The sequence below is a fragment of the Pan paniscus genome, chromosome 22 (assembly GCF_029289425.2).
Source record: "Pan paniscus chromosome 22, NHGRI_mPanPan1-v2.0_pri, whole genome shotgun sequence".
NCBI classification, from domain to species: Eukaryota; Metazoa; Chordata; class Mammalia; order Primates; family Hominidae; genus Pan; species Pan paniscus.
The window spans coordinates 4,347,391-4,491,569 of record NC_073271.2 but is presented as its reverse complement, the minus strand read 5'-3'; positions in this window follow the sequence as shown (position 1 = coordinate 4,491,569).

The following is a 144,179-nucleotide window of genomic DNA, read 5'->3' as shown; positions in this document are numbered from 1 at the left end:
TATATGTACAATATAGGAAATATATTTACTGTACATTTTGATACTTTATGTACACTATATATGATATACTTGGTGTCCTTTTGATATTTTATGTAAATTATATAATATATATTTGGTGTAGATTGTGATATTTTACATAGGGTGTGTAAGATATATTTACTGTACTTTTTGATATTTTATTTACAGTAAATAATATACATTTGGTTTAATTTTTGATATTTAATGTACAGTATATTAAATATAATTACTGCAGTTTTTGATAGTTTATTTACAGTATATAAAACACAAATTTGGAGTACTTTCTGATATTTTATGTACAGAATGTAATATATATTTACTGTACAATTTGATATTTTATTTACAGTATATAAAATGTATTTGGTGTACTTTTAGTTAATATTATATGTACAATCTATGAAATATATTTACTGTACATTTTGATATTTCATGTTCAGTATATAAGATATATTTGGTGTCCTTTTGATATTTTATGTAAATTATATAATATATATTTGGTGTAGTTTGTGATATTTTACATAGGGTGTGTAATATATATTTGCTGTACATTTTGGTATTTTCTTTACAGTAAATAATATATATTTGGTGTAATTTTTGATATTTTATGTACAGTATATTAAATATAATTAGTGTAGTTTTGATAGTTTATTTACAGTATATATAACACATATTTGGTGTACTTTTTGATATTTTATGTACAGAATGTGATATATATTTACTGTACTAATTGATATTTTATTTACAGTATATAAAATGTATTTGGTGTACTTTTAGTTAATATTATATGTACAATATATGAAATATATTTACTGTACATTTTGATATTTTATGTACAGTATATATGATATATTTGGTGTCCTTTTGATATTTTATGTAAATTATATAATATATATTTGGTGTAGATTGTGATATTTTACATAGGGTGTGTAAGATATATTTACTGTTCTTTTTGATATTTTATTTACAGTAAATAACGTACATTTGGTTTAATTTTTGATATTTCATGTACAGTATATTTAATATAATTACTGCAGTTTTTGATAGTTTATTTACAGTATATATAACACATATTTGGTGTACTTTTTGATATTTTATGTACAGAATGTGATATATATTTACTGTACTTTTTGATATTTTATTTACAGTATATAAAATGTATTTTGTGTACTTTTAGTTAATATTATATGTACAATATATGAAATATATTTACTGTACATTTTGATATTTTCTGTTCAGTATATAAGGTATATTTGGTGTCCTTTTGATACTTTATGTAAATTATATAATATATATTTGGTGTAGTTTGTGATATTTTACATAGGGTGTGTAATATATATTTACTGTACTATTTGGTATTTTATTTACAGTAAACAATATACATTTGGTGTAATTTTTGATATTTTATGTACAGTATATTAAATATAATTACTGCAGTTTTTGATAGTTTATTTACAGTATATATAACACATATTTGGTGTACTTTTTGATATTTTATGTACAGAATGTAATATATATTTACTGTACTTTTTGATATTTTATTTTCAGTATATAAAATGTATTTGGTGTACTTTTAGTTAATATTATATATACAATATATGAAATATATTTACTGTAATTTTTGATATTTTATGTACAGTATAGAAGATATATTTGGTGTCCTTTTGATATTTTATGTAAATTACATAATATATATTTGGTGTAGTTTGTGATATTTTACATAGGGTGTGTAATATATATTTACTGTACTTTTTGATATTTTATTTACAGTATATAATATACATTTGGTGTAATTTTTGATATTTTATTTACAGTATAATAAATATAATTACTGTAGTTTTTAATAGTTTATTTACAGTATATATTACACATATTTGGAGTACTTTTTGATATTATATGTACACTATGTAATATATATTTACTGTACTTTCTGATATTTTATTTACAGTATATAAAATGTATTTGGTGTACTTTTAGTTATTATTACATGTACAATATATGAAATATATTTACTGTACTTTTTGATATTTTATGTACAGTATATAATATATATTTGGTGTCCATTTGATATTTTATGTGAATTTTATAATATATATTTGGTGTAGTTTTTGATATTTTACATAGGGTGTGTAATATATATTTACTGTAATTTTTGATATTTTATTTACTGTAAATAATAAACATTTGGTGTAATTTTTGATATTTTATGTACAGTATATTAAATATAATTACTGTAGTTTTGATTGTTTATTTACAGTATATATAACACATATTTGGTGTACTTTTTGATATTTTATGTACAGTATGTAATATATATTTACTGTAATTTTTAATAATTTATTTAAAGTTTATAAAATGTATTTGGTGTACTTTTAGTTAATGTTATATATACAATATATGAAATATATTTACTGTACATTTTGATATTTCATGTTCAGTATATAAGGTATATTTGGCGTCCTTTTGATATATTATGTAAATTATATAATATATATATGGTGTAGTTTCTGATATTTTACATAGGGTGTGTAATATATATTTACTGTACTTTTTGATATTTTATTTACAGTAAATAATATATATTTGGTGTAATTTTTGATATTTTATGTACAGTATATTAAATATAATTAGTGTAGTTTTGATAATTTATTTACAGTATATATAACACATATTTGGTGTACTTTTTCATATTTTATGTACAGTATGTAATATATATTTACTGTACTAATTGATATTTTATTTACAGTATATAAAATGTATTTGGTGTACTTTTAGTTAATATTATATGTACAATATATGAAATATATTTACTGTACATTTTGATATTTTATGTACAGTATATATGATATATTTGGTGTCCTTTTGATATTTTATGTAAATTATATAATATATATTTGGTGTAGATTGTGATATTTTACATAGGGTGTGTAAGTTATATTTACTGTTCTTTTTGATATTTTATTTACAGTAAATAACGTACATTTGGTTTAATTTTTGATATTTCATGTACAGTATATTTAATATAATTACTGCAGTTTTTGATAGTTTATTTACAGTATATATAACACATATTTGGTGTACTTTTTTATATTTTATGTACAGAATGTGATATATATTTACTGTACTTTTTGATATTTTATTTACAGTATATAAAATGTATTTGGTGTACTTTTAGTTAATATTATATGTACAATATATGAAATATATTTACTGTACATTTTGATATTTTCTGTTCAGTATATAAGGTATATTTGGTGTCCTTTTGATATTTTATGTAAATTATATAATATATATTTGGTGTAGTTTGTGAACTTTTTGATATTTTATTTACAGTATATAAAATGTATTTGGTGTACTTTTAGTTAATATTATATGTACAATATATGAAATATATTTACTGTACATTTTGATATTTTATGTACAGTATATAATATATATTTGGTGTCCTTTTGATATTTTATGTGAATTTTATAATATATATTTGGTGTAGTTTTTGATATTTTACATAGGGTGTGTAAAATATGTTTACTGTAATTTTTTGATATTTTATTTACAGTAAATAATATACATTTGGTGTAATTTTTGATATTTTATGTACAGTATATTAAATATAATTACTGTAGATTTTTATAGTTTATTTACAGTATATATAACACATATTTGGTGTACTTTTTGATACTTTATGTACTGTATGTAATATATATTTAATGTACTTTTTGATATTTTATTTACAGTACATGAAATGTATTTGGTGTACTTTTAGTTAATATTATATGTACAATATATGAAACATATTTACTGTACTTTTTGATATTTTATGTACAGTATATAATATATATTTGGTGTTCTTTTGATATTTTATGTGAATTTTATAATATATATTTAGTGTAGTTTTTGATATTTTCCATAGGGTGTGTAATGTATATTTACTGTAATTTTTGATATTTTATTTTCAGTAAATAATATACATTTGGTGTAGTTTTTGATATTTTAGGTACAGTATATTAAATATAATTACTGTAGTTTTTGATTGTGTATTTACAGTTTATATAACACATATTTGGTGTACTTTTTGATATTTTATGTACAGTATGTAATATATATTTACTGTAATTTTTGATAATTTATTTACAGTATGTAAAATGTATTTGGTGTACTTTTAGTTAATATTATATATACAATATATGAAATATATTTACTGAATTTTTCATATTTTTTGTACAGTATAGAAGATATATTTGGTGTCCTTTTGATATTTTATGTAAATTATATAGTATATATTTGGTGTAGTTTGTGATATTTTACATAGGGTGTGTAATATATATTTACTGTACTTTTTGATATTTTATTTACAGTATATAATATACATTTGGTGTAATTTTTGATATTTTATGTACAGTATAGTAAATATAATTACTGCAGTTTTTGATAGTTTATTTACAGTATATATTACACATATTTGGAGTACTTTTTGATATATTATGTACACTATGTAATATATATTTACTGTACTTTTTGATATTTTATTTACAGTATATAAAATGTATTTGGTGTACTTTTAGTTTATATTTCATGTACAATATATGAAATATATTTACTGTACTTTTTGATATTTTATGTACAGTATATAATATATATTTGGTGTCCTTTTTATATTCTATGAAATTATATAATATATATTTGGTGTAATTTTTGATATTTTACATAGGGTGTGTAGTATATATTTACTGTCCTTTTTGATATTTTATTTACAGTATTTAATTTATATTTGGTGTAATTTTTGATATTTTATATACAGTACATTGAATATGATTACTGTAGTTTTTGATATTTACAATATATATAACATATTTGGTGTACTTTTTGATATTTTATGCACAGTATGTAATATATATTTACTGTACATTTTGATATTTTATTTACAGTATATAAAATATATTTGGTGTACTTTTAGTTAATATTATATGTGCAATATATGAAATATAATTACTGTACTTTTGATATTTTGTGTACAGTATAGAAGATATATTTGGTGTCCTTTTGATATTTTATGTGAATTTTATAATATATATTTAGTGTAGTTTTTGATATTTTCCACAGGGTGTGTAATATATATTTACTGTAATTTTTGATATTTTATTTACAGTAAATAATATACATTTGGTGTAATTTTTGATATTTTATGTACAGTATATTAACTATATTTACTGTAGTTTTTGATTGTTTATTTACAGTATATATTACACATATTTGGAGTACTTTTTGATATTATATGTACACTATGTAATATATATTTACTGTACTTTCTGATATTTTATTTACAGTATATAAAATGTATTTGGTGTACTTTTAGTTATTATTACATGTACAATATATGAAATATATTTACTGTACTTTTTGATATTTTATGTACAGTATATAATATATATTTGGTGTCCATTTGATATTTTATGTGAATTTTATAATATATATTTGGTGTAGTTTTTGATATTTTACATAGGGTGTGTAATATATATTTACTGTAATTTTTGATATTTTATTTACTGTAAATAATAAACATTTGGTGTAATTTTTGATATTTTATGTACAGTATATTAAATATAATTACTGTAGTTTTGATTGTTTATTTACAGTATATATAACACATATTTGGTGTACTTTTTGATATTTTATGTACAGTATGTAATATATATTTACTGTAATTTTTAATAATTTATTTAAAGTTTATAAAATGTATTTGGTGTACTTTTAGTTAATGTTATATATACAATATATGAAATATATTTACTGTACATTTTGATATTTCATGTTCAGTATATAAGGTATATTTGGCGTCCTTTTGATATATTATGTAAATTATATAATATATATATGGTGTAGTTTCTGATATTTTACATAGGGTGTGTAATATATATTTACTGTACTTTTTGATATTTTATTTACAGTAAATAATATATATTTGGTGTAATTTTTGATATTTTATGTACAGTATATTAAATATAATTAGTGTAGTTTTGATAATTTATTTACAGTATATATAACACATATTTGGTGTACTTTTTCATATTTTATGTACAGTATGTAATATATATTTACTGTACTAATTGATATTTTATTTACAGTATATAAAATGTATTTGGTGTACTTTTAGTTAATATTATATGTACAATATATGAAATATATTTACTGTACATTTTGATATTTTATGTACAGTATATATGATATATTTGGTGTCCTTTTGATATTTTATGTAAATTATATAATATATATTTGGTGTAGATTGTGATATTTTACATAGGGTGTGTAAGTTATATTTACTGTTCTTTTTGATATTTTATTTACAGTAAATAACGTACATTTGGTTTAATTTTTGATATTTCATGTACAGTATATTTAATATAATTACTGCAGTTTTTGATAGTTTATTTACAGTATATATAACACATATTTGGTGTACTTTTTTATATTTTATGTACAGAATGTGATATATATTTACTGTACTTTTTGATATTTTATTTACAGTATATAAAATGTATTTGGTGTACTTTTAGTTAATATTATATGTACAATATATGAAATATATTTACTGTACATTTTGATATTTTCTGTTCAGTATATAAGGTATATTTGGTGTCCTTTTGATATTTTATGTAAATTATATAATATATATTTGGTGTAGTTTGTGAACTTTTTGATATTTTATTTACAGTATATAAAATGTATTTGGTGTACTTTTAGTTAATATTATATGTACAATATATGAAATACATTTACTGTACATTTTGATATTTTATGTACAGTATATAATATATATTTGGTGTCCTTTTGATATTTTATGTGAATTTTATAATATATATTTGGTGTAGTTTTTGATATTTTACATAGGGTGTGTAAAATATGTTTACTGTAATTTTTTGATATTTTATTTACAGTAAATAATATACATTTGGTGTAATTTTTGATATTTTATGTACAGTATATTAAATATAATTACTGTAGATTTTTATAGTTTATTTACAGTATATATAACACATATTTGGTGTACTTTTTGATACTTTATGTACTGTATGTAATATATATTTAATGTACTTTTTGATATTTTATTTACAGTACATGAAATGTATTTGGTGTACTTTTAGTTAATATTATATGTACAATATATGAAACATATTTACTGTACTTTTTGATATTTTATGTACAGTATATAATATATATTTGGTGTTCTTTTGATATTTTATGTGAATTTTATAATATATATTTAGTGTAGTTTTTGATATTTTCCATAGGGTGTGTAATGTATATTTACTGTAATTTTTGATATTTTATTTTCAGTAAATAATATACATTTGGTGTAGTTTTTGATATTTTAGGTACAGTATATTAAATATAATTACTGTAGTTTTTGATTGTGTATTTACAGTTTATATAACACATATTTGGTGTACTTTTTGATATTTTATGTACAGTATGTAATATATATTTACTGTAATTTTTGATAATTTATTTACAGTATGTAAAATGTATTTGGTGTACTTTTAGTTAATATTATATATACAATATATGAAATATATTTACTGAATTTTTCATATTTTTTGTACAGTATAGAAGATATATTTGGTGTCCTTTTGATATTTTATGTAAATTATATAGTATATATTTGGTGTAGTTTGTGATATTTTACATAGGGTGTGTAATATATATTTACTGTACTTTTTGATATTTTATTTACAGTATATAATATACATTTGGTGTAATTTTTGATATTTTATGTACAGTATAGTAAATATAATTACTGCAGTTTTTGATAGTTTATTTACAGTATATATTACACATATTTGGAGTACTTTTTGATATATTATGTACACTATGTAATATATATTTACTGTACTTTTTGATATTTTATTTACAGTATATAAAATGTATTTGGTGTACTTTTAGTTTATATTTCATGTACAATATATGAAATATATTTACTGTACTTTTTGATATTTTATGTACAGTATATAATATATATTTGGTGTCCTTTTTATATTCTATGAAATTATATAATATATATTTGGTGTAATTTTTGATATTTTACATAGGGTGTGTAGTATATATTTACTGTCCTTTTTGATATTTTATTTACAGTATTTAATTTATATTTGGTGTAATTTTTGATATTTTATATACAGTACATTGAATATGATTACTGTAGTTTTTGATATTTACAATATATATAACATATTTGGTGTACTTTTTGATATTTTATGCACAGTATGTAATATATATTTACTGTACATTTTGATATTTTATTTACAGTATATAAAATATATTTGGTGTACTTTTAGTTAATATTATATGTGCAATATATGAAATATAATTACTGTACTTTTGATATTTTGTGTACAGTATAGAAGATATATTTGGTGTCCTTTTGATATTTTATGTAAATTACATAATATATATTTGGTGTAGTTTGTGATATTTTACATAGGGTGTGTAATATATATTTACTGTACTTTTTGATATTTTATTTACAGTATATAATATACATTTGGTGTAATTTTTGATATTTTATTTACAGTATAATAAATATAATTACTGTAGTTTTTAATAGTTTATTTACAGTATATATTACACATATTTGGAGTACTTTTTGATATTATATGTACACTATGTAATATATATTTACTGTACTTTCTGATATTTTATTTACAGTATATAAAATGTATTTGGTGTACTTTTAGTTATTATTACATGTACAATATATGAAATATATTTACTGTACTTTTTGATATTTTATGTACAGTATATAATATATATTTGGTGTCCATTTGATATTTTATGTGAATTTTATAATATATATTTGGTGTAGTTTTTGATATTTTACATAGGGTGTGTAATATATATTTACTGTAATTTTTGATATTTTATTTACTGTAAATAATAAACATTTGGTGTAATTTTTGATATTTTATGTACAGTATATTAAATATAATTACTGTAGTTTTGATTGTTTATTTACAGTATATATAACACATATTTGGTGTACTTTTTGATATTTTATGTACAGTATGTAATATATATTTACTGTAATTTTTAATAATTTATTTAAAGTTTATAAAATGTATTTGGTGTACTTTTAGTTAATGTTATATATACAATATATGAAATATATTTACTGTACATTTTGATATTTCATGTTCAGTATATAAGGTATATTTGGCGTCCTTTTGATATATTATGTAAATTATATAATATATATATGGTGTAGTTTCTGATATTTTACATAGGGTGTGTAATATATATTTACTGTACTTTTTGATATTTTATTTACAGTAAATAATATATATTTGGTGTAATTTTTGATATTTTATGTACAGTATATTAAATATAATTAGTGTAGTTTTGATAATTTATTTACAGTATATATAACACATATTTGGTGTACTTTTTCATATTTTATGTACAGTATGTAATATATATTTACTGTACTAATTGATATTTTATTTACAGTATATAAAATGTATTTGGTGTACTTTTAGTTAATATTATATGTACAATATATGAAATATATTTACTGTACATTTTGATATTTTATGTACAGTATATATGATATATTTGGTGTCCTTTTGATATTTTATGTAAATTATATAATATATATTTGGTGTAGATTGTGATATTTTACATAGGGTGTGTAAGTTATATTTACTGTTCTTTTTGATATTTTATTTACAGTAAATAACGTACATTTGGTTTAATTTTTGATATTTCATGTACAGTATATTTAATATAATTACTGCAGTTTTTGATAGTTTATTTACAGTATATATAACACATATTTGGTGTACTTTTTTATATTTTATGTACAGAATGTGATATATATTTACTGTACTTTTTGATATTTTATTTACAGTATATAAAATGTATTTGGTGTACTTTTAGTTAATATTATATGTACAATATATGAAATATATTTACTGTACATTTTGATATTTTCTGTTCAGTATATAAGGTATATTTGGTGTCCTTTTGATATTTTATGTAAATTATATAATATATATTTGGTGTAGTTTGTGAACTTTTTGATATTTTATTTACAGTATATAAAATGTATTTGGTGTACTTTTAGTTAATATTATATGTACAATATATGAAATACATTTACTGTACATTTTGATATTTTATGTACAGTATATAATATATATTTGGTGTCCTTTTGATATTTTATGTGAATTTTATAATATATATTTGGTGTAGTTTTTGATATTTTACATAGGGTGTGTAAAATATGTTTACTGTAATTTTTTGATATTTTATTTACAGTAAATAATATACATTTGGTGTAATTTTTGATATTTTATGTACAGTATATTAAATATAATTACTGTAGATTTTTATAGTTTATTTACAGTATATATAACACATATTTGGTGTACTTTTTGATATTTTATGTACAGTATGTAATATATATTTACTGTAATTTTTAATAATTTATTTAAAGTTTATAAAATGTATTTGGTGTACTTTTAGTTAATGTTATATATACAATATATGAAATATATTTACTGTACATTTTGATATTTCATGTTCAGTATATAAGGTATATTTGGCGTCCTTTTGATATATTATGTAAATTATATAATATATATATGGTGTAGTTTCTGATATTTTACATAGGGTGTGTAATATATATTTACTGTACTTTTTGATATTTTATTTACAGTAAATAATATATATTTGGTGTAATTTTTGATATTTTATGTACAGTATATTAAATATAATTAGTGTAGTTTTGATAGTTTATTTACAGTATATATAACACATATTTGGTGTACTTTTTGATATTTTATGTACAGAATGTGATATATATTTACTGTACTAATTGATATTTTATTTACAGTATATAAAATGTATTTGGTGTACTTTTAGTTAATATTATATATACAATATATGAAATATATTTACTGTACATTTTGATATTTTATGTACAGTATAGAAGATATATTTGGTGTCCTTTTGATATTTTATGTAAATTATATAATATATATTTGGTGAAGTTTGTGATATTTTACATAGGGTGTGTAATATATATTTACTGTACTTTTTGATATTTTATTTACAGTACATAAAATGTATTTGGTGTACTTTTAGTTAACATTATATGTACAATATATGAAATCCATTTACTGTAATTTTGATATTTAATGTACAGTATATAAGATATATTTGGTGTCCTTTTGATATTTTATGTAAATTATATAATATATATTTGGTGTAGATTGTGATATTTTACATAGGGTGTGTAATATATATTTACTGTACTTTTTGATATTTTATTTACAGTAAATAATATACATTTGGTGTAATTTTTGATATTTTATGTACAGTATATTAAACATAATTACTGCAGTTTTTGATAGTTTATTTACAGTATATATAACACATATTTGGTGTACTTTTTGATATTTTATGTACAGAATGTATGATATATTTACTGTACTTTCGATATTTTATTTACAGTATATAAAATGTATTTGGTGTACTTTTAGTTAATATTATATGTACAATATATGAAATATATTTACTGTACATTTTGATATTTCATGTTCAGTATATAAGGTATATTTGGTGTCCTTTTGATATTTTATGTAAATTATATAATATATATTTGGTGTACTTTGTGATATTTTACATAGGGTGTGTAAGATATATTTACTGTACTTTTTGATATTTTATTTACAGTAAATAATATACATTTGGTTTAATTTTTGATATTTTATGTACAGTATATTAAATATAATTACTGCAGTTTTTGATAGTTTATTTACAGTATATAGAACACAAATTTGGTGTACTTTTTGATATTTTATGAACAGAATGTAATATATATTTACTGTACATTTTAATATTTAATTTACAGTATATAAAATGTATTTGGTGTACTTTTAGTTAATATTATATGTACAATATATGAAATATATTTACTGTACATTTTGATATTTCATGTTCAGTATATAAGATATATTTGGTGTCCTTTTGATATTTTATGTAAATTATATAATATATATTTGGTGTAGTTTGTGATATTTTACATAGGGTGTGTAATATATATTTACTGTACTTTTTGGTATTTTCTTTACAGTAAATAATATATATTTGGTGTAATTTTTGATATTTTATGTACAGTATATTAAATATTATTAGTGTAGTTTTGATAGTTTATTTACAGTATATATAACACATATTTGGTGTACTTTTTGATATTTTATGTACAGTATGTAATATATATTTACTGTAATTTTTGATAATTTATTTACAGTATATAAAATGCATTTGGTGTACTTTTAGTTCATATTATATATACAATATATGAAATATATTTACTGTACATTTTGATATTTTATGTACAGTATAGAAGATATATTTGGGGTCCTTTTGATATTTTATGTAAATTATATAATATATATTTGGTGAAGTTTGTGATATTTTACATAGGGTGTGTAATATATATTTACTGTACTTTTTGATATTTTATTTACAGTATATAAAATGTATTTGGTGTACTTTTAGTTAACATTATATGTACAATATATGAAATCCATTTACTGTAATTTTGATATTTAATGTACAGTATATAAGATATATTTGGTGTCCTTTTGATATTTTATGTAAATTATATAATATATATTTGGTGTAGATTGTGATATTTTACATAGGGTGTGTAAGATATATTTACTGTACTTTTTGATATTTTATTTACAGTAAATAATATACATTTGGTGTAATTTTTGATATTTTATGTACAGTATATTAAACATAATTACTGCAGTTTTTGATAGTTTATTTACAGTATATATAACACATATTTGGTGTACTTTTTGATATTTTATGTACAGAATGTATGATATATTTACTGTACTTTTGATATTTTATTTACAGTATATAAAATGTATTTGGTGTACTTTTAGTTAATATTATATGTACAATATATGAAATATATTTACTGTACATTTTGATATTTCATGTTCAGTATATAAGGTATATTTGGTGTCCTTTTGATATTTTATGTAAATTATATAATATATATTTGGTGTACTTTGTGATATTTTACATAGGGTGTGTAAGATATATTTACTGTACTTTTTGATATTTTATTTACAGTAAATAATATACATTTGGTGTAATTTTTGATATTTTATGTACAGTATATTAAATATAATTACTGCAGTTTTTGATAGTTTTTTTACAGTATATATAACACATATTTGGTGTACTTTTTGATATTTTATGTACTGAATGTAATATATATTTACTGTACTTTTGATACTTTATTTACAGTATATAAAATGTATTTGGTGTACTTTTAGTTAATATTATATATACAATATATGAAATATATTTACTGTACTTTTTGATATTTCATGTTCAGTATATAAGGTATATTTGGTGTCCTTTTGATATTTTATGTAAATTATATAATATATATTTGGTGTAGTTTGTGGTATTTTACATAGGGTGTGTAATATATATTTACTGTACTTTTTGGTATTTTCTTTACAGTAAATAATATATATTTGGTGTAATTTTTGATATTTTATGTACAGTATATTAAATATAATTAGTGTAGTTTTGATAGTTTATTTACAGTATATATTACACATATTTGGTGTACTTTTTGATATTTTATGTACAGTATGTAATATATATTTACTGTATTTTTGATATTTTATTTACAGTATATAAAATGTATTTGGTGTACTTTCAGTTAATATTATATGTACAATATAGGAAATATATTTACTGTACATTTTGATATTTTATGTACACTATATAAGATATATTTGGTGTCCTTTTGATATTTTATGTAAATTATATAATATATATTTGGTGTAGATTGTGATATTTTACATAGGGAGTGTAAGATATATTTACTGTACTTTTTGATATTTTATTTACAGTAAATAACATTCCTTTGATGTAATTTTTGATATTTTATGTACAGTATTTTAAATATAATTACTGTAGTTTTTGATAGTTCATTTATAGTATATATAACACATATTTGGTGTACTTTTTGATATTTTATGTACAGTATGTAATATAGATTTACTGTACTTTTTGATATTTTATTTTCAGTATACAAAATGTATTTGGTGTACTTTTAGTTAATAATATATGTACAATGTATGAAATATATATACTGTACTTTTTGATATTTTATGTACAATATATAAGATATATTTGGTGTCCTTTTTATATTCTATGTAAATTATATAATATATATTTGGTGTAATTTTTGATATTTTACATAGGGTGTGTAGTATATATTTACTGTCCTTTTTGATATTTTATTTACAGTATTTAATTTATATTTGGTGTAATTTTTGATATTTTATATACAGTACATTGAATATGATTACTGTAGTTTTTGATATTTACAGTATATATAACACATATTTGGTGTACTTTTTGATATTTTATGTACAGTATGTAATATATGTTTACTGTACTTTTTGATATTTTATTTACAGTATATAAAATGCATTTGGTGTACTTTTAGTTAATATTATATGTTAGATATATGAAATATATTTACTGTACTTTTTGATATTTTGTGTACAGTATAGAATATATATTTGGTGTCCTTTTGATATTTTCTGTAAGTTATATAATATATATTTGGTGTAGTTTTTGATATTTTACATAGGGTATGCCATATATATTTACTGTACTTTTTGATATTTTATTTACAGTATATAATATACATTTGGTGTAATTTTTGATATTTTTTGTACAGTATATTATATATAATTACTGTATATTTGATAGTTTATTCACAGTATATATAACACATATTTGGTGTACTTTTTGATATTTTATGTACAGTATGTAATATATATTTACTGTACTTTTTGATATTTTATTTACAGTATATAAAATGTATTTGGTGTACTTTTAGTTAACATTATATGTACAATATATGAAATCTATTTACTGTAATTTTGATATTTTATGTACAGTATATAAGATATATTTGGTGTCCTTTTGATATTTTATGTAAATTATATAATATATATTTGGTGTAGATTGTGATATTTTACATAGGGTGTGTAAGATATATTTACTGTACTTTTTGATATTTTATTTACAGTAAATAATATACATTTGGTGTAATTTTTGATATTTTATGTACAGTATATTAAACATAATTACTGCAGTTTTTGATAGTTTATTTACCGTATATATAACACATATTTGGTGTACTTTTTGATATTTTATGTACAGAATGTATCATATACTTACTGTACTTTTGATATTTTATTTACAGTATATAAAATGTATTTGGTGTACTTTTAGTTAATATTATATGTACAATATATGAAATATATTTACTGTACATTTTGATATTTCATGTTCAGTATATAAGGTATATTTGGTGTCCTTTTGATATTTTATGTAAATTATATAATATATATTTGGTGTAGATTGTGATATTTTACATAGGGTGTGTAATATATATTTACCGTACTTTTTGATATTTTATTTATAGTATATAATATACATTTGGTGTAATTTTTGATATTTTATGTAGAGTATATTAAATATAATTAGTGTAGTTTTTGATAGTTTATTTACATTATATATTACACATATTTGGTGTACATTTTGATATTTTATGTACAGTATGTAATATATATTTACTGTATTTTTGATATTTTATTTACAGTATATTAAATGTATTTGGTGTACTTTTAGTTAATATTATATGTACAATATAGGAAATATATTTACTGTACATTTTGATATTTTAGGTACACTATATAAGATATATTTGGTGTCCTTTTGATATTTTATGTAATTTATATAATATATATTTGGTGTAGATTGTGATATTTTACATAGGGTGTGTAAGATATATTTACTGTACTTTTTGATATTTTATTTACAGTAAATAATATACATTTGGTGTAATTTTTGATATTTTATGTACAGTATATTAAATATAATTACTGCAGTTTTTGATAGTTTATTTACAGTATATATAACACATATTTTGTGTACTTTTTGATATTTTATGTACAGAATGTAATATATATTTACTGTACATTTTGATATTTTATTTACAGTATATAAAATGTATTTGGTGTACTTTTAGTTAATATTATATGTACAATCTATGAAATATATTTACTGTACATTTTGATATTTCATGTTCAGTATATAAGATATATTTGGTGTCCTTTTGATATTTTATGTAAATTATATAATATATATTTGGTGTAGTTTGTGATATTTTACATAGGGTGTGTAATATATATTTACTGTACTTTTTGGTATTTTCTTTACAGTAAATAATATATATTTGGTGTAATTTTTGATATTTTATGTACAGTATATTAAATATAATTAGTGTAGTTTTGATAGTTTATTTACAGTATATATAACACATATTTGGTGTACTTTTTGATATTTTATGTACAGTATGTAATATATATTCACTGTAATTTTTGATATTTTATTTACACTATATAAAATGTATTTGGTGTACTTTTAGTTAATATTATATGTACAATATATGAAATATATTTACTGTACATTTTGATATTTCATGTACAGTATATAAGATATATTTGGTGTCCTTTTGATATTTTATGTAAATTATAAAATATATATTTGGTGTAGTTTGTGATATTTTACATAGGGTGTGTAATATATATTTACTGTACTTTTTGGTATTTTCTGTACTGTAAATAATATATATTTGGTGTAATTTTTGATATTTTATGTACAGTATATTAAATATAATTATTGTAGTTTTGATAGTTTATTTACAGTATATATAACACATATTTGGTGTAATTTTTGATATTTTATGTACAATATGTAATATATATTTACTGTAATTTTTGATAAATTATTTACAGTATATAAAATGAATTTGGTGTACTTTTAGTTAATATTATATATACAATATATGAAATATATTTACTGTACATTTTGATATTTTATGTACAGTATAGAAGATATATTTGGTGTCCTTTTGATATTTTATGTAAATTATATAATATATATTTGGTGAAGTTTGTGATATTTTACATAGGGTGTGTAATATATATTTACTGTACTTTTTGATATTTTATTTACAGTATAAAATATACATTTGGTGTAATTTTTGATATTTTATGTACAGTATATTAAATATAATTACTGTAGTTTTTAATACTTTATTTACAGTATATATTACACATATTTGGTGTACTTTTTGATATTTTATGTACGGTATGTTATTTATATTTACTGTATTTTTGATATTTTATTTACAGTATATAAAATGTATTTGGTGTACTTTTAGTTAATGTTATATGTACAATATAGGAAATATATTTACTGTACATTTTGATATTTTATGTACACTATATAAGATATATGTGGTGTCCTTTTGATATTTTATGTAAATTATATAATATATATTTGGTGTAGATTGTGATATTTTACATAGGGTGTGTAAGATATATTTACTGTACTTTTTGATATTTTATTCACACTAAATAATATACATTTGGTTTAATTTTTGATATTTTATGTACAGTATATAAAATATAATTACTGCACTTTTTGATAGTTTATTTACAGTATATAAAACACAAATTTGGTGTACTTTTTGATATTTTATGTACAGAATGTAATATATATTTACTGTACATTTTGATATTTTATTTACAGTATATAAATTGTATTTGGTGTACTTTTAGTTAATATTATATGTACAATATATGAAATATATTTACTGTACATTTTGATATTTCATGTTCAGTATATAAGATATATTTGGTGTCCTTTTGATATTTTATGTAAATTATATAATATATATTTGTTGTAGTTTGTGATATTTTACATAGGGTGTGTAATATATATTTACTGTACTTTTTGGTATTTTCCTGACAGTAAATAATATATATTTGGTGTAATTTTTGATATTTTATGTACAGTATATTAAATATAATTAGTGTAGTTTTGATAGTTTATTTAGAGTATATATAACACATATTTGGTGTATTTTTTGATATTTTATGTACAGTATGTAATATATATTTACTGTAATTTTTGATAATTTATTTACAGTATATAAAATGTATTTGGTGTACTTTTAGTTAATATTATATATACAATATATGAAATATATTTACTGTACATTTTGATATTTTATGTACAGAATAGAAGATATATTTGGTGTCCTTTTGATATTTTATGTAAATTATATAATATATATTTGGTGAAGTTTGTGATATTTTACATAGGGTGTGTAATATATATTTACCGTACTTTTTGATATTTTATTTACAGTATATAATATACATTTGGTGTAATTTTTGATATTTTATGTACAGTATATTAAATATAATTAGTGTAGTTTTTGATAGTTTATTTACATTATATATTACACATATTTGGTGTACTTTTTGATATTTTATGTACAGTATGTAATATATATTTACTGTATTTTTGATATTTTATTTACAGTATATAAAATGTATTTGGTGTACTTTTAGTTAATATTATATGTACAATATAGGAAATATATTTACTGTACATTTTGATATTTTAGGTACACTATATAAGATATATTTGGTGGCCTTTTGATATTTTATGTAATTTATATAATATATATTTGGTGTAGATTGTGATATTTTACATAGGGTGTGTAAGATATATTTACTGTACTTTTTGATATTTTATTTACAGTAAATAATATACATTTGGTTTAATTTTTGATATTTTATGTACAGTATATTAAATATAATTACTGCAGTTTTTGATAGTTTATTTACAGTATATAAAACAGAAATTTGGAGTACTTTTTGATATTTTATGTACAGAATGTAATATATATTTACTGTACATTTTGATATTTTATTTACAGTATATAAAATGTATTTGGTGTACTTTTAGTTAATATTATATGTACAATCTATGAAATATATTTACTGTACATTTTGATATTTCATGTTCAGTATATAAGATATATTTGGTGTCCTTTTGATATTTTATGTAAATTATATAATATATATTTGGTGTAGTTTGTGATATTTTACATAGGGTGTGTAATATATATTTACTGTACTTTTTGGTATTTTCTTTACAGTAAATAATATATATTTGGTGTAATTTTTGATATTTTATGTACAGTATATTAAATATAATTAGTGTAGTTTTGATAGTTTATTTACAGTATATATAACACATATTTGGTGTACTTTTTGATATTTTATGTACAATATGTAATATATATTTACTGTAATTTTTGATAATTTATTTACAGTATATAAAATGAATTTGTTGTACTTTTAGTTAATATTATATATACAATATATGAAATATATTTACTGTACATTTTGATATTTTATGTACAGTATAGAAGATATATTTGGTGTCCTTTTGATATTTTATGTAAATTATATAATATATATTTGGTGAAGTTTGTGATATTTTACATAGGGTGTGTAATATATATTTACTGTACTTTTTGATATTTTATTTACAGTATATAATATACATTTGGTGTAATTTTTGATATTTTATGTACAGTATATTAAATATAATTACTGTAGTTTTTAATACTTTATTTACAGTATATATTACACATATTTGGTGTACTTTTTGATATTTTATGTACAGTATGTTATTTATATTTACTGTATTTTTGATATTTTATTTACAGTATATAAAATGTATTTGGTGTACTTTTAGTTAATGTTATATGTACAATATAGGAAATATATTTACTGTACATTTTGATATTTTATGTACACTATATAATATATATGTGGTGTCCTTTTGATATTTTATGTAAATTATATAATATATATTTGGTGTAGATTGTGATATTTTACATAGGGTGTGTAAGATATATTTACTGTACTTTTTGATATTTTATTCACACTAAATAATATACATTTGGTTTAATTTTTGATATTTTATGTACAGTATATAAAATATAGTTACTGCACTTTTTGATAGTTTATTTACAGTATATAAAACACAAATTTGGTGTACTTTTTGATATTTTATGTACAGAATGTAATATATATTTACTGTACATTTTGATATTTTATTTACAGTATATAAAATGTATTTGGTGTACTTTTAGTTAATATTATATGTACAATCTATGAAATATATTTACTGTACATTTTGATATTTCATGTTCAGTATATAAGATATATTTGGTGTCCTTTTGATATTTTATGTAAATTATATAATATATATTTTGTGTAGTTTGTGATATTTTACATAGGGTGTGTAATATATATTTACTGTACTTTTTGGTATTTTCTTTACAGTAAATAATATATATTTGGTGTAATTTTTGATATTTTATGTACAGTATATTAAATATAATTAGTGTAGTTTTGATAGTTTATTTACAGTATATATAACACATATTTGGTGTACTTTTTGATATTTTATGTACAGTATGTAATATATATTCACTGTAATTTTTGATATTTTATTTACACTATATAAAATGTATTTGGTGTACTTTTAGTTAATATTATATGTACAATATATGAAATATATTTACTGTACATTTTGATATTTTATGTACAGTATATAAGATATATTTGGTGTCCTTTTGATATTTTATGTAAATTATATAATATATATTTGGTGTAGATTGTGATATTTTACATAGAGTGTGTAATATATATTTACTGTACTTTTTGATATTTTATTTACAGTAAATAATATACATTTGGTGTAATTTTTGATATTTTATGTACAGTATATTAAATATAATTACTGTAGTTTTTGATTGTTTATTTACAGTATATATAACACATATTTGGTGTACTTTTTGATATTTTATGTACAGTATGTAATATATATTTACTGTAATTTTTGATAATTTATTTACAGTATATAAAATGTATTTGGTGTACTTTTAGTTAATATTATATATACAATATATGAAATATATTTACTGTACATTTTGATATTTTATGTACAGTATAGAAGATATATTTGGTGTCCTTTTGATATTTTATGTAAATTATATAATATATATTTGGTGAAGTTTGTGATATTTTACATAGGGTGTGTAATATATATTTACTGTACTTTTTGATATTTTATTTACAGTATATAAAACACATTTGCTGTAATTTTTGATATTTTATGTACAGTATATTAAATATAATTAGTGTAGTTTTGATAGTTTATTTACAGTATATATAAAACATATTTGGTGTACTTTTTGATATTTTACGTACAGTATGCAATATATATTTACTGTAATTTTTGATAATTTATTTACTCTATATAAAATGTATTTGGTCTACTTTTAGTTAATAGTATATGTACAATATATGAAATATATTTACTGTACATTTTGATATTTTATGTACAGTATATAATATATATTTGGTGTCCTTTTGATATTTTATGTAAATTATATAATATATATTTGTCGTAGATTGTGATATTTTACATAGGGTGTGTAATATATATTTACTGTACTTTTTGATATTTTATTCACAGTAAATAATATACATTTGGTTTAATTTTTGATATTTTATGTACAGTATATTAAATATAATTACTGCAGTTTTTGATAGTTTATTTACAGTATATAAAACACAAATTTGGTGTACTTTTTGATATTTTATGTACAGAATGTAATATATATTTACTGTACTTTTGATATTTTATTTACAGTATATAAAATGTATTTGGTGTACTTTTAGTTAATATTATATGTACAATATATGAAATATATTTACTGTACATTTTGATATTTCATGTACAGTATATAAGATATATTTGGTGTCCTTTTGATATTTTATGTAAATTATAAAATATATATTTGGTGTAGTTTGTGATATTTTACATAGGGTGTGTAATATATATTTACTGTACTTTTTGGTATTTTCTGTACAGTAAATAATATATATTTGGTGTAATTTTTGATATTTTATGTACAGTATATTAAATATAATTAGTGTAGTTTTGATAGTTTATTTACAGTATATATAACACATATTTGGTGTAATTTTTGATATTTTATGTACAATATGTAATATATATTTACTGTAATTTTTGATAAATTATTTACAGTATATAAAATGAATTTGGTGTACTTTTAGTTAATATTATATATACAATATATGAAATATATTTACTGTACATTTTGATATTTTATGTACAGTATAGAAGATATATTTGGTGTCCTTTTGATATTTTATGTAAATTATATAATATATATTTGGTGAAGTTTGTGATATTTTACATAGGGTGTGTAATATATATTTACTGTACTTTTTGATATTTTATTTACAGTATATAATATACATTTGGTGTAATTTTTGATATTTTATGTACAGTATATTAAATATAATTACTGTAGTTTTTAATACTTTATTTACAGTATATATTACACATATTTGGTGTACTTTTTGATATTTTATGTACAGTATGTTATTTATATTTACTGTATTTTTGATATTTTATTTACAGTATATAAAATGTATTTGGTGTACTTTTAGTTAATGTTATATGTACAATATAGGAAATATATTTACTGTACATTTTGATATTTTATGTACACTATATAAGATATATGTGGTGTCCTTTTGATATTTTATGTAAATTATATAATATATATTTGGTGTAGATTGTGATATTTTACATAGGGTGTGTAAGATATATTTACTGTACTTTTTGATATTTTATTCACACTAAATAATATACATTTGGTTTAATTTTTGATATTTTATGTACAGTATATAAAATATAATTACTGCACTTTTTGATAGTTTATTTACAGTATATAAAACACAAATTTGGTGTACTTTTTGATATTTTATGTACAGAATGTAATATATATTTACTGTACATTTTGATATTTTATTTACAGTATATAAATTGTATTTGGTGTACTTTTAGTTAATATTATATGTACAATATATGAAATATATTTACTGTACATTTTGATATTTCATGTTCAGTATATAAGATATATTTGGTGTCCTTTTGATATTTTATGTAAATTATATAATATATATTTGGTGTAGTTTGTGATATTTTACATAGGGTGTGTAATATATATTTACTGTACTTTTTGGTATTTTCCTGACAGTAAATAATATATATTTGGGGTAATTTTTGATATTTTATGTACAGTATATTAAATATAATTAGTGTAGTTTTGATAGTTTATTTAGAGTATATATAACACATATTTGGTGTATTTTTTGATATTTTATGTACAGTATGTAATATATATTTACTGTAATTTTTGATAATTTATTTACAGTATATAAAATGTATTTGGTGTACTTTTAGTTAATATTATATATACAATATATGAAATATATTTACTGTACATTTTGATATTTTATGTACAGAATAGAAGATATATTTGGTGTCCTTTTGATATTTTATGTAAATTATATAATATATATTTGGTGAAGTTTGTGATATTTTACATAGGGTGTGTAATATATATTTACCGTACTTTTTGATATTTTATTTACAGTATATAATATACATTTGGTGTAATTTTTGATATTTTATGTACAGTATATTAAATATAATTGGTGTAGTTTTTGATAGTTTATTTACATTATATATTACATATATTTGGTGTACTTTTTGATATTTTATGTACAGTATGTAATATATATTTACTGTATTTTTGATATTTTATTTACAGTATATAAAATGTATTTGGTGTACTTTTAGTTAATATTATATGTACAATATAGGAAATATATTTACTGTACATTTTGATATTTTAGGTACACTATATAAGATATATTTGGTGGCCTTTTGATATTTTATGTAATTTATATAATATATATTTGGTGTAGATTGTGATATTTTACATAGGGTGTGTAAGATATATTTACTGTACTTTTTGATATTTTATTTACAGTAAATAATATACATTTGGTTTAATTTTTGATATTTTATGTACAGTATATTAAATATAATTACTGCAGTTTTTGATAGTTTATTTACAGTATATAAAACAGAAATTTGGAGTACTTTTTGATATTTTATGTACAGAATGTAATATATATTTACTGTACATTTTGATATTTTATTTACAGTATATAAAATGTATTTGGTGTACTTTTAGTTAATATTATATGTACAATCTATGAAATATATTTACTGTACATTTTGATATTTCATGTTCAGTATATAAGATATATTTGGTGTCCTTTTGATATTTTATGTAAATTATATAATATATATTTGGTGTAGTTTGTGATATTTTACATAGGGTGTGTAATATATATTTACTGTACTTTTTGGTATTTTCTTTACAGTAAATAATATATATTTGGTGTAATTTTTGATATTTTATGTACAGTATATTAAATATAATTAGTGTAGTTTGATAGTTTATTTACAGTATATATAACACATATTTGGTGTACTTTTTGATATTTTATGTACAGTATGAAATATATATTTACTGTAATTTTTGATAATTTATTTACAGTATATAAAATGTATTTGGTGTACTTTTAGTTAATATTATATATACAATATATGAAATATATTTACTGTACATTTTGATATTTTATGCACAGTATAGAAGATATATTTGGTGTCCTTTTGATATTTTATGTAAATTATATAATATATATTTGGTGAAGTTTGTGATATTTTGCATAGGGTGTGTAATATATATTTACTGTACTTTTTGATATTTTATTTACAGTATATAAAATGTATTTGGTGTACTTTTAGTTAACATTATATGTACAATATATGAAATATATTTACTGTAATTTTGATATATTATGTACAGTATATAAGATATATTTGGTGTCCTTTTGATATTTTATGTAAATTATAAAATATATATTTGGTGTAGATTGTGATATTTTACATAGGGTGTGTAAGATATATTTAATGTACTTTTTGATATTTTATTTACAGTAAATAATATACATTTGGTGTAATTTTTGATATTTTATGTACAGTATATTAAACATAATTACTGCAGTTTTTGATAGTTTATTTACAGTATATATAACACATATTTGGTGTACTTTTTGATATTTTATGTACAGAATGTAATATATATTTACTGTACTTTTGATATTTTATTTACAGTATATAAAATGTATTTGGTGTACTTTTAGTTAATATTATATGTACAATATATGAAATATATTTACTGTACATTTTGATATTTCATGTTCAGTATATAAGGTATATTTGGTGCCCTTTTGATATTTTATGTAAATTATATAATATATATTTGGTGTAGTTTGTGATATTTTACATAGGGTGTGTAAGATATATTTACTGTACTTTTTGATATTTTATTTACAGTAAATAATATATATTTGGTTTAATTTTTGATATTTTATGTACAGTATATTAAATATAATTAGTGTAGTTTTGATAGTTTATTTACAGTATATATTACACATATTTGGTGTACTTTTTGATATTTTATGTACAGTATCTAATATATATTTACTGTATTTTTGATACTTTATTTACAGTATATAAAATGTATTTGGTGTACTTTTAGTTGATATTATATGTACAATATAGGAAATATATTTACTGTACATTTTGATATTTTATGTACACTATATAAGATATATTTGGTGTCCTTTTGATATTTTATGTAAATTATATAATATATATTTTGTGTAGATTGTGATATTTTACATAGGGAGTGTAAGATATATTTACTGTACTTTTTGATATTTTATTTACAGTAAATAATATACATTTGGTGTAATTTTTGATATTTTATGTACAGTATATTATATATAATTACTGTGGATTTGATAGTTTATTTACAGTATATATTACACATATTTGGTGTACTTTTTGATATTTTATGTACAGTATGTAATATATATTTACTCTACTATTTGATATTTTATTTACAGTATATAAAATGTATTTGGTGTACTTTTAGTTAATATTATATGTACAATATATGAAATATATTTACGGTACATTTTGATATTTTATATTCAGCATATAAGGTATATATGGTGTCCTTTTGATATTTTATGTAAATTACATAATATAAATTCGGTGTAGATTGTGATATTTTACATAGGGAGTGTAATATATATTTACTGTACATTTTGATATTTTATTTACACTATATAAAATATATTTGGTGTACTTTTAGTTAACATTATATGTACAATATATGAAATATATTTACTGTAATTTTGGTATTTTATGTAGAGTATATAAGATATATTTGGTGTCCTTTTGATATTTTATGTAAATTATATAATATATATTTGGTGTAGTTTGTGATATTTTACATAGGGTGTGTAATATATATTTACTGTACTTTTTGGTATTTTCCTGACAGTAAATAATATATATTTGGTGTAATTTTTGATATTTTATGTACAGTATATTAAATATAATTAGTGTAGTTTTGATAGTTTATTTAGAGTATATATAACACATATTTGGTGTACTTTTTGATATTTTATGTACAGTATGTAGTATATATTTACTGTAATTTTTGATAATTTATTTACAGTATATAAAATGTATTTGGTGTACTTTTAGTTAATATTATATATACAATATATGAAATATATTTACTGTACATTTTGATATTTTATGTACAGAATAGAAGATATATTTGGTGTCCTTTTGATATTTTATGTAAATTATATAATATATATTTGGTGAAGTTTGTGATATTTTACATAGGGTGTGTAATATATATTTACCGTACTTTTTGATATTTTATTTACAGTATATAATATACATTTGGTGTAATTTTTGATATTTTATGTACAGTATATTAAATATAATTAGTGTAGTTTTTGATAGTTTATTTACATTATATATTACACATATTTGGTGTACTTTTTGATATTTTATGTACAGTATGTAATATATATTTACTGTATTTTTGATATTTTATTTACAGTATATAAAATGTATTTGGTGTACTTTTAGTTAATATTATATGTACAATATAGGAAATATATTTACTGTACATTTTGATATTTTAGGTACACTATATAAGATATATTTGGTGGCCTTTTGATATTTTATGTAATTTATATAATATATATTTGGTGTAGATTGTGATATTTTACATAGGGTGTGTAAGATATATTTACTGTACTTTTTGATATTTTATTTACAGTAAATAATATACATTTGGTTTAATTTTTGATATTTTATGTACAGTATATTAAATATAATTACTGCAGTTTTTGATAGTTTATTTACAGTATATAAAACAGAAATTTGGAGTACTTTTTGATATTTTATGTACAGAATGTAATATATATTTACTGTACATTTTGATATTTTATTTACAGTATATAAAATGTATTTGGTGTACTTTTAGTTAATATTATAAGTACAATATATGAAATATATTTACTGTACATTTTGATATTTCATGTTCAGTATATAAGATATATTTGGTGTCCTTTTGATATTTTATGTAAATTATATAATATATATTTGGTGTAGTTTGTGATATTTTACATAGGGTGTGTAATATATATTTACTGTACTTTTTGGTATTTTCTTTACAGTAAATAATATATATTTGGTGTAATTTTTGATATTTTATGTACAGTATATTAAATATAATTAGTGTAGTTTGATAGTTTATTTACAGTATATATAACACATATTTGGTGTACTTTTTGATATTTTATGTACAGTATGAAATATATATTTACTGTAATTTTTGATAATTTATTTACAGTATATAAAATGTATTTGGTGTACTTTTAGTTAATATTATATATACAATATATGAAATATATTTACTGTACATTTTGATATTTTATGCACAGTATAGAAGATATATTTGGTGTCCTTTTGATATTTTATGTAAATTATATAATATATATTTGGTGAAGTTTGTGATATTTTGCATAGGGTGTGTAATATATATTTACTGTACTTTTTGATATTTTATTTACAGTATATAAAATGTATTTGGTGTACTTTTAGTTAATATTATATGTACAATATATGAAATATATTTACTGTACATTTTGATATTTCATGTTCAGTATATAAGGTATATTTGGTGCCCTTTTGATATTTTATGTAAATTATATAATATATATTTGGTGTAGTTTGTGATATTTTACATAGGGTGTGTAAGATATATTTACTGTACTTTTTGATATTTTATTTACAGTAAATAATATATATTTGGTTTAATTTTTGATATTTTATGTACAGTATATTAAATATAATTAGTGTAGTTTTGATAGTTTATTTACAGTATATATTACACATATTTGGTGTACTTTTTGATATTTTATGTACAGTATCTATTATATATTTACTGTATTTTTGATACTTTATTTACAGTATATAAAATGTATTTGGTGTCCTTTTAGTTAATATTATATGTACAATATAGGAAATATATTTACTGTACATTTTGATATTTTATGTACACTATATAAGATATATTTGGTGTCCTTTTGATATTTTATGTAAATTATAAAATATATATTTGGTGTAGATTGTGATATTTTACATAGGGTGTGTAATGTATATTTACTGTACTTTTTGGTATTTTATTTACAGTAAATAATATACATTTGGTGTAATTTTTGATATTTTATGTACAGTATATTAAATATAATTAGTGTAGTTTTGATAGTTTATTTACAGTATATATAACACATATTTGGTGTACTTTTCGATATTTTATGTACAGTATGAAATATATATTTACTGTAATTTTTGATAATTTATTTACAGTATATAAAATGTATTTGGTGTACTTTTCGTTAATATTATATGTACAATATATGAAATATATTTACTGTAATTTTTGATATTTCATGTTCAGTATATAAGATATATTTGGTGTCCTTTTGATATTTCATGTAAATTATATAATATATATTTGGTGTAGATTGTGATATTTTACATAGGGTGTGTAATATATATTTACTGTAATTTTTGATATTTTATTTACAGTAAAAAATATACATTTGGTGTAATTTTTAATATCTTATGTACAGTATATTAAATATAATTACGGTAGATTTGATAGTTTATTTACAGTATATATAACACATATTTGGTGTACTTTTTGATATTTTATGTACAGTATGTGATATATATTTACTGTAATTTTTGATAATTTATTTACAGTATATAAAATGCAGTTGGTATACTTTTAGTTAATATCATATGTACAATATATGAAATATATTTACTGTACATTTTGATATTTTATGTACACTATATAAGATATATTTGGTGTCCTTTTGGTATTTTATGTAAATTATATAATATATATTTGGTGTAGATTGTGATATTTTACATAGGGTGTGTAATGTATATTTACTGTACTTTTTGGTATTTTATTTACAGTAAATAATATACATTTGGTGTAATTTTTGATATTTTATGTACAGTATATTAAATATAATTAGTGTAGTTTTGATAGTTTATTTACAGTATATATAACACATATTTGGTGTACTTTTTGATATTTTATGTACAGTATGAAATATATATTTACTGTAATTTTTGATAACTTATTTACAGTATATAAAATGTATTTGGTGTACTTTTCGTTAATATTATATGTACAATATATGAAATATATTTACTGTAATTTTTGATATTTCATGTTCAGTATATAAGATATATTTGGTGTCATTTTGATATTTTATGTAAATTATATAATATATATTTGGTGTAGATTGTGATATTTTACATAGGGTGTGTAATATATATTTACTGTAATTTTTGATATTTTATTTACAGTAAATAATATACATTTGGTGTAATTTTTAATATCTTATGTACAGTATATTAAATATAATTACGGTAGTTTTTGATAGTTTATTTACAGTATATATAACACATATTTGCTGTACTTTTTGATATTTTATGTACAGTATGTGATATATATTTACTGTAATTTTTGATAATTTATTTACAGTATATAAAATGCAGTTGGTATACTTTTAGTTAATATCATATGTACAATATATGAAATATATTTACTGTACATTTTGATATTTTATGTACACTATATAAGATATATTTGGTGTCCTTTTGGTATTTTATGTAAATTATATAATATATATTTGGTGTAGATTGTGATATTTTACATAGGGTGTGTAAGATATATTTACTGTACTTTTTGATATTTTATGTACAGTAAATAGTATTCATTTGGTGTAATTTTTGATATTTTATGTACAGTATATTAAATATAATCACTGCAGTTTTTGATAGTTTATTTACAGTATATATAACACATATTTGGTGTACTTTTTGATATTTTAAGAACAGTATGTAATATATATTTACTGTACTTTTTGATATTTTATTTACAGTATATAAAATGTATTTGGTGTACTTTTAGTTAATATTAAATGTACAATATATGAAATATATTTACTGTACATTTTGATACTTGATGTTCAGTATATAAGTTATATTTGGTGTCCTTTTGATATTTTATGTAAATTATATAATATATATTTGGTGTAGTTTGTGATATTTTACATAGGGTGTGTAATATATATTTACTGTAATTTTTGGTATTTTCTTTACAGTAAATAATATATATTTGGTGTAATTTTTGATATTTTATGTACAGTATATTAAATATAATTAGTGTAGTTTTGATAGTTTATTTACAGTATATATAACACATATTTGGTGTACTTTTTGATATTTTATGTACAGTATGTAATATATATTCACTGTAATTTTTGATATTTTATTTACACTGTATAAAATGTATTTGGTGTACTTTTAGTTAATATTATATGTACAATATATGAAATATATTTACTGTACTTTTTGATATTTTATGTACAGTATATAAGGTATATTTGGTGTCCTTTTGATATTTTATGTAAATTATATAATATATATTTGGTGTAGATTGTGATATTTTACATATGGTGTGTAATATATATTTACTGTACTTTTTGATATTTTATTTACACTATATAAAATGTATTTGGTGTACTTTTAGTAAATATTATAATTACAATATATGAAATATATTTACTGTACTTTTTGATATTTTATGTTCAGTATATAAGATATATTTGGTGTCATTTTGATATTTTATGTAAATTATATAATATATATTTGGTGTAGATTGTGATATTTTACATAGGGTGTGTAATATATATTTACTGTAATTTTTGATATTTTATTTACAGTAAATAATATACATTTGGTGTAATTTTTAATATCTTATGTACAGTATATTAAATATAATTACGGTAGTTTTTGATAGTTTATTTACAGTATGTATAACACATATTTGCTGTACTTTTTGATATTTTATGTACAGTATGTGATATATATTTACTGTAATTTTTGATAATTTATTTACAGTATATAAAATGCAGTTGGTATACTTTTAGTTAATATCATATGTACAATATATGAAATATATTTACTGTACATTTTGATATTTTATGTACACTATATAAGATATATTTGGTGTCCTTTTGGTATTTTATGTAAATTATATAATATATATTTGGTGTAGATTGTGATATTTTACATAGGGTGTGTAAGATATATTTACTGTACTTTTTGATATTTTATGTACAGTAAATAGTATTCATTTGGTGTAATTTTTGATATTTTATGTACAGTATATTAAATATAATCACTGCAGTTTTTGATAGTTTATTTACAGTATATATAACACATATTTTGTGTACTTTTTGATATTTTAAGAACAGTATGTAATATATATTTACTGTACTTTTTGATATTTTATTTACAGTATATAAAATGTATTTGGTGTACTTTTAGTTAATATTAAATGTACAATATATTAAATATATTTACTGTACATTTTGATACTTGATGTTCAGTATATAAGTTATATTTGGTGTCCTTTTGATATTTTATGTAAATTATATAATATATATTTGGTGTAGTTTGTGATATTTTACATAGGGTGTGTAATATATATTTACTGTAATTTTTGGTATTTTCTTTACAGTAAATAATATATATTTGGTGTAATTTTTGATATTTTATGTACAGTATATTAAATATAATTAGTGTAGTTTTGATAGTTTATTTACAGTATATATAACACATATTTGGTGTACTTTTTGATATTTTAAGAACAGTATGTAATATATATTTACTGTACTTTTTGATATTTTATTTACAGTATATAAAATGTATTTGGTGTACTTTTAGTTAATATTAAATGTACAATATATGAAATATATTTACTGTACATTTTGATACTTGATGTTCAGTATATAAGTTATATTTGGTGTCCTTTTGATATTTTATGTAAATTATATAATATATATTTGGTGTAGTTTGTGATATTTTACATAGGGTGTGTAATATATATTTACTGTAATTTTTGGTATTTTCTTTACAGTAAATAATATATATTTGGTGTAATTTTTGATATTTTATGTACAGTATATTAAATATAATTAGTGTAGTTTTGATAGTTTATTTACAGTATATATAACACATATTTGGTGTACTTTTTGATATTTTATGTACAGTATGTAATATATATTCACTGTAATTTTTGATATTTTATTTACACTGTATAAAATGTATTTGGTGTACTTTTAGTTAATATTATATGTACAATATATGAAATATATTTACTGTACTTTTTGATATTTTATGTACAGTATATAAGGTATATTTGGTGTCCTTTTGATATTTTATGTAAATTATATAATATATATTTGGTGTAGATTGTGATATTTTACATATGGTGTGTAATATATATTTACTGTACTTTTTGATATTTTATTTACACTATATAAAATGTATTTGGTGTACTTTTAGTAAATATTATAAGTACAATATATGAAATATATTTACTGTACTTTTTGATATTTTATGTTCAGTATATAAGATATATTTGGTGTCATTTTGATATTTTATGTAAATTATATAATATATATTTGGTGTAGATTGTGATATTTTACATAGGGTGTGTAATATATATTTACTGTAATTTTTGATATTTTATTTACAGTAAATAATATACATTTGGTGTAATTTTTAATATCTTATGTACAGTATATTAAATATAATTACGGTAGTTTTTGATAGTTTATTTACAGTATATATAACACATATTTGCTGTACTTTTTGATATTTTATGTACAGTATGTGATATATATTTACTGTAATTTTTGATAATTTATTTACAGTATATAAAATGCAGTTGGTATACTTTTAGTTAATATCATATGTACAATATATGAAATATATTTACTGTACATTTTGATATTTTATGTACACTATATAAGATATATTTGGTGTCCTTTTGGTATTTTATGTAAATTATATAATATATATTTGGTGTAGATTGTGATATTTTACATAGGGTGTGTAAGATATATTTACTGTACTTTTTGATATTTTATGTACAGTAAATAGTATTCATTTGGTGTAATTTTTGATATTTTATGTACAGTATATTAAATATAATCACTGCAGTTTTTGATAGTTTATTTACAGTATATATAACACATATTTTGTGTACTTTTTGATATTTTAAGAACAGTATGTAATATATATTTACTGTACTTTTTGATATTTTATTTACAGTATATAAAATGTATTTGGTGTACTTTTAGTTAATATTAAATGTACAATATATGAAATATATTTACTGTACATTTTGATACTTGATGTTCAGTATATAAGTTATATTTGGTGTCCTTTTGATATTTTATGTAAATTATATAATATATATTTGGTGTAGTTTGTGATATTTTACATAGGGTGTGTAATATATATTTACTGTAATTTTTGGTATTTTCTTTACAGTAAATAATATATATTTGGTGTAATTTTTGATATTTTATGTACAGTATATTAAATATAATTAGTGTAGTTTGATAGTTTATTTACAGTATATATAACACATATTTGGTGTACTTTTTGATATTTTATGTACAGTATGAAATATATATTTACTGTAATTTTTGATAATTTATTTACAGTATATAAAATGTATTTGGTGTACTTTTAGTTAATATTATATATACAATATATGAAATATATTTACTGTACATTTTGATATTTTATGCACAGTATAGAAGATATATTTGGTGTCCTTTTGATATTTTATGTAAATTATATAATATATATTTGGTGAAGTTTGTGATATTTTGCATAGGGTGTGTAATATATATTTACTGTACTTTTTGATATTTTATTTACAGTATATAAAATATATTTGGTGTACTTTTAGTTAACATTATATGTACAATATATGAAATATATTTACTGTAATTTTGATATATTATGTACAGTATATAAGATATATTTGGTGTCCTTTTGATATTTTATGTAAATTATAAAATATATATTTGGTGTAGATTGTGATATTTTACATAGGGTGTGTAAGATATATTTAATGTACTTTTTGATATTTTATTTACAGTAAATAATATACATTTGGTGTAATTTTTGATATTTTATGTACAGTATATTAAACATAATTACTGCAATTTTTGATAGTTTATTTACAGTATATATAACACATATTTGGTGTACTTTTTGATATTTTATGTACAGAATGTAATATATATTTACTGTACTTTTGATATTTTATTTACAGTATATAAAATGTATTTGGTGTACTTTTAGTTAATATTATATGTACAATATATGAAATATATTTACTGTACATTTTGATATTTCATGTTCAGTATATAAGGTATATTTGGTGCCCTTTTGATATTTTATGTAAATTATATAATATATATTTGGTGTAGTTTGTGATATTTTACATAGGGTGTGTAAGATATATTTACTGTGCTTTTTGATATTTTTTTACAGTAAATAATATATATTTGGTTTAATTTTTGATATTTTATGTACAGTATATTAAATATAATTAGTGTAGTTTTGATAGTTTATTTACAGTATATATTACACATATTTGGTGTACTTTTTGATATTTTATGTACAGTATCTAATATATATTTACTGTATTTTTGATACTTTATTTACAGTATATAAAATGTATTTGGTGTACTTTTAGTTAATATTATATGTACAATATAGGAAATATATTTACTGTACATTTTGATATTTTATGTACACTATATAAGATATATTTGGTGTCCTTTTGATATTTTATGTAAATTATATAATATATATTTTGTGTAGATTGTGATATTTTACATAGGGAGTGTAAGATATATTTACTGTACTTTTTGATATTTTATTTACAGTAAATAATATACATTTGGTGTAATTTTTGATATTTTATGTACAGTATATTATATATAATTACTGTGGATTTGATAGTTTATTTACAGTATATATTACACATATTTGGTGTACTTTTTGATATTTTATGTACAGTATGTAATATATATTTACTCTACTATTTGATATTTTATTTACAGTATATAAAATGTATTTGGTGTACTTTTAGTTAATATTATATGTACAATATATGAAATATATTTACGGTATATTTTGATATTTTATGTTCAGCATATAAGGTATATATGGTGTCCTTTTGATATTTTATGTAAATTACATAATATAAATTCGGTGTAGATTGTGATATTTTACATAGGGAGTGTAATATATATTTACTGTACATTTTGATATTTTATTTACACTATATAAAATATATTTGGTGTACTTTTAGTTAACATTATATGTACAATATATGAAATATATTTACTGTAATTTTGGTATTTTATGTACAGTATATAAGATATATTTGTTGTCCTTTTGATATTTTATGTAAATTATATAATATATATTTGGTGTAGATTGTGATATTTTACATATGGTGTGTAAGATATATTTACTGTAGTTTTTGATATTTTATTTACAGTAAATAATATTCATTTGGTTTAATCCTGGATATTTTATGTACAGTATATTAAATATAATTACTGCAGTTTTTGATAGTTTATTTACAGTATATAAAACACAAATTTGGTGTAATTTTTGATATTTTATGTACAGAATGTAATATATATTTACTGTACTTTTGATATATTACTTACAGTATATAAAATGTATTTGGTGTACTTTTAGTTAACATTATATGCACAATATATGAAATATATTTACTGTAATTTTGATATTTCATGTTCAGTATATAAGGTATATTTGGTGTCCCTTTGATATTTTATGTAAATTATATAATATATATTTGGTGTAGTTTGTGATATTTTACATAGGGTGTGTAAGATATATTTACTGTACTTTTTGATATTTTATTTACAGTAAATAATATACATTTGGTTTAATTTTTGATATTTTATGTACAGTATATTAAATATAATTACTGCAGTTTTTGATAGTTTATTTACAGTATATAAAACAGAAATTTGGTGTACTTTTTGATATTTTATGTACAGAATGTAATATATATTTACTGTACATTTTGATATTTTATTTACAGTATATAAAATGTATTTGGTGTACTTTTAGTTAATATTATATGTACAATATATGAAATATATTTACTGTACATTTTGATATTTCATGTTCAGTATATAAGATATATTTGGTGTCCTTTTGATATTTTATGTAAATTATATAATATATATTTGGTGTAGTTTGTGATATTTTACATAGGGTGTGTAATATATATTTACTGTACTTTTTGGTATTTTCTTTACAGTAAATAATATATATTTGGTGTAATTTTTGATATTTTATGTACAGTATATTAAATATAATTAGTGTAGTTTTGATAGTTTATTTACAGTATATATAACACATATTTGGTGTACTTTTTGATATTTTATGTACAGTATGTAATATATATTTACTGTAATTTTTGATAATTTATTTACAGTATATAAAATGTATTTGGTGTACTTTTAGTTAATATTATATATACAATATATGAAATATATTTACTGTACATTTTGATATTTTATGTACAGTATAGAAGATATATTTGGTGTCCTTTTGATATTTTATGTAAATTATATAATATATATTTGGTGAAGTTTGTGATATTTTACATAGGGTGTGTAATATATATTTACTGTACTTTTTGATATTTTATTTACAGTATATAAAATGTATTTGGTGTACTTTTAGTTAACATTATATGTACAATATATGAAATATATTTACTGTAATTTTGATATATTATGTACAGTATATAAGATATATTTGGTGTCCTTTTGATATTTTATGTAAATTATATAATATACATTTGGTGTAGATTGTGATATTTTACATAGGGTGTGTAAGATATATTTACTGTACTTTTTGATATTTTATTTACAGTAAATAATATACATTTGGTGTAATTTTTGGTATTTTATGTACAGTATATTAAACATAATTACTGCAGTTTTTGATAGTTTATTTACAGTATATATAACACATATTTGGTGTACTTTTTGATATTTTATGTACAGAATGTAATATATATTTACTGTACTTTTGATATTTTATTTACAGTAAATAAAATGTATTTGGTGTACTTTTAGTTAATATTATATGAACAATATATGAAATATATTTACTGTACTTTTTGATATTTCATGTTCAGTATATAAGATATAATTGGTGTCCTTTTGATATTTTATGTAAATTATATAATATATATTTGGTGTAGTTTGTGATATTTTACATAGGGTGTGTAATATATATTTACTGTACTTTTTGGTATTTTCTTTACAGTAAATAATATATATTTGGTGTAATTTTTGATATTTTATGTACAGTATATTAAATATAATTAGTGTAGTTTTGATAGTTTATTTACAGTATATATAACACATATTTGGTGTAGTTTTTGATATTTTATGTACAGTATGTAATATATATTTACTGAAATTTTTGATAATTTATTTACAGTATATAAAATGTATTTGGTGTACTTTTAGTTAATATTAAATATACAATATATGAAATATATTTACTGTAAATTTTTATATTTTATGTACAGTATAGAAGATATATTTGGTGTCCTTTTGATATTTTATGTAAATTATATAATATATATTTGGTGAAGTTTGTGATATTTTACATAGGGTGTGTAATATATATTTACAGTACTTTTTGATATTTTATTTACAGTATATAAAATGTGTTTGGTGTACTTTTAGTTAACATTATATGTACAATATTTGAAATATATTTACTGTAATTTTGATATATTATGTACAGTATATAAGATATATTTGTTGTCCTTTTGATATTTTATGTAAATTATATAATATATATTTGGTGTAGATTGTGATATTTTACATAGGGTGTGTAAGATATATTTACTGTACTTTTTGATATTTTATTTACAGTAAATAATATACATTTGGTGTAATTTTTGATATTTTATGTACAGTATATTAAACATAATTACTGCAGTTTTTGATAGTTTATTTACAGTATATATAACACATATTTGGTGTACTTTTTGATATTTTATGTACAGAATGTAATATATATTTACTGTACTTTTGATATTTTATTTACAGTATATAAAATGTATTTGGTGTACTTTTAGTTAATATTATATGTACAATATATGAAATATATTTACTGTACATTTTGATATTTCATGTTCAGTATATAAGGTATATTTGGTGTCCTTTTGATATTTTATGTAAATTATATAATATATATTTGGTGTAGATTGTGATATTTTACATAGGGTGTGTTAGATATATTTACTGTACTTTTTGATATTTTATTTACAGTAAATAATATACATTTGGTGTAATTTTTGATATTTTATGTACAGTATATTATATATAATTTCTGTGGATTTGATAGTTTATTTACAGTATATATTACACATATTTGGTGTACTTTTTGATATTTTATGTACAGTATGTAATATATATTTACTCTACTATTTGATATTTTATTTACAGTATATAAAATGTATTTGGTGTACTTTTAGTTAATATTATATGTACAATATATGAAATATATTTACGGTACATTTTGATATTTTATGTTCAGCATATAAGGTATATATGGTGTCCTTTTGATATTTTATATAAATTACGTAATATAAATTTGGTGTAGATTGTGATATTTTACATAGGGTGTGTAATATATATTTACTGTACATTTTGATATTTTATTTGCACTATATAAAATATATTTGGTTTACTTTTAGTTAACATTATATGTACAATATATGAAATATATTTACTGTAATTTTGATATTTTATGTACAGTATATAAGATATATTTGGTGTCCTTTTGATATTTTATGTAAATTATATAATATATATTTGGTGTAGATTGTGATATTTTTCATAGGGTGTGTAAGATATATTTACTGTACTTTTTGATATTTTATTTACAGTAAATAATATACATTTGGTGTAATTTTTGATATTTTATGTACAGTATATTAAATATAATTACTGCAGTTTTTGATAGTTTATTTACAGTATATAAAACAGAAATTTGGTGTACTTTTTGATATTTTATGTACAGAATGTAATATATATTTACTGTACATTTTGATATTTTATTTACAGTATATAAAATGTATTTGGTGTACTTTTAGTTAATATTATATGTACAATATATGAAATATATTTACTGTACATTTTGATATTTCATGTTCAATATATAAGATATATTTGGTGTCCTTTTGATATTTTATGTAAATTATATAATATATATTTGGTGTAGTTTGTGATATTTTACATAGGGTGTGTAATATATATTTACTGTACTTTTTGGTATTTTCTTTACAGTAAATAATATATATTTGGTGTAATTTTTGATATTTTATGTACAGTATATTAAATATAATTAGTGTAGTTTTGATAGTTTATTTACAGTATATATAACACATATTTGGTGTACTTTTTGATATTTTATGTACAGTATGTAATATATATTTACTGTAATTTTTGATAATTTATTTACAGTATATAAAATGTATTTGGTGTACTTTTAGTTAATATTATATATACAATATATGAAATATATTTACTGTACATTTTGATATTTTATGTACAGTATAGAAGATATATTTGGTGTCCTTTTGATATTTTATGTAAATTATATAATATATATTTGGTGAAGTTTGTGATATTTTACATAGGGTGTGTAATATATATTTACTGTACTTTTTGATATTTTATTTACAGTATATAAAATGTATTTGGTGTACTTTTAGTTAACATTATATGTACAATATATGAAATATATTTACTGTAATTTTGATATATTATGTACAGTATATAAGATATATTTGGTGTCCTTTTGATATTTTATGTAAATTATATAATATACATTTGGTGTAGATTGTGATATTTTACATAGTGTGTGTAAGATATATTTACTGTACTTTTTGATATTTTATTTACAGTAAATAATATACATTTGGTGTAATTTTTGATATTTTATGTACAGTATATTAAACATAATTACTGCAGTTTTTGATAGTTTATTTACAGTATATATAACACATATTTGGTGTACTTTTTGATATTTTATGTACAGAATGTAATATATATTTACTGTAATTTTGATATTTTATTTACAGTATATAAAATGTATTTCGTGTACTTTTAGTTAATATTATATGTACAATATATGAAATATATTTACTGTACATTTTGATATTTCATGTTCAGTATATAAGGTATATTTGGTGTCCTTTTGATATTTTATGTAAATTATATAATATATATTTGGTGTAGATTGTGATATTTTACATAGGGTGTGTAAGATATATTTACTGTACTTTTTGATATTTTATTTACAGTAAATAATATATATTTGGTGTAATTTTTGATATTTTATGTACAGTATATTAAATATAATTACTGCAGTTTTTGATAGTTTATTTACAGTATATAAAAAACAAATTTGGTGTACTTTTTGATATATTATGTACAGAATGTAATATATATTTACTGTACTTTTGATATTTTATTTACAGTATATAAAATGTGTTTGGTGTACTTTTAATTAATATTATATGTACAATATATGAAATATATTTACTGTACATTTTGATATTTCATGTTCAGTATATAAGATATATTTGGTGTCCTTTTGATATTTTATGTAAATTATATAATATATATTTGGTGTAGTTTGTGATATTTTACATAGGGTGTGTAATATATATTTACTGTACTTTTTGGTATTTTCTTTATAGTAAATAATATATATTTGTTGTAATTTTTGATATTTATGTACAGTATATTATATATAATTACTGTGGATTTGATAGTTTATTTACAGTATATATTACACATATTTGGTGTACTTTTTGATATTTTATGTACAGTATGTAATATATATTTACTCTACTATTTGATATTTTATTTACAGTATATAAAATGTATTTGGTGTACTTTTAGTTAATATTATATGTACAATATATGAAATATATTTACGGTACATTTTGATATTTTATGTTCAGCATATAAGGTATATATGGTGTCCTTTTGATATTTTATGTAAATTACATAATATAAATTTGGTGTAGATTGTGATATTTTACATAGGGTGTGTAATATATATTTACTGTACATTTTGATATTTTATTTACACTATATAAAATATATTTGGTGTACTTTTAGTTAACATTATATGTACAATATATGAAATATATTTACTGTAATTTTGATATTTTATGTACAGTATATAAGATATATTTGGTGTCCTTTTGATATTTTATGTAAATTATATAATATACATTTGGTGTAGATTGTGATATTTTACATAGGGTGTGTAAGATATATTTACTGTACTTTTTGATATTTTATTTACAGTAAATAATACACATTTGGTTTAATTTTTGATATTTTATGTACAGTATATTAAATATAATTACTGCAGTTTTTGATAGTGTATTTACAGTATATAAAACACAAATTTGGTGTACTTTTTGATATTTTATGTACAGAATGTAATATATACTGTATATTTTGATATTTTATTTACAGTTTATAAAATGTATTTGGTGTACTTTTAGTTAATATTATATGTACAATATATGAAATATATTTACTGTACATTTTGATATTTCATGTTCAGTATATAAGATATATTTGGTGTCCTTTTGATATTTTATGTAAATCATATAATATATATTTGGTGTAGTTTGTGATATTTTACATAGGGTGTGTAATATATATTTACTGTCCTTTTTGGTATTTTCTTTACAGTAAATAATATATATTTGGTGTAATTTTTGATATTTTATGTACAGTATATTAAATATAATTAGTGTAGTTTTGATAGTTTATTTACAGTATATATAACACATATTTGGTGTACTTTTTGATATTTTATGTACAGTATGTAATATATATTTACTGTAATTTTTGATAATTTATTTACAGTATATAAAATGTATTTGGTGTACTTTTAGTTAATATTATATATACAATATATGAAATATATTTACTGTACATTTTGATATTTTATGTACAGTATAGAAGATATATTTGGTGTCCTTTTGATATTTTATGTAAATTATATAATATATATTTGGTGAAGTTTGTGATATTTTACATAGGGTGTGTAATATATATATACTGTACTTTTTGATATTTTATTTACACGGTATAAAATATATTTGGCGTACTTTTAGTTAACATTATATGTACAATATATGAAATATATTTACTGTAATTTTGATATTTTATGTACAGTATATAAGATATATTTGGTGTCCTTTTGATATTTTATGTAAATTATATAATATATATTTGGTGTAGATTGTGATATTTTACATAGGGTGTGTAAGATATATTTACTGTACTTTTTGATATTTTATTTACTGTAAATAATATACATTTGGTGTAATTTTTGATATTTTATGTACAGTATATTAAATATAATTACTGCAGTTTTTGATAGTTTATTTACAGTATATAAAAAACAAATTTGGTGTACTTTTTGATATATTATGTACAGAATGTAATATATATTTACTGTACATTTTGATATTTTATTTACAGTATATAAAATGTATTTGGTGTACTTTTAGTTAATATTATATGTACAATATATGAAATATATTTACTGTACATTTTGATATTTCATGTTCATTATATAAGATATATTTGGTGTCCTTTTGATATTTTATGTAAATTATATAATATATATTTGGTGTAGTTTGTGATATTTTACATAGGGTGTGTAAAATATATTTACTGTACTTTTTGGTATTTTCTTTACAGTAAATAATATATATTTGTTGTAATTTTTGATATTTTATGTACAGTATATTATATATAATTACTGTGGATTTGATAGTTTATTTACAGTATATATTACACATATTTGGTGTACTTTTTGATATTTTATGTACAGTATGTTATATATATTTACTCTACTATTTCATACTTTATTTACAGTATATAAAATGTATTTGGTGTACTTTTAGTTAATATTATATGTACAATATATGAAATATATTTATGGTACATTTTGATATTTTATGTTCAGCATATAAGGTATATATGGTGTCCTTTTGATATTTTATGTAAATTACATAATATAAATTTGGTGTAGATTGTGATATTTTACATAGGGTGTGTAATATATATTTACTGTACATTTTGATATTTTATTTACACTATATAAAATATATTTGGTGTACTTTTAGTTAACATTATATGTACAATATATGAAATATATTTACTATAATTTTGATATTTTATGTACAGTATATAAGATATATTTGGTGTCCTTTTGATATTTTATGTAAATTATATAATATATATTTGGTGTAGATTGTGATATTTTACATAGGGTTTTTAAGATATATGTACTGTACTTTTTGATATTTTATTTACAGTAAATAATACACATTTGGTTTAATTTTTGATATTTTATGTACAGTATATTAAATATAATTACTGCAGTTTTTGATAGTTTATTTACAGTATATAAAACACAAATTTGGTGTACTTTTTGATATTTTATGTACAGAATGTAATATATATTTACTGTACATTTTGATATTTTACTTACAGTATATAAAATGTATTTAGTGTACTTTTAGTTAATATTATATGTACAATATATGAAATATATTTACTGTACATTTTGATATTTCATGTTCAGTATATAAGATATATTTGGTGTCCTTTTGATATTTTATGTAAATTATATAATATATATTTGGTGTAGTTTGTGATATTTTACATAGGGTGTGTAATATATATTTACTGTACTTTTTGGTATTTTCTTTACAGTAAATAATATATATTTGGTGTAATTTTTGATATTTTATGTACAGTATATTAAATATAATTAGTGTAGTTTTGATAGTTTATTTACAGTATATATAACACATATTTGGTGTACTTTTTGATATTTTATGTACAGTATGTAATATATATTTACTGTAATTTTTGGTAATTTATTTACAGTATATAAAATGTATTTGGTGTACTTTTAGTTAATATTATATATACAATATATGAAATATATTTACTGTACATTTTGATATTTTATGTACAGTATAGAAGATATATTTGGTGTCCTTTTGATATTTTATGTAAATTATATAATATGTATTTGGTGAAATTTGTGATATTTTACATAGGGTGTGTAATATATATTTACTGTACTTTTTGATATTTTATTTACAGTATATAAAATGTATTTGGTGTACTTTTAGTTAACATTATATGCACAATATATGAAATATATTTACTGTAATTTTGATATTTTATGTACAGTATATAAGATATATTTGGTGTCCTTTTGATATTTTATGTAAATTATATAATATATATTTGGTGTAGATTGTGATATTTTACAGAGGGTGTGTAAGATATATTTACTGTACTTTTTGATATTTTATTTACAGTAAATAATATACATTTGGTGTAATTTTTGATATTTTATGTACAGTATATTAAATATAATTACTGCAGTTTTTGATAGTTTATTTACAATATATATAACACATATTTGGTGTACTTTTTGATATTTTATGTACAGAATGTAATATATATTTACTGTACTTTTGATATTTTATTTACAGTATATAACATGTATTTGGTGTACTTTTAGTTAATATTATATGTACAATATATGAAATATATTTACTGTACATTTTGATATTTCATGTTCAGTATATAAGGTATATTTGGTGTCCTTTTGATATTTTATGTAAATTATATAATATATATTTGGTGTAGTTTGTGATATTTTACATAGGGTGTGTAAGATATATTTACTGTACTTTTTGATATTTTATTTACAGTAAATAATATATATTTGGTGTAATTTTTGATATTTTATGTACAGTATATTAAATATAATTAGTGTAGTTTTGATAGTTTATTTAGAGTATATATTACACATATTTGGTGTACTTTTTGATATTTTATGTACAGTATCTAATATATATTTACTGTACTTTTGATACTTTATTTACAGTATATAAAATGTATTTGGTGTACTTTTAGTTAATATTATATGTACAATATAGGAAATATATTTACTGTACATTTTGATATTTTATGTACACTATATAAGATATATTTGGTGTCCTTTTGATATTTTATGTAAATTATATAATATATATTTGGTGTAGATTGTGATATTTTACATAGGGAGTGTAAGATATATTTACTGTACTTTTTGATATTTTATTTACAGTAAATAATATACATTTGGTGTAATTTTTGATATTTTATGTACAGTATATTATATATAATTACTGTGGATTTGATAGTATATTTACAGTATATATTACACATATTTGGTGTACTTTTTGATATTTTATGTACAGTATGTAATATATATTTACTCTACTATTTGATACTTTATTTACAGTATATAAAATGTATTTGGTGTACTTTTAGTTAATATTATATGTACAATATATGAAATATATTTATGGTACATTTTGATATTTTATGTTCAGCATATAAGGTATATATGGTGTCCTTTGGATATTTTATGTAAATTACATACTATAAAGTTGGTGTAGATTGTGATATTTTACATAGGGTGTGTAATATATATTTACTGTACATTTTGATATTTTATTTACACTATATAAAATATATTTGGTGTACTTTTAGTTAACATTATATGTACAATATATGAAATATATTTACTCTAATTTTGATATTTTAGGTACAGTATATAAGATATATTTGGTGTCCTTTTGATATTTTATGTAAATTATATAATATATATTTGGTGTAGATTGTGATATTTTACATAGGGTTTGTAAGATATATTTACTGTACTTTTTGATATTTTATTTACAGTAAATAATACACATTTGGTTTAATTTTTGATATTTTATGTACAGTATATTAAATATAATTACTGCAGTTTTTGATAGTTTATTTACAGTATATAAAACACAAATTTGGTGTACTTTTTGATATTTTATGTACAGAATGTAATATATATTTACTGTACATTTTGATATTTTACTTACAGTATATAAAATGTATTTAGTGTACTTTTAGTTAATATTATATGTACAATATATGAAATATATTTACTGTACATTTTGATATTTCATGTTCAGTATATAAGATATATTTGGTGTCCTTTTGATATTTTATGTAAATTATATAATATATATTTGGTGTAGTTTGTGATATTTTACATAGGGTGTGTAATATATATTTACTGTACTTTTTGGTATTTTCTTTACAGTAAATAATATATATTTGGTGTAATTTTTGATATTTTATGTACAGTATATTAAATATAATTAGTGTAGTTTTGATAGTTTATTTACAGTATATATAACACATATTTGGTGTACTTTTTGATATTTTATGTACAGTATGTAATATATATTTACTGCAATTTTTGGTAATTTATTTACAGTATATAAAATGTATTTGGTGTACTTTTACTTAATATTATATATACAATATATGAAATATATTTACTGTACATTTTGATATTTTATGTACAGTATAGAAGATATATTTGGTGTCCTTTTGATATTTTATGTAAATTATATAATATATATTTCGTGAAGTTTGTGATATTTTACATAGGGTGTGTAATATATATTTACTGTACTTTTTGATATTTTATTTACAGTATATAAAATGTATTTGGTGTACTTTTAGTTAACATTATATGCACAATATATGAAATATATTTACTGTAATTTTGATATTTTATGTACAGTATATAAGATATATTTGGTGTCCTTTTGATATTTTATGTAAATTATATAATATATATTTGGTGTAGATTGTGATATTTTACAGAGGGTGTGTAAGATATATTTACTGTACTTTTTGATATTTTATTTACAGTAAATAATATACATTTGGTGTAATTTTTGATATTTTATGTACAGTATATTAAATATAATTACTGCAGTTTTTGATAGTTTATTTACAATATATATAACACATATTTGGTGTACTTTTTGATATTTTATGTACAGAATGTAATATATATTTACTGTACTTTTGATATTTTATTTAAAGTATATAACATGTATTTGGTGTACTTTTAGTTAATATTATATGTACAATATATGAAATATATTTACTGTACATTTTGATATTTCATGTTCAGTATATAAGGTATATTTGGTGTCCTTTTGATATTCTATGTAAATTATATAATATATATTTGGTGTAGTTTGTGATATTTTACATAGGGTGTGTAAGATATATTTATTGTACTTTTTGATATTTTATTTACAGTAAATAATATATATTTGGTGTAATTTTTGATATTTTATGTACAGTATATTAAATATAATTAGTGTAGTTTTGATAGTTTATTTACAGTATATATTACACATATTTGGTGTACTTTTTGATATTTTATGTACAGTATCTAATATATATTTACTGTACTTTTGATACTTTATTTACAGTATATAAAATGTATTTGGTGTACTTTTAGTTAATATTATATGTACAATATAGGAAATATATTTACTGTACATTTTGATATTTTATGTACACTATATAAGATATATTTGGTGTCCTTTTGATATTTTACGTAAATTATATAATATATATTTCGTGTAGATTGTGATATTTTACATAGGGGGTGTAAGATATATTTACTGTACTTTCTGATATTTTATTTACAGTAAATAATATACATTTGGTGTAATTTTTGATATTTTATGTACAGTATATTATATATAATTACTGTGGATTTGATAGTTTATTTACAGTATATATTACACATATTTGGTGTACTTTTTGATATTTTATGTACAGTATGTAATATATATTTACTCTACTATTTGATATTTTATTTACAGTATATAAAATGTATTTGGTGTACTTTTAGTTAATATTATATGTACAATATATGAAATATATTTACGGTACATTTTGATATTTTATGTTCAGCATATAAGGTATATATGGTGTCCTTTTGATATTTTATGTAAATTACATATTATAAATTCGGTGTAGATTGTGATATTTTACATAGGGTGTGTAATATATATTTACTGTACATTTTGATATTTTATTTACACTATATAAAATATATTTGGTGTACTTTTAGTTAACATTATATGTACAATATATGAAATATATTTACTGTAATTTTGATATTTTATGTACAGTATATAAGATATATTTGGTGTCCTTTTGATATTTTATGTAAATTATATAATATATATTTGGTGTAGATTGTGATATTTTACATAGGGTGTGTAAGATATATTTACTGTAGTTTTTGATATTTTATTTACAGTAAATAAAATACATTTGGTTTAATTTTTGATATTTTATGTACAGTATATTAAATATAATTACTGCAGTTTTTGATAGTTTATTTACAGTATATATAGCACATATTTGGTGTACATTTTGATATTTTATGTACAGAATGTAATATATATTTACTGTACTTTTGATATTTTATTTACAGTATATAAAATGTATTTGGTTTACTTTTAGTTAATATTATATGTACAATATATGAAATATATTTACTGTACTTTTTGATATTTCATGTTCAGTATATAAGATATATTTGGTGTCCTTTTGATATTTTATGTAAATTATATAATATATATTTGGTGTAGTTTGTGATATTTTACATAGGGTGTGTAATATATATTTATTGTACTTTTTGGTATTTTCTTTACAGTAAATAATATATATTTGGTGTAATTTTTGATATTTTATGTACAGTATATTAAATATAATTAGTGTAGTTTTGATAGTTTATTTACAGTATATATAACACATATTTGGTGTACTTTTTGATATTTTATGTACAGTATGTAATATATATTTACTGTAATTTTTGATAATTTATTTACTGTATATAAAATGTATTTGGTGTACTTTTAGTTAATATTATATATACAATATATGAAATATATTTGCTGTACATTTTGATATTTTATGCACAGTATAGAAGATATATTTGGTGTCCTTTTGATATTGTATGTAAATTATATAATATATATTTGGTGAAGTTTGTGATATTTTACATAGTGTGTGTAATATATATTTACTGTACTTTTTGATATTTTATTTACAGTATATAAAATGTATTTGGTGTACTTTTGTTAACATTATATGTACAATATATGAAATATATTTACTTTAATTTTGATATATTATGTACAGTATATAAGATATATGTGGTGTCCTTTTGATATTTTATGTAAATTATATAATATATATTTGGTGTAGATTGTGATATTTTACATAGGGTGTGTAAGATATATTTACTGTACTTTTTGATATTTTATTTACAGTAAATAATATACATTTGGTGTAATTTTTGATATTTTATGTACAGTATATTAAACATAATTACTGCAGTCTTTGATAGTTTATTTACAGTATATATAACACATATTTGGTGTACTTTTTGATATTTTATGTACAGAATGTAATATATATTTACTGTACTTTTGATTTTTTATTTACAGTATATAAAATGTATTTGGTGTACTTTTAGTTAATATTATATATACAATATATGAAATATATTTACTGTACATTTTGATATTTCATGTTCAGTATATAAGGTATATTTGGTGTCCTTTTGATATTTTATGTAAATTATATAATATATATTTGGTGTAGATTGTGATATTTTACATAGGGTGTGTAAGATATATTGACTGTACTTTTTGATATTTTATTTACAGTAAATAATATACATTTGGTGTAATTTTTGATATTTTATGTACAGTATATTAAATATAATTACTGCAGTTTTTGATAGTTTATTTACAGTATATAAAAAACAAATTTGGTGTACTATTTGATATATTATGTACAGAATGTAATATATATTTACTGTACATTTTGATATTTTATTTACAGTATATAAAATGTATTTGGTGTACTTTTAGTTAATATTATATGTACAATATATGAAATATATTTACTGTACATTTTGATATTTCATGTTCAGTATATAAGATATATTTGGTGTCCTTTTGATACTTTATGTAAATTATATAATATATATTTGGTGTAGTTTGTGATATTTTACATAGGGTGTGTAATATATATTTACTGTACTTTTTGGTATTTTCTTTACAGTAGATAATATATATTTGGTGTAATTTTTGATATTTTATGTACAGTATATTAAATATAATTAGTGTAGTTTTGATAGTTTATTTACAGTATATATAACACATTTTTGGTGTACTTTTTGATATTTTATGTACAGTATGTAATATATATTTACTCTACTATTTGATATTTTATTTACAGTATATAAAATGTATTTGGTGTACTTTTAGTTAATATTATATGTACAATATATGAAATATATTTACGGTACATTTTGATATTTTATGTTCAGCATATAAGGTATATATGGTGTCCTTTTGATATTTTATGTAAATTACATAATATAAATTTGGTGTAGATTGTGATATTTTACATAGGGTGTGTAATATATATTTACTGTACATTTTGATATTTTATTTACACTATATAAAATATATTTGGTGTACTGTTAGTTAACATTATATGTACAATATATGAAATATATTTACTGTAATTTTGATATTTTATGTACAGTATATAAGATATATTTGGTGTCCTTTTGATATTTTATGTAAATTATATAATATATATTTGGTGTAGATTGTGATATTTTACATAGGGTGTGTAAGATATATTTATTGTACTTTTTGATATTTTATTTACAGTAAATAATACACATTTGTTTAATTTTTGATATTTTATGTACAGTATATTAAATATAATTACTGTGGATTTGATAGTTTATTTACAGTATATATTACACATATTTGGTATACTTTTTGATATTTTATGTACAGTATGTAATATATATTTACTCTACTATTTGATATTTTATTTACAGTATATAAAATGTATTTGGTGTTCTTTTAGTTAATATTATATGTACAATATATGAAATATATTTACGGTACATTTTGATATTTTATGTTCAGCATATAAGGTATATATGGTGTCCTTTTGATATTTTATGTAAATTACATGATATAAATTTGGTGTAGATTGTGATATTTTACATAGGGTGTGTAATATATATTTACTGTACATTTTGATATTTTATTTATACTATATAAAATATATTTGGTGTACTTTTAGTTAACATTATATGTACAATATATGAAATATATTTACTGTAATTTTGATATTTTATGTACAGTATATAAGATATATTTGGTGTCCTTTTGATATTTTATGTAAATTATATAATATATATTTGGTGTAGATTGTGATATTTTACATAGGGTGTGTAAGATATATTTACTGTACTTTTTGATATTTTATTTACAGTAAATAATATACATTTGGTTTAATTTTTGATATTTTATGTACAGTATATTAAATATAATTACTGCAGTTTTTGATAGTTTATTTACAGTATATAAAACACAAATTTGGTGTACTTTTTGATATTTTATGTACAGAATGTAATATATATTTAATGTACATTTTGATATTTTATTTACAGTATATAAAATGTATTTGGTGTACTTTTAGTTAATATTATATGTACAATATATGAAATATATTTACTGTACATTTTGATATTTCATGTTCATTATATAAGATATATTTGGTGTCCTTTTGATATTTTATGTAAATTATATAATATATATTTGGTGTAGTTTGTGATATTTTACATAGGGTGTGTAATATATATTTACTGTACTTTTTGGTATTTTCTTTACAGTAAATAATATATATTTGGTGTAATTTTTGATATTTTATGTACAGTATATTAAATATAATTAGTGTAGTTTTGATAGTTGATTTACAGTATATATAACACATATTTGGTGTACTTTTTGATATTTTATGTACAGTATGTAAGATATATTTACTGTAATTTTTGATAATTTATTTACAGTATATAAAATGTATTTGGAGTACTTTTAGTTAATATTATATATACAATATATGAAATATATTTACTGTACATTTTGATATTTTATGTACAGTATAGAAGATATATTTGGTGTCCTTTTGATATTTTCTGTAAATTATATAATATATATTTGGTGAAGTTTGTGATATTTTACATAGGGTGTGTAATATATATTTACTGTACTTTTTGATATTTTATTTACAGTATATAAAATGTATTTGGTGTACTTTTAGTTAACATTATATGCACAATATATGAAATATATTTACTGTAATTTTGATATTTTATGTACAGTATATAAGATATATTTGGTGTCCTTTTGATATTTTATGTAAATTCTATAATATATATTTGGTGTAGATTGTGATATTTTACAGAGGGTGTGTAAGATATATTTACTGTACTTTTTGATATTTTATTTACAGTAAATAATATACATTTGGTGTAATTTTTGATATTTTATGTACAGTATATTAAATATAATTACTGCAGTTTTTGATAGTTTATTTACAGTATATATAACACATATTTGGTGTACTTTTTGATATTTTATGTACAGAATGTAATATATATTTACTGTACTTTTGATATTTTATTTACAGTATATAACATGTATTTGGTGTACTTTTAGTTAATATTATATGTACAAAATATGAAATATATTTACTGTACATTTTGATATTTCATGTTCAGTATATAAGGTATATTTGGTGTCCTTTTGATATTTTATGTAAATTATATAATATATATTTGGTGTAGTTTGTGATATTTTACATAGGGTGTTTAAGATATATTTACTGTACTTTTTGATATTTTATTTACAGTATATAATATATATTTGGTGTAATTTTTGATATTTTATGTACAGTATATTAAATATAATTAGTGTAGTTTTGATAGTTTATTTACAGTATATATTACACATATTTGGTGTACTTTTTGATATTTTATGTACAGTATCTAATATATATTTACTGTATTTTTGATACTTTATTTACAGTATATAAAATGTATTTGGTGTACTTTTAGTTAATATTATATGTACAATATAGGAAATATATTTACTGTACATTTTGATATTTTATGTACACTATATAAGATATATTTGGTGTCCTTTTGATATTTTATGTAAATTATATAATATATATTTGGTGTAGATTGTGATATTTTACATAGGGAGTGTAAGATATATTTACTGTACTTTTTGATATTTTATTTACAGTAAATAATATACATTTGGTGTAATTTTTGATATTTTATGTACAGTATATTATATATAATTACTGTGGATTTGATAGTTTATTTACAGTATATATTACACATATTTGGTGTACTTTTTGAAATTTTATGTACAGTATGTAATATATACTTACTCTACTATTTGATATTTTATTTACAGTATATAAAATGTATTTGGTGTACTTTTAGTTAATATTATATGTACAATAATTGAAATATATTTACGGTATATTTTGATATTTTATGTTCAGCATATAAAGTATATATGGTGTCCTTTTGATATTTTATGTAAATTACATAATATAAATTCGGTGTAGATTGTGATATTTTACATAGGGTGTGTAATATATATTTACTGTACATTTTGATATTTTATTTACACTTTATAAAATATATTTGGTGTACTTTTAGTTAACATTATATGTACAATATAGGAAATATATTTACTGTAATTTTGATATTTTATGTACAGTATATAAGATATATTTGGTGTCCTTTTGATATTTTATGTAAATTATATAATATATATTTGGTGTAGATTGTGATATTTTACATAGGGTGTGTAAGATATATTTACTGTAGTTTTTCATATTTTATTTACAGTAAATAAAATACATTTGGTTTAATTTTTGATATTTTATGTACAGTATATTAAATATAATTACTGCAGTTTTTGATAGTTTATTTACAGTATATAAAACACAAATTTGGTGTACTTTTTGATATTTTATGTACAGAATGTAATATATATTTACTGTACTTTTGATATTTTACTTACAGTATATAAAATGTATTTGGTGTACTTTTAGTTAACATTATATGCACAATATATGAAATATATTTACTGTAATTTTGATATTTCATGTTCAGTATATAAGGTATATTTGGTGTCCTTTTGATATTTTATGTAAATTATATAATATATATTTGGTGTAGTTTGTGATATTTTACATAGTGTGTGTAAGATATATTTACTGTACTTTTTGATATTTTATTTACAGTAAATAATATACATTTGGTGTAATTTTTGATATTTTATGTACAGTATATTAAATATAATTAGTGTAGTTTTGATAGTTTATTTACAGTATATATAACACATATTTGGTGTACTTTTTGACATTTTATGTACAGAATGTAATATATATTTACTGAACTTTTGATATTTTATTTACAGTATATAAAATGTATTTGGTTTACTTTTAGTTAATATTATATGTACAATATATGAAATATATTTACTGTACTTTTTGATATTTCATGTTCAGTATATAAGATATATTTGGTGTCCTTTTGATATTTTATGTAAATTATATAATATATATTTGGTGTAGTTTGTGATATTTTACATAGGGTGTGTAATATATATTTACTGTACTTTTTGGTATTTTCTTTACAGTAAATAATATATATTTGGTGCAATTTTTGATATTTTATGTACAGTATATTAAATATAATTAGTGTAGTTTTGATAGTTTATTTACAGTATATATAACACATATTTGGTGTACTTTTTGATATTTTATGTACAGTATGTAATATATATTTACTGTAATTTTTGATAATTTATTTACTGTATATAAAATGTATTTGGTGTACTTTTAGTTAATATTATATATACAATATCTGAAATATATTTGCTGTACATTTTGATATTTTATGCACAGTATAGAAGATATATTTGGTGTCCTTTTGATATTTTATGTAAATTATATAATATATATTTGGTGAAGTTTGTGATATTTTACATAGGGTGTGTAATATATATTTACTGTACTTTTTGATATTTTATTTACAGTATATAAAATGTATTTGGTGTACTTTTGTTAACATTATATGTACAATATATGAAATATATTTACTTTAATTTTGATATATTATGTACAGTATATAAGATATATTTGGTGTCCTTTTGATATTTTATGTAAATTATATAATATATATTTGGTGTAGATTGTGATATTTTACATAGGGTGTGTAAGATATATTTACTGTACTTTTTGATATTTTATTTACAGTAAATAATATACATTTGGTGTAATTTTTGATATTTTATGTACAGTATATTAAACATAATTACTGCAGTTTTTGATAGTTTATTTACAGTATATATAACACATATTTGGTGTACTTTTTGATATTTTATGTACAGAATATAATATATATTTACTGTACTTTTGATTTTTTATTTACAGTATATAAAATGTATTTGGTGTACTTTTAGTTAATATTATATATACAATATATGAAATATATTTACTGTACATTTTGATATTTCATGTTCAGTATATAAGGTATATTTGATGTCCTTTTGATATTTTATGTAAATTATATAATATATATTTGGTGTAGATTGTGATATTTTACATAGGGTGTGTAAGATATATTGACTGTACTTTTTGATATTTTATTTACAGTAAATAATATACATTTGGTGTAATTTTTGATATTTTATGTACAGTATATTAAATATAATTACTGCAGTTTTTGATAGTTTATTTACAGTATATAAAAAACAAATTTGGTGTACTATTTGATATATTATGTACAGAATGTAATATATATTTACTGTACATTTTGATATTTTATTTACAGTATATAAAATGTATTTGGTGTACTTTTAGTTAATATTATATGTACAATATATGAAATATATTTACTGTACATTTTGATATTTCATGTTCAGTATATAAGATATATTTGGTGTCCTTTTGATACTTTATGTAAATTATATAATATATATTTGGTGTAGTTTGTGATATTTTACATAGGGTGTGTAATATATATTTACTGTACTTTTTGGTATTTTCTTTACAGTAGATAATATATATTTGGTGTAATTTTTGATATTTTATGTACAGTATATTAAATATAATTAGTGTAGTTTTGATAGTTTATTTACAGTATATATAACACATATTTGGTGTACTTTTTATATTTTATGTACAGTATGTAATATATATTTACTGTAATTTTTGATGATTTATTTACAATATATAAAATGTATTTGGTGTACTTTTAGTTAATATTAAATATACAATATATGAAATATATTTACTGTAAATTTTTATATTTTATGTACAGTATAGAAGATATATTTGGTGTCCTTTTGATATTTTACGTAAATTATATAATATATATTTGGTGAAGTTTGTGATATTTTACATAGGGTGTGTAATATATATTTACTGTACTTTTTGATATTTTATTTACAGTATATAAAATGTATTTGGTGTACTTTTAGTTAACATTATATGTACAATATTTGAAATATATTTACTGTAATTTTGATATTTTATGTACAGTATATAAGATATATTTGGTGTCCTTTTGATATTTTATGTAAATTATATAATATATATTTGGTGTAGATTGTGATATTTTACATAGGGTGTGTAAGATATATTTACTGTACTTTTTGATATTTTATTTACAGTAAATAATATACATTTGGTGTAATTTTTGATATTTTATGTACAGTATATTAAATATAATTACTGCAGTTTTTGATAGTTTATTTACAGTATATAAAACACAAATTTGGTGTACTTTTTGATATTTTATGTACAGAATGTAATATATATTTACTCTAATATTTGATATTTTTTTACAGTATATAAAATGTATTTGGTGTACTTTTAGTTAATATTATATGTACAATATATGAAATATATTTACGGTACATTTTGATATTTTATGTTCAGCATATAAAGTATATATGGTGTCCTTTTGATATTTTATGTAAATTACATAATATAAATTTGGTGCAGATTGTGATATTTTACATAGGGTGTGTAATATATATTTACTGTACATTTTGATATTTTATTTACACTATATAAAATATATTTGGTTTACTTTTAGTTAACATTATATGTACAATATATGAAATATATTTAGTGTAATTTTGATATTTTATGTACAGTATATAAGATATTATTGGTGTCCTTTTGATATTTTATGTAAATTATATAATATATATTTGGTGTAGATTGTGATATTTTACATAGGGTGTGTAAGATATATTTACTGTACTTTTTGATATTTTATTTACAGTAAATAATATACATTTGGTTTAATTTTTGATATTTTATGTACAGTATATTAAATATAATTACTGCAGTTTTTGATAGTTTATTTACAGTATATAAAACACAAATATGGTGTACTTTTTGATATTTTATGTACAGAATGTAATATATATTTAATGTACATTTTGATATTTTATTTACAGTATATAAAATGTATTTGGTGTACTTTTAGTTAATATTATATGTACAATATATGAAATATATTTACTGTACATTTTGATATTTCATGTTCATTATATAAGATATATTTGGTGTCCTTTTGATATTTTATGTAAATTATATAATATATATTTGGTGTAGTTTGTGATATTTTACATAGGGTGTGTAATATATATTTACTGTACTTTTTGGTATTTTCTTTACAGTAAATAATATATATTTGTTGTAATTTTTGATATTTTATGTACAGTATATTATATATAATTACTGTGGATTTGATAGTTTATTTACAGTATATATTACACATATTTGGTGTACTTTTTGATATTTTATGTACAGTATGTAATATATATTTACTCTACTATTTGATATTTTATTTACAGTATATAAAATGTATTTGGTGTACTTTTAGTTAATATTATATGTACAATATATGAAATATATTTACGGTACATTTTGATATTTTATGTTCAGCATATAAGGTATATATGGTGTCCTTTTGATATTTTATGTAAATTACATAATATAAATTTGGTGTAGATTGTGATATTTTACATAGGGTGTGTAATATATATTTACTGTACATTTTGATATTTTATTTACACTATATAAGATATATTTGGTGTACTTTTAGTTAACATTATATGCACAATATATGAAATATATTTACTGTAATTTTGATATTTTATGTACAGTATATAAGATATATTTGGTGTCCTTTTGATATTTTATGTAAATTATATAATATATATTTGGTGTAGTTTGTGATATTTTACATAGGGTGTGTAAGATATATTTACTGTACTTTTTGATATTTTATTTACAGTAAATAATATACATTTGGTGTAATTTTTGATATTTTATGTACAGTATATTAAATATAATTACTGCAGTTTTTGATAGTTTATTTACAGTATATATAACACATATTTGGTGTACTTTTTGATATTTTATGTACAGAATGTAATATATATTTACTGTACTTTTGATATTTTATTTACAGTATATAAAATGTATTTGGTTTACTTTTAGTTAATATTATATGTACAATATATGAAATATATTTACTGTACTTTTTGATATTTCATGTTCAGTACATAAGATATATTTGGTGTCCTTTTGATATTTTATGTAAATTATATAATATATATTTGGTGTAGTTTGTGATATTTTACATAGGGTGTGTAATATATATTTACTGTACTTTTTGGTATTTTCTTTACAGTTAATAATATATATTTGGTGTAATTTTTGATATTTTATGTACACTATATTAAATATAATTAGTGTAGTTTTGATAGTTTATTTACAGTATATATAACACATATTTGGTGTACTTTTTGAATATTTTATGTACAGTATGTAACATATATTTACTGTAATTTTTGATAATTTATTTACAGTATATAAAATGTATTTGGTGTACTTTTAGTTAATATTATATATACAATATATGAAATATATTTACTGTACATTTTGATATTTTATGCACAGTATAGAAGATATATTTGGTGTCCTTTTGATATTTTATGTAAATTATATAATATATATTTGGTGAAGTTTGTGATATTTTACATAGGGTGTGTAATATATATTTACTGTACTTTTTGATATTTTATTTACAGTATATAAAATGTATTTGGTGTACTTTTAGTTAACATTATATGTACAATATATGAAATATATTTACTGTAATTTTGATATATTATGTACAGTATATAAGATATATTTGGTGTCCTTTTGATATTTTATGTAAATTATATAATATATATTTGGTGTAGATTGTGATATTTTACAGAGGGTGTGTAAGATATATTTACTGTACTTTTTGATATTTTATTTACAGTAAATAATATACATTTGGTGTAATTTTTGATATTTTATGTACAGTATATTAAACATAATTACTGCAGTTTTTGATAGTTTATTTACAGTATATATAACACATATTTGGTGTACTTTTTGATATTTTATGTACAGAATGTAATATATATTTACTGTACTTTTGATATTTTATTTACAGTATATAAAATGTATTTGGTGTACTTTAATTAATATTATATGTACAATATATGAAATATATTTACTGTACATTTTGATATTTCATGTTCAGTATATAAGGTATTTTTGTTGTCCTTTTGATATTTTATGTAAATTATATGATATATATTTGATGTAGTTTGTGATATTTTACATAGGGTGTGTAAGATATATTTAGTGTACTTTTTGATATTTTATTTACAGTAAATAATATAGATTTGGTGTAATTTTTGATATTTTAGGTACAGTATATTAAATATAATTACTGCAGTTTTTGATAGTTTATTTACAGTATATATAACACATATTTGGTGTACTTTTTGATATTTTATGTACAGAATGTAATATATATTTACTGTACTTTTGATATTTTATTTACAGTATATAAAATGTATTTGGTGTACTTTTAGTTAATATTATATGTACAATACATGAAATATATTTAGTGTACTTTTTGATATTTCATGTTCAGTATATAAGGTATATTTGGTGTCCTTTTGATATTTTATGTAAATTATATAATATATATTTGGTGTAGTTTGTGATATTTTACATAGGGTGTGTAATATATATTTCCTGTACTTTTTGGTATTTTCTTTACAGTAAATAATATCTATTTGGTGTAATTTTTGATATTTTATGTACAGTATATTAAATATAATTAGTGTAGTTTTGATAGTTTATTTACAGTATATATTACACATATTTGGTGTACTGTTTGATATTTTATGTACAGTATGTAATATATATTTACTGTATTTTTGATATTTTATTTACAGTATATAAAATGTATTTGGTGTACTTTTAGTTAATATTATATGTACAATATAGGAAATATATTTACTGTACATTTTGATATTTTATGTACACTATATAAGATATATTTGGTGTCCTTTTGATATTTTATGTAAATTATATAATATATATTTGGTGTAGATTGTGATATTTTACATAGGGGTGTAAGATATATTTACTGTACTTTTTGATATTTTATTTACAGTAAATAACATCCCTTTGGTGTAATTTTTGATATTTTATGTACAGTATATTAAATATAATTACTGTAGATTTGATAGTTTATTTACAGTATATATTACACATATTTGGTGTACTTTTTGATATTTTATGTACAGTATGTAATATATATTTACTCTATTATTTGATATTTTATTTACAGTATATAAAATGTATTTGGTGTACTTTTAGTTAATATTATATGTACAATATATGAAATATATTTACGGTACATTTTGATATTTTATGTTCAACATATAAGGTATATTTGGTGTCCTTTTGATATTTTATGTAAATTACATAATTTAAATTTGGTGTAGATTGTGATATTTTACATAGGGTGTGTAATATATATTTACTGTACTTTTTGGTATTTTCTTTACAGTAAATAATATATATTTGGTGTAATTTTTGATATTTTATCTACAGTATATTAAATATAATTAGTGTAGATTTGATAGCTTATTTACAGTATATATAACACATATTTGTTGTACTTTTTGATATTTTATTTACAGTATGTAATATATATTTACTGTAATTTTTGATAACTTATTTACAGTATATAAACTGTATTTGGTGTACTTTTAGTTAATATTATATATACAATATATGAAATATATTTACTGTAAATTTTGATAATTTATGTACAGTATAGAAGATCTATTTGGTGTCCTTTTGATATTTTATGTAAATTATATAATATATATTTGGTGAAGTTTGTGATATTTTACATAGGGTGTGTCATATATATTTACTGTAATTTTTGGTATTTTCTTTACAGTAAATAATATCTATTTGGTGTAATTTTTGATATTTTATGTACAGTATATTAAATATAATTACTGTAGTTTTTGATAGTTTATTTACAGTATATATTACACATATTTGGTGTACTTTTTGATATTTTACGTACAGTATGTAATATATATTTACTGTATTTTTGATATTTTATTTACAGTATATAAAATATATTTGGTGTACTTTTAGTTAATATTATATGTACAATATAGGAAATATATTCACTGTAATTTTGATATTTTATGTACACTATATAAGATATATTTGGTGTCCTTTTGATATTTTATGTAAATTATATAATATATATTTGGTGTAGATTGTGATATTTTACATAGGGTGTGTAAGATATATTTACTGTACTATTTGATATTTTATTTACAGTAAATAATATACATTTGGTGTAATTTTTGATATTTTATGTACAGTATATTAAATATAATTACTGCAGTTTTTGATAGTTTATTTACAGTATATAAAACACAAATTTGGTGTACTTTTTGATATTTTATGTACAGAATGTAATATATATTTACTCTACTATTTGATATTTTATTTACAGTATATAAAATGTATTTGGTGTACTTTTAGTTAATATTATATGTACAATATATGAAATATATTTACGGTACATTTTGATATTTTATGTTCAGCATATAAGGTATATATGGTGTCCTTTTGATATTTTATGTATATTATATAATATATATTTGGTGTAGTTTGTGATATTTTACATAGGGTGTGTAATATATATTTACTGTACTTTTTGGTATTTTCTGTACAGTAAATAATATATATTTGGTGTAATTTTTGATATTTTATGTACAGTATATTAAATATAATTAGTGTAGTTTTGATAGTTTATTTACAGTATATATAACACATATTTGGTGTACTTTTTGATATTTTATGTACAGTATGTAATATATATTTACTGTAATTTTTGATAATTTATTTACAGTATATAAAATGTATTTGGTGTACTTTTAGTTAATATTATATATACAATATATGAAATATATTTACTGTACATTTTGATATTTTATGTACAGTATAGAAGATATATTTGGTGTCCTTTTGATATTTTATGTAAATTATATAATATATATTTGGTGAAGTTTGTGATATTTTACATAGGGTGTGTAATATATATTTACTGTACTTTTTGATATTTTATTTACAGTATATAAAATGTATTTGGTGTACTTTTAGTTAACATTATATGTACAATATATGAAATATATTTACTGTAATTTTGATATATTATGTACAGTATATAAGATATATTTGGTGTCCTTTTGATATTTTATGTAAATTATATAATATATATTTGGTGTAGATTGTGATATTTTACATAGGGTGTGTAAGATATATTTACTGTACATTTTGATATTTTATTTACACTATATAAAATATATTTGGTTTACTTTTAGTTAACATTATATGTACAATATATGAAATATATTTACTGTAATTTTGATATTTTATGTACAGTATATAAGATATATTTGGTGTCCTTTTGATATTTTATGTAAATTATATAATATATATTTGGTGTAGATTGTGATATTTTACATAGGGTGTGTAAGATATATTTACTGTACTTTTTGATATTTTATTTACAGTAAATAATATACATTTGGTGTAATTTTTGATATTTTATGTACAGTATATTAAATATAATTACTGCAGTTTTTGATAGTTTATTTACAGTATATGAAACACAAATTTGGTGTACTTTTTGATATTTTATGTACAGAATGTAATATATATTTACTGTACATTTTGATATTTTATTTACAGTATATAAAATGTATTTGGTGTACTTTTAGTTAATATTATATGTACAATATATGAAATATATTTACTGTACATTTTGATATTTCATGTTCAGTATATAAGATATATTTGGTGTCCTTTTGATATTTTATGTAAATTATATAATATATATTTGGTGTAGTTTGTGATATTTTACATAGGGTGTGTAATATATATTTACTGTAATTTTGGTATTTTCTGTACAGTAAATAATATATATTTGGTGTAATTTTTGATATTTTATGTACAGTATATTAAATATAATTAGTGTAGTTTTGATAGTTTATTTACAGTATATATAACACATATTTGGTGTACTTTTTGATATTTTCTTTACAGTATGTAATATATATTTACTGTAATTTTTGATAATTTATTTACAGTATATAAAATGTATTTGGTGTACTTTTAGTTAATATTATATATACAATATATGAAATATATTTACTGTACATTTTGATATTTTATGTACAGTATAGAAGATATATTTGGTGTCCTTTTGATATTTTATGTAAATTATATAATATATATTTGGTGAAGATTGTGATATTTTACATAGGGTGTGTAATATATATTTACTGTACTTTTTGATATTTTATTTACAGTATATAAAATGTATTTGGTGTACTTTTAGTTAACATTATATGTACAATATATGAAATATATTTACTGTAATTTTGATATATTATGTACAGTATATAAGATATATTTGGTGTCCTTTTGATATTTTATGTAAATTATATAATATATATTTGGTGTAGATTGTGATATTTTACATAGGGTGTGTAAGATATATTTACTGTACTTTTTGATATTTTATTTACAGTAAATAATATACATTTGGTGTAATTTTTGATATTTTATGTACAGTATATTAAACATAATTACTGCAGTTTTTGATAGTTTATTTACAGTATATATAACACATATTTGGTGTACTTTTTGATATTTTATGTACAGAATGTAATATATATTTACTGTACTTTTGATATTTTATTTACAGTATTTAAAATGTATTTGGTGTACTTTTAGTTAATATTATATGTACAATATATGAAATATATTTACTGTACATTTTGATATTTCATGTTCAGTATATAAGGTATATTTGGTGTCCTTTTGATATTTTATGTAAATTATATAATATATATTTGGTGTAGTTTGTGATATTTTACATAGGGTTTGTAATATATATTTACTGTAATTTTTGGTATTTTCTTTACAGTAAATAATATATATTTGTTGTAATTTTTGATATTTTATGTACAGTATATTATATATAATTACTGTGGATTTGATAGTTCATTTACAGTATATATTACACATATTTGGTGTACTTTTTGATATTTTATGTACAGTATGTAATATATATTTACTCTACTATTTGATATTTTATTTACAGTATATAAAATGTATTTGGTGTACTTTTAGTTAATATTATATGTACAATATATGAAATATATTTACGGTACATTTTGATATTTTATGTTCAGCATATAAGGTATATATGGTGTCCTTTTGATATTTTATGTAAATTACATAATATAAATTTGGTGTAGATTGTGATATTTTACATAGGGTGTGTAATATATATTTACTGTACATTTTGATATTTTATTTACACTATATAAGATATATTTGGTGTACTTTTAGTTAACATTATATGTACAATATATGAAATATATTTACTGTAATTTTGATATTTTATGTACAGTATATAAGATATATTTGGTGTCCTTTTGATATTTTATGTAAATTATATAATATATATTTGGTGTAGATTGTGATATTTTACATAGGGTGTGTAAGATATATTTACTGTAATTTTTGATATTTTATTTACAGTAAATAATACACATTTGGTTTAATTTTTGATATTTTATGTACAGTATATTAAATATAATTACTGCAGTTTTTGATAGTTTATTTACAGTATATATAACACATATTTGGTGTACTTTTTGATATTTTATGTACAGTATGTAATATATCTTTACTGTAATTTTTGATAATTTATTTACAGTATATAAAATGTATTTGGTGTACTTTTAGTTAATATTATATATACAATATATGAAATATATTTACTGTACATTTTGATATTTTATGTACAGTATAGAAGATATATTTGGTGTCCTTTTGATATTTTATGTAAATTATATAATATATATTTGGTGAAGTTTGTGATATTTTACATAGCGTGTGTAATATATATTTACTGTACTTTTTGATATTTTATTTACAGTATATAAAATGTATTTGGTGTACTTTTAGTTAATATATGTACAATATATGAAATATATTTACTGTACATTTGGATATTTCATGTTCAGTATATAAGGTATATTTGGTGTCCTTTTGATATTTTATGTAAATTATATAATATATATTTGGTGTATTTTGTGATATTTTACATAGGGTGTGTAAGATATATTTACTGTACTTTTTGATATTTTATTTACAGTAAATAGTATACATTTGGTGTAATTTTTGATATTTTATGTACAGTATATTAAATCTAATTACTGCAGTTTTTGATAGTTTATTTACAGTATATATAACACATATTTGGTGTACTTTTTGATATTTCATGTACAGAATGTAATATATATTTACTGTACTTTTTATATTTTACTTACAGTATATAAAATGTATTTGGTGTACTTTTAGTTAATATTATATGTACAATATATGAAATATATTTACTGTACTTTTTGATATTTCATGTTCAGTATACAAGATATATTTGGTGTACTTTTGATATTTTATGTAAATTATATAATATATATTTGGTGTAGTTTGTGATATTTTACATAAGGTGTGTAAGATATATTTACTCTACTTTTTGGTATTTTCTTTACAGTAAATAATATATATTTGGTGTAATTTTTGATATTTTATGTACAGTATATTAAATATAATTAGTGTAGTTTTGATAGTTTATTTACAGTATGTATAACACATATTTGGTGTACTTTTTGATATTTTATGTACAGTATGTAATATATATTTACTGTAATTTTTGCTAATTTATTTACAGTATATAAAATGTATTTGGTGTACTTTTAGTTTATATTATATATACAATATATGAAATATATTTACTGTACATTTTGATATTTTATGCACAGTATAGAAGATATATTTGGTGTCCTTTTGATATTTTGTGTAAATTATATAATATATATTTGGTGAAGTTTGGGATAATTTACATAGGGTGTGTAATATATATTTACTGTATTTTTGATATGTTATTTACAGTATATAAAATGCATTTGGTGTACTTTTAGTTAACATTATATGTACAATATATGAAAAATATTTACTGTAATTTTGATATTTTATGTACAGTATATAAGATATATTTGGTGTCCTTTTGATATTTTATGTAAATTATATAATATATATTTGGTGTAGATTGTGATACTTTACATAGGGTGTGTAAGATATATTTACTGTATTTTTGATATTTTATTTACAGTAAATAATATACATTTGGTGTAATTTTTGATATTTTATGTACAGTATATTAAATATAATTACTGCAGTTTTTGATAGTTTATTTACAGTATATATAACACATATTTGGTGTACTTTTTGTTATTTTATGTACAGAATGTAATATATATTTACTGTGCTTTTTGATATTTTATTTACAGTATATAAAATGTATTTGGTGTACTTTTAGTTAATATTATATGTACAATATATGAAATATATTTACTGTAATTTTTGATATTTTATGTACAGTATAGAAGATATATTTGGTGTCCTTTTGATATTTTATGTAAATTACATAATATATATTTTGTGTAGTTTGTGATATTTTACATAGGGTGTGTAATATATATTTACTGTACTTTTTGATATTTTATTTACAGTATATAATATACATTTGGTGTAATTTTTGATATTTTATGTACAGTATAATAAATATAATTACTGTAGTTTTTAATAGTTTATTTACAGTATATATTACACATATTTGGAGTACTTTTTGATATTTTATGTACACTATGTAACATATATTTACTGTACTTTTTGATATTTTATTTACAGTATATAAAATGTATTTGGTGTACTTTTAGTTAATATTACATGTACAATTTATGAAATATATTTACTGTACTTTTAGATATTTTATGTAGAGTATATAATATATATATGGTGTCCTTTTGATATTTTATGTGAATTTTATAATATATATTTGGTGTAGTTTTTGATATTTTACATAGGGTGTGTAATATATATTTACTGTAATTTTTGATATTTTATTTACAGTAAATAATAAACATTTGGTGTAATTTTTGATATTTTATGTACAGTATATTAAATATAATTACTGTAGTTTTTGATTGTTTATTTACAGTATATATAACACATATTTGGTGTATTTTTTGATATTTTATGTACAGTATGTAATATATATGTACTGTAATTTTTGATAATTTATTTACAGTATATAAAATGTATTTGGTGTACTTTTAGTTAATGTTATATATACAATATATGAAATATATTTACTGTACTTTTTGATATTTCATGTTCAGTATATAAGGTATATTTGGCGTCCTTTTGATATATTATGTAAATTATATAATATATATATGGTGTAGTTTCTGATATTTTACATAGGGTGTGTAATATATATTTACTGTACTTTTTGATATTTTATTTACAGTAAATAATATATACTTGGTGTAATTTTTGATATTTTATGTACAGTATATTAAATATAATTAGTGTAGTTTTGATAGTTTATTTAGAGTATATATAAAACATATTTGGTGTACTTTTTCATATTTTATGTACAGTATGTAATATATATTTACTGTACTAATTGATATTTTATTTACAGTATATAAAATGTATTTGGTGTACTTTTAGTTAATATTATATGTACAATATATGAAATATATTTACTGTACATTTTGATATTTTATGTACAGTATATATGATATATTTGGTGTCCTTTTGATATTTTATGTAAATTATATAATATATATTTGGTGTAGATTGTGATATTTTACATAGGGTGTGTAAGATATATTTACTGTTCTTTTTGATATTTTATTTACAGTAAATAACGTACATTTGGTTTAATTTTTGATATTTCATGTACAGTATATTTAATATAATTGCTGCAGATTTTGATAGTTTATTTACAGTATATATAACACATATTTGGTGTACTTTTTGATATTTTATGTACAGAATGTGATATATATTTACTGTACTTTTTGATATTTTATTTACAGTATATAAAATGTATTTGGTGTACTTTTAGTTAATATTATATGTACAATATATGAAATATATTTACTGTACATTTGGATATTTTCTGTTCAGTATATAAGGTATATTTGGTGTCCTTTTTATATTTTATGTAAATTATATAATATATAGTTGGTGTAGTTTGTGATATTTTACATAGGGTGTGTAATATATATTTACTGTATTATTTGGTAATTTATTTACAGTAAATAATATACATTTGGTGTAATTATTGATATTTTATGTACAGTATATTAAATATAATTACTGTAGTTTTTGATTGTTTATTTACAGTATTTATAACACATATTAGGTGTACATTTTGATATTTTATGTACAGTATGTAATATATATTTACTGTAATTTTTGATAATTTATTTACAGTATATAAAAAGCATTTGATGTACTTTTAGTTAATATTATATATACAATATATGAAATATATTTACTGCACTTTTTGATATTTAATGTACAGTATAGAAGATATATTTGGTGTCCTTTTGATATTTTATGAAAATTATATAATATATATTTGGTGCAGTTTGTGATATTTTACTTAGGGTGTGTAATTTATATTTACTGTACTTTTTGATATTTCATTTACAGTATATAATATACATTTGGTGTAATATTTGATATTTTATGTACAGTATATTAAATATCATTACTGTAGTTTTTGATAGTTTATTTACAGTATATATAACACATATTTGGTGTACTTTTTGATATTTTATGTACAGTATGTAATATATATTTACTGTAATTTTTGATAATTTATTTACTGTATACAAAATATATTTGGTGTACTTTTAGTTAATATTATATGTACAATATATGAAATATATTTACTGTACTTTTTGATATTTTATGTAAAGTATAGAAGATATATTTGGTGTCCTTTTGATATTTTACGTAAATTATATAATATATATTTGGTGTAGATTGTGATATTTTACATATGGTGTGCAATATATATTTACTGTACTTTTTGATATTTTATTTACAGTAAATAATATACATTTGGTGTAATTTTTGATATTTTATGTACAGTATGTTAAATATAATTACTGTAGTATTTTATAGTTTATTTACAGAAGATACAGCACATATTTGGTGTACTTTTTGATATTTTATGTACAGTATGTAATATATATTTACTGTACTTTTTGATATTTTATTTACAGTATACAAAATGTATTTGGTGTACTTTTAGTTAATATTATATGTACAATATATGAAATATATTTACTGTACATTTTGATATTTTATGTACAGTATAGAAGATATATTTGGTGTCCTTTTGATATTTTATGTAAATTATATAATATATATTTGGTGTAGATTGTGATACTTTACATATGGTGTGTAAGATATATTTACTGTATTTTTGATATTTTATTTACAGTAAATAATATACATTTGGTGTAATTTTTGATATTTTATGTACAGTATATTAAATATAATTACTGCAGTTTTTGATAGTTTATTTACAATATATATAACACATATTTGGTGTACTTTTTGTTATTTTATGTACAGAATGTAATATATATTTACTGTACTTTTTGATATTTTTTTTACAGTATATAAAATGTATTTGGTGTACTTTTAGTTAATATTATATGTACAATATATGAAATATATTTACTGTAATTTTTGATATTTTATGTACAGTATAGAAGATATATTTGGTGTCCTTTTGATATTTTATGTAAATTACATAATATATATTTGGTGTATTTTGTGATATTTTACATAGGGTGTGTAATATATATTTACTGTACTTTTTGATATTTTATTTACAGTATATAATATACATTTGGTGTAATTTTTGATATTTTATTTACAGTATAATAAATATAATTACTGTAGTTTTTAATAGTTTATTTACAGTATATATTACACATATTTGGAGTACTTTTTGATATTATATGTACACTATGTAATATATATTTACTGTACTTTTTGATATTTTATTTACAGTATATAAAATGTATTTGGTGTACTTTTAGTTAATATTACATGTACAATATATGAAATATATTTACTGTACTTTTTGATATTTTATGTACAGTATATAATATATATTTGGTGTCCTTTTGATATTTTATGTGAATTTTATAATATATATTTGGTGTAGTTTTTGATATTTTACATAGGGTGTGTAATATATATTTACTGTAATTTTTGATATTTTATTTACAGTAAATAATAAACATTTGGTGTAATTTTTGATATTTTATGTACAGTATATTAAATATAATTACTGTAGTTTTTGATTGTTTATTTACAGTATATATAACACATATTTGGTGTACTTTTTGATATTTTATGTACAGTATGTAATATATATTTACTGTAATTTTTGATAATTTATTTAAAGTATATAAAATGTATTTGGTGTACTTTTAGTTAATGTTATATATACAATATATGAAATATATTTACTGTACTTTTTGATATTTCATGTTCAGTATATAAGGTATATTTGGCGTCCTTTTGATATATTATGTAAATTATATAATATATATATGGTGTAGTTTCTGATATTTTACATAGGGTGTGTAATATATATTTACTGTACTTTTTGATATTTTATTTACTGTAAATAATATATATTTGGTGTAATTTTTGATATTTTATGTACAGTATATTAAATATAATTAGTGTAGTTTTGATAATTTATTTACAGTATACATAACACATATTTGGTGTACTTTTTCATATTTTATGTACAGTATGTAATATATATTTACTGTACTAATTGATATTTTATTTACAGTATATAAAATGTATTTGGTGTACTTTTAGTTAATATTATATGTACAATATATGAAATATATTTTCTGTACATTTTGATATTTTATGTACAGTATATATGATATATTTGGTGTCCTTTTGATATTTTACGTAAATTATATAATATATATTTGGTGTAGATTGTGATATTTTACATAGGGTGTGTAAGATATATTTACTGTTCTTTTTGATATTTTATTTACAGTAAATAACGTACATTTGGTTTAATTTTTGATATTTCATGTACAGTATATTTAATATAATTACTGCAGTTTTTGATAGTTTATTTAGAGTATATATAACACATATTTGGTGTACTTGTTGATATTTTATGTACAGAATGTGATATATATTTACTGTACTTTTTGATATTTTATTTACAGTATATAAAATGTATTTGGTGTACTTTTAGTTAATATTAAATGTACAATATATGAAATATATTTACTGTACATTTTGATATTTTCTGTTCAGTATATAAGGTATATTTGGTGTCCTTTTGATATTTTATGTAAATTATATAATATATATTTGGTGTAGTTTGTGATATTATACATAGGGTGTGTAATATATATTTACTGTACTATTTGGTAATTTATTTACAGTAAATAATATACATTTGGTGTAATTTTTGATATTTTATGTACAGTATATTAAATATAATTACTGTAGTTTTTGATAGTTTATTTACAGTATATATAACATATATTTGGTGTAGATTTTGATATTTTATGTACAGTATGTAATATATATTTACTGTAATTTTTGATAATTTATTTACAGTATACAAAATGTATTTTGTGTACTTTTAGTTAATATTATATGTACAATATATGAAATATATTTACTGTACATTTTGATATTTTATGTACAGTATAGAAGATATATTTGGTGTCCTTTTGATATTTTATGTAAATTATATAATATATATTTGGTGTAGATTGTGATACTTTACATATGGTGTGTAAGATATATTTACTGTATTTTTGATATTTTATTTACAGTAAATAATATACATTTGGTGTAATTTTTGATATTTTATGTACAGTATATTAAATATAATTACTGCAGTTTTTGATAGTTTATTTACTGTATATATGACACATATTTGGTGTACTTTTTGTTATTTTATGTACAGAATGTAATATATATTTACTGTACTTTTTGATATTTTATTTACAGTATATAAAATGTATTTGGTGTACTTTTAGTTAATATTATATGTACAATATATGAAATATATTTACTGTAATTTTTGATATTTTATGTACAGTATAGAAGATATATTTGGTGTCCTTTTGATATTTTATGTAAATTATATAATATATATTTTGTGTAGTTTTTGATATTTTACATAGGGTGTGTAAGATATATTTACTGTACATTTTGATATTTTATTTACAGTAAATAATAAACATTTGGTGTAATTTTTGATATTTTATGTACAGTATGTTAAATATAATTACTGTAGTATTTTATAGTTTATTTACAGTATATATAACACATATTTGGTGTACTTTTTGATATTTTATGTACAGTATGTTATATATTTACTGTAATTTTTGATAATTTATTTACAGTATATAAAATGTATTTGGTGTACTTTTAGTTAATGTTATATATACAATATATGAAATAAGTTTACTGTACTTTTTGATATTTCATGTTCAGTATATAAGGTATATTTGGCGTCCTTTTGATATATTATGTAAATTATATAATATATATATGGTGTAGTTTCTGATATTTTACATACGGTTTGTAATATATATTTACTGTACTTTTTGATATTTTATTTACAGTAAATAATATATATTTGGTGTAATTTTTGATATTTTATGTACGGTATATTAAATATAATTAGTGTAGTTTTGATAGTTTATTTACAGTATATATAACACATATTTGGTGTACTTTTTGATATTTTATGTACAGAATGTGATATATATTTACTGTACTAATTGATATTTTATTTACAGTATATAAAATGTATTTGGTGTACTTTTAGTTAATATTATATGTACAATATATGAAATATATTTACTGTACATTTTGATATTGTATGTACAGTATATATGATATATTTGGTGTCCTTTTGATATTTTATGTAAATTATATAATATATATTTGGTGTAGATTGTGATATTTTACATAGGGTGTGTAAGATATATTTACTGTTCTTTTTGATATTTTATTTACAGTAAATAACGTACATTTGGTTTAATTTTTGATATTTCATGTACAGTATATTTAATATAATTACTGCAGTTTTTGATAGTTTATTTACTGTATATATAACACATATTTGGTGTACTTTTTGATATTTTATGTACAGAATGTGATATATATTTACTGTACTTTTTGATATTTTATTTACAGTATATAAAATGTATTTTGTGTACTTTTAGTTAATATTATATGTACAATATATGAAATATATTTACTGTACATTTTGATATTTTCTGTTCAGTATATAAGGTATATTTGGTGTCCTTTTGATACTTTATGTAAATTATATAATATATATTTGGTGTAGTTTGTGATATTTTACATAGGGTGTGTAATATATATTTACTGTACTATTTGGTATTTTATTTACAGTAAAGAATATACATTTGGTGTAATTTTTGATATTTTATGTACAGTATATTAAATATAATTACTGCAGTTTTTGATAGTTTATTTACAGTATATATAACACATATTTGGTGTACTTTTTGATATTTTATGTACAGAATGTAATATATATTTACTGTACTTTTTGATATTTTATTTTCAGTATATAAAATGTATTTGGTGTACTTTTAGTTAATATTATATATACAATATATGAAATATATTTACTGTACATTTTGATATTTTATGTACAGTATAGAAGATATATTTGGTGTCCTTTTGATATTTTATGTAAATTACATAATATATATTTGGTGTAGTTTGTGATATTTTACATAGGGTGTGTAATATATATTTACTGTACTTTTTGATATTTTATTTACAGTATATAATATACATTTGGTGTAATTTTTGATATTTTATTTACAGTATAATAAATATAATTACTGTAGTTTTTAATAGTTTATTTACAGTATATATTACACATATTTGGAGTACTTTTTGATATTATATGTACACTATGTAATATATATTTACTGTACTTTTTGATATTTTATTTACAGTATATAAAATGTATTTGGTGTACTTTTAGTTATTATTACATGTACAATATATGAAATATATTTACTGTAATTTTTGATATTTTATGTACAGTATATAATATATATTTGGTGTCCATTTGATATTTTATGTGAATTTTATAATATATATTTGGTGTAGTTTTTGATATTTTACATAGGGTGTGTAATATATATTTACTGTAATTTTTGATATTTTATTTACTGTAAATAATAAACATTTGGTGTAATTTTTGATATTTTATGTACAGTATATTAAATATAATTACTGTAGTTTTGATTGTTTATTTACAGTATATATAACACATATTTGGTGTACTTTTTGATATTTTATGTACAGTATGTAATATATATTTACTGTAATTTTTAATAATTTATTTAAAGTTTATAAAATGTATTTGGTGTACTTTTAGTTAATGTTATATATACAATATATGAAATATATTTACTGTACATTTTGATATTTCATGTTCAGTATATAAGGTATATTTGGCGTCCTTTTGATATATTATGTAAATTATATAATATATATATGGTGTAGTTTCTGATATTTTACATAGGGTGTGTAATATATATTTACTGTACTTTTTGATATTTTATTTACAGTAAATAATATATATTTGGTGTAATTTTTGATATTTTATGTACAGTATATTAAATATAATTAGTGTAGTTTTGATAATTTATTTACAGTATATATAACACATATTTGGTGTACTTTTTCATATTTTATGTACAGTATGTAATATATATTTACTGTACTAATTGATATTTTATTTACAGTATATAAAATGTATTTGGTGTACTTTTAGTTAATATTATATGTACAATATATGAAATGTATTTACTGTACATTTTGATATTTTCTGTTCAGTATATAAGGTATATTTGGTGTCCTTTTGATATTTTATGTAAATTATATAATATATATTTGGTGTAGTTTGTGATATTATACATAGGGTGTGTAATATATATTTACTGTACTATTTGGTAATTTATTTACAGTAAATAATATACATTTGGTGTAATTTTTGATATTTTATGTACAGTATATTAAATATAATTACTGTAGTTTTTGATAGTTTATTTACAGTATATATAACACATATTTGGTGTAGATTTTGATATTTTATGTACAGTATGTAATATATATTTACTGTAATTTTTGATAATTTATTTACAGTATATAAAATGTATTTGATGTACTTTTAGTTAATATTATATATACAATATATGAAATATATTTACTGGACTTTTTGATATTTTATGTACAGTATAGAATATATATTTTGTGTCCTTTTGATATTTTATGTAAATTATATAATATACATTTGGTGTAGTTTGTGATATTTTACATAGGGTGTGTAATTTATATTTACTGTACTTTTTGATATTTTATTTACAGTATATAATATACATTTGGTGTAATATTTAATATTTTATGTACAGTATATTAAATATAATTACTGTAGTTTTTGATAGTTTATTTACAGTATATATAACACATATTTGGTGTACTTTTTGATATTTTATGTACAGTATGTTATATATTTACTGTAATTTTTGATAATTTATTTACAGTATACAAAATGTATTTTGTGTACTTTTAGTTAATATTATATGTACAATATATGAAATATATTTACTGTACATTTTGATATTTTATGTACAGTATAGAAGATATATTTGGTGTCCTTTTGATATTTTATGTAAATTATATAATATATATTTGGTGTAGATTGTGATATTTTACATATGGTGTGCAATATATATTTACTGTACTTTTTGATATTTTATTTACAGTAAATAATATACATTTGGTGTAATTTTTGATATTTTATGTACAGTATGTTAAATATAATTATTGTAGTATTTTATAGTTTATTTACAGTATATACAGCACATATTTGGTGTACTTTTTGATATTTTATGTACAGTATGTAATATATATTTACTGTACTTTTTGATATTTTATTTACAGTATACAAAATGTATTTGGTGTAGTTTTAGTTAATATTATATGTACAATATATGAAATATATTTACTGTACATTTTGATATTTTATGTACAGTATAGAAGATATATTTGGTGTCCTTTTGATATTTTATGTAAATTATATAATATATATTTGGTGTAGATTGTGATACTTTACATATGGTGTGTAAGATATATTTACTGTATTTTTGATATTTTATTTACAGTAAATAATATACATTTGGTGTAATTTTTGATATTTTATGTACAGTATATTAAATATAATTACTGCAGTTTTTGATAGTTTATTTACTGTATATATAACACATATTTGGTGTACTTTTTGTTATTTTATGTACAGAATGTAATATATATTTACTGTACTTTTTGATATTTTATTTACAGTATATAAAATGTATTTGGTGTACTTTTAGTTAATATTATATGTACAATATATGAAATATATTTACTGTAAATTTGATATTTTATGTACAGTATAGAAGATATATTTGGTGTCCTTTTGATATTTTATGTAAATTACATAATATATATTTTGTGTAGTTTTTGATATTTTACATAGGGTGTGTAATATATATTTACTGTAATTTTTGATATTTTATTTACAGTAAATAATAAACATTTGGTGTAATTTTTGATATTTTATGTACAGTATATTAAATATAATTACTGTAGTTTTTGATTGTTTATTTACAGTATATATAACACATATTTGGTGTACTTTTTGATATTTTATGTACAGTATGTAATATATATTTACTGTAATTTTTGATAATTTATTTACAGTATATAAAATGTATTTGGTGTACTTTTAGGTAATGTTATATATACAATATATGAAATATATTTACTGTACTTTTTGGTATTTCATGTTCTGTATATAAGGTATATTTGGCGTCCTTTTGATATATTATGTAAATTATATAATATATATATGGTGTAGTTTCTGATATTTTACATAGGGTTTGTAATATATATTTACTGTACTTTTTGATATTTTATTTACAGTAAATAATATATATTTGGTGTAATTTTTGATATTTTATGTACGGTATATTAAATATAATTAGTGTAGTTTTGATAGTTTATTTACAGTATATATAACACATATTTGGTGTACTTTTTGATATTTTATGTACAGAATGTGATATATATTTACTGTACTAATTGATATTTTATTTACAGTATATAAAATGTATTTGGTGTACTTTTAGTTAATATTATATGTACAATATATGAAATATATTTACTGTACATTTTGATATTTTATGTACAGTATATATGATATATTTGGTGTCCTTTTGATATTTTATGTAAATTATATAATATATATTTGGTGTAGATTGTGATATTTTACATAGGGTGTGTAAGATATATTTACTGTTCTTTTTGATATTTTATTTACAGTAAATAACGTACATTTGGTTTAATTTTTGATATTTCATGTACAGTATATTTAATATAATTACTGCAGTTTTGGTAGTTTATTTACAGTATATATAACACATATTTGGTGTACTTTTTGATATTTTATGTACAGAATGTGATATATATTTACTGTACTTTTTGATATTTTATTTACAGTATATAAAATGTATTTGGTGTACTTTTAGTTAATATTATATGTACAATATATGAAATATATTTACTGTACATTTTGATATTTTCTGTTCAGTATATAAGGTATATTTGGTGTCCTTTTGATACTTTATGTGAATTATATAATATATATTTGGTGTAGTTTGTGATATTTTACATAGGGTGTGTAATATATATTTACTGTAGTATTTGGTATTTTATTTACAGTAAATAATATACATTTGGTGTAATTTTTGATATTTTATGTACAGTATATTAAATATAATTACTGCAGTTTTTGATAGTTTATTTACAGTATATATAACACATATTTGGTGTACTTTTTGATATTTTATGTACAGAATGTAATATATATTTACTGTACTTTTTGATATTTTATTTACAGTATATAAAATGTATTTGGTGTACTTTTAGTTAATATTATATATACAATATATGAAATATATTTACTGTAATTTTTGATATTTTATGTACAGTATAGAAGATATATTTGGTGTCCTTTTGATATTTTATGTAAATTACATAATATATATTTGGTGTAGTTTGTGATATTTTACATAGGGTGTGTAATATATATTTACTGTACTTTTTGATATTTTATTTACAGTATATAATATACACTTGGTGTAATTTTTGATATTTTATTTACAGTATAATAAATATAATTACTGTAGTTTTTAATAGTTTATTTACAGTATATATTACACATATTTGGAGTACTTTTTGATATTATATGTACACTATGTAATATATATTTACTGTACTTTTTGATATTTTATTTACAGTATATAAAATGTATTTGGTGTACTTTTAGTTAATATTACATGTACAATATATGAAATATATTTACTGTACTTTTTGATATTTTATGTACAGTATATAATATATATTTGGTGTCCTTGTGATATTTTATGTGAATTTTATAATATATATTTGGTGTAGTTTTTGATATTTTACATAGGGTGTGTAATATATATTTAGTGTAATTTTTGATATTTTATTTACTGTAAATAATAAACATTTGGTGTAATTTTTGATATTTTATGTACAGTATATTAAATATAATTACTGTAGTCTTTGATTGTTTATTTACAGTATATATAACACATATTTGGTGTACTTTTTGATATTTTATGTACAGTATGTAATATATATTTACTGTAATATTTGATAATTTATTTAAAGTATATAAAATGTATTTGGTGTACTTTTAGTTAATGTTATATATACAATATATGAAATATATTTACTGTGCATTTTGATATTTCATGTTCAGTATATAAGGTATATTTGGCGTCCTTTTGATATATTATGTAAATTATATAATATATATATGGTGTAGTTTCTGATATTTTACATAGGGTGTGTAATATATATTTACTGTACTTTTTGATATTTTATTTACAGTAAATAATATATATTTGGTGTAATTTTTGATATTTTATGTACAGTATATTAAATATAATTAGTGTAGTTTTGATAATTTATTTACAGTATATATAACACATATTTGGTGTACTTTTTCATATTTTATGTACAGTATGTAATATATATTTACTGTACTAATTGATATTTTATTTACAGTATATAAAATGTATTTGGTGTACTTTTAGTTAATATTATATGTACAATATATGAAATATATTTACTGTACATTTTGATATTTTATGTACAGTATATATGATATATTTGGTGTCCTTTTGATATTTTATGTAAATTATATAATATATATTTGGTGTAGATTGTGATATTTTACATAGGGTGTGTAAGTTATATTTACTGTTCTTTTTGATATTTTATTTACAGTAAATAACGTACATTTGGTTTAATTTTTGATATTTCATGTACAGTATATTTAATATAATTACTGCAGTTTTTGATAGTTTATTTACAGTATATATAACACATATTTGGTGTACTTTTTTATATTTTATGTACAGAATGTGATATATATTTACTGTACTTTTTGATATTTTATTTACAGTATATAAAATGTATTTGGTGTACTTTTAGTTAATATTATATGTACAATATATGAAATATATTTACTGTACATTTTGATATTTTCTGTTCAGTATATAACGTATATTTGGTGTCCTTTTGATATTTTATGTAAATTATATAATATATATTTGGTGTAGTTTGTGAACTTTTTGATATTTTATTTACAGTATATAAAATGTATTTGGTGTACTTTTAGTTAATATTATATGTACAATATATGAAATATATTTACTGTACATTTTGATATTTTATGTACAGTATATAATATATATTTGGTGTCCTTTTGATATTTTATGTGAATTTTATAATATATATTTGGTGTAGTTTTTGATATTTTACATAGGGTGTGTAAAATATGTTTACTGTAATTTTTTGATATTTTATTTACAGTAAATAATATACATTTGGTGTAATTTTTGATATTTTATGTACAGTATATTAAATATAATTACTGTAGATTTTTATAGTTTATTTACAGTATATATAACACATATTTGGTGTACTTTTTGATACTTTATGTACTGTATGTAATATATATTTACTGTACTTTTTGATATTTTATTTACAGTACATGAAATGTATTTGGTGTACTTTTAGTTAATATTATATGTACAATATATGAAACATATTTACTGTACTTTTTGATATTTTATGTACAGTATATAATATATATTTGGTGTTCTTTTGATATTTTATGTGAATTTTATAATATATATTTAGTGTAGTTTTTGATATTTTCCATAGGGTGTGTAATGTATATTTACTGTAATTTTTGATATTTTATTTTCAGTAAATAATATACATTTGGTGTAGTTTTTGATATTTTAGGTACAGTATATTAAATATAATTACTGTAGTTTTTGATTGTGTATTTACAGTTTATATAACACATATTTGGTGTACTTTTTGATATTTTATGTACAGTATGTAATATATATTTACTGTAATTTTTGATAATTTATTTACAGTATGTAAAATGTATTTGGTGTACTTTTAGTTAATATTATATATACAATATATGAAATATATTTACTGAATTTTTCATATTTTTTGTACAGTATAGAAGATATATTTGGTGTCCTTTTGATATTTTATGTAAATTATATAGTATATATTTGGTGTAGTTTGTGATATTTTACATAGGGTGTGTAATATATATTTACTGTACTTTTTGATATTTTATTTACAGTATATAATATACATTTGGTGTAATTTTTGATATTTTATGTACAGTATAGTAAATATAATTACTGCAGTTTTTGATAGTTTATTTACAGTATATATTACACATATTTGGAGTACTTTTTGATATATTATGTACACTATGTAATATATATTTACTGTACTTTTTGATATTTTATTTACAGTATATAAAATGTATTTGGTGTACTTTTAGTTTATATTTCATGTACAATATATGAAATATATTTACTGTACTTTTTGATATTTTATGTACAGTATATAATATATATTTGGTGTCCTTTTTATATTCTATGAAATTATATAATATATATTTGGTGTAATTTTTGATATTTTACATAGGGTGTGTAGTATATATTTACTGTCCTTTTTGATATTTTATTTACAGTATTTAATTTATATTTGGTGTAATTTTTGATATTTTATATACAGTACATTGAATATGATTACTGTAGTTTTTGATATTTACAATATATACAACATATTTGGTGTACTTTTTGATATTTTATGCACAGTATGTAATATATATTTACTGTACATTTTGATATTTTATTTACAGTATATAAAATATATTTGGTGTACTTTTAGTTAATATTATATGTGCAATATATGAAATATAATTACTGTACTTTTGATATTTTGTGTACAGTATAGAAGATATATTTGGTGTCCTTTTGATATTTTATGTGAATTTTATAATATATATTTAGTGTAGTTTTTGATATTTTCCACAGGGTGTGTAATATATATTTACTGTAATTTTTGATATTTTATTTACAGTAAATAATATACATTTGGTGTAATTTTTGATATTTTATGTACAGTATATTAACTATATTTACTGTAGTTTTTGATTGTTTATTTACAGTATATACTACACATATTTGGTGTACTTTTTCATATTTTATGTACAGTATGTAATATATATTTACTGTACTTTTTGATATTTTATTTACAGTATATAAAATGTATTTGGTGTACTTTTAGTTAATATTATATGAACAATATATGAAATATATTTACTGTACTTTTGATATTTTGTGTACAGTATAGAAGATATATTTGGTGTCCTTTTGATATTTTATGTAAAATATATAATATATATTTGGTGTCGTTTTTGATATTTTATATAGGGTGTGTCATATATATTTACTGTATTTTTGATATATTATTTACAGTATATAATATACATTTGGTGTAATTTTTGATATTTTATGAACCGTATAGTAAATATAAATACTGTAGTTTTTGATAGATTATTTACAGTATATATAACACATATTTGGTGTACTATTTGATATTTTATGTACAGTATGTAATATATATTTACTGTAATTTTCGATAATTTATTTACAGTATGTAAAATGTATCTGGTGTACTTATAGTTAATATTATATATACAATATATGAAATATATTTACTGTATTTTTCATATTTTTTGTACAGTATAGAAGATATATTTGGTGTCCTTTTGATATTTTATGTAAATTATATAATATATATTTGGTGTAGTTTTTGATATTTTACATAGGGTATGTCATATATATTTACTGTACTTTTTGATATTTTATTTACAGTAAATAATATACATTTGGTGTAATTTTTGATATTTTATGTACAGTATATTAAATATAAATACTGTAGATTTTTATAGTTTATTTACAGTATATATAACACATATTTGGTGTACTTTTTGATACTTTATGTACTGTATGTAATATATATTTACTGTACTTTTTGATATTTTATTTACAGTACATGAAATGTATTTGGTGTACTTTTAGTTAATATTATATGTACAATATATGAAATATATTTACTGTACTTTTTGATATTTTATGTACAGTATATAATATATATTTGTTGTCCTTTTGATATTTTATGTGAATTTTATAATATATATTTAGTGTAGTTTTTGATATTTTCCATAGGGTGTGTAATGTATATTTACTGTAATTTTTGATATTTTATTTACAGTAAATAATATACATTTGGTGTAATTTTTGATATTTTATGTACAGTATATTAAATATAATTACTGTAGTTTTTGATTGTGTATTTACAGTTTATATAACACATATTTGGTGTACTTTTTGATATTTTATGTACAGTATGTAATATATATTTACTGTAATTTTTGATAATTTATTTACAGTATATAAAATGTATTTGGTGTACTTTTAGTTAATATTATATATACAATATATGAAATATATTTACTGTACATTTTGATATTTTATGTACAGTATAGTAGATATATTTGGTGTCCTTTTGATATTTTATGTAAATTATATAGTATATATTTGGTGTAGTTTGTGATATTTTACATAGGGTGTGTAATGTATATTTACTGTACTTTTTGATATTTTATTTACAGTATATAATATACATTTGGTGTAATATTTGATATTTTATGTACAGTATATTAAATATAATTAATGTAGTTTTTGATAGTTTATTTACAGTATATATAACACATATTTGGTGTACTTTTTGATATTTTATGTACAGTATGTAATATATATTTACTGTAATTTTTGATATTTTATTTACAGTATATAAAATGTATTTGGTGTAGTTTTGATTAATATTATATGTACAATATATGAAATATATTTACTGTAATTTTTGATATTTTATGTACGGCATAGAAGATATATTTGGTGTCCTTTTGATATTTTATGTCAGTTATATAATATATATTTGGTGTAGTTTGTGAACTTTTTGATATTTTATTTACAGTAAATAATATACATTTGGTGTAATTTTTGATATTTTATGTACAGTATATTAAATATAATTACTGTAGTATTTTATAGTTTATTTACAGTATATATAACACATATTTGGTGTACTTTTTGATATTTTATGTACAGAATGTAATATATATTTAGTGTACTTTTTGATATTTTATTTACAGTATATAAAATGTATTTGGTGTACTTTTAGTTAATATTATATGTACAATATATGAAATATATTTACTGTAATTTTTGATATTTTATGTACAGTATAGAAGATATATTTGGTGTCCTTTTGATATTTTATGTAAATTATATAATATATATTTGGTGTAGTTTGTGATATTTTACATAGGGTGTGTAATATATATTTACTGTACTTTTTGATACTTTATTTACAGTATATAATATACATTTGGTGTAATTTTTGATATTTTATGTACAGTATATTAAATATAATTACTGTAGTTTTTGATAGTTTATTTACAGTATATATTACACATATTTGGAGTACTTTTTGATATTTTATGTACACTATGTAATATATATTTACTGTACTTTTTGATATTTTATTTACAGTATATAAAATGTATTTGGTGTACTTTTAGTTAATATTACATGTACAATATATGAAATATATTTACTGTACTTTTGATATTTTATGTACAGTATATAATATATATTTGGTGTCCCTTTGATATTTTTTGTGAATTTTATAATATATATTTGATGTAGTTTTTGATATTTTACATAGGGTGTGTAATATATATTTACTGTAATTTTTGATATTTCATTTACAGTAAATAATATACATTTGGTGTAATTTTTGATATTTTATGTACAGTATATTAAATATAATTACTGTAGTTTTTGATTGTTTATTTACAGTATATATAACACATATTTGGTGTACTTTTTGATATTTTATGTACAGTATGTAATATATATTTACTGAAATTTTTGATAATTTATTTACAGTATATAAAATGGGTTTGGTGTTCTTTTAGTTAATATTATATATACAATATATGAAATATATTTACTGTACTTTTTGATATTTTATGTACAGTATAGAAGATATATTTGGTGTCCTTTTGATATTTTATGTAAATTATATAATATATATTTGGTGTAGTTTGTGATATTTCATAGGGTGTGTAATGTGTACTTACTGTACTTTTTGATATATTATTTACAGTATATAATATACATTTGGTGTAATTTTTGATATTTTATGTACAGTATATTAAATATAATTACTGCAGTTTTTGATAGTTTATTTACAGTATATATAACACATATTTAGTGTACTTTTTGATATTTTCTGTACAGTATGTAATATATATTTACTGTATTTTTGATATTTTATTTACAGTATATAAAATGTATTTGGTGTACTTTTAATTAATATTATATGAACAATATATGAAATATATTTACTGTACTTTTGATATTTTGTGTACAGTATAGAAGATATATTTGGTGTCCTTTTGATATTTTATGTAAATTATATAATATATATTTGGTGTCGTTTTTGATATTTTATATAGGGTGTGTCATATATATTTACTGTACTTTTTGATATATTATTTACAGTATATAATATACATTTGGTGTAATTTTTGATATTTTATGAACAGTATAGTAAATATAAATACTGTAGTTTTTGATAGATCATTTACAGTATATATAACACATATTTGGTGTACTTTTTGATATTTTATGTACAGTATGTAATATATATTTACTGTAATTTTTGATAATTTATTTACATTATGTAAAATGTATTTGGTGTACTTATAGTTAATATTATATATACAATATATGAAATATATTTACTGTATTTTTCATATTTTTTGTACAGTATAGAAGATATATTTGGTGTCCTTTTGATATTTTATGTAAATTATATAATATATATTTGGTGTAGTTTTTGATATATTACATAGGGTATGTCATATATATTTACTGTACTTTTTGATATTTTATTTACAGTAAATAATATACATTTGGTGTAATTTTTGATATTTTATGTACAGTATATTAAATATAATTACTGTAGATTTTTATAGTTTATTTACAGTATATATAACACATATTTGGTGTACTTTTTGATACTTTATGTACTGTATGTAATATATATTTACTGTACTTTTTGATATTTTATTTACAGTTCATGATATGTATTTGGTGTACTTTTAGTTAATATTATATGTACAATATATGAAATATATTTACTGTACCTTTTGATATTTTATGTACAGTATATAATATATATTTGGTGTCCTTTTGATATTTTATGTGAATTTTATAATATATATTTAGTGTAGTTTTTGATATTTTCCATAGGGTGTGTAATGTATATTTACTGTAATTTTTGATATTTTATTTACAATAAATAATATACATTTGGTGTAATTTTTGATATTTTAGGTACAGTATATTACATATAATTGCTGTAGTTTTTGATTGTGTATTTACAGGTTATATAACACATATTTGGTGTACTTTTGGATATTTTATGTACAGTATGTAATATATATTTACTGTAATTTTTGATAATTTATTTACAGTATATAAAATGTATTTGGTGTACTTTTAGTCAATATTATATATACAATATATGAAATATATTTACTGTACATTTTGATATTTTATGTACAGTATAGAAGATATATTTGGTGTCCTTTTGATATTTTCTGTAAATTATATGATATATATTTGGCGTAGATTGTGATATTTTACATAGGGTGTGTAAGATATATTTACTGTACTTTTTGATATTTTATTTACAGTAAATAGTATACATTTGGTGTAATTTTTGATATTTTATGTACAGTATATTAAATATAATTACTGCAGTTTTTGATAGTTTATTTACAGTACATATAACACATATTGGGTGTACTTTTTGATGTTTTATGTACAGAATGTAATATATATTTACTGTACTTTTTGATATTTTATTTACAGTATATAAAATGTATTTGGTGTACTTTTAGTTAATATTATATGTACAATATATGAAATATATTTACTGTACTTTTTGATATTTTATGTACAGTATAGAAGATATATTTGGTGTCCTTTTGATATTTTATGTAAATTATATAATATATATTTGGTGTAGTTTGTGATATTTTACATAGGGTGTGTAATATATATTTACTGTACTTTTTGATATTTTATTTACAGGATATAATATACATTTGGTGTAATTTTTGATATTTTATGTACAGTAAAGTAAATATAATTACTGTAGTTTTTGATAGTTTATTTACAGTATATATTACACATATTTGGAGTACTTTTTGATATTTTATGTACACTATATAATATATATTTACTGTACTTTTTGATATTTTATTTACAGTATATAAAATGTATTTGGTGTACTTTTAGTTAATATTACATGTACAATATATGAAATATATTTACTGTACTTTTTGATATTTTATGTACAGTATATAATATATATTTTGTGTCCTTTTGATATTTTTTGTGAATTTTATAATATATGTTTGATGTAGTTTTTGATATTTTCCATAGGGTGTGTAATATATATTTATTGTAATTTTTGATGTTTCATTTACAGTAAATAATATACATTTGGTGTAATTTTTGATATTTTATGTACAGTATATTAAATATAATTACTGTAGTTTTTGATTGTTTATTTACAGTATATACAGCACATATTTGGTGTACTTTTTGATATTTTATGTACAGTATGTAATATATATTTACTGTAATTTTTGATAATTTATTTACAGTATATAAAATGTGTTTGGTGTACTTTTAATTAATATTATATACACAATATATGAAATATATTTACTGTACTTTTTGATATTTTATGTACAGTATAGAAGATATATTTGGTGTCCTTTTGATATTTTATGTAAATTATATAATATATATTTGGTGTAGTTTGTGATATTTCATAGGGTGTGTAATGTGTACTTACTGTACTTTTTGATAATTTATTTACAGTATATAATATATATTTGGTGTAATTTTTGATATTTAATGTACAGTATATTAAATATAATTACTGTAGTGTTTGATAGTTTATTTACAGTATATATAACACATATTTAGTGTACTTTTTGATATTTTCTGTACAGTATGTAATATATATTTACTGTACTTTTGATATTTTATTTTCAGTATACAAAATGTATTTGGTGTACTTTTAGTTAATAATATATATACAATGTATGAAATATATATACTGTACTTTTTGATATTTTATGTACAATATATAAGATATATTTGGTGTCCTTTTTATATTCTATGTAAATTATATAATATATATTTGGTGTAATTTTTGATATTTTACATAGGGTGTGTAGCATATATTTACTGTCCTTTTTGATATTTTATTTACAGTATTTAATGTATATTTGGTGTAATTTTTGATATTTTATATACAGTACATTGGATATGATTACTGTAGTTTTTGATATTTACAGTATATATAACACATATTTGGTGTACTTTTTGATGTTTTATGTACAGCATGTAATATAAATTTACTGTAATTTTGATATTTTATTTACAGTATATAAAATGTATTACGTGTACTTTTAGTTAATATTATATGTACAATATATGAAATATATTTACTGTACTTTTTCATATTTTTTGTACAGTATAGAAGATATAATTTGTGTCCTTTTGATATTTTACGTAAATTATATAATATATATTTGGTGTAGCTTTTGATATTTTACATAGGGTATGTCATATATATTTACTGTACTTTTTGATATTTTATTTACAGTAAATAATTTACATTTGGTGTAGTTTTTGATATTTCATGTACAGTATATTAAATATAATTACTGTAGTTTTTTATAGTTTATTTACAGTATTTATAACACATATTTGGTGTACTTTTTGATATTTTATGTACAGTATGTAATATATATTTACTGTACTTTTTGATATTTTATTTACTGTACATGAAATGTATTTGGTGTACTTTTAGTTAATATTATATGTACAATATATGAAATATATTTACTGTTCTTTTTGATATTTTATGTACAGTATATAATATATATTTGGTGTCCTTTTGATATTTTATGTGAATTTTATAATATATATTTAGTGTAGTTTTTTATATTTTCCATAGGGTGTGTAATATATATTTACTGTAATTTTTGATATTTTATTCACAGTAAATATTATACATTTGGTGTAATTTTTGATATTTTATGTACAGTATATTAAATATAATTACTGAAGATTTTGATTGTTTATTTACAGTATATATAACACATATTTGGTCTACTTTTTGATATTTTATGTACAGTATGTAATATATATTTACTGTAATTTTTGATAACTTATTTACAGTATATAAAATGTATTTGGTGTACTTTTAGTTAATATTATATATACAATATATGAAATATATTTACTGTACTTTTTGATATTTTATGTACAGTATAGAAGTTATATTTGGTGTCCTCTTGATATTTTATGTAAATTAGATAATATATATTTGGTGTAGTTTGTGATATTTCATAGGGTGTGTAATGTATATTTACTGTACTTTTTGATATTTTATTTACAGTATATAATATACATTTGGTGTAATTTTTGATATTTTATGTACAGTATATTAAATATAATTTCTATAGTTCTTGATAGTTTATTTACAGTATATATAACACATATTTGGTGTACTTTTTGATATTTTCTGTACAGTATGTAATATATATTTACTGTACTTTTTGATATTTTATTTTCAGTATAAAAAATGTATTTGGTGTACTTTTAGTTAATAATATATGTACAATGAATGAAATATATATACTGTACTTTTTGATATTTTATGTACAATATATAAGATATATTTGGTGTCCTTTTTATATTCTATGTAAATTAAATAATATATATTTGGTGTAATATTTGATATTTTACATAGGGTGTGTAGTATATATTTACTGTCCTTTTTGATATTTTATTTACAGTATATAATTTATGTTTGGTGTAATTTTTGATATTTTATATACAGTACATTGAATATGATTACTGTAGTTTTTGATATTTACAGTATATATAACACATATTTGGTGTCCTTTTGATATTTTATGTAAATTATATAATATATATTTGCTGTAGATTGTGATATTTTACATAGGGTGTGTAAGATATATTTACTGTACTTTTTGATATTTTATTTACAGTAAATAATATACATTTGGTGTAATTTTTGATATTTTATGTACAGTATATTAAATATAATTACTGCAGTTTTTGATAGTTTATTTACAGTATATATAACACATATTTGGTGTACTTTTTGATATTTTATGTACAGAATGTAATATATATTTACTGTACTTTTTGATATTTAATTTACAGTATATGAAATGTATTTGGTGTACTTTTAGTTAATATTATATGTACAATATATGAAATATATTTACTGTACATTTTGATATTTCTTGTTCAGTATATAAGGTATATTTGGTGTCCTTTTGATATTTTATGTAAATTATATAATATATATTTGGTGTAGTTTGTCATATTTTACATCGGGTGTGTAATATATATTTACTGTACTTTTTGGTATTTTCTTTACAGTAAATTATATATTTGGTGTAATTTTTGATATTTTATGTACAGTATATTAAACATAATTACTGTAGTTTTGATAGTTTATTTACAGTATATATAACACATATTTGGTGTACTTTTTGATATTTTATGTACAGTATGTAATATATATTCACTGTAATTTTTGGTATTTTATTTACACTATATAAAATGTATTTGTTGTACTTTTAGTTAATATTATATGTACAATATATGAAATATATTTACTGTACTTTTTGCTATTTTATGTACAGTATATATGATATATTTGGAGTCCTTTTGATATTTTATGTAAATTATATAATATATATTTGGTGTAGATTGTGATATTTTACATATGGTGTGTAATATATATTTACTGTTCTTTTTGATATTTTATTTACACTATATAAATTGTATTTGGTGTACTTTTAGTTAATATTATATGTACAATATATGAAATATATTTACTGAACTTTTTGATATTTTATGTACAGTATATAAGATATATTTTGTGTCATTTTGATATTTTATGTAAATTATATAATATATATTTGGGGTAGATTGTGATATTTTACATACGGTGTGTAATATATATTTACTGTACTTTTTGATATTTTATTTACAGTAAATAATATACATTTGGTGTAATTTTGGTATTTTATGTACAGTATGTTAAATATAATTACTGTAGTTTTTGATAGTTTATTTACAGTATATAGAACACATATTTGGTGTACTTTTTGATATTTTATGTACAGTATGTAATATATATTTACTGTAATTTTTGATAACTCATATACAGTATATAAAATGTATTTGGTGTACTTTTAGTTAATATTATATATACAATATATGAAATATATTTACTGTACATTTTGATATTTTATGTACAGTATAGAAGATATATTTGGTGTCCTTTTGATATTTTATGTAAATTATATAATATATATTTGGTGAAGTTTGTGATATATTACATAGGGTGTGTAATATTTATTTACTGTACTTTTTGATATTTTATTTACAGTATATAATATACATTTGGTGTAATTTTTGATATTTTATGTACAGTATATTAAATATAATTACTGTAGTTTTTGATAGTTTATTTACAGTATATATTACACATATTTGGTGTACTTTTTGATATTTTATGTACAGTATGTAACATATATTTACTGTATTTTTGATATTTTATTTACAGTATATAAAATGTATTTGGCGTACTTTTAGTTAATATTATATGTACAAAAATGGAAATATATTTACTGTACATTTTGATATTTTATGTACACTATATAAGATATATTTGGTGTCCTTTTGATATTTTATGTATATTATATAATATATATATGGTGTAGATTGTGATATTTTACATAGGGTGTGTAAGATATATTTACTGTAATTTTTGATATTTGATTTACAGTAAATAATATACATTTGGTTTAATTTTTGATATTTTATGTACAGTATATTAAATATAATTACTGCAGTTTTTGATAGTTTATTCAAAGTATATAAAACACAAATTTGGTGTACTTTTTGATATTTTATGTACAGAATGTAATATATATTTACTGTACATTTTGATATTTTATTTACAGTATATAAAATGTATTTGGTGTACTTTTAGTTAATATTATATGTACAATATATGAAATATATTTACTGTACATTTTGATATTTCATGTTCATTATATAAGATATATTTGGTGTCCTTTTGATATTTTATGTAAATTATATAATATATATTTGGTGTAGTTTGTGATATTTTACATAGAATGTGTAATATATATTTACTGTACTTTTTGGTATTTTATTTACAGTAAATATTATACATTTGGTTTAATTTTTGATATTTTATGTACAGTATATTAAATATAATTAGTGTAGTTTTGATAGTTTATTTACAGTATATATAACACATATTTGGTGTACTTTTTGATATTTTATGTACAGTATGTAATATATATTTACTGTAATTTTTGATAATTTATTTACAGTATATAAAATGTATTTGGTGTACTTTTAGTTAATATTATATATACAATATATGAAATATATTTACTGTACATTTTGATATTTTATGTACAGTATAGAAGATATATTTGGTGTCCTTTTGGTATTTTATGTAAATTATATAATATATATTTGGTGAAGTTTGTGATATTTTACATAGGGTGTGTAATATATATTTACTGTACCTGTTGATATTTTATTTACAGTATATAATATACATTTGGTGTAATTTTTGATATTTTATGTACAGTATATTAAATATAATTACTGTAGTTTTTGATAGTTTATTTACAGTATATATTACACATATTTGGTGTACTTTTTGATATTTTATGTACAGTATGTAATATATATTTCCTGTATTTTTGATATTTTATTTACAGTATATAAAATGTATTTGGTGTACTTTTAGTTAATATATGTACAATATATGAAATATATTTAGTGTACATTTTGATATTTTATGTACAATATATAAGATATATTTGGTGTCCTTTTGATATTTTATGTAAATTATATAATATATATTTGGTGTAGATTGTGATATTTTACATAGGGTGTGTAAGATATATTTACTGTACTTTTTGATATTTTATTTACAGTAAATAATATACATTTGGTTTAATTTTTGATATTTTATGTACAGTATATTAAATATAATTACTGCAGTTTTTGATAGTTTATTTACAGTATATAAAACACAAATTTGGTGTACTTTTTGATATTTTATGTACAGAATGTAATATATATTTACTGTACTTTTGATATTTTATTTACAGTATATAAAATGTATTTGGTGTACTTTTAGTTAATATTATATGTACAATATATGAAATCTATTTACTGTACATTTTGATATTTCATGTTCAGTATATAAGATATATTTGGTGTCCTTTTGATATTTTATGTAAATTATATAATATATATTTGGTGTAGTTTGTGATATTTTACATAGGGTGTGTAATATATATTTACTGTTCTTTTTGGTATTTTCTTTACAGTAAATAATATATATTTGGTGTAATTTTTGATATATAATGTGCAGTATATTAAATATAATTAGTGTAGTTTTGATAGTTTATTTACAGTATATATAACACATATTTGGTGTACTTTTTGATATTTTATGTACAGTATGTAATATATATTTACTGTAATTTTTGATAATTTATTTGCAGTATATAAAATGAATTTGGTGTAATTTTAGTTAATATTATATATACAATATATGAAATATATTTACTGTACATTTTGACATTTTATGTACAGTATAGAAGATATATTTGGTGTCCTTTTGATATTTTATGTAAATTATATAATATATATTTGGTGAAGTTTGTGATATTTCACATAGGGTGTGTAATATATATTTATTGTACTTTTTGATATTTTATTTACAGTATATAATATACATTCGGTGTAATTTTTTATATTTTATGTACAGTATATTTAATATAATTAGTGTAGTTTTAATAGTTTATTTACAGTATATATAACACATATTTGGTGTACTTTTTGATATTTTTTGTACAGTATGTAATATAGATTTACTGTAATTTTTGATAATTTATTTACAGTATATAAAATGTATTTGGTGTACTTTTAGTTAATATTATATGTACAATATATGAAATATATTTACTGTACTTTTTGATATTTTATGTACAGTATATAAGATATATTTGGTGTCCTTTTGTTATTTTATGTAAATTATATAATATATATTTGGTGTTGATTGTGATATTTTACATAGGGTGTGTAATATATATTTACTGTACTTTTTGATATTTTATTTACAGTAAATAATATACATTTGGTTTAATTTTTGATATTTTATGTACAGTATATTAAATATAATTACTGCAGTTTTTGATAGTTTATTTACAGTATATAAAACACAAATTTGGTCTACTTTTTGATATTTTATGTACAGAATGTAATATATATTTACTGTACATTTTGATAATTTATTTACAGTATATAAAATGTATCTGGTGTACTTTTAGTTAATATTATATGTACAATATATGAAATATATTTACTGTACATTTTGATATTTCATGTTCATTATATAAGATATATTTGGTGTCCTTTTGATATTTTATGTAAATTATATAGTGTATATTTGGTGTAGTTTGTGATATTTTACATAGCGTGTGTAATATATATCTACTGTACTTTTTGGTATTTTCTTTACAGTAAATAATATATATTTGGTGTAATTTTTGATATTTTATGTACAGTATATTAAATATAATTAGTGTAGTTTTGATAGTTTATTTACAGTATATATAACACATATTTGGTGTACTTTTTGATATTTTATGTACAGTATGCAATATATATTTACTGTAATTTTTGATAATTTATTTACTGTATATAAAATATATTTGGTGTACTTTTAGTTAATATTATATGTACAATATATGAAATATATTTACTGTACATTTTGATATTTTATGTACAGTATATAATATATATTTGTTGTCCTTTTGATATTTTATGTAAATTATATAATATATATTTCTTGTAGATTGTGATATTTTACATAGGGTGTGTAATATATATTTACTGTACTTTTTGATACTTTATTCACAGTAAATAATATACATTTGGTGTAATTTTTGATATTTTATGTACAGTATATTAAATATAATTACTGCAGTTTTTGATAGTTTATTTACAGTATATATTACACGTATTTGGTGTACTTTTTGATATTTTATGTACAGTATGTAATATATATTTACTGTATTTTTGATATTTTATTTACAGTATATAAAATGTATTTGGTGTACTTTTAGTTAATATTATATGTACAATATAGGAAATATATTTACTGTACATTTTGATACTTTATGTACACTATATATGATATACTTGGTGTCCTTTTGATATTTTATGTAAATTATATAATATATATTTGGTGTAGATTGTGATATTTTACATAGGGTGTGTAAGATATATTTACTGTACTTTTTGATATTTTATTTACAGTATATAAAATGTATTTGGTGTACTTTTAGTTAACATTATATGTACAATATATGAAATCTATTTACTGTAATTTTGATATTTTATGTACAGTATATAAGATATATTTGGTGTCCTTTTGATATTTTATGTAAATTATATAATATATATTTGGTGTAGATTGTGATATTTTACATAGGGTGTGTAAGATATATTTACTGTACTTTTTGATATTTTATTTACAGTAAATAATATACATTTGGTGTAATTTTTGATATTTTATGTACAGTATATTAAACATAATTACTGCAGTTTTTGATAGTTTATTTACAGTATATATAACACATATTTGGTGTACTTTTTGATATTTTATGTACAGAATGTATCATATACTTACTGTACTTTTGATATTTTATTTACAGTATATAAAATGTATTTGGTGTACTTTTAGTTAATATTATATGTACAATATATGAAATATATTTACTGTACATTTTGATATTTCATGTTCAGTATATAAGGTATATTTGGTGTCCTTTTGATATTTTATGTAAATTATATAATATATATTTGGTGTACTTTGTGATATTTTACATAGGGTGTGTAAGATATATTTACTGTACTTTTTGATATTTTATTTACAGTAAATAATATACATTTGGTGTAATTTTTGATATTTTATGTACAGTATATTAAATATAATTACTGCAGTTTTTGATAGTTTTTTTACAGTATATATAACACATATTTGGTGTACTTTTTGATATTTTATGTACTGAATGTAATATATATTTACTGTACTTTTGATACTTTATTTACAGTATATAAAATGTATTTGGTGTACTTTTAGTTAATATTATATATACAATATATGAAATATATTTACTGTACTTTTTGATATTTCATGTTCAGTATATAAGGTATATTTGGTGTCCTTTTGATATTTTATGTAAATTATATAATATATATTTGGTGTAGTTTGTGATATTTTACATAGGGTGTGTAATATATATTTACTGTACTTTTTGGTATTTTCTTTACAGTAAATAATATATATTTGGTGTAATTTTTGATATTTTATGTACAGTATATTAAATATAATTAGTGTAGTTTTGATAGTTTATTTACAGTATATATTACACATATTTGGTGTACTTTTTGATATTTTATGTACAGTATGTAATATATATTTACTGTATTTTTGATATTTTATTTACAGTATATAAAATGTATTTGGTGTACTTTCAGTTAATATTATATGTACAATATAGGAAATATATTTACTGTACATTTTGATATTTTATGTACACTATATAAGATATATTTGGTGTCCTTTTGATATTTTATGTAAATTATATAATATATATTTGGTGTAGATTGTGATATTTTACATAGGGAGTGTAAGATATATTTACTGTACTTTTTGATATTTTATTTACAGTAAATAACATTCCTTTGGTGTAATTTTTGATATTTTATGTACAGTATATTAAATATAATTACTGTAGTTTTTGATAGTTTATTTACAGTATATATAACACATATTTGGTGTACTTTTTGATATTTTATGTACAGTATGTAATATAGATTTACTGTACTTTTTGATATTTTATTTTCAGTATACAAAATGTATTTGGTGTACTTTTAGTTAATAATATATGTACAATGTATGAAATATATATACTGTACTTTTTGATATTTTATGTACAATATATAAGATATATTTGGTGTCCTTTTTATATTCTATGTAAATTATATAATATATATTTGGTGTAATTTTTGATATTTTACATAGGGTGTGTAGTATATATTTACTGTCCTTTTTGATATTTTATTTACAGTATTTAATTTATATTTGGTGTAATTTTTGATATTTTATATACAGTACATTGAATATGATTACTGTAGTTTTTGATATTTACAGTATATATAACACATATTTGGTGTACTTTTTGATATTTTATGTACAGTATGTAATATATGTTTACTGTACTTTTTGATATTTTATTTACAGTATATAAAATGCATTTGGTGTACTTTTAGTTAATATTATATGTTAGATATATGAAATATATTTACTGTACTTTTTGATATTTTGTGTACAGTATAGAATATATATTTGGTGTCCTTTTGATATTTTCTGTAAGTTATATAATATATATTTGGTGTAGTTTTTGATATTTTACATAGGGTATGCCATATATATTTACTGTACTTTTTGATATTTTATTTACAGTATATAATATACATTTGGTGTAATTTTTGATATTTTTTGTACAGTATATTATATATAATTACTGTATATTTGATAGTTTATTCACAGTATATATAACACATATTTGGTGTACTTTTTGATATTTTATGTACAGTATGTAATATATATTTACTGTACTTTTTGATATTTTATTTACAGTATATAAAATGTATTTGGTGTACTTTTAGTTAACATTATATGTACAATATATGAAATCTATTTACTGTAATTTTGATATTTTATGTACAGTATATAAGATATATTTGGTGTCCTTTTGATATTTTATGTAAATTATATAATATATATTTGGTGTAGATTGTGATATTTTACATAGGGTGTGTAAGATATATTTACTGTACTTTTTGATATTTTATTTACAGTAAATAATATACATTTGGTGTAATTTTTGATATTTTATGTACAGTATATTAAACATAATTACTGCAGTTTTTGATAGTTTATTTACAGTATATATAACACATATTTGGTGTACTTTTTGATATTTTATGTACAGAATGTATCATATACTTACTGTACTTTTGATATTTTATTTACAGTATATAAAATGTATTTGGTGTACTTTTAGTTAATATTATATGTACAATATATGAAATATATTTACTGTACATTTTGATATTTCATGTTCAGTATATAAGGTATATTTGGTGTCCTTTTGATATTTTATGTAAATTATATAATATATATTTGGTGTAGATTGTGATATTTTACATAGGGTGTGTAAGATATATTTACTGTACTTTTTGATATTTTATTTACAGTAAATAATATACATTTGGTGTAATTTTTGATATTTTATGTACAGTATATTAAATATAATTACTGCAGTTTTTGATAGTTTATTTCCAGTTTATAAAACACAAATTTGGTGTACTTTTTGATATGTTATGTACAGAATGTAATATATATTTACTGTATATTTTGATATTTTATTTACAGTATATAAAATGTATTTGGTGTACTTTTAGTTAATATTATATGTACAATATATGAAATATATTTACTGTACATTTTGATATTTCATGTTCAGTATATAAGATATATTTGGTGTCCTTTTGATATTTTATGTAAATCATATAATATATATTTGGTGTAGTTTGTGATATTTTACATAGGGTGTGTAATATATATTTACTGTACTTTTTGGTATTTTCTTTACAGTAAATAATATATATTTGGTGTAATTTTTGATATTTTATGTACAGTATATTAAATATAATTAGTGTAGTTTTGATAGTTTATATACAGTATATATAACACATATTTGGTGTACTTTTTGATATTTTATGTACAGTATGTAATATATATTTACTGTAATTTTTGATAATTTATTTACAGTATATAAAATTTATTTGGAGTACTTTTAGTTAATATTATATATACAATATATGAAATATATTTACTGTACATTTTGATATTTTATGCACAGTATAGAAGATATATTTGGTGTCCTTTTGATATTTTATGTAAATTTTATAATATATATTTGGTGAAGTTTGTGATATTTTACATAGGGTGTGTAATATATATTTACAGTACTTTTTGATATTTTATTTACAGTATATAAAATGTATTTGGTGTACTTTTAGTTAACATTAAATGTACAATATATGACATATATTTACTGTAATTTTGATATTTTATGTACAGTATATAAGATATATTTGGTGTCCTTTTGATATTTTATGTAAATTATATAATATATATTTGGTGTAGATTGTGATATTTTACATAGGGTGTGTAAGATATATTTACTGTAGTTTTTGATATTTTATTTACAGTAAATAATATACATTTGGTGTAATTTTTGATATTTTATGTACAGTATATTAAACATAATTACTGCAGTTTTTGATAGTTTATTTACAGTATATATAACACATATTTGGTGTACTTTTTGATATTTTATGTACAGAATGTAATATATATTTACTGAACTTTTGATATTTTCTTTACAGTATATAAAATGTATTTGGTGTACTTTTAGTTAATATTATATGTACAATATAGGAAATATATTTACTGTACATTTTGATATTTCATGTTCAGTATATAAGGTATATTTGGTGTCCTTTTGATATTTTATGTAAATTATATAATATATATTTGGTGTAGATTGTGATATTTTACATAGGGTGTGTAAGATATATTTACTGTACTTTTTGATATTTTATTTACAGTAAATAATATACATTTGGTGTAATTTTTGATATTTTATGTACAGTATATTATATATAATTACTGTGGAGTTGATAGTTTATTTACAGTATATATTACACATATTTGGTGTACTTTTTGATATTTTATGTACAGTATGTAATATATATTTACTCTACTATTTGATATTTTATTTACAGTATATAAAATGTATTTGGTGTACTTTTAGTTAATATTATATGTACAATATATGAAATATATATACGGTACATTTTGATATTTTATGTTCAGCATATAAGGTATATATGGTGTCCTTTTGATATTTTATGTAAATTACATAATATAAATTTGGTGTAGATTGTGATATTTTACATAGGGTGTGTAATATATATTTACTGTACATTTTGATATTTTATTTACACTATATAAAATATATTTGGTGTACTTTTAGTTAACATTATATGTACAATATATGAAATATATTTACAGTAATTTTGATATTTTATGTACAGTATATAAGATATATTTGGTGTCCTTTTGATATTTAATGTAAATTATATAATATATGTTTGGTGTAGATTGTGATATTTTACATAGGGTGTGTAAGATATATTTACTGTACTTTTTGATATTTTATTTACAGTAAATAATATACATTTGGTTTAATTTTTGATATTTTATGTACAGTATATTAAATATAATTACTGCAGTTTTTGATAGTTTATTTACAGTATATAAAACACAAATTTGGTGTACTTTTTGATATTTTATGAACAGAATGTAATATATATTTACTGTACATTTTGATATTTAATTTACAGTATATAAAATGTATTTGGTGTACTTTTAGTTAATATTATATGTACAATATATGAAATATATTTACTGTACATTTTGATATTTCATGTTCAGTATATAAGATATATTTGGTGTCCTTTTGATATTTTATGTAAATTATATAATATATATTTGGTGTAGTTTGTGATATTTTACATAGGGTGTGTAATATATATTTACTGTACTTTTTGGTATTTTCTTTACAGTAAATAATATATATTTGGTGTAATTTTTGATATTTTATGTACAGTATATTAAATATAATTAGTGTAGTTTTGATAGTTTATTTACAGTATATATAACACATATTTGGTGTACTTTTGATATTTTATGTACAGTATGTAATATATATTTACTGTAATTTTTGATAATTTATTTACAGTATATAAAATGTATTTGGTGTACTTTTAGTTAATATTATATATACAATATATGAAATATATTTACTGTACATTTTGATATTTTATGTACAGTATAGAAGATATATTTGGTGTCCTTTTGATATTTTATGTAAATTATATAATATATATTTGGTGAAGTTTGTGATATTTTACATAGGGTGTGTAATATATATTTACTGTACTTTTTGATATTTTATTTACAGTACATAAAATGTATTTGGTGTACTTTTAGTTAACACTATATGTACAATATATGAAATCCATTTACTGTAATTTTGATATTTAATGTACAGTATATAAGATATATTTGGTGTCCTTTTGATATTTTATGTAAATTATATAATATATATTTGGTGTAGATTGTGATATTTTACATAGGGTGTGTAATATATATTTACTGTACTTTTTGATATTTTATTTACAGTAAATAATATACATTTGGTGTAATTTTTGATATTTTATGTACAGTATATTAAACATAATTACTGCAGTTTTTGATAATTTATTTACAGTATATATAACACATATTTGGTGTACTTTTTGATATTTTATGTACAGAATGTATGATATATTTACTGTACTTTCGATATTTTATTTACAGTATATAAAATGTATTTGGTGTACTTTTAGTTAATATTATATGTACAATATATGAAATATATTTACTGTACATTTTGATATTTCATGTTCAGTATATAAGGTATATTTGGTGTCCTTTTGATATTTTATGTAAATTATATAATATATATTTGGTGTACTTTGTGATATTTTACATAGGGTGTGTAAGATATATTTACTGTACTTTTTGATATTTTATTTACAGTAAATAATATACATTTGGTTTAATTTTTGATATTTTATGTACAGTATATTAAATATAATTACTGCAGTTTTTGATAGTTTATTTACAGTATATAGAACACAAATTTGGTGTACTTTTTGATATTTTATGAACAGAATGTAATATATATTTACTGTACATTTTAATATTTAATTTACAGTATATAAAATGTATTTGGTGTACTTTTAGTTAATATTATATGTACAATATATGAAATATATTTACTGTACATTTTGATATTTCATGTTCAGTATATAAGATATATTTGGTGTCCTTTTGATATTTTATGTAAATTATATAATATATATTTGGTGTAGTTTGTGATATTTTACATAGGGTGTGTAATATATATTTACTGTACTTTTTGGTATTTTCTTTACAGTAAATAATATATATTTGGTGTAATTTTTGATATTTTATGTACAGTATATTAAATATAATTAGTGTAGTTTTGATAGTTTATTTACAGTATATATAACACATATTTGGTGTACTTTTTGATATTTTATGTACAGTATGTAATATATATTTACTGTAATTTTTGATAATTTATTTACAGTATATAAAATGCATTTGGTGTACTTTTAGTTCATATTATATATACAATATATGAAATATATTTACTGTACATTTTGATATTTTATGTACAGTATAGAAGATATATTTGGGGTCCTTTTGATATTTTATGTAAATTATATAATATATATTTGGTGAAGTTTGTGATATTTTACATAGGGTGTGTAATATATATTTACTGTACTTTTTGATATTTTATTTACAGTATATAAAATGTATTTGGTGTACTTTTAGTTAACATTATATGTACAATATATGAAATCCATTTACTGTAATTTTGATATTTAATGTACAGTATATAAGATATATTTGGTGTCCTTTTGATATTTTATGTAAATTATATAATATATATTTGGTGTAGATTGTGATATTTTACATAGGGTGTGTAAGATATATTTACTGTACTTTTTGATATTTTATTTACAGTAAATAATATACATTTGGTGTAATTTTTGATATTTTATGTACAGTATATTAAACATAATTACTGCAGTTTTTGATAGTTTATTTACAGTATATATAACACATATTTGGTGTACTTTTTGATATTTTATGTACAGAATGTATGATATATTTACTGTACTTTTGATATTTTATTTACAGTATATAAAATGTATTTGGTGTACTTTTAGTTAATATTATATGTACAATATATGAAATATATTTACTGTACATTTTGATATTTCATGTTCAGTATATAAGGTATATTTGGTGTCCTTTTGATATTTTATGTAAATTATATAATATATATTTGGTGTACTTTGTGATATTTTACATAGGGTGTGTAAGATATATTTACTGTACTTTTTGATATTTTATTTACAGTAAATAATATACATTTGGTGTAATTTTTGATATTTTATGTACAGTATATTAAATATAATTACTGCAGTTTTTGATAGTTTTTTTACAGTATATATAACACATATTTGGTGTACTTTTTGATATTTTATGTACTGAATGTAATATATATTTACTGTACTTTTGATACTTTATTTACAGTATATAAAATGTATTTGGTGTACTTTTAGTTATTATTATATATACAATATATGAAATATATTTACTGTACTTTTTGATATTTCATGTTCAGTATATAAGGTATATTTGGTGTCCTTTTGATATTTTATGTAAATTATATAATATATATTTGGTGTAGTTTGTGATATTTTACATAGGGTGTGTAATATATATTTACTGTACTTTTTGGTATTTTCTTTACAGTAAATAATATATATTTGGTGTAATTTTTGATATTTTATGTACAGTATATTAAATATAATTAGTGTAGTTTTGATAGTTTATTTACAGTATATATTACACATATTTGGTGTACTTTTTGATATTTTATGTACAGTATGTAATATATATTTACTGTATTTTTGATATTTTATTTACAGTATATAAAATGTATTTGGTGTACTTTCAGTTAATATTATATGTACAATATAGGAAATATATTTACTGTACATTTTGATATTTTATGTACACTATATAAGATATATTTGGTGTCCTTTTGATATTTTATGTAAATTATATAATATATATTTGGTGTAGATTGTGATATTTTACATAGGGAGTGTAAGATATATTTACTGTACTTTTTGATATTTTATTTACAGTAAATAACATTCCTTTGAAGTAATTTTTGATATTTTATGTACAGTATTTTAAATATAATTACTGTAGTTTTTGATAGTTTATTTATAGTATATATAACACATATTTGGTGTACTTTTTGATATTTTATGTACAGTATGTAATATAGATTTACTGTACTTTTTGATATTTTATTTTCAGTATACAAAATGTATTTGGTGTACTTTTAGTTAATAATATATGTACAATGTATGAAATATATATACTGTACTTTTTGATATTTTATGTACAATATATAAGATATATTTGGTGTCCTTTTTATATTCTATGTAAATTATATAATATATATTTGGTGTAATTTTTGATATTTTACATAGGGTGTGTAGTATATATTTACTGTCCTTTTTGATATTTTATTTACAGTATTTAATTTATATTTGGTGTAATTTTTGATATTTTATATACAGTACATTGAATATGATTACTGTAGTTTTTGATATTTACAGTATATATAACACATATTTGGTGTACTTTTTGATATTTTATGTACAGTATGTAATATATGTTTACTGTACTTTTTGATATTTTATTTACAGTATATAAAATGCATTTGGTGTACTTTTAGTTAATATTATATGTTAGATATATGAAATATATTTACTGTACTTTTTGATATTTTGTGTACAGTATAGAATATATATTTGGTGTCCTTTTGATATTTTCTGTAAGTTATATAATATATATTTGGTGTAGTTTTTGATATTTTACATAGGGTATGCCATATATATTTACTGTACTTTTTGATATTTTATTTACAGTATATAATATACATTTGGTGTAATTTTTGATATTTTTTGTACAGTATATTATATATAATTACTGTATATTTGATAGTTTATTCACAGTATATATAACACATATTTGGTGTACTTTTTGATATTTTATGTACAGTATGTAATATATATTTACTGTACTTTTTGATATTTTATTTACAGTATATAAAATGTATTTGGTGTACTTTTAGTTAACATTATATGTACAATATATGAAATCTATTTACTGTAATTTTGATATTTTATGTACAGTATATAAGATATATTTGGTGTCCTTTTGATATTTTATGTAAATTATATAATATATATTTGGTGTAGATTGTGATATTTTACATAGGGTGTGTAAGATATATTTACTGTACTTTTTGATATTTTATTTACAGTAAATAATATACATTTGGTGTAATTTTTGATATTTTATGTACAGTATATTAAACATAATTACTGCAGTTTTTGATAGTTTATTTACCGTATATATAACACATATTTGGTGTACTTTTTGATATTTTATGTACAGAATGTATCATATACTTACTGTACTTTTGATATTTTATTTACAGTATATAAAATGTATTTGGTGTACTTTTAGTTAATATTATATGTACAATATATGAAATATATTTACTGTACATTTTGATATTTCATGTTAAGTATATAAGGTATATTTGGTGTCCTTTTGATATTTTATGTAAATTATATAATATATATTTGGTGTAGATTGTGATATTTTACATAGGGTGTGTAAGATATATTTACTGTACTTTTTGATATTTTATTTACAGTAAATAATATACATTTGGTGTAATTTTTGATATTTTATGTACAGTATATTAAATATAATTACTGCAGTTTTTGATAGTTTATTTCCAGTTTATAAAACACAAATTTGGTGTACTTTTTGATATGTTATGTACAGAATGTAATATATATTTACTGTACATTTTGATATTTTATTTACAGTATATAAAATGTATTTGGTGTACTTTTAGTTAATATTATATGTACAATATATGAAATATATTTACTGTACATTTTGATATTTCATGTTCAGTATATAAGATATATTTGGTGTCCTTTTGATATTTTATGTAAATCATATAATATATATTTGGTGTAGTTTGTGATATTTTACATAGGGTGTGTAATATATATTTACTGTACTTTTTGGTATTTTCTTTACAGTAAATAATATATATTTGGTGTAATTTTTGATATTTTATGTACTGTATATTAAATATAATTAGTGTAGTTTTGATAGTTTATTTACAGTATATATAACACATATTTGGTGTACTTTTTGATATTTTATGTACAGTATGTAATATATATTTACTGTAATTTTTGATAATTTATTTACAGTATATAAAATTTATTTGGAGTACTTTTAGTTAATATTATATATACAATATATGAAATATATTTACTGTACATTTTGATATTTTATGCACAGTATAGAAGATATATTTGGTGTCCTTTTGATATTTTATGTAAATTTTATAATATATATTTGGTGAAGTTTGTGATATTTTACATAGGGTGTGTAATATATATTTACTGTACTTTTTGATATTTTATTTACAGTATATAAAATGTATTTGGTGTACTTTTAGTTAACATTATATGTACAATATATGACATATATTTACTGTAATTTTGATATTTTATGTACAGTATATAAGATATATTTGGTGTCCTTTTGATATTTTATGTAAATTATATAATATATATTTGGTGTAGATTGTGATATTTTACATAGGGTGTGTAAGATATATTTACTGTACTTTTTGATATTTTATTTACAGTAAATAATATACATTTGGTGTAATTTTTGATATTTTATGTACAGTATATTAAACATAATTACTGCAGTTTTTGATAGTTTATTTACAGTATATATAACACATATTTGGTGTACTTTTTGATATTTTATGTACAGAATGTAATATATATTTACTGAACTTTTGATATTTTCTTTACAGTATATAAAATGTATTTGGTGTACTTTTAGTTAATATTATATGTACAATATAGGAAATATATTTACTGTACATTTTGATATTTCATGTTCAGTATATAAGGTATATTTGGTGTCCTTTTGATATTTTATGTAAATTATATAATATATATTTGGTGTAGATTGTGATATTTTACATAGGGTGTGTAAGATATATTTACTGTACTTTTTGATATTTTATTTACAGTAAATAATATACATTTGGTGTAATTTTTGATATTTTATGTACAGTATATTATATATAATTACTGTGGAGTTGATAGTTTATTTACAGTATATATTACACATATTTGGTGTACTTTTTGATATTTTATGTACAGTATGTAATATATATTTACACTACTATTTGATATTTTATTTACAGTATATAAAATGTATTTGGTGTACTTTTAGTTTATATTATATGTACAATATATGAAATATATATACGGTACATTTTGATATTTTATGTTCAGCATATAAGGTATATATGGTGTCCTTTTGATATTTTATGTAAATTACATAATATAAATTTGGTGTAGATTGTGATATTTTACATAGGGTGTGTAATATATATTTACTGTACATTTTGATATTTTATTTACACTATATAAAATATATTTGGTGTACTTTTAGTTAACATTATATGTACAATATATGAAATATATTTACAGTAATTTTGATACTTTATGTACAGTATATAAGATATATTTGGTGTCCTTTTGATATTTAATGTAAATTATATAATATATGTTTGGTGTAGATTGTGATATTTTACATAGGGTGTGTAAGATATATTTACTGTACTTTTTGATATTTTATTTACAGTAAATAATATACATTTGGTTTAATTTTTGATATTTTATGTACAGTATATTAAATATAATTACTGCAGTTTTTGATAGTTTATTTACAGTATATAGAACACAAATTTGGTGTACTTTTTGATATTTTATGAACAGAATGTAATATATATTTACTGTACATTTTAATATTTAATTTACACTATATAAAATGTATTTGGTGTACTTTTAGTTAATATTATATGTACAATATATGAAATATATTTACTGTACTTTTTGATATTTCATGTTCAGTATATAAGATATATTTGGTGTCCTTTTGATATTTTATGTAAATTATATAATATATATTTGGTGTAGTTTGTGATATTTTACATAGGGTGTGTAATATATATTTACTGTACTTTTTGGTATTTTCTTTACAGTAAATAATATATATTTGGTGTAATATTTGATATTTTATGTACAGTATATTAAATATAATTAGTGTAGTTTTGATAGTTTATTTACAGTATATATAACACATATTTGGTGTACTTTTTGATATTTTATGTACAGTATGTAATATATATTTACTGTAATTTTTGATAATTTATTTACAGTATATAAAATGCATTCGGTGTACTTTTAGTTCATATTATATATACAATATATGAAATATATTTACTGTACATTTTGATATTTTATGTACAGTATAGAAGATATATTTGGGGTCCTTTTGATATTTTATGTAAATTATATAATATATATTTGGTGAAGTTTGTGATAGTTTACATAGGGTGTGTAATATATATTTACTGTACTTTTTGATATTTTATTTACAGTATATAAAATGTATTTGGTGTACTTTTAGTTAACATTATATGTACAATATATGAAATCCATTTCCTGTAATTTTGATATTTAATGTACAGTATATAAGATATATTTGGTGTCCTTTTGATATTTTATGTAAATTATATAATATATATTTGGTGTAGATTGTGATATTTTACATAGGGTGTGTAAGATATATTTACTGTACTTTTTGATATTTTATTTACAGTAAATAATATACATTTGGTGTAATTTTTGATATTTTATGTACAGTATATTAAACATAATTACTGCAGTTTTTGATAGTTTATTTACTGTATATATAACACATATTTGGTGTACTTTTTGATATTTTATGTACAGAATGTATGATATATTTACTGTACTTTCGATATTTTATTTACAGTATATAAAATGTATTTGGTGTACTTTTAGTTAATATTATATGTACAATATATGAAATATATTTACTGTACATTTTGATATTTCATGTTCAGTATATAAGGTATATTTGGTGTCCTTTTGATATTTTATGTAAATTATATAATATATATTTGGTGTACTTTGTGATATTATACATAGGGTGTGTAAGATATATTTACTGTACTTTTTGATATTTTATTTACAGTAAATAATATACATTTGGTTTAATTTTTGATATTTTATGTACAGTATATTAAATATAATTACTGCAGTTTTTGATAGTTTATTTACAGTATATAGAACACAAATTTGGTGTACTTTTTGATATTTTATGAACAGAATGTAATATATATTTACTGTACATTTTAATATTTAATTTACAGTATATAAAATGTATTTGGTGTACTTTTAGTTAATATTATATGTACAATATATGAAATATATTTACTGTACTTTTTGATATTTCATGTTCAGTATATAAGATATATTTGGTGTCCTTTTGATATTTTATGTAAATTATATAATATATATTTGGTGTAGTTTGTGATATTTTACATAGGGTGTGTAATATATATTTACTGTACTTTTTGGTATTTTCTTTACAGTAAATAATATATATTTGGTGTAATTTTTGATATTTTATTTACAGTATATTAAATATAATTAGTGTAGTTTTGATAGTTTATTTACAGTATATATAACACATATTTGGTGTACTTTTTGATATTTTATGTACAGTATGTAATATATATTTACTGTAATTTTTGATATTTTATTTACAGTATATAAAATGTATTTGGTGTACTTTTAGTTAATATTACATATACAATATATGAAATATATTTACTGTACATTTTGATATTTTATGTACAGTATAGAAGATATATTTGGTGTCCTTTTGTTATTTTATGTAAATTATATAATATATATTTGGTGTAGTTTGTGATATTTTACGTAGGGTGTGTAATGTATATTTACTGTACTTTTTGATATTCTATTTACAGTATATCATATACATTTGGTGTAATATTTGATATTTTATGTACAGTATATTAAATATAATTACTGTAGTTTTTGATAGTTTATTTACAGTATATATAACACATATTTGGTGTACTTTTTGATATTTTATGTACAGTATCTAATATATATTTACTGTACTTTTTGATATTTTATTTTCAGTATACAAAATGTATTCGGTGTACTTTTAGTTAATAATATATGTACAATGTATGAAATATATATACTGTACTTTTTGATATTTTATGTACAATACATAAGATATATTTGGTGTCCTGTTTATATTCTATGTAAATTATATAATATATATTTGGTGTAATTTTTGATATTTTACATAGGGTGTGTAGTATATATTTACTGTCCTTTTTGATATTTTATTTACTGTATTTAATTTATATTTGGTGTAATTTTTGATATTTTATATACAGTACATTGAATATGATTTCTGTAGTTTTTGATATTTACAGTATATATAACAAATATTTGGTGTACTCTTTGATATTTTATGTACAGTATGTGATATATATTTACTGTACTTTTTGATATTTTATTTACAGTATATAAAATGTATTTGGTGAACTTTTAGTTAATATTATATGTACAACATATGAAATATATTTTCTGTACTTTTGATATTTTGTGTACAGTACAGAAGATATATTTGGTGTCCTTTTGATATTTTATGTAAATTATATAATATATATTTGGTGTCGTTTTTGATATTTTACATAGGGTGTGTCATATATATTTACTGTACTTTTTGATATTTTATTTACAGTATATAATATACATTTGGTGTAATTTTTGATATTTTATGAACAGTATAGTAAATATAAATACTGTAGTTTTTGATAGATTATTTACAGTATATATAACACATATTTGGTGTACTTTTTGATATTTTATGTACAGTATGTAATATATATTTACTGTAATTTTTGATAATTTATTTACAGTATGTAAAATGTATTTGGTGTACTTTTAGTTAATATTATATGTGCAATATATGGAATATATTTACTGAATTTTTGATATTTTTTGTACAGTATAGAAGATATATTTGGTGTCCTTTGGTATTTTATGTAAATTATATAATATATATTTGGTGTAGTTTTTGATATTTTACATAGGGTGTGTAATATATGTTTACTGTACTTTTTGATATTTTATTTACAGTAAATAATATACATTTGGTGTAATTTTTGATATTTTATGTACAGTATATTAAATATAATTACTGTAGATTTTTATAGTTTATTTACAGTATATATAACACATATTTGGTGTACTTTTTGATACTTTATGTACTGTATGTAATATATATTTACTGTACTTTTTGATATTTTATTTACACTACATGAAATGTATTTGGTGTACTTTTAGTTAATATTATATGTACAATATATGAAACATATTTACTGTACTTTTTGATATTTTATGTACACTATATAATATATATTTTGTGTTCTTTTGATATTTTATGTGAATTTTATAATATATATTTGGCGTAGATTGTGATATTTTACATAGCGTGTGTAAGATATATTTACTGTACTTTTTGATATTTTATTTTCAGTAAATAGTATACATTTGGTGTAATTTTTGATATTTTATGTACAGTATATTAAATATAATTACTGCAGTTTTTGATAGTTTATTTACAGTACATATAACACATATTGGGTGTACTTTTTGATGTTTTATGTACAGAATGTAATATATATTTACTGTACTTTTTGATATTTTATTTACAGTATATAAAATGTATTTGGTGTACTTTTAGTTAATATTATATGTACAATATATGAAATATATTTACTGTACTTTTTGATATTTTATGTACAGTATAGAAGATATATTTGGTGTCCTTTTGATATTTTATGTAAATTATATAATATATATTTGGTGTAGTTTGTGATATTTTACATAGGGTGTGTAATATATATTTACTGTACTTTTTGATATTTTATTTACAGTATATAATATACATTTGGTGTAATTTTTGATATTTTATGTACAGTAAAGTAAATATAATTACTGTAGTTCTTGATACTTTATTTACAGTATATATTACACATATTTGGAGTACTTTTTGATATTTTATGTACACTATGTAATATATATTTACTGTACTTTTTGATATTTTATTTACAGTATATAAAATGTATTTGGTGTACTTTTAGTTAATATTACATGTACAATATATGAAATATATTTACTGTACTTTTTGATATTTTATGTACAGTATATAATATATATTTGGTGTCCTCTTGATATTTTTTGTGAATTTTATAATATATATTTGATGTAGTTTTTGATATTTTCCATAGGGTGTGTAATATATATTTACTGTAATTTTTGATATTTCATTTACAGTAAATAATATACATTTGGTGTAATTTTTGATATTTTATGTACAGTATATTAAATATAATTACTGTAGTTTTTGATTGTTTATTTACAGTATATATAACACATATTTGGTGTACTTTCTGATATTTTATGTACAGTATGTAATATATATTTACTGTAATTTTTGATAATTTATTTACAGTATATAAAATGTGTTTGGTGTACTTTTAATTAATATTACATATACAATATATGAAATATATTTACTGTACTTATTGATATTTTATGTACAGTATAGAAGATATATTTGGTGTCCTTTTGATATTTTATGTAAATTATATAATATATATTTGGTGTAGTTTGTGATATTTCATAGGGTGTGTAATGTGTACTTACTGTACTTTTTGATAATTTATTTAAAGTATATAATATATATTTGGTGTAATTTTTGATATTTAATGTACAGTATATTAAATATAATTACTGTAGTGTTTGATAGTTTATTTACAGTATATATAACACATATATAGTGTACTTTTTGATATTTTCTGTACAGTATGTAATATATATTTACTGTACTTTTGATATTTTATTTTCAGTATACAAAATGTATTTGGTGTACTTTTAGTTAATAATATATATACAATGTATGAAATATATATACTGTACTTTTTGATATTTTATGTACAATATATAAGATATATTTGGTGTCCTTTTTATATTCTATGTAAATTATATAATATATATTTGGTGTAATTTTTGATATTTTACATAGGGTGTGTAGCATATATTTACTGTCCTTTTTGATATTTTATTTACAGTATTTAATGTATATTTGGTGTAATTTTTGATATTTTATATACAGTACATTGGATATGATTACTGTTGTTTTTGATATTTACAGTATATATAACACATATTTGGTGTACTTTTTGATGTTTTATGTACAGTATGTAATATAAATTTACTGTAATTTTGATATTTTATTTAGAGTATATAAAATGTATTAGGTGTACTTTTAGTTAATATTATATGTACAATATATGAAATATATTTACTGTACTTTTTGATATTTTGTGTACATTATAGAAGATATATTTGGTGTCCTTTTGTTATTTTATGTAAATTATATAATATATATTTGGTGTAGTTTTTGATATTTTACATGGGGTGTGTCATATATATTTACTGTACTTTTTGATATTTTATTTACAGTGTATAATATACATTTGGTGTAATTTTTGATATTTTATGAACAGTATAGTAAATATAATTACTGTAGTTTTTGATAGTTTATTTACAGTATATATAACACATATTTGGTGTAGTTTTTGATATTTTATGTACAGTATGTAATATATATTTACTGTAATTTTTGATAATTTACTTACAGTATATAAAATGTATTTGGTGTTCTTTTCGTTAATATTATATATACAATATATGAAATATATTTACTGTACATTTTCATATTTTTTGTACAGTATAGAAGATAGAATTTCTGTCCTTTTGATATTTTACGTAAATTATATAATATATATTTGGTGTAGCTTTTGATATTTTACATAGGGTATGTCATATGTATTTACTGTACTTTTTGATATTTTATTTACAGTAAATACTTTACATTTGGTGTAGTTTTTGATATTTCATGTACAGTATATTAAATATAATTACTGTAGTTTTTTATAGTTTATTTACAGTATTTATAACACATATTTGGTGTACTTTTTGATATTTTATGTACAGTATGTAATATATATTTACTGTACTTTTTGATATTTTATTTACAGTACATGAAATGTATTTGGTGTACTTTTAGTTAATATTATATGTACAATATATGAAATATATTTACTGTTCTTTTTGATATTTTATGTACAGTATATAATATATATTTGGTGTCCTTTTGATATTTTATGTCAATTTTATAATATATATTTAGTGTAGTTTTTGATATTTTCCATAGGGTGTGTAATATATATTTACTGTAATTTTTGATATTTTATTTACAGTAAATATTATACATTTGGTGTAATTTTTGATATTTTATGTACAGTATATTAAATATAATTACTGAAGTTTTTGATTGTTTATTTACAGTATATATAACACATATTTGGTCTACTTTTTGATATTTTATGTACAGTATGTAATATATATTTACTGTAATTTTTGATAATTTATTTACAGTATATAAAATGTATTTGGTGTACTTTTAGTTAATATTATATATACAATATATGAAATATATTTACTGTACTTTTTGATATTTTATGTACAGTATAGAAGTTATATTTGGTGTCCTCTTGATATTTTATGTAAATTAGATAATATATATTTGGTGTAGTTTTTGATATTTCTTAGGGTGTGTAATGTATATTTACTGTACTTTTTGATATTTTATTTACAGTATATAATATACATTTGGTGTAATTTTTGATATTTTATGTACAGTATATTAAATATAATTACTATAGTTCTTGATAGTTTATTTACAGTATATATAACACATATTTGGTGTACTTTTTGATATTTTCTGTACAGTATGTAACATATATTTACTGTACTTTTTGATATTTTATTTACAGTATATAAAATGTATTTGGTGTACTTTTAGTTAATATTATATGTACAATATATGAAATATATTTACAGTACATTTTAATATTTTATGTACAGTATATAAGATATATTTGTTGTCCTTTTGATATTTTCTGTAAATTATATGATATATATTTGGCGTAGATTGTGATATTTTACATAGGGTGTGTAATATATATTTACTGTACTTTTTGGTATTTTCCTGACAGTAAATAATATATATTTGGTGTAATTTTTGATATTTTATGTACAGTATATTAAATATAATTACTGCAGTTTTTGATAGTTTATTTACAGTACATATAACACATATTGGGTGTACTTTTTGATGTTTTATGTACAGAATGTAATATATATTTACTGTACTTTTTGACATTTTATTTACAGTATATAAAATGTATTTGGTGTACTTTTAGTTAATATTATATGTACAATATATGAAATATATTTACTGTATATTTTGATATTTCATGTTCAGTATATAAAGTATATTTGGTGTCCTTTTGATATTTATGTAAATTATATAATATATATTTGGTGTAGTTTCTGATATTTTACATAGGGTGTGTAATATATATTTACTGTACTTTTTGGAATTTTCTTTACAGTAAATAATATATATTTGGTTTAACTTTTGATATTTTATATACAGTATATTAAATATAATTAGTGTAGTTTTGATAGTTTATTTACAGTATATATAACACATATTTGGTGTACTTTTTGATATTTTATGTACAGTATGTAATATATATTCACTGTAATTTTTGATATTTTATTTACACTATATAAAATGTATTTGGTGTACTTTTAGTTAATATTATATGTACAATATATGAAATATATTTACTGTACTTTTTGATATTTTATGTACAGTATAGAAGATATATTTGGTGTCCTTTTGATATTTTATGTAAATTATATAATATATATTTGGTGTAGATTGTGATATTTTACATATGGTGTGCAATATATATTTACTGTAATTTTTGATATTTTATTTACAGTAAATAATATACATTTGGTGTAATTTTTGATATTTTATGTACAGTATATTAAATATAATTACTGCAGTTTTTGATAGTTTATTTACAGTATATATAACACATATTTGGTGTACTTTTTGATATTTTATGTACAGAATGTAATATATATTTACTGTACATTTTGATATTTTATTTACAGTATATAAAATGTATTTGGTGTACTTTTAGTTAATATTACATGTACAATATATGAAATATATTTACTGTACTTTTTGATATTTTATGTACAGTATATAATATATATTTGGTGTCCTTTTGATATTTTTTGTGAATTTTATAATATATATTTGATGTAGTTTGTGATATTTTCCATAGGGTGTGTAATATATATTTACTCTAATTTTTGATATTTCATTTACAGTAAATAATATACATTTGGTGTAATTTTTGATATTTTATGTACAGTATATTAAATATAATTATTGTAGTTTTTGATTGTTTATTTACAGTATATATAACACATATTTGGTGTACTTTTTGATATTTTATGTACAGTATGTAATATATATTTACTGAAGTTTTTGATAATTTATTTACAGTATATAAAATGTGTTTGGTGTACTTTTAGTTAATATTATATATACAATATATGAAATATATTTACTGTACATTTTGATATTTTATGTAGAGTATAGAAGATATATTTGGTGTCCTTTTGATATTTTATGTAAATTATATAATATATATTTGGTGTAGTTTGTGATATTTCATAGGGTGTGTAATGTGTACTTACTGTACTTTTTGATATTTTATTTACAGTATATAAAATACATTTGGTGTAATTTTTGATATTTTATGTACAGTATATTAAATATAATTACTTTAGTTTTTGATAGTTTATTTACAGTATATATAACACATATTTAGTGTACTTTTTGATATTTTCTGTACAGTATGTAATATATATTTACTGTATTTTTGATATTTTATTTTCAGTATACAAAATGTATTTGGTGTACTTTTAGTTAATAATATATGTACAATGTATGAAATATATATACTGTACTTTTTGATATTTTATGTACAATATATAAGATATATTTGGTGTCCTTTTTATATTCTATGTTAACTATATAATATATATTTGGTGTAATTTTTGATATTTTACATAGGGTGTGTAGTATATATTTACTGTCCTTTTTGATATTTTATTTACAGTATTTAATTTATATTTGGTGTAATTTTTGATATTTTATATACAGTACATTGAATATGATTACTGTAGTTTTTGATATTTACAGTATATATAACACATATTTGGTGTACTTTTTGATATTTTATGTACAGTATGTAATATATATTTACTGTACTTTTTGATATTTTATTTACAGTATATAAAATGTATTTGGTGTACTTTTAATTAATATTATATGAACAATATATGAAATATATTTACTGTACTTTTGATATTTTGTGTACAGTATAGAAGATATATTTGGTTTCCTTTTGATATTTTATGAAAATTATATAATATATATTTGGTGTAGTTTTTGATATATTACATAGGGTATGTCATATATATTTACTGTACTTTTTGATATTTTATTTACAGTAAATAATATACATTTGGTGTAATTTTTGATATTTTATGTACAGTATATTAAATATAATTACTGTAGATTTTTATAGTTTATTTACAGTATATATAACACATATTTGGTGTACTTTTTGATACTTTATGTACTGTATGTAATATATATTTACTGTACTTTTTGATATTTTATTTACAGTTCATGATATGTATTTGGTGTACTTTTAGTTAATATTTTATGTACAATATATGAAATATATTTACTGTACTTTTTGATATTTTATGTACAGTATATAATATATATTTGGTGTCCTTTTGATATTTTATGTGAATTTTATAATATATATTTAGTGTAGTTTTTGATATTTTCCATAGGGTGTGTAATATATATTTACTGTAATTTTTGATATTTTATTTACAGTAAATATTATACATTTGGTGTAATTTTTGATATTTTATGTACAGTATATTAAATATAATTACTGAAATTTTTGATTGTTTATTTACAGTATATATAACACATATTTGGTGTACTTTTTGATATTTTCTGTACAGTATGTAATATATATTTACTGTACTTTTTGATATTTTATTTTCAGTATAAAAAATGTATTTGGTGTACTTTTAGTTAATAATATATGTACAATGAATGAAATATATATACTGTAGTTTTTGATATTTTATGTACAATATATAAGATATATTTGGTGTCCTTTTTCTATTCTATGTAAATTAAATAATATATATTTGGTGTAATATTTGATATTTTACATAGGGTGTGTAGTATATATTTACTGTCCTTTTTGATATTTTATTTACAGTATTTAATTTATGTTTGGTGTAATTTTTGATATTTTATATACAGTACATTGAATATGATTACTGTAGTTTTTGATATTTACAGTATATATAACACATATTTGGTGTCCTTTTTGATATTTTATGTACAGTATGTAATATATACTTACTGTAATTTTTGATAATTTATTTACAGTATATAAAATGTATTTGGTGTACTTTTAGTTAATATTATATATACAATATATGAAATATATTTACTGTACATTTTGATATTTTATGTACAGTATAGAAGATATATTTGGTGTCCTTTTGGTATTTTATGTAAATTATATAATATATATTTGGTGAAGTTTGTGATATTTTACATAGGGTGTGTAATATATATTTATTGTACCTGTTGATATTTTATTTACAGTATATAATATACATTTGGTGTAATTTTTGATATTTTATGTACAGTATATTAAATATAATTACTGTAGTTTTTGATAGTTTATTTACAGTATATATTACACATATTTGGTGTACTTTTTGATATTTTATGTACAGTATGCAATATATATTTACTGTAATTTTTGATAATTTATTTACTGTATATAAAATGTATTTGGTGTACTTTTAGTTAATATTATATGTACAATATATAAAATATATTTACTGTACTTTTGATATTTTATGTACAGTATATAATATATATTTGGTGTCCTTTTGATATTTTATGTAAATTATATAATATATATTTCTTGTAGATTGTGATATTTTACATAGGGTGTGTAATATATATTTACTGTACTTTTTGTTATTTTATTCACAGTAAATAATATACATTTGGTTTAATTTTTGATATTTTATGTACAGTATATTAAATATAATTACTGCAGTTTTTGATAGTTTATTTACAGTATATAAAACACAAATTTGGTGTACTTTTTGATATTTTATGTACAGAATGTAATATATATTTACTGTACTTTTGATATTTTATTTACAGTATATAAAATGTATTTGGTGTACTTTTAGTTAATATTATATGTACAATATATGAAATATATTTACTGTACATTTTGATATTTCATGTTCAGTATATAAGATATATTTGTTGTCCTTTTGATATTTTATGTAAATTATATAACATATATTTGGTGTAGTTTGTGATATTTTACATAGGGTGTGTAATATATATTTACTGTACTTTTTGGTATTTTCTGTACAGTAAATAATATATATTTGGTGTAATTTTTGATATTTTATGTACAGTATATTAAATATAATTAGTGTAGTTTTGATTGTTTATTTACAGTATATATAACACATACTTGGTGTACTTTTTGATATTTTATGTACAATATGTAATATATATTTACAGTAATTTTTGATAATTTATTTACAGTATATAAAATGTATTTGGTGTACTTTTAGTTAATATTATATATACAATATATGAAATATATTTACTGTACATTTTGATATTTTATGTACAGTATAGAAGACATATTTGGTGTCCTTTTGATATTTTATGTAAATTATATAATATATATTTGGTGAAGTTTGTGATATTTTACATAGGGTGTGTAATATATATTTACTGTACTTTTTCATATTTTATTTACAGTATATAATATACATTTGGTGTAATTTTTGATATTTTATGTACAGTATATTAAATATAATTACTGTAGTTTTTGATAGTTTATTTACAGTATATATTACACATATTTGGTGTACTTATTGATATTTTATGTACAGTATGTAATTTATATTTACTGTATTTTTGATATTTTATTTACAGTATATAAAATGTATTTGGTGTACTTTTAGTTAATGTTATATGTACAATATAGGAAATATATTTACTGTACATTTTGATATTTTATGTACACTATATAAGATATATTTGGTGTCCTTTTGATATTTTATGCAAATTATATAATATATATTTGGTGTAGATTGTGATATTTTACATAGGGTGTGTAAGATATATTTACTGTACTTTTTGATATATTATTTACAGTAAATAATATACATTTGGTTTAATTTTTGATATTTAATGTACAGTATATTAAATATAATTACTGCAGTTTTTTATAGTTTATTTACAGTATATAAAACACAAATTTGGAGTACTTTTTGATATTTTATGTACAGAATGTAATATATATTTACTGTACATTTTGATATTTTATTTACACTATATAAAATGTATTTGGTGTACTTTTAGTTAATATTATATGTACAATCTATGAAATATATTTACTGTACATTTTGATATTTCATGTTCAGTATATAAGATATATTTGGTGTCCTTTTGATATTTTATGTAAATTATATAATATATATTTGGTGTAGTTTGTGATATTTTACATAGGGTGTGTAATATATATTTGCTGTACTTTTTGGTATTTTCTTTACAGTAAATAATATGTATTTGGTGTAATTTTTGATATTTTATGTACAGTATATTAAATATAATTAGTGTAGTTTTGATAGTTTATTTACAGTATATATAACACATATTTGGTGTACATTTTGATATTTTATGTACAGTATGTAATATATATTTACTGCAATTTTTGGTAATTTATTTACAGTATTTAAAATGTATTTGGTGTACTTTTACTTAATATTATATATACAATATATGAAATATATTTACTGTACATTTTGATATTTTATGTACAGTATAGAAGATATATTTGGTGTCCTTTTGATATTTTATGTAAATTATATAATATATATTTGGTGAAGTTTGTGATATTTTACATAGGGTGTGTAATATATATTTACTGTACTTTTTGATATTTTATTTACAGTATATAAAATGTATTTGGTGTACTTTTAGTTAACATTATATGCACAATATATGAAATATATTTACTGTAATTTTGATATTTTATGTACAGTATATAAGATATATTTGGTGTCCTTTTGATATTTTATGTAAATTATATAATATATATTTGGTGTAGATTGTGATATTTTACAGAGGGTGTGTAAGATATATTTACTGTACTTTTTGATATTTTATTTACAGTAAATAATATACATTTGGTGTAATTTTTGATATTTTATGTACAGTATATTAAATATAATTACTGCAGTTTTTGATAGTTTATTTACAATATATATAACACATATTTGGTGTACTTTTTGATATTTTATGTACAGAATGTAATATATATTTACAGTACTTTTGATATTTTATTTAAAGTATATAACATGTATTTGGTGTACTTTTAGTTAATATTATATGTACAATATATGAAATATATTTACTGTACATTTTGATATTTCATGTTCAGTATATAAGGTATATTTGGTGTCCTTTTGATATTCTATGTAAATTATATAATATATATTTGGTGTAGTTTGTGATATTTTACATAGGGTGTGTAAGATATATTTATTGTACTTTTTGATATTTTATTTACAGTAAATAATATATATTTGGTGTAATTTTTGATATTTTATGTACAGTATATTAAATATAATTAGTGTAGTTTTGATAGTTTATTTACAGTATATATTACACATATTTGGTGTACTTTTTGATATTTTATGTACAGTATCTAATATATATTTACTGTACTTTTGATACTTTATTTACAGTATATAAAATGTATTTGGTGTACTTTTAGTTAATATTATATGTACAATATAGGAAATATATTTACTGTACATTTTGATATTTTATGTACACTATATAAGATATATTTGGTGTCCTTTTGATATTTTACGTAAATTATATAATATATATTTCGTGTAGATTGTGATATTTTACATAGGGGGTGTAAGATATATTTACTGTACTTTCTGATATTTTATTTACAGTAAATAATATACATTTGGTGTAATTTTTGATATTTTATGTACAGTATATTATATATAATTACTGTGGATTTGATAGTTTATTTACAGTATATATTACACATATTTGGTGTACTTTTTGATATTTTATGTACAGTATGTAGTATATATTTACTCTACTATTTGATATTTTATTTACAGTATATAAAATGTATTTGGTGTACTTTTAGTTAATATTATATGTACAATATATGAAATATATTTACGGTACATTTTGATATTTTATGTTCAGCATATAAGGTATATATGGTGTCCTTTTGATATTTTATGTAAATTACATATTATAAATTCGGTGTAGATTGTGATATTTTACATAGGGTGTGTAATATATATTTACTGTACATTTTGATATTTTATTTACACTATATAAAATATATTTGGTGTACTTTTAGTTAACATTATATGTACAATATATGAAATATATTTACTGTAATTTTGATATTTTATGTACAGTATATAAGATATATTTGGTGTCCTTTTGATATTTTATGTAAATTATATAATATATATTTGGTGTAGATTGTGATATTTTACATAGGGTGTGTAAGATATATTTACTGTAGTTTTTGATATTTTATTTACAGTAAATAAAATACATTTGGTTTAATTTTTGATATTTTATGTACAGTATATTAAATATAATTACTGCAGTTTTTGATAGTTTATTTACAGTATATATAGCACATATTTGGTGTACATTTTGATATTTTATGTACAGAATGTAATATATATTTACTGTACTTTTGATATTTTATTTACAGTATATAAAATGTATTTGGTTTACTTTTAGTTAATATTATATGTACAATATATGAAATATATTTACTGTACTTTTTGATATTTCATGTTCAGTATATAAGATATATTTGGTGTCCTTTTGATATTTTATGTAAATTATATAATATATATTTGGTGTAGTTTGTGATATTTTACATAGGGTGTGTAATATATATTTACTGTACTTTTTGGTATTTTCTTTACAGTAAATAATATATATTTGGTGTAATTTTTGATATTTTATGTACAGTATATTAAATATAATTAGTGTAGTTTTGATAGTTTATTTACAGTATATATAACACATATTTGGTGTACTTTTTGATATTTTATGTACAGTATGTAATATATATTTACTGTAATTTTTGATAATTTATTTACTGTATATAAAATGTATTTGGTGTACTTTTAGTTAATATTATATATACAATATATGAAATATATTTGCTGTACATTTTGATATTTTATGCACAGTATAGAAGATATATTTGGTGTCCTTTTGATATTGTATGTAAATTATATAATATATATTTGGTGAAGTTTGTGATATTTTACATAGGGTGTGTAATATATATTTACTGTACTTTTTGATATTTTATTTACAGTATATAAAATGTATTTGGTGTACTTTTGTTAACATTATATGTACAATATATGAAATATATTTACTTTAATTTTGATATATTATGTACAGTATATAAGATATATGTGGTGTCCTTTTGATATTTTATGTAAATTATATAATATATATTTGGTGTAGATTGTGATATTTTACATAGGGTGTGTAAGATATATTTACTGTACTTTTTGATATTTTATTTACAGTAAATAATATACATTTGGTGTAATTTTTGATATTTTATGTACAGTATATTAAACATAATTACTGCAGTTTTTGATAGTTTATTTACAGTATATATAACACATATTTGGTGTACTTTTTGATATTTTATGTACAGAATGTAATATATATTTACTGTACTTTTGATTTTTTATTTACAGTATATAAAATGTATTTGGTGTACTTTTAGTTAATATTATATATACAATATATGAAATATATTTACTGTACATTTTGATATTTCATGTTCAGTATATAAGGTATATTTGGTGTCCTTTTGATATTTTATGTAAATTATATAATATATATTTGGTGTAGATTGTGATATTTTACATAGGGTGTGTAAGATATATTGACTGTACTTTTTGATATTTTATTTACAGTAAATAATATACATTTGGTGTAATTTTTGATATTTTATGTACAGTATATTAAATATAATTACTGCAGTTTTTGATAGTTTATTTACAGTATATAAAAAACAAATTTGGTGTACTATTTGATATATTATGTACAGAATGTAATATATATTTACTGTACATTTTGATATTTTATTTACAGTATATAAAATGTATTTGGTGTACTTTTAGTTAATATTATATGTACAATATATGAAATATATTTACTGTACATTTTGATATTTCATGTTCAGTATATAAGATATATTTGGTGTCCTTTTGATACTTTATGTAAATTATATAATATATATTTGGTGTAGTTTGTGATATTTTACATAGGGTGTGTAATATATATTTACTGTACTTTTTGGTATTTTCTTTACAGTAGATAATATATATTTGGTGTAATTTTTGATATTTTATGTACAGTATATTAAATATAATTAGTGTAGTTTTGATAGTTTATTTACAGTATATATAACACATTTTTGGTGTACTTTTTGATATTTTATGTACAGTATGTAATATATATTTACTCTACTATTTGATATTTTATTTACAGTATATAAAATGTATTTGGTGTACTTTTAGTTAATATTATATGTACAATATATGAAATATATTTACGGTACATTTTGATATTTTATGTTCAGCATATAAGGTATATATGGTGTCCTTTTGATATTTTATGTAAATTACATAATATAAATTTGGTGTAGATTGTGATATTTTACATAGGGTGTGTAATATATATTTACTGTACATTTTGATATTTTATTTACACTATATAAAATATATTTGGTGTACTGTTAGTTAACATTATATGTACAATATATGAAATATATTTACTGTAATTTTGATATTTTATGTACAGTATATAAGATATATTTGGTGTCCTTTTGATATTTTATGTAAATTATATAATATATATTTGGTGTAGATTGTGATATTTTACATAGGGTGTGTAAGATATATTTATTGTACTTTTTGATATTTTATTTACAGTAAATAATACACATTTGTTTAATTTTTGATATTTTATGTACAGTATATTAAATATAATTACTGTGGATTTGATAGTTTATTTACAGTATATATTACACATATTTGGTATACTTTTTGATATTTTATGTACAGTATGTAATATATATTTACTCTACTATTTGATATTTTATTTACAGTATATAAAATGTATTTGGTGTTCTTTTAGTTAATATTATATGTACAATATATGAAATATATTTACGGTACATTTTGATATTTTATGTTCAGCATATAAGGTATATATGGTGTCCTTTTGATATTTTATGTAAATTACATGATATAAATTTGGTGTAGATTGTGATATTTTACATAGGGTGTGTAATATATATTTACTGTACATTTTGATATTTTATTTACACTATATAAAATATATTTGGTGTACTTTTAGTTAACATTATATGTACAATATATGAAATATATTTACTGTAATTTTGATATTTTATGTACAGTATATAAGATATATTTGGTGTCCTTTTGATATTTTATGTAAATTATATAATATATATTTGGTGTAGATTGTGATATTTTACATAGGGTGTGTAAGATATATTTACTGTACTTTTTGATATTTTATTTACAGTAAATAATATACATTTGGTTTAATTTTTGATATTTTATGTACAGTATATTAAATATAATTACTGCAGTTTTTGATAGTTTATTTACAGTATATAAAACACAAATTTGGTGTACTTTTTGATATTTTATGTACAGAATGTAATATATATTTAATGTACATTTTGATATTTTATTTACAGTATATAAAATGTATTTGGTGTACTTTTAGTTAATATTATATGTACAATATATGAAATATATTTACTGTACATTTTGATATTTCATGTTCATTATATAAGATATATTTGGTGTCCTTTTGATATTTTATGTAAATTATATAATATATATTTGGTGTAGTTTGTGATATTTTACATAGGGTGTGTAATATATATTTACTGTACTTTTTGGTATTTTCTTTACAGTAAATAATATATATTTGGTGTAATTTTTGATATTTTATGTACAGTATATTAAATATAATTAGTGTAGTTTTGATAGTTGATTTACAGTATATATAACACATATTTGGTGTACTTTTTGATATTTTATGTACAGTATGTAAGATATATTTACTGTAATTTTTGATAATTTATTTACAGTATATAAAATGTATTTGGTGTACTTTTAGTTAATATTATATATACAATATATGAAATATATTTACTGTACATTTTGATATTTTATGTACAGTATAGAAGATATATTTGGTGTCCTTTTGATATTTTATGTAAATTATATAATATATATTTGGTGAAGTTTGTGATATTTTACATAGGGTGTGTAATATATATTTACTGTACTTTTTGATATTTTATTTACAGTATATAAAATGTATTTGGTGTACTTTTAGTTAACATTATATGCACAATATATGAAATATATTTACTGTAATTTTGATATTTTATGTACAGTATATAAGATATATTTGGTGTCCTTTTGATATTTTATGTAAATTCTATAATATATATTTGGTGTAGATTGTGATATTTTACAGAGGGTGTGTAAGATATATTTACTGTACTTTTTGATATTTTATTTACAGTAAATAATATACATTTGGTGTAATTTTTGATATTTTATGTACAGTATATTAAATATAATTACTGCAGTTTTTGATAGTTTATTTACAGTATATATAACACATATTTGGTGTACTTTTTGATATTTTATGTACAGAATGTAATATATATTTACTGTACTTTTGATATTTTATTTACAGTATATAACATGTATTTGGTGTACTTTTAGTTAATATTATATGTACAAAATATGAAATATATTTACTGTACATTTTGATATTTCATGTTCAGTATATAAGGTATATTTGGTGTCCTTTTGATATTTTATGTAAATTATATAATATATATTTGGTGTAGTTTGTGATATTTTACATAGGGTGTTTAAGATATATTTACTGTACTTTTTGATATTTTATTTACAGTAAATAATATATATTTTGTGTAATTTTTGATATTTTATGTACAGTATATTAAATATAATTAGTGTAGTTTTGATAGTTTATTTACAGTATATATTACACATATTTGGTGTACTTTTTGATATTTTATGTACAGTATCTAATATATATTTACTGTATTTTTGATACTTTATTTACAGTATATAAAATGTATTTGGTGTACTTTTAGTTAATATTATATGTACAATATAGGAAATATATTTACTGTACATTTTGATATTTTATGTACACTATATAAGATATATTTGGTGTCCATTTGATATTTTATGTAAATTATATAATATATATTTGGTGTAGATTGTGATATTTTACATAGGGAGTGTAAGATATATTTACTGTACTTTTTGATATTTTATTTACAGTAAATAATATACATTTGGTGTAATTTTTGATATTTTATGTACAGTATATTATATATAATTACTGTGGATTTGATAGTTTATTTACAGTATATATTACACATATTTGGTGTACTTTTTGAAATTTTATGTACAGTATGTAATATATACTTACTCTACTATTTGATATTTTATTTACAGTATATAAAATCTATTTGGTGTACTTTTAGTTAATATTATATGTACAATAATTGAAATATATTTACGGTATATTTTGATATTTTATGTTCAGCATATAAAGTATATATGGTGTCCTTTTGATATTTTATGTAAATTACATAATATAAATTCGGTGTAGATTGTGATATTTTACATAGGGTGTGTAATATATATTTACTGTACATTTTGATATTTTATTTACACTTTATAAAATATATTTGGTGTACTTTTAGTTAACATTATATGTACAATATAGGAAATATATTTACTGTAATTTTGATATTTTATGTACAGTATATAAGATATATTTGGTGTCCTTTTGATATTTTATGTAAATTATATAATATATATTTGGTGTAGATTGTTATATTTTACATAGGGTGTGTAAGATATATTTACTGTAGTTTTTCATATTTTATTTACAGTAAATAAAATACATTTGGTTTAATTTTTGATATTTTATGTACAGTATATTAAATATAATTACTGCAGTTTTTGATAGTTTATTTACAGTATATAAAACACAAATTTGGTGTACTTTTTGATATTTTATGTACAGAATGTAATATATATTTACTGTACTTTTGATATTTTACTTACAGTATATAAAATGTATTTGGTGTACTTTTAGTTAACATTATATGCACAATATATGAAATATATTTACTGTAATTTTGATATTTCATGTTCAGTATATAAGGTATATTTGGTGTCCTTTTGATATTTTATGTAAATTATATAATATATATTTGGTGTAGTTTGTGATATTTTACATAGTGTGTGTAAGATATATTTACTGTACTTTTTGATATTTTATTTACAGTAAATAATATACATTTGGTGTAATTTTTGATATTTTATGTACAGTATATTAAATATAATTAGTGTAGTTTTGATAGTTTATTTACAGTATATATAACACATATTTGGTGTACTTTTTGACATTTTATGTACAGAATGTAATATATATTTACTGTACTTTTGATATTTTATTTACAGTATATAAAATGTATTTGGTTTACTTTTAGTTAATATTATATGTACAATATATGAAATATATTTACTGTACTTTTTGATATTTCATGTTCAGTATATAAGATATATTTGGTGTCCTTTTGATATTTTATGTAAATTATATAATATATATTTGGTGTAGTTTGTGATATTTTACATAGGGTGTGTAATATATATTTACTGTACTTTTTGGTATTTTCTTTACAGTAAATAATATATATTTGGTGCAATTTTTGATATTTTATGTACAGTATATTAAATATAATTAGTGTAGTTTTGATAGTTTATTTACAGTATATATAACACATATTTGGTGTACTTTTTGATATTTTATGTACAGTATGTAATATATATTTACTGTAATTTTTGATAATTTATTTACTGTATATAAAATGTATTTGGTGTACTTTTAGTTAATATTATATATACAATATCTGAAATATATTTGCTGTACATTTTGATATTTTATGCACAGTATAGAAGATATATTTGGTGTCCTTTTGATATTTTATGTAAATTATATAATATATATTTGGTGAAGTTTGTGATATTTTACATAGGGTGTGTAATATATATTTACTGTACTTTTTGATATTTTATTTACAGTATATAAAATGTATTTGGTGTACTTTTGTTAACATTATATGTACAATATATGAAATATATTTACTTTAATTTTGATATATTATGTACAGTATATAAGATATATTTGGTGTCCTTTTGATATTTTATGTAAATTATATAATATATATTTGGTGTAGATTGTGATATTTTACATAGGGTGTGTAAGATATATTTACTGTACTTTTTGATATTTTATTTACAGTAAATAATATACATTTGGTGTAATTTTTGATATTTTATGTACAGTATATTAAACATAATTACTGCAGTTTTTGATAGTTTATTTACAGTATATATAACACATATTTGGTGTACTTTTTGATATTTTATGTACAGAATATAATATATATTTACTGTACTTTTGATTTTTTATTTACAGTATATAAAATGTATTTGGTGTACTTTTAGTTAATATTATATATACAATATATGAAATATATTTACTGTACATTTTGATATTTCATGTTCAGTATATAAGGTATATTTGATGTCCTTTTGATATTTTATGTAAATTATATAATATATATTTGGTGTAGATTGTGATATTTTACATAGGGTGTGTAAGATATATTGACTGTACTTTTTGATATTTTATTTACAGTAAATAATATACATTTGGTGTAATTTTTGATATTTTATGTACAGTATATTAAATATAATTACTGCAGTTTTTGATAGTTTATTTACAGTATATAAAAAACAAATTTGGTGTACTATTTGATATATTATGTACAGAATGTAATATATATTTACTGTACATTTTGATATTTTATTTACAGTATATAAAATGTATTTGGTGTACTTTTAGTTAATATTATATGTACAATATATGAAATATATTTACTGTACATTTTGATATTTCATGTTCAGTATATAAGATATATTTGGTGTCCTTTTGATACTTTATGTAAATTATATAATATATATTTGGTGTAGTTTGTGATATTTTACATAGGGTGTGTAATATATATTTACTGTACTTTTTGGTATTTTCTTTACAGTAGATAATATATATTTGGTGTAATTTTTGATATTTTATGTACAGTATATTAAATATAATTAGTGTAGTTTTGATAGTTTATTTACAGTATATATAACACATTTTTGGTGTACTTTTTGATATTTTATGTACAGTATGTAATATATATTTACTGTAATTTTTGATAATTTATTTACTGTATATAAAATGTATTTGGTGTACTTTTAGTTAATATTATATATACAATATATGAAATATATTTACTGTACATTTTGATATTTTATGCACAGTATAGAAGATATATTTGGTGTCCTTTTGATATTTTATGTAAATTATATAATATATATTTGGTGAAGTTTGTGATATTTTACATAGGGTGTGTAATATATATTTACTGTACTTTTTGATATTTTATTTACAGTATATAAAATGTATTTGGTGTACTTTTAGTTAACATTATATGTACAATATATGAAATATATTTACTGTAATTTTGATATATTATGTACAGTATATAAGATATATTTGGTGTCCTTTTGATATTTTATGTAAATTATATAATATATATTTGGTGTAGATTGTGATATTTTACAGAGGGTGTGTAAGATATATTTACTGTACTTTTTGATATTTTATTTACAGTAAATAATATACATTTGGTGTAATTTTTGATATTTTATGTACAGTATATTAAACATAATTACTGCAGTTTTTAATAGTTTATTTACAGTATATATAACACATATTTGGTGTACTTTTTGATATTTTATGTACAGAATGTAATATATATTTACTGTACTTTTGACATTTTATTTACAGTATATAAAATGTATTTGGTGTACTTTTAGTTAATATTATATGTACAATATATGAAATATATTTACTGTACATTTTGATATTTCATGTTCAGTATATAAGGTATATTTGGTGTCCTTTTGATATTTTATGTAAATTATATAATATATATTTGGTGTAGATTGTGATATTTTACATAGGGTGTGTAAGTTATATTTACTGTACTTTTTGATATTTTATTTACAGTAAATAATATACATTTGGTGTAATTTTTGATATTTTATGTACAGTATATTAAATATAATTACTGCAGTTTTTGATAGTGTATTTACAGTATATAAAACACAAATTTGGTGTACTTTTTGATATTTTATGTACAGAATGTAATATATATTTACTGTACATTTTGATATTTTATTTACAGTATATAAAATGTATTTGGTGTAGTTTTAGTTAATATTATATGTACAATATATGAAATATATTTACTGTACATTTTGATATTTCATGTTCAGTATATAAGATATAATTGGTGTCCTTTTGATATTTTATGTAAATTATATAATATATATTTGCTGTAGTTTGTGATATTTTACATGGGGTGTGTAATATATATTAACTGTACTTTTTGGTATTTTCTTTACAGTATATAATATATATTTGGTGTAATTTTTGATATTTTATGTACAGTATATTAAATATAATTAGTGTAGTTTTGATAGTTTATTTACAGTATATATAACACATATTTGGTGTACTTTTTATATTTTATGTACAGTATGTAATATATATTTACTGTAATTTTTGATGATTTATTTACAATATATAAAATGTATTTGGTGTACTTTTAGTTAATATTAAATATACAATATATGAAATATATTTACTGTAAATTTTTATATTTTATGTACAGTATAGAAGATATATTTGGTGTCCTTTTGATATTTTACGTAAATTATATAATATATATTTGGTGAAGTTTGTGATATTTTACATAGGGTGTGTAATATATATTTACTGTACTTTTTGATATTTTATTTACAGTATATAAAATGTATTTGGTGTACTTTTAGTTAACATTATATGTACAATATTTGAAATATATTTACTGTAATTTTGATATTTTATGTACAGTATATAAGATATATTTGGTGTCCTTTTGATATTTTATGTAAATTATATAATATATATTTGGTGTAGATTGTGATATTTTACATAGGGTGTGTAAGATATATTTACTGTACTTTTTGATATTTTATTTACAGTAAATAATATACATTTGGTGTAATTTTTGATATTTTATGTACAGTATATTAAATATAATTACTGCAGTTTTTGATAGTTTATTTACAGTATATAAAACACAAATTTGGTGTACTTTTTGATATTTTATGTACAGAATGTAATATATATTTACTCTACTATTTGATATTTTTTTACAGTATATAAAATGTATTTGGTGTACTTTTAGTTAATATTATATGTACAATATATGAAATATATTTACGGTACATTTTGATATTTTATGTTCAGCATATAAAGTATATATGGTGTCCTTTTGATATTTTATGTAAATTACATAATATAAATTTGGTGTAGATTGTGATATTTTACATAGGGTGTGTAATATATATTTACTGTACATTTTGATATTTTATTTACACTATACAAAATATATTTGGTTTACTTTTAGTTAACATTATATGTACAATATATGAAATATATTTACTGTAATTTTGATATTTTATGTACAGTATATAAGATATTATTGGTGTCCTTTTGATATTTTATGTAAATTATATAATATATATTTGGTGTAGATTGTGATATTTTACATAGGGTGTGTAAGATATATTTACTGTACTTTTTGATATTTTATTTACAGTAAATAATATACATTTGGTTTAATTTTTGATATTTTATGTACAGTATATTAAATATAATTACTGCAGTTTTTGATAGTTTATTTACAGTATATAAAACACAAATATGGTGTACTTTTTGATATTTTATGTACAGAATGTAATATATATTTAATGTACATTTTGATATTTTATTTACAGTATATAAAATGTATTTGGTGTACTTTTAGTTAATATTATATGTACAATATATGAAATATATTTACTGTACATTTTGATATTTCATGTTCATTATATAAGATATATTTGGTGTCCTTTTGATATTTTATGTAAATTATATAATATATATTTGGTGTAGTTTGTGATATTTTACATAGGGTGTGTAATATATATTTACTGTACTTTTTGGTATTTTCTTTACAGTAAATAATATATATTTGTTGTAATTTTTGATATTTTATGTACAGTATATTATATATAATTACTGTGGATTTGATAGTTTATTTACAGTATATATTACACATATTTGGTGTACTTTTTGATATTTTATGTACAGTATGTAATATATATTTACTCTACTATTTGATATTTTATTTACAGTATATAAAATGTATTTGGTGTACTTTTAGTTAATATTATATGTACAATATATGAAATATATTTACGGTACATTTTGATATTTTATGTTCAGCATATAAGGTATATATGGTGTCCTTTTGATATTTTATGTAAATTACATAATATAAATTTGGTGTAGATTGTGATATTTTACATAGGGTGTGTAATATATATTTACTGTACATTTTGATATTTTATTTACACTATATAAGATATATTTGGTGTACTTTTAGTTAACATTATATGCACAATATATGAAATATATTTACTGTAATTTTGATATTTTATGTACAGTATATAAGATATATTTGGTGTCCTTTTGATATTTTATGTAAATTATATAATATATATTTGGTGTAGTTTGTGATATTTTACATAGGGTGTGTAAGATATATTTACTGTACTTTTTGATATTTTATTTACAGTAAATAATATACATTTGGTGTAATTTTTGATATTTTATGTACAGTATATTAAATATAATTACTGCAGTTTTTGATAGTTTATTTACAGTATATATAACACATATTTGGTGTACTTTTTGATATTTTATGTACAGAATGTAATATATATTTACTGTACTTTTGATATTTTATTTACAGTATATAAAATGTATTTGGTTTACTTTTAGTTAATATTATATGTACAATATATGAAATATATTTACTGTACTTTTTGATATTTCATGTTCAGTACATAAGATATATTTGGTGTCCTTTTGATATTTTATGTAAATTATATAATATATATTTGGTGTAGTTTGTGATATTTTACATAGGGTGTGTAATATATATTTACTGTACTTTTTGGTATTTTCTTTACAGTTAATAATATATATTTGGTGTAATTTTTGATATTTTATGTACACTATATTAAATATAATTAGTGTAGTTTTGATAGTTTATTTACAGTATATATAACACATATTTGGTGTACTTTTTGAATATTTTATGTACAGTATGTAACATATATTTACTGTAATTTTTGATAATTTATTTACAGTATATAAAATGTATTTGGTGTACTTTTAGTTAATATTATATATACAATATATGAAATATATTTACTGTACATTTTGATATTTTATGCACAGTATAGAAGATATATTTGGTGTCCTTTTGATATTTTATGTAAATTATATAATATATATTTGGTGAAGTTTGTGATATTTTACATAGGGTGTGTAATATATATTTACTGTACTTTTTGATATTTTATTTACAGTATATAAAATGTATTTGGTGTACTTTTAGTTAACATTATATGTACAATATATGAAATATATTTACTGTAATTTTGATATATTATGTACAGTATATAAGATATATTTGGTGTCCTTTTGATATTTTATGTAAATTATATAATATATATTTGGTGTAGATTGTGATATTTTACAGAGGGTGTGTAAGATATATTTACTGTACTTTTTGATATTTTATTTACAGTAAATAATATACATTTGGTGTAATTTTTGATATTTTATGTACAGTATATTAAACATAATTACTGCAGTTTTTGATAGTTTATTTACAGTATATATAACACATATTTGGTGTACTTTTTGATATTTTATGTACAGAATGTAATATATATTTACTGTACTTTTGATATTTTATTTACAGTATATAAAATGTATTTGGTGTACTTTAATTAATATTATATGTACAATATATGAAATATATTTACTGTACATTTTGATATTTCATGTTCAGTATATAAGGTATTTTTGTTGTCCTTTTGATATTTTATGTAAATTATATGATATATATTTGATGTAGTTTGTGATATTTTACATAGGGTGTGTAAGATATATTTAGTGTACTTTTTGATATTTTATTTACAGTAAATAATATAGATTTGGTGTAATTTTTGATATTTTAGGTACAGTATATTAAATATAATTACTGCAGTTTTTGATAGTTTATTTACAGTATATATAACACATATTTGGTGTACTTTTTGATATTTTATGTACAGAATGTAATATATATTTACTGTACTTTTGATATTTTATTTACAGTATATAAAATGTATTTGGTGTACTTTTAGTTAATATTATATGTACAATATATGAAATATATTTAGTGTACTTTTTGATATTTCATGTTCAGTATATAAGGTATATTTGGTGTCCTTTTGATATTTTATGTAAATTATATAATATATATTTGGTGTAGTTTGTGATATTTTACATAGGGTGTGTAATATATATTTCCTGTACTTTTTGGTATTTTCTTTACAGTAAATAATATCTATTTGGTGTAATTTTTGATATTTTATGTACAGTATATTAAATATAATTAGTGTAGTTTTGATAGTTTATTTACAGTATATATTACACATATTTGGTGTACTGTTTGATATTTTATGTACAGTATGTAATATATATTTACTGTATTTTTGATATTTTATTTACAGTATATAAAATGTATTTGGTGTACTTTTAGTTAATATTATATGTACAATATAGGAAATATATTTACTGTACATTTTGATATTTTATGTACACTATATAAGATATATTTGGTGTCCTTTTGATATTTTATGTAAATTATATAATATATATTTGGTGTAGATTGTGATATTTTACATAGGGGTGTAAGATATATTTACTGTACTTTTTGATATTTTATTTACAGTAAATAACATCCCTTTGGTGTAATTTTTGATATTTTATGTACAGTATATTAAATATAATTACTGTAGATTTGATAGTTTATTTACAGAATATATTACACATATTTGGTGTACTTTTTGATATTTTATGTACAGTATGTAATATATATTTACTCTATTATTTGATATTTTATTTACAGTATATAAAATGTATTTGGTGTACTTTTAGTTAATATTATATGTACAATATATGAAATATATTTACGGTACATTTTGATATTTTATGTTCAACATATAAGGTATATTTGGTGTCCTTTTGATATTTTATGTAAATTACATAATTTAAATTTGGTGTAGATTGTGATATTTTACATAGGGTGTGTAATATATATTTACTGTACTTTTTGGTATTTTCTTTACAGTAAATAATATATATTTGGTGTAATTTTTGATATTTTATCTACAGTATATTAAATATAATTAGTGTAGATTTGATAGCTTATTTACAGTATATATAACACATATTTGTTGTACTTTTTGATATTTTATTTACAGTATGTAATATATATTTACTGTAATTTTTGATAACTTATTTACAGTATATAAACTGTATTTGGTGTACTTTTAGTTAATATTATATATACAATATATGAAATATATTTACTGTAAATTTTGATAATTTATGTACAGTATAGAAGATCTATTTGGTGTCCTTTTGATATTTTATGTAAATTATATAATATATATTTGGTGAAGTTTGTGATATTTTACATAGGGTGTGTCATATATATTTACTGTAATTTTTGGTATTTTCTTTACAGTAAATAATATCTATTTGGTGTAATTTTTGATATTTTATGTACAGTATATTAAATATAATTACTGTAGTTTTTGATAGTTTATTTACAGTATATATTACACATATTTGGTGTACTTTTTGATATTTTACGTACAGTATGTAATATATATTTACTGTATTTTTGATATTTTATTTACAGTATATAAAATATATTTGGTGTACTTTTAGTTAATATTATATGTACAATATAGGAAATATATTCACTGTAATTTTGATATTTTATGTACACTATATAAGATATATTTGGTGTCCTTTTGATATTTTATGTAAATTATATAATATATATTTGGTGTAGATTGTGATATTTTACATAGGGTGTGTAAGATATATTTACTGTACTATTTGATATTTTATTTACAGTAAATAATATACATTTGGTGTAATTTTTGATATTTTATGTACAGTATATTAAATATAATTACTGCAGTTTTTGATAGTTTATTTACAGTATATAAAACACAAATTTGGTGTACTTTTTGATATTTTATGTACAGAATGTAATATATATTTACTCTACTATTTGATATTTTATTTACAGTATATAAAATGTATTTGGTGTACTTTTAGTTAATATTATATGTACAATATATGAAATATATTTACGGTACATTTTGATATTTTATGTTCAGCATATAAGGTATATATGGTGTCCTTTTGATATTTTATGTATATTATATAATATATATTTGGTGTAGTTTGTGATATTTTACATAGGGTGTGTAATATATATTTACTGTACTTTTTGGTATTTTCTGTACAGTAAATAATATATATTTGGTGTAATTTTTGATATTTTATGTACAGTATATTAAATATAATTAGTGTAGTTTTGATAGTTTATTTACAGTATATATAACACATATTTGGTGTACTTTTTGATATTTTATGTACAGTATGTAATATATATTTACTGTAATTTTTGATAATTTATTTACAGTATATAAAATGTATTTGGTGTACTTTTAGTTAATATTATATATACAATATATGAAATATATTTACTGTACATTTTGATATTTTATGTACAGTATAGAAGATATATTTGGTGTCCTTTTGATATTTTATGTAAATTATATAATATATATTTGGTGAAGTTTGTGATATTTTACATAGGGTGTGTAATATATATTTACTGTACTTTTTGATATTTTATTTACAGTATATAAAATGTATTTGGTGTACTTTTAGTTAACATTATATGTACAATATATGAAATATATTTACTGTAATTTTGATATATTATGTACAGTATATAAGATATATTTGGTGTCCTTTTGATATTTTATGTAAATTATATAATATATATTTGGTGTAGATTGTGATATTTTACATAGGGTGTGTAAGATATATTTACTGTACTTTTTGATATTTTATTTACAGTAAATAATATACATTTGGTGTAATTTTTGATATTTTATGTACAGTATATTAAACATAATTACTGCAGTTTTTGATAGTTTATTTACAGTATATATAACACATATTTGGTGTACTTTTTGATATTTTATGTACAGAATGTAGTATATATTTACTGTACTTTTGATTTTTTATTTACCGTATATAAAATGTATTTGGTGTACTTTTAGTTAATATTATATGTACAATATATGAAATATATTTACTGTACATTTTGATATTTCATGTTCAGTATATAAGGTATATTTGGTGTCCTTTTGATATTTTATGTAAATTATATAATATATATTTGGTGTAGATTGTGATATTTTACATAGGGTGTGTAAGATATATTTACTGTACTTTTTGATATTTTATTTACAGTAAATAATATACATTTGGTGTAATTTTTGATATTTTATGTACAGTATATTAAATATAATTACTGCAGTTTTTGATAGTTTATTTACAGTATATAAAAAACAAATTTGGTGTACTATTTGATATATTATGTACAGAATGTAATATATATTTACTGTACATTTTGATATTTTATTTACAGTATATAAAATGTATTTGGTGTACTTTTAGTTAATATTATATGTACAATATATGAAATATATTTACTGTACATTTTGATATTTCATGTTCAGTATATAAGATATATTTGGTGTCCTTTTGATATTTTATGTAAATTATATAATATATATTTGGTGTAGTTTGTGATATTTTACATAGGGTGTGTAATATATATTTACTGTACTTTTTGGTATTTTCTTTACAGTAGATAATATATATTTGGTGTAATTTTTGATATTTTATGTACAGTATATTAAATATAATTAGTGTAGTTTTGATAGTTTATTTACAGTATATATAACACATTTTTGGTGTACTTTTTGATATTTTATGTACAGTATGTAATATATATTTACTGTAATTTTTGATAATTTATTTACAGTATATAAAATGTATTTGGTGTACTTTTAGTTAATATTATATATACAATATATGAAATATATTTACTGTACATTTTGATATTTTATGCACATTATAGAAGATATATTTGGTGTCCTTTTGATATTTTATGTAAATTATATAATATATATTTGGTGAAGTTTGTGATATTTTACATAGGGTGTGTAATATATATTTACTGTACTTTTTGAAATTTTATTTACAGTATATAAAATGTATTTGGTGTACTTTTAGTTAACATTATATGTACAATATATGAAATATATTTACTGTAATTTTGATATATTATGTACAGTATATAAGATATATTTGGTGTCCTTTTGATATTTTATGTAAATTATATAATATATATTTGGTGTAGATTGTGATATTTTACATAGGGTGTGTAAGATATATTTACTGTACTTTTTGATATTTTATTTACAGTAAATAATATACATTTGGTGTAATTTTTGATATTTTATGTACAGTATATTAAACATAATTACTGCAGTTTTTGATAGTTTATTTACAGTATATATAACACATATTTGGTGTACTTTTTGATATTTTATGTACAGAATGTAATATATATTTACTGTACTTTTGATATTTTATTTACAGTATATAAAATGTATTTGGTGTACTTTTAGTTAATATTATATGTACAATATATGAAATATATTTACTGTACATTTTGATATTTCATGTTCAGTATATAAGGTATATTTGGTGTCCTTTTGATATTTTATGTAAATTATATAATATATATTTGGTGTAGATTGTGATATTTTACATAGGGTGTGTAAGATATATTTACTGTACTTTTTGATATTTTATTTACAGTAAATAATATACATTGGGTGTAATTTTTGATATTTTATGTACAGTATATTAAATATAATTACTGCAGATTTTGATAGTTTATTTACAGTATATAAAACACAAATTTGGTGTACTTTTTGATATTTTATGTACAGAATGTAATATATATTTACTGTACATTTTGATATTTTATTTACAGTATATAAAATGTATTTGGTGTAGTTTTAGTTAATATTATATGTACAATATATGAAATATATTTACTGTACATTTTGATATTTCATGTTCAGTATGTAACATATAATTGGTGTCCTTTTGATATTTTATGTAAATTATATAATATATATTTGGTGTAGTTTGTGATATTTTACATAGGGTGTGTAATATATATTTACTGTACTTTTTGGTATTTTCTTTACAGTAAATAATATATATTTGGTGTAATTTTTGATATTTTATGTACAGTATATTAAATATAATTAGTGTAGTTTTGATAGTTTATTTACAGTATATATAACACATATTTGGTGTACTTTTTGATATTTTATGTACAGTATGTAATATAAATTTACTGTATTTTTGATATTTTATTTACAGTATATAAAATGTATTTGGTGTACTTTTAGTTAATACTATATGTACAATATAGGAAATATATTTACTGTACATTTTGATATTTTATGTACACTATATAAGATATATTTGGTGTCCTTTTGATATTTTATGTAAATTATATAATATATATTTGGTGTAGATTGTGATATTTTACATAGGGGGTGTAAGATATATTTACTGTACTTTTTGATATTTTATTTACAGTAAATAACATTTCTTTGGTGTAATTTTTGATATTTTATGTACAGTATATTATATATAATTACTGTAGATTTGATAGTTTATTTACAGTATATATTACACATATTTGGTGTACTTTTTGATATTTTATGTACAGTATGTAATATATATATTCTCTACTATTTGATATTTTATTTACAGTATATAAAATGTATTTGGTGTACTTTTAGTTAATATTATATGTACAATATACGAAATATATTTACGGTACATTTTGATATTTTATGTTAAGCATGTAAGGTATATTTGGTGTCCTTTTGATATTTTATGTAAATTACATAATATAAATTTGGTGTAGATTGTGATATTTTATATAGGGTGTGTAATATATATTTACTGTACTTTTTGATATTTTATTTACAGTATATAATATACATTTGGTGTAATTTTTGATATTTTATGTACAGTATATTAAATATAATTACTGTAGTTTTTGATAGTTTATTTACAGTATATATTACACATATTTGGTGTATTTTTGATATTTTATGTACAGTATGTAATATATATTTACTGTATTTTTTATATTTTATTTACAGTATATAAAATGTATCTGGTGTACTTTTAGTTAATATTATATGTACAATATAGGAAATATATTTACTGTACATTTTGATATTTTATGTACACTATATAAGATATATTTGGTGTCCTTTTGATATTTTATGTAAATTATATAATATATATTTGGTGTAGATTGTGATATTTTACATAGGGAGTGTAAGATATATTTACTGTACTTTTTGATATTTTATTTACAGTAAATAATATACATTTGGTGTAAATTTTGATATTTTATGTACAGTATATTATATATAATTACTGTAGATTTGATAGATTATTTACAGTATATATAAGACATATTTCGTGTACTTTTTGATATTTTATGTACAGAATGTAATATATATTTACTGTACTTTTGATATTTTATTTACAGTATATAAAATGTATTTGGTGTACTTTTAGTTAATATTATATGTACAATATATGAAATATATTTAGTGTACTTTTTGATATTTCATGTTCAGTATATAAGGTATATTTGGTGTCCTTTTGATATTTTATGTAAATTATATAATATATATTTGGTGTAGTTTGTGATATTTTACATAGGGTGTGTCATATATATTTACTGTACTTTTTGGTATTTTCTTTACAGTAAATAATATCTATTTGGTGTAATTTTTGATATTTTATGTACAGTATATTAAATATAATTAGTGTAGTTTTGATAGTTTATTTACAGTATATATTACACATATTTGGTGTACTTTTTGATATTTTATGTACAGTATGTAATATATATTTACTGTATTTTTGATATTTTATTTACAGTATATAAAATGTATCTGGTGTACTTTTAGTTAATATTATATGTACAATGTAGGAAATATATTTACTGTACATTTTGATATTTTATGTACACTATATAAGATATATTTGGTGTCCTTTTGATATTTTATGTAAATTATATAATATATATTTGGTGAAGTTTGTGATATTTTACATAGGGTGTGTAATATATATTTACTGTACTTTTTGATATTTTATTTACAGTATATAAAATGTATTTGGTGTACTTTTAGTTAACATTATATGTACAATATATGAAATATATTTACTGTAATTTTGATATATTATGTACAGTATATAAGATATATTTGGTGTCCTTTTGATATTTTATGTAAATTATATAATATATATTTGGTGTAGATTGTGATATTTTACATAGGGTGTGTAAGATATATTTACTGTACATTTTGATATTTTATTTACACTATATAAAATATATTTGGTTTACTTTTAGTTAACATTATATGTACAATATATGAAATATATTTACTGTAATTTTGATATTTTATGTACAGTATATAAGATATATTTGGTGTCCTTTTGATATTTTATGTAAATTATATAATATATATTTGGTGTAGATTGTGATATTTTACATAGGGTGTGTAAGATATATTTACTGTACTTTTTGATATTTTATTTACAGTAAATAATATACATTTGGTGTAATTTTTGATATTTTATGTACAGTATATTAAATATAATTACTGCAGTTTTTGATAGTTTATTTACAGTATATGAAACACAAATTTGGTGTACTTTTTGATATTTTATGTACAGAATGTAATATATATTTACTGTACATTTTGATATTTTATTTACAGTATATAAAATGTATTTGGTGTACTTTTAGTTAATATTATATGTACAATATATGAAATATATTTACTGTACATTTTGATATTTCATGTTCAGTATATAAGATATATTTGGTGTCCTTTTGATATTTTATGTAAATTATATAATATATATTTGGTGTAGTTTGTGATATTTTACATAGGGTGTGTAATATATATTTACTGTAATTTTGGTATTTTCTGTACAGTAAATAATATATATTTGGTGTAATTTTTGATATTTTATGTACAGTATATTAAATATAATTAGTGTAGTTTTGATAGTTTATTTACAGTATATATAACACAT